This window comes from Furipterus horrens, unplaced genomic scaffold (assembly GCF_987537825.1).
Source record: "Furipterus horrens unplaced genomic scaffold, mFurHor1.1.pri manual_scaffold_8, whole genome shotgun sequence".
NCBI lineage: Eukaryota > Metazoa > Chordata > Mammalia > Chiroptera > Furipteridae > Furipterus > Furipterus horrens.
This window is the reverse complement of record NW_028327178.1, coordinates 4,860,259-5,004,437: the sequence shown is the minus strand read 5'-3', so window position 1 is coordinate 5,004,437 and position 144,179 is coordinate 4,860,259. Positions and strand designations below refer to the sequence as shown.

At 39.8% G+C, this 144,179-nt stretch overlaps 1 protein-coding gene across 1 annotated transcript; it reads left to right on the top strand.

Annotated features, from left to right (window-relative positions):
• The first annotated feature begins 29,013 nt into the window (after positions 1-29,013).
• Positions 29,014-130,149, top strand: CCDC102B (coiled-coil domain containing 102B). The gene is made up of 10 exons (XM_090286081.1): positions 29,014-29,638; positions 32,592-32,812; positions 36,371-36,460; positions 39,031-39,034; positions 46,649-46,663; positions 48,394-48,510; positions 64,943-65,147; positions 92,699-92,874; positions 108,610-108,760; positions 130,070-130,149. The coding sequence occupies exons 1-10, from the start codon at positions 29,030-29,032 to the stop codon at positions 130,147-130,149; spliced, it is 1,668 nt and encodes a 555-aa protein (XP_090142207.1). The 5' UTR covers positions 29,014-29,029.
• The last annotated feature ends 14,030 nt before the right edge of the window (positions 130,150-144,179 follow it).

The window sequence follows — 144,179 nt, the reverse complement described above, 5'->3', positions numbered from 1 at the left end:
TCAGCATCTGTGCATGGGTTCCTGCCTTCTCTTTGCTCCTCTTCTGGATGAGATAAAAATATAACTTATACGTGAAGAGTGCTTGGTGGGATAACTTAACACTTGATGGGAAAGGTGAAGAAAGGACAGAAATGTGGAAGTGACAGGCATTTCATGGAGTTTGATGTTATTCCAGAAGGTTCTATCTGTAAGCTGTTCCCGATTAGGAGTAGAGTAATGGAAGGCCTTTCCAAGGGTTCAGGCCTGCTTCTTTGCATGTTTAGTTCAGAACCTTTAATGGGCAGAGTCAATGACAAGACTGATTGGGTCAGAGACAGGCTCCGCAGGGGCTCCCTCATCACACTCTCTGATGCTGTACAAGCTTCTCTGTTATTTTGCTCATGACCAAGATTAACTTACAAAATGTATGATTGTGAGGATTGAAGACACGGGTCATGGCAATTACTGCATGTTATAGATTCTAAAGACGTTCATGCTATGTCAAGATATACGCTGTCTACTAACCTCTGATGTGTGGCTATTTGACCTAATAGTGCAGGTTGGCGGGAGCACGCTCAGCTTTTAGGGAGTTAAAGCAGGCATGCTATGCTAGAGACAGGCTCCTTCTCCCAGGGAGAGCTGGGGCCTACACCACGTGACAGCTCAGTTCTGTCTGCCTCTCACCCTCACGTGCCCACTCCCGGTGGGCGTGAGTGCCCACGCTGTGCCCTAAGTTGTATTATTTGGGAGCGTGTTCCTCTATATAAATCAACAAAAATGACACATTGCAGAGCCCTAGATGTTTATCAGAAATGGTATTAAAAGCGTGAAGACTGCAGAGGCCAACTCCCCCTGCTAAGTTCTCAGTCTCACGGAACTCCTGGTTTTCTTGGGGGAAAGGATATACATTTTCTTCTCCCTACTCCCCATCCATTTTTCAAAAACATCTGTGGCCAAGTAAGGGTAAATATTTGTCCTCTGTAGATAGGGATTCACTGTGTGTGTGTGTGTGTGCATGTGTGTGTAATACAGGTAGATGGAAGAATCAAGTTCCTCATCACAATTAAAATGGAAGTTAATCTCACTGAAAACTTTTTCTAGGGTAATTTTAAAAGTCTATCCCCACCCTCTTATTAAAAGTCACCTTCTTTAGAGGAGTCTGACTTCTTTAGCCGAACTTTTCCTACTTGCCCTTTTGGAGAAAAAGACTAGTGCTAAGTCACTGTTTTCTTGCAGGCGTCTTCACACAGCAGTGAACACCTGCTGTGTCTCAGACACTGTTCTAGCAATGGGAATAGAGATACAAACAACACCAAAAGGCCCTGCTTTCAGCAGGCAGAAATTCTAGCCAGTGAAGCAATAGAACCCACAAGTTCTACAATATTACACACCAAGTAATGGTAAGTGTTAAAAAAAGAAAAGGCAGGCTCAAGGGGACTGGAGAATGTGTGTCTTTTTGATATAATCAGAGAAGCCCCCTATCGGTTTGAAAGAAGTGAGAACTCTGCCACGAGGAGTGTCAGGGGAGAAAGTTGTAGGCAGAGGAATACATGCTAAGGTCCCCAGTGAGGACCGTGATGGCTCTCCAAGGCATGGCCAGAGGCTGGCAGCTGCCCTTGTAAGGCAGAGGCAGGTCTGCTCTGAAGTTAATCCAGCTTCTGTTTCAAGATAATATTCATTCTTAAAAGATTCCCCACACCCCAACTGTTTGAACCTCAGGTTCAGAAACCTTAGAACTTTATAGGACACAGTCACACCTTGTTCTTTCATTCTGAGTCTGATAGAAAGCGATGTGTTTTGATTCTAGAAGTGACACAGTAAGCTGAGTTTTAAAAGGATGACTCTGGCTATGTAATAAAGACTATGCTGAAGTAGAGAAAAGGCAGAAGCACAGAGACCACTTAAAGGATAATAGTCCAGGCAAAAGATAAGGAGGCTTTATAGCAGACATTGGAGATGAAGCTGGTGAGGCTCTGAGTATAGTTCACCTTTCCCTTCCAGAGCTGATGGAGTTTCCTAACAACCATGATATGCAGCATGAAAAAAGAGGACTCAAGAGTCATCTTCTGGCTTGATCTGAGCTACTGGAAAAATGAAATAGCCATTATCGACAGAGGGGAGACAGGGGAGGGCCGGTTTAGATGTGGGGGCAGTGCTCAAGAACGTGCTTTTGGACGTGTGAAATTTAAGGTGCCGATTAAGAACTGAAGCGGACACGTTAAATTGGCAGCTGGATACAAGCGTCCAGAGCTAGTGGAAGATCTCAGACTGGAGAACTCATCAGTAAACAGGTGGCTTTGAAGGCAAAGTACTGGGAGCGTTCAGAAGTGTTTCCACCAGGGAAGAGAGTGGGAGCTCATGGTCAGGGCTGGAGGCAGACCCATAGCATCAGAATGAGAAGTAGCAGTAAGGTAAGAGGAAGACCATGAGCGAGGGGTCTCTCAGAGGTCAAGCAAACCTTTTGTTCTAGGAAGGAGGAATAGCCAGTTACATAAAATGGTACTGATTGGTCCAGAAAGACATTAGCTTTGGCAAGGCAGAAGTCCTTGATTGTTTTTGTAGGCTTGCTGACTGGTAGATGGACTGAGGCCGAGACAGAATGGCATGAGTGAAAAAGACTCCTAAATATACCCTTATAAAAATTGTCAGAGAAATGGGATGGCCCAGATGGGGATCGAGAGGATTTTTGTAAGGTTGAAGGTGTTACATACAATGTGCCCACTTGCTGATGGAGCTCGTCTAGGAGGAGGTATGCAGTGGTTCCGGAGGCCAGAGGATGCTCACTTCCAGAGCTCTGACTGATGTCCGTTGTACGTCGGCGTGGCCACCACCGCGTCTCCTCTCCGCACCCTGTGGCCACATGGCGTCAAATGAACATGTCCCGCCCAGTTATATTTGAATGGCAGGCGTGACTACTTTGACGTGCATTTCCACTATCAATAGAATGCATTTTCGAGCATATACAGGTAACCCTCGTATGACATGGTTGTTAGGTTCCTAACAAATGCCGTGTTATGCAAGTCTGTGTTATATGAAACAAAGAACTAGTACAAAAAGGCGGGTTAGGATCCAAAAATTAAATAAACATACTCTTGTGTTTTTATAATTAAGAGAAACATCTTTATTAAAACAATTTTCATTGGAAGTATTACATATTAATATGAATTAAGTAATGTTTTCTTCATCATCACTTCTAAGCTCCATCAGCTGAATGCGTTTTCTTTTTGACAAGATAGCCTCATCCCCTGAACTTTCTTCAGCATTATCTTGATTTTTTGCTCTACTTTTTGCAAAAAATCTGTTATTTTAGATTGCTTGCTGTTAGCTGAGAGATCTTTATAAATTTCGTTATATGGTGCTAAGCACTTTTGAAGTTCTCCCTTAAACTTTGTGTTCCTTTCAGTGTAAGGATCTTCATTTAAGAAATACGACTCTAACTGTTTGGCTAAGTCTAGGCCTTCCTTTACACCTTTTAGAGTAAACTGTTTAAGTTCTTCATCTTCATCAGTGCTATCATCCCCTCAGTTATCCTGGCACATTGCAGATGTCATTTCCACCAAAACTGCTTCATCAGTTTCTTCTTCTACCAGCAATTCTTGGGTACCTTCTACAGTCATATCGTGTTAGAGCAAAACTGTGTTACAGACGCACTGTGTTATATGGGGATCTCCCCATTTCTCTAACCATGTTAGAGTGAAAGTGAGTGATAGTAATACAGTGTTATATGGGGGACGCCTGTACTTGTAAGTAATGTTTTTAGCAGTCATCTTAATCAGGATTATAGACTGAAAGCCTCTGTAGAGATGGAAATGTTGCCCAAGTACACTGAAGTGATATTTAAAAATCAAAACATAGTTGTATATTTCTGTGAAATATCTATGAAGAAAGAAACTAAAATTCTTTTGTGTATTCTAGAATAGAGCTGTTCAATAGAAATATTATTCAAGCAACATTTACAATCTAAGTTACATTAGAAAGTTTAAAATTAGATGTGAAATTAATCTTAATAATATATTGTACTTAACCCAATTTATTAAAAATGTTTTCATTCCAAAGTGTCATCAGTATGAAATTATTAATGAGCTGTTTACATTTTCTTTTCCTTACTGTGCCTCGTTTACACTTACAGTGCATCTCAGTTCACACTACTCTCATTTCAGGAGCTCAATACTTCCAGCTGGCTAGTGACTAGAATATTACAGCGATCCCTCACTTATCGCAGGTATTAAGTTCTAGACACACAGCCCCCAACATAGGTGAAAATCCGCGAAGTAGGAACCTTACATTTATTTTAGTATTTACTGTACAGTACCACAGAATCCCACAAGATAGCAAAAAATCCGCAATGAATAATTAAATACAATATTTTTTTAAATCCTGCGATACAGTGAGGCCGCGATAAGTGAGCCGCGATACAGAGAGGGACTGCCTTATACAGGACAGGGTATAACCCCAGAGAATAAAAAATCACCAAGTGCCCTCATAGCAACCACAGACTGCCACTAAGGTTTAGGTTTATCTCCTTGAGTACATGAAGACATCTGTCCGAGCGACTTCTCAGGTTTTCTGAAACTGACTCAGAGTTGTCTGAGAGCCACGCCATTCTGATGTTGTTCTAATGATGTATTTGTGTTCCATTGCCACGGAGAAGCGTGAAAATATGCGACGACCTATGGAAATGCTCTGTCCTGTATGTAATTTAAGAAAAACCTAATTGGTGTCCAGCTGGCAGTAACGAAACCCAATTCTAGGAATCCACACATTTCCTAGGATTTTTAAAAAGAATTTCAATGAAATGCACACAGCTGGAAGAGCATAGAGAAAGAAAAAATAAAAACAGAGTTTTGGAGGAAGATTTAAAATTGTGACATTGTAGGGATTACTTGTGAAAGCGTTGAAAATAAAATATGTACACAGCTGGGAGGGGAAGTAAAAACGAACCACGTTTCCAGAAACGTGTGCGTTTAAGCTGGTCTTCGGGGCTGCAGTTTTCCTTGCATGTGCCTCCACTTTCTATTCTTATGGACTGGGAAGCCAGATCTTTTGAGAAATATAAACACAAGCTATTCACTTCCTGTTATTTTGACATTTTTAATACAATTCCTTTACTTGTCTCTATGAAGGAAATACAGGACAATGCCTACAAGAAAAAGAAATAGATGAAAACTGATTCCAGATCAATTAGCAACTCTGTTAACATCTCTGCTTTTGGTTCAATTGCTTTTCTCTTTAGTGTTGTTTTCTCTTATATCAGAGGACAAAACCCTGATATATCAACACTTTAAAAGGTTATTGGAGAAGTTGGGAGACTCTTGAAACAGATCCCTAATATGTTTTGTCTAAAGTGGAGAAAATATGAAGAGGGAAGGAGTTTCACTAGCATGGGCAGTAACTGATCATCAGAGCAAAGTCTAACATTTACATTCTTAAGTATTTCATGTCTTTTATGCCTTCAGATTACAAAATCTTATAAATGAAATTTCCCTAGTGACATCGAGATTTGGATCGCCTTATTATATGAAGTAGCTGAAGTATTGCGCAAACACAGTATTTGTTTTGCTGGGGAACGTATTTTTCTCCAAATGACGTATCTGAAAATGGATTGCTTGCTTTACTTTGCATTAAGATTTTTAAAATTAGAAAGAAATATATGATCGATATTATTTTAATCTTAGAAGAATCCATAGAAATGTAACAAGCCTATACATCTAATGCCAGTGACTGAGATGAGAAGTCATCATCTTGTGTAAACATCAAAATGGCTGCTGTTCTGATCATTTGTGGGGACGCGTATTTTTATATTAATATTTCTCCTTACGTTACATAGTCTAAGAGTGTTCATTAATGAACAATTCCATTGTTCCTCTTCTGCTTTTTCTATGTTGTTTTATCTGTTCTCCTGAATACTAAAATGTTCCTTAGCAAGAGAAAACAATTGATTTAATACCCTCATTGTCTTTTAAATGAATATAGTACTATGAGTATACTTTTAATTACACACAAAATCAATTTCGCAGAATTCTTTTAGATTTTTCCATCAATGTCCTAATAGGTACAATATACTTTCCGAGAGCTATGCTGTTCCTATTCGGGTTGGTGGCCTTGTGATTTCAAAATAAATTAATCACACCTTTTAAGAAAAAAACATAATTATAAAACTTGGGTAGGCCCATATTCGCTAATAACTTTATTTTCTCGACCTTCTCTGCGATTACATTTTTAAAGGCATATGATTCAAGGACTCACTCTGACCTGCAGTCACTTGGAGCGCTCAGGGCCTTCCACAAACGCCTACAGGCTTGCGCTTTGAAGCCCTTCCATGGCTGGGTGGAGGCAGCTGGTTTCCTGTTTAAAATATTTTGGGGAACTTTTAGAAAGTTCAGTTCATGTTCAGCCCAGAGTTTTTCATAAAGGATGGAGAGTTGAACATGTGTACATATTTATATTTGGGTTCGTTTGTTTGTGTTGCCGGTTTGGCAGTTCTGTTATTTCCAGTTCTTTCTACATGTTCCAAATAACTTTTCATTCTTTTACAACAGACATTTTGCTCTATTTGACAATGTGAAGACGTCTAGATAATTTGCTACGAGTGAACTTTTGGAGAAAAATAATTTAGTATATGCTTGAGTTTCTCTGAGTCAGATTTCACGTGTAATCAGTACATAAGCTCCATGAGGACAGACATTGACATCTGCTTATTCACAAAGGCACCTTCCACCCCGCAACAGTGTTCCAAGAAATATAAATACGTATTCAAGGCTCAAAAGCTAAAGGATGTTTATCCTTATGGTACGTTAGCGACATGAAGGAAATAGCAGACCTTGTTTTATTTGCCTGTGCATGCTTCTAATAAAATGATCATCAAAATATATTGTTTTACATGCATTTGCTGGTTTGTATGTCTTTTATTTTGCCTTTGTTTTGCATGACTTGCTGCAATGATTTTAAAACTCTAAAATGAATGAAAATAGAAGACAAATGGAATTAAATATATATATACAGTATTCCCTCACTTATCGCGGGTATTACGTTCCAGACCTCCCCCCTCCCCCCGTGAAGTAGAAACCTTACATTTATTCTACACTCTTAAACCTACGTAACTTTAACAACATACACCTACAGTACCACAACATCCCACGAGATAGTGAAACATCCGCGTTAAATAATTAAATATAATATTTTTAAAATCCCGCGATCCAGTGAGGCCGCGATATAGCGAGGGACTCCTGCAGTACTTCACGTTTTTTTTACATTGCTACTGCTGATTAAACAGTGAGGCCATTAGACTGAGGTGGCTCTAATGCTGGCAGCTCATGTACCAACCCAAAATCTGAGCCTGTAAATGACCCAAGGTTATGGAATGGGAAACCTAGGCACAGCCAGTCATACACAACCAGCGAGGCTTTAAGCTACTGCCAGTCAATAATCCCAATGAGTTGCTTCTGCTTTTCCTCTAGGAAAGTCTTTCTTGAGTTCCCGTGGGTGGGGTACTCAACCACTTCGGGTTTGGCACCGCTGGATTGAAATCAATTTTTGCTCAAATAAACTCTTAAAACATTTAACATGCCTCGGTCGATCTTTTAACACTACATGTTTATGTCTGCTTGCTTTTGATTATGTGTACTTCAGTTTGTATAATAATTCTTTAGCCAGTTTTAGAGCTACAGGAGACGTGCGGAAGAGCGTTCATCTTTGAATTGTATGCGTTGTGTACAGGGGATACTAATTCAAGAAATGCAAAAAATAAACAGACAGAAACCTAACAGGATCCAAATTTTGGGAAGAGCGAGCGAGCAGTGTTTTTCAGAAGGAGTTGGTGCTTCTCTTTATCTCTGTTTCAAAAGCTGAGGCCATTGTCTGTTAACCTCACACGTTAACATTCATGAGTGGACAGTCATCAGCCCACACATACTCAGCAGGCGGTAAAGCCCGGCTCATACATAGCTATGCATCCCACAGATGACTTCCTCTGATTCAGAGAAAACGCAACAACCCAACACAGAGGAATTTGTTCTGCAGTTGGACAGTGTCGTTAAAAAAAGATTCCCCCATCGGCTTTAATCCACACAACAAAACCTCTATTGATAGTATGTCTTAGTTTATATTACTTTTTTAATTGAATTGATTGGGGTAACATTGGTTCACGAAACCATACATGTTTTAAGTGTACAAGTCAGCAAAGCGTCATGGGCACACGGCACCGGGCGCCCATCCCCCTGAGCAAAGTTTCCTTCTGTTGCCATTCCCCTCCCTTTGCCAACCTCCACCTACAGCCCTCTTCCGCTCCAGCTAATGCCACACTGTTGTCTGTGACTATGTGCTGTGTATATATAAATATATATATTTTTTGCTGAATCCCTTCACCTTCTTTCATTCAGGCCCCCTCACCCCCTGCCCTCTGCCGTCACTCTGTTCTTTATGAGTCTGTTTCTACTTCGTTCATCAGTTTACTTTGTTCATTAGATTCCACATATAACTGATATCATATTGGTACTTGCCTTTCTCTGACTGGCTTATTTCACTGAGCATAAGACTCTCCAGGTCTATCCACGCTGTCTCAAAAGGTAACATTTCTATCTTTCTTACAGCCAAGCAGTATGCCATTGTGTACATACATGTACCTCCGCTGTTTAATCCACTCATCTACTGATGGGCATTTGGGCTATTTCCAGATATTGGCTGTTGTAAATAATGCTGCAATGAACATGGGGTGCCTGTGTTCTTTTGAACTAGTGTTTCAGGTTTCTTCAGATGTATCCCCAGAAGTGGGATCACTGGATCAAAAGGCAGTTTCATATTAAAAATTGAACTGTATTACTTTTGAATGTTTCTTGAATGAAGGATATTCTCTGGGTATTTGTAAATTTAGTGATTATTATTTTTTTTTTAGAGAAACTCTATTTTGAAGACTTTTCTTAATCAGGAAGACTCAATATAAAGCCATGTAGAGTTTCCTGGAAACTTTCGGGGAAGCCTTGTTCTGTAGATGAAAAACCAATTTTAAGAAAGGGAACGATTTAGGCAGGCTGGAGGTTTTAAGAGACAGGGCATTTTGAGAGGGGTATCCAAGATGATTACGTGATTGAAAGCAAGGCTGAAGCATGCTGAGATCACAGGGATGACAGGTGAGGATGACCTTGGGGTCTCACAAGCATAAAGGACAGCAAGGTGACTGTCACAGGTCGGGAGAGAAGCTGAGTTAAGAAGTGAATGGCTGAAGCTGGAGGTGATGAGTGTTAGAGTGAGACTGGATCGAATGCACTGAGCGTGTTCACCTACATGGGAAAGTGATTCAGTCACCAAATGCATGCACTGTTAAGGCATCCATATTGAAGATAAATGTGAGATTCTCCTACTGACACTGATGAGGTAAAACTTTCCTGTGGTATTAGTACAGCGTGAAAGGGGGTTCTTTCACGTGGCGTGTTGGTGTAAAACCCAACAGCTAGTGTTGAGGAAAACCGGTCTTTATTTACAATATTCCAACCTTGGGGGAGGACAGTGAGCACTTCAGCTCAGAGCCCTGTTCTCCCACGGGACCCAGCACTTCCCTTGCTCCCCAAAAGGCTAGAAGCCAAAGACATGCCCAGAAGTTCCCCACCCCTTATCTGTCAGCTGTCTCCTTCAGGATCTGGGGGTACGATGCCATCAGCCTCCGTATAACAGTCCAGGAAAGCATGTGCCCTGTCGCACTGGATCACGCATGGTTCTGCCTTTGCCCTTTCAAAGCCTCAAGGAGTTCCTTCCCTTTCAAAGCAGCATGGAGTTCTTCAGCCAAAATGCCTGCCACCTGTTTTTAAATCCCTGACTGAGTCCCGTGACGCAGTGGGCGTGGTACCCAGTTCTGACCATTCACAGAACCTTGCGCAGGCTCTGTGTGCTCTTTCTGCACCATTCCCTGGTCCAAGCCCCTCCCATCTCTTTGGGGCCATTTGTATAATAAGACACTAGCTACCAGCCATAGTCATGCAAAGACGTCTTGAAAGCTGTTCCCTTCTCCCCATTTCCCCAACCTGCAGACTCTGGGGATTTGGGGGGACCCCCACTCTGTAACAGTATAAGCATATATATACTTACAGGATAGGTTTTCATCATTACATGATCAGTGCTTAATCTTTTGTTGTTAAACATTCTACTCTTGAAAATAAGGAGCTCGTAAGAGCTGTAGTTCATGGTTGGGTTTACAGAAAGGGAAATCAGCTTCTCTTATTTTCAATAGAAAATGTCTGTATTTTAATTGAAAAGATATTATAATATTTTTATTTTAAAATATATTACAAATCCACATGACATTAGTGTGTCAAATGGTCTTTCTTCTATTTTAGGAACAGTGTTAAATTTAAACAATGTATTTCATGACAAAAATTTAAATGTTAACCAAAGCATTTATTTTGAAAGAAATAGTCTTTAGGTCCTTTGAGGTTTGTAATCATTTAGAAACCATGGTTCTTTGTGGTCACTGGATTATGGAAGTTATAAAGCAATAGAAAACAGCTTTCATGCGGTTTCAGTTTAAATACTAGAAAAGTATTTTAAAGAACATAATGAATTTGAGTAGTGTCTCTATATGTTAGCATTAAACATGTTTAGAACATAAGTTATGTCTTTCAGATGTTCAGTATTGAGTAAGTTGATGTTTTGACTAAATTAAGAGAAAATAAACTGGGTTTAATGAATATTTAAGAATTTTCTATTTTTAAAATATGAAACATGCACATGTTAGTTCAAGCTGATACTTCTATGTTTTGTTTTGTTTTTTGTGGAAGAAGTATTCCTTCTGAAGAATTAACACAAAAGAATAGAGTGTTATCACCGGAAGGAAGTGAATTATTTGGGTATGCTTGACTAAAATCTCAGCTACAATGAGAAGTGAGACATTCAGGTGTCCAAGCAGAAGAAGCTTGGAGATGCTAAAAACTAAAGGGAAGGGAAGGACAGGAGGCTAGTGGGCAAGGCCAGGGAGATGTAATAGGGACTTTGAACTTAATCCTAGGAATAATAGCAAAGCAGTTGAAAGGGTTTTAGCAAAGACAAAATAAGCAAATTAAAAACATAAAAATCTCTCTCTCCAGTTGGTGAGAGGTGAACAGTACCGGGAGGGAGAACAGCTGGAAATCTATTGCAGTAATCCAAGAGTGAGCTGACCTTGCTTGGACAAAGGGGGCTGAGCTGGAGAAAAGGGAGCGTAGATAAAAACTCAGAGAGTAAGGCAAGCAGGACCTGGTAGCTGATTGATGTAGAGGCTGATGGAGGATGACTAGGACCGGAAGTCTAAATTACTGCTTACACAGCTGAAGGGATGGTGTAGACTTTTATTTTTGATGGTGTTGACTTTCAGTAATAGGAAAAAATGCAGGAAAGCCAGAGTCAATCTCCTATAAGATGAGAAATGTGAAGAGTTCTCCCAAAACTCCCTGCAGCAGCAAAATTCATGCCTTCCATTAGCACATAAATGCACACACATACACAAATATAGTTTTCATTTCCAACAAGCCTGAGGAGTTCAAATTAACGAAATTAGATTAATTTGTTATGGCCCCATGGACACACATAAACATTATTGCATGCATATGCGTTTGGGCAATTGCCAACTCTATTTTAATTGAATGGCAACTTTAGTTCCCTCTAGATTCATTAATTGAGTGTCTTTCGTATTCTAGTCACTGTGAGGACAAAGAAAAATAAGATGCAAGTTCTATCCCCAAGAAGCTCACAGACCAGTGATAGAAACAAATATGTCAAGACTACGATGTGTCATAAACCCAGAACGATGTCATTAACCAGGGCATGGGGCCACAGGTGAAGGAGAACAAACTGATCGGGAAGCGTAGCGGAGACCCATCCTATGTCATGATTATCCACCCTGCACTCCCATCACCCCTGCGTAGACACACAGGTGTGTTCAGGCACAGACACGCATCGGCAAATTGAACTCCACTTTGGTTTAAAATAGCTTCTGCACCCAAAACAAAATCCGTTGCTCTCGGAAGAATAAGTTAGGATTCCAGAAAGGTGTAAAAAGTAGTTTCTGCACCGACACCTTTTTACAGGTACAAGACCTCTCTCTGTCTTTTGGTCTAGACCACGTGCCTCACATACTCTAAGTGTCAGCTGAGAGCCGTTGACATGACTGGAGCGTCTCACACCGTGACTTGCCTCAGTTTACGTGGCCTCTGCAGTCTGTATCCGCTTTGGACAGAGACCAAGGGAAAATCAGTTTAACTTGTTTACTTCAATTGATCCTTTCATTTCCCTATAGCTTCAGACAATTAGGACCTTGGATTGTTTATATTCCTATCTTGTTCTTTGTTTTATCTTTAAGTGCTTTGCTTTCTAAATTTTATTAGTCTCATTTTCTCTTGATTTCATTTGAGCAGATATTTCATTGCCCGATGGAGGAATAGAAAATAGAATACATTGTCCCAAGAGCTGATTATCAGAGTAACATTTTCTACCTTCCCTGAAGATTTGGCACTAGTAATTAGAAATGTGTGAGCATGAATTTTAAAATGGGTATTAATGTCAGCCAAGAGTTCACAATGTACAGAAAGGAAATTTTATGTAGTGGAAAGAAATAACAGCTACCACTTATTGAATGTCTACGGTATGCCTGGATTTTTACGTACATAATAGCATTGCATTCTTAAAGCAAGCTCACGAGGTAGGTATTATCACTCCAGGTGTATTGTTAAAACTGAGTCTGGGAAAAGTTAACTTCTCCAAGGTCCCAGAAGGTAAATTGCTCCCTTGCACCACACCCTCTTCCGATTTTCTTCTTGCTTTTCGGAGTCACAAAAGGAATTGCAGAAATTTTCTTGGAAGAGCTATGAGCGATTTTAAGATCAGTAATAATGGCTAAAAGCAGCAGTGAAGAGAGAAAAATCTGTTTGTCTGATACTAATGTATAACAAAATGGGAAAGAAAATGTTTCTGTTTTTAAGGTAACTTCTGGTCTGATTAACAAGACGTGCGTGCCTGCCCTGTGGCTTTAGATCGTGAGAGGGAAAAAGCTGTGCATTGTATTCCAGCCAGAACGGTCCCAAGGTAATCAGAACACGTACTCCTCTGCTGCTTAGGAAAAATAATCTGTTACTTTCAATTTCCTTTTCTGGTAAATTCAATCTGCTGTTATAAAACATTACATGTGATCCTTTTATTTTTATTTCCGTTTCCTGTTACTTTTATGAAATGCTTAATTGACATGATATATTTGTCTGAGAATTTTTCGACTTGTAATGGTATAAATAATCTTGAAGCATAAAAGAAATTTGAATATGGGTTTGTTTTCTGGATTTTATGCATCAGAACTCAGTGGGAGACGTGGGACTCTGAGGTCAGATTTTTAATACTGCCAAATATTGCTTGAAATTTATAAGTAGATCTGGCTTTCATAAACATAATGAACAAGCAGAACTAAAATTTGAATTTAGCCTTCTTCCAAAATATTAGTTACTTTCTTTTTCACATGTTATGTTTTAATTTTAGCATTTAAATAGCAAAGTAATTATCCTGATTTTGTTTTCATGTGTCCCAGTTTTTTGAAAATGGAAAAATGTTGAAAGAAGGTGGAGGAAATAGTTGGATTTGGTGTTTTCTCCCCAAGTCCAACTACCTTTGTGTTGCTAATGTTCATTAATTGGAAGCATGCTCAGAGAATTTTGTTACTTATCTATTAAAATTAAACATACTATAAATGCAAGAAAGATAACTTTTTTCAAGAAAGTGGTTGTGTGTGTGTGTATGTGTGTGCGTGCGTGTGTGTGTGTGTGTGTGTGTGTGTGTGTGTAGGGACAAACAGGACAATTGACTACTTTTCATGAGACTTGCAAGGGCTTTATATACCATTTGTTTGCTGAGACTCATGACTTCATTTCCATTAAGAGACGTAGAGTCGAAAATGGAAATCGGATAATAACTAATAGTTTTCATGAGCGTTGATTTTATACGCTGAGGAAAGATCTGAAGAATTGAGTCGGAGTGGTCCGATAACTCAAGTAGGAATAAGCCACAGTGCACCACGGTACATGCCCGTGTATTAAAGAGGTATGATGAGCGGGGAAAAAGGAAACTAAATTTTAAATTATGTATTATATGCATGAATTTCATCAGAACTGTTACTGGAACTAAACGCAGCGCATTTACTGGACAGGTTTGATTTGACGCCCATTTGAATTCTCCATAGCAGACCACGTGTTTCACTGAGCGAAATGGAAAACACTGATACTGCCTTTCCAAGGAACACGCCTGCTTTCAAGCAGAGCTGATGGATCTACCGCTGGCTGAGAACCACGCACTGGGGAGACTCTGTTGTATGACCACAGTCCACGCTATCACGTTCTTCTCCCCCGTCCGTGGCTGAGAAGTGCTTATGCACATAGGAACACTTCGTCCTCATCCCCCAAGCACAGGGGCATCTCCCGTCTCTTCTGCTTCCCTTGTGCTATGTAGCACATGTTAGAGCACACGTTACTGTAGTGTGATAACATTCTCATGTCTGCTCTGCGGCCGGATCGGGAAGCCTCTTGGCGGCCAGATGTGGTGTTTGTGAAGACTGCAGCTGGCACTGGGCGCCGACCGCGGCGGTTTTCTGTAAAGGGAACAGGTCGTGGCTAGTTACGGTGACTGCTAGCTATTCTGGTCGGGAAGTTTTCTAACTGCAAGGTGATGAGAGGCTTTTCTTAGTGAATGTCTGGGAGCTCTATCGTTTTGTCTTCCACTTTTAGGTTGGTGCCCTCTTTAGAGCGACTTTTTAGGTGGTCTGGTGTGGCACTTAGTTCCACGTGGATATATGGCTGTTGAAAGAAGGAAAATAATTTCCCGTACTGACCTGTCATAACGCAGGTAGCACAGAGGTAGAGGTCGGTGTCTGGCCTCCAGCCTCGTCCGTTAGTCTGTCGTCTCTTCTTACAACAATACTTCATTGTCTTCATTCCTGTAGCTTTTGTGTTTTTTAGCCAGTTGTATAATTCCTCTAACGTTGTTCTTATTGAACATTTTGTTGTCTATTTTTGAATCTTGACATTTCTTAATGAAGGCTAAATTCAACCTGTCAATTTCCACAAAATAAACCTTCTGCGGTGTTGACTGGAATTACATTGCATCTACAGGTGGAGTTGGGGAAATGTGTCATCTTTACCATTTTGAGGTTTCCAATATATTAACATGGTGTAGCCTGACATTTAGTTAGTTGTTCTTTGTTTCTGGCAGTAACATAGTTTATGCAACGTAAGTTTACCCATCTTCTGTGATATCCCTAATTATTTGATATATTTAATGCTCTTATAAAATGACATTGGCTTTTAACATTTGGTGTTTGTTAAGTATTTGTTTCTAGATTACAGAAATATACCTGAATGTGTGTATTGATTTTATAGCAAATAAACTTACTAACTTCACTGTTAATTCTAATGGTTTGTGGAATGGTTTGAATTTTTTACTTACAAATCACATTGTAAGGAAATGAGTGTTTTACTTCTTCCTTTCTATTTCTATTTAATTTAAATTTCTTTCCACTGGCTAAGACCCCTGCTCTTTAATAATACTGAGCACTTAAATGTATTAGCAGGTATCTATTCTCATTTCTGATTTTGGAGGGAAATCATTCAATAATTTACCATCAAGGATTATTGCTTTAGGCTTTCTTGATGATAATTGTAATCATATCACACATTCCTACTATTTTTGGTTTTATAAGTTTTTTAAAATAATAAACTGGTGTTGAATTTTACCAATGTATTTTAGTTATCTATTGAGATTTTTCTTCATTTTCTTAATAGGTTTATTAAGTGAATTATGATGACTGGCAATCAAATGCTAAATCAGTTTTATATATTTAGAATATATTCAACTTTTCTGTGATATATAAATCTTCTTAATCACTAGATTTGTCTTGCTGTTGTTTCTTGTCTAGTTTTTATATCCTGGTTAGTTAAAGATATTTGTCATAAAGTTCTTGTGACATCTTGGTATCAAGATTGTTTAGACCTTGTGAAGCGAATTGGGAGTACATGTGCTCATGTTCTTTTATCTGGAAAAGTTTGTGAAAAATTGGTATCATTTCTTGGTGTGAAACTATTTCTTTATATATCCTTTTTAAATTAACTTCACTGGGTTTTAATGACTCTTGTCTTAAATATCTCTCACTCATTCATTTATTCATTCATTCAACAACAGATATTTACTTAACATTTATTACCTGACTGATGAAACTGAAGAAATTAAAGATTTTAATGCTCTTTTATCTGTTAAAAATAAGCACTACTGAACTTAAATAAGGTGATGTTTGAACAGGAAGTTTTACTCATGCTTCTGTATATGCATTCAAAAATGGGAAACAAAAATCTAAATAATTAGGCAGTTTTCGTTTTTCCAAAGGCAAAACACAATCTCGCGCTTTAATTGTAAAAACTAGTTTTCAATAAATTAATTATGATATCAAAAGGTAAAAATGAACATGATCATTTGTACTTTGTACTTATCACTAGAGAGGAAAATCACATGCACTGACTGATACGTGCAAAAGAGTACAGCGACTTCAGATCTTCTCTGTTTATCGGCAGACATGTACTCTCGACATGCAATTTAGGAAAGTGGATGTGTACCCTGTTCTCGTTTTCCTGTTTTAAGTTGTTAAAGGCATTGTTGGCATGCCGTTTTGTATTTCCTATTACTGCTAGTTTTCAAAGGGCCAAAGTGTACTCACAGAAACCCAGGATATTTCTCCCTTGTTGGCTTTTGAATTCACATATATCATCAGAGACTAAAAAAAAGGTTTTTTTAACAATTCACATTTTTGTGGACACTGCAGTCCTTTAGCTATTGAAAAGCAGTCTATAAAGAAATGTTTCTCTGTTGTCAGACTAATAGCAAGTATTTGAGGAATGATCAATAAACTGAAGCTGTCAGTCTATAGGTGCTAAAGTTGTATGTGGATTTCAATTAGTTTAAGTGCAATGGGTAGCAACCTGGTAATTTTGTTCTTTTGTGGCTGTCACCCTGATTACACTTCCCATTTGCCTGGTGTGTGGTGGCTTTCTTCCCTTTTCAGCTGGTTACATAACGTTCTTCCAGCAAACCGAGGTCATGGGTAGCTATTATTTACTGGGTAACGCTCCGAAAGACCAGTCCATTTTGGCTATGTCAATATATCTAATTTAAACAAGAAGTATGATATTTCTTATACTTATTCGCTTGAACACAACATATTTTTAGTACCATGGACCCTTTAAATCTTAACCCTATCTGAAGAAACACCCTAAACTTTATTGATTTAGTCTTATGATTGGATTTGGATTGAGATCTACTGTTTCTTATCACCTCATTTCCTATCACTTCACTTTCCCATTGATCCTGACTTCAATTGGTAAACTGTAACATTTTTGTTTCTGAAATACTTCACACTAAATTGTGATGGATGCTGATGATAACTGATACCTTGAGAAAGTGACTGTGTTAGACTTTGTCTTTCTGTTCTGCTGCAGAGCAAATGACACCGCAGTGTGGTGGCTTAAAGTGGCATTTCTTGTCTCCCCGTTTCTGTAGGTTAGGGATCAGCTGCGGCTCAGGGGCTCCCCTGGCTCCGGGTCTCTCAAAGAGCTGCAACTGAAGTGCCATCCAGGCCTGCCCCGGCCTTTAGGATCCATTGCAGGTGCATCCACTTCCAAGTTCACCCAAACACCTGTGGGCGGATGGGCGGGACCTAACTCCTCCTGAGCTGGTTGGGGGTGCAGGGGAAGCTGGAGGCTCCTTCAGCTCCTGGCCCCCTGAGCCTCTGCATGGGGAGCTTATGTCCCTGGTTCCCGGTTTCATCCGTGACCAAGTGCAGGGACAACAGGGGGTGCTAGCAAGATGAGAGTCTCTGTCTTTATTCACCTAATTTTAGTCACTTTTGCAATGTGATAGCTTTGAAGATGATACCAAAAAAATTATCATTGAGAAGGTAACAGATTTGAGCATAAAAATGGCTGAATTTGATGCATAATATTTCAATTTCGCCTACTTCTAGGTACCCATATGGTATGAAGTACTTTCTAGTCAAAAGCTTCATCATTTGAACAAGACTGCAATGATTTAGGTGAGAAAGGACAGGCCAGAGTGAGGGAGAATTACTGTTTTTAAATATATACCTTATTTTGCATTTTGTCTTGATTTCTCAGGTGTTTTTAGCTTCAGATGTTTTTTAAAAGCCTCTTACTATCTGATACATAGATTCACTATTATTTATTACAAAGTTACATTGCAAAGATTGACATTTTAATTGTAGAGTACAGATATTTCAAAACAGCAGGGAGGAAGGTTCAGTTCACTCAATATTAAAGTGAAAATCTCATTTGTCTTTGGGGGAGTTGAATTTCCCATCAAATGTTTTGTGTTATGGAAACTGCAAATGTGTTTTGTTAAATTCTTTACCCTTAAGGTTTAGACTCAAGAGTAATTTAAAGGAAATTCTATCCATATGTTTATAATTCAATATGTTAGGCTGGTTTTTCCTTTTATTTTTACATTTGATATCTAAGAGCTCCCTTGAGCTGCTTCTTCCAGGGGTCTATTGGTAAGATTAAACTAAGTTGCAAACCCAAAATTTCAGTTAGAATTCAACATACATCAGTGATTTATATAGTATGAACAATACCAGTAAGTTTTCTTATTTTTGAATCTAAATGCCATAAATACAGAGCTGGAGATTACTCAGTGGCATTGAAAGACATTAAAAATAATTCTGGTTAGTGTTAACTCAGAGTCAATAAATTTCCTTATTCTTAAATTGCAATTTATTTTGGAAAATTGTTAGTGTTCTTAGTAATTCTATAATATTTCTCTATTTTACTATTTCCTATTTCAAGTCAGTCACTGTTGGATGAACTAAGTCAGCCACGCGTCTTCATTTACTCCCTGTGATCTTTCAATTTCTAAACATTGAAGTCTTTTATTTTACAGGTCCTCCTCTTTTCTTTCCTGGTATAAACCATGCTTAGAAAACATGTACAGCTTGGATGGAAAAATATAATCTTCATGTTAGTGATTATTACTTTGTAGTCTGTAATGACACCAATGTTTATTGAGAACTTGATAATCTATGCAGACACCTATTTTTTGAATCTGAAATGGGCTTTGTAAGCGTGTGACCTGAACCTTGGAAACAATAATGACACATAGAAATTCACATCCAAGATACATGGGAAGTAACTTTTATCTTCCCTTAAGCCTCTGTTTGCTTCTGTATAATTGTAATGAAAATGGATCAAACAGCACAGTGATTTGATGTGGAGAAATTATTTTCTCCAAGTACTGCTGGCAGTCCTATGTATACATGAACATTTCGCTAGTTCTGCCTGCTAAATAATAATATTAAAATCATATACAACCAGGCTAAAAACCATGTATACTGTGTGTGAGCATGTGTACATCTATATTATGTGCATACACACATATGCGTGTGGTATACATATTTTGGGGTGGCTTGTAAGAGCACCCCTTGATTTCCTCCTTTGGAACAAGCAACTTAATGCTCTGTTGGAGGAGAGCTGGGATCCAAAAGAGGAGCTTGTCTTGAGAGCAAGAAGACAGGGCGTGGTGCGTTGGTGCCACTACCACGTTCTTCGTCCAGTCCTCCTGGCCTTTAGATTTTTCTTTTACAAGAAACACAAGAAGGTAGGATCAGCTGTTAAGTTCTGCAGGCTTCCAGATGGTTTTATGGGAGCCCCCGCTCTCCCTAAGTTAACACTTTTTTGTGGTGTGTGGGAAAGGATGCTGGCATTTCTCCCAAACATTTGGGAAGGAAACAGTTTGGTAGAGTGGCAATAGCTCTGAACGTCAAGATGAAAGGTCTGCACTCAGCCCTGTTTCTGCCACTTTATGGGTTTTCTGACATACATCCGGGCACCCATACTTATGCAAAATGTGCATTGAAAGTATCTTCAAACTAGATATATGATGCAAGTGTTCAGAGTTATTACATCTGGAGGTTGATGCGTCACGTTCTACGGTTAGCCTTTTATCTTAGTTTAAGCCTTCACTGCCTCTTAAAAAGCTAAAACTCAGAGCAGGGGACACGTGGCCATCCAGGGATATGAGAGAAATGCATTTCACCCACAAGGGCCCGAGGCAGGAATGAACATGACCTCTTCTGGGATCAGGAAGGAGGTGGGCATGCCTCCAGCAAGAAGGAAAGAAAGGGAAAGAAGAGAAGGGCTGGCAGGGGCCCAGGTGAGGGAGGGAGGGAGTCTGGTACCTCCTCACCTGACACGGAGCCTTTTTATTCTAAATGCAATAGGGAAGCATCGATACACTTTAACTAGAGACTGAAGTAATCGGATTTAAAGAGATCTATGGCTTGCCTCCCAAGGACAGAGAGAAGAGTTAGTAGCTATTTCAATAGCAGCCGTGTTGAGAGCTGTGGTAGTTGTGATGGTGGAGGGAAAGGGCAAGAATCCCCATAGATCTAAGAGGTACCGTATTTTTCGCACTATAAGACGCACCTGACCATAAGACGCACCCAGGTTTAGAGGAGGAAAACAAGAAAAAAGAAATTCTGAACCCAATGGTGTACTAAAATATTTAAGAAAATATAACAGAATACTATTTCAGCCATGTAAAGCAAACAGCAGTCAACAGCGGTATTAAGAACCATCATCACTGTCATTAACAAATGAGGAGAGACTTTAAGGTTCAAGGACTTTTCTAGTTTTCTGGGAACCCCGAGAACTCATCATCGCTAGTGTCAGAATTTACGGGGGCCTTTAATAACAGGCATTGAGGGAGTTAAGAGGTATCACTAGTTATAACAGTCACTGAGGGTGTCACTATCCTAGTTACAGGTTCTGGCGGATGACCCCCAGTGCCTGTTAGGGCTAGTGATACCCCTTAACCCCCTCAGTGTCTGTGTTACTGCTAGAATAGTGACCCCACCATGACTCCCTTATACACTACAAACTTCAGCATTCATGGCTGCTCACCCAGTTACCGACGGCCTCCTCACACAGAAGTCTGGGGTGCACTGGGAACAGTATGGAGGTAGGCGAGACAGCTGTAGCATCTAACGGAGCCAGGAGCCAGCCGAGAACATTACTTTAGCTCCACCCATCTGCCTCTCATGATTGGCAGGGCTTAAGTCACAGTGATTGGTGATTGGAGGCGGTTCTACTGACACAGGTCCCACCCAGTGTCAAAGGCAATGGGCAATTGGCACTGAGCCTCATGCCCGTTATTAGCCTCAGCTGGTTGAACAGGTCAGCGGTTGTAGCTGGGAGTGTCAGGTGACTCTCTGCACTCTCCCAGGTCCTCAGTGATGGGCAGAGGCAGACGGCAACTGACCAGATGCCCTGAGATTCAGCAGGAAAGTGGGACATTTAAGCATCCCCAGGAGTTTTGTGTGGGCCTACTGCTTCCTCTTCTAACAGCTGTCGTCACTGCTGATGGGTCAGGTAATACACATCACGGTCTGTGACACAATATTTGCTCCATAAGATGCACAGACATTTTCCCTGACTTTTAAGGGAAAACAAGTGTGTCTTGTAGAGCAAAAAATATGATAATTGGAAGGCAACATGCCCCATCATTTCTAGGTGTGCTCGATAGAATTTGCTTAACCAGTAATCTTGTGATTTGTTAATATCTGCCATCAATATGGTCGTAGCTCTCTACACTGGTAATTAAATTCCAAGTCATACATGAGAGATAAAGCTTAACAAACACCATTATACATGTCTTATATGAATATCGCTTTCCTTTAGTAAGAAGTAGAGTGCATAAAGCAAAGTCTTTGGAAATAGTATGCACAGGTACAGCTCACAAAAGTCTGAATACACCGTGACGTTGCTGCTCTTAGCTGTGCGATGTGGGATACATCTTAACCACCTAGGGCTATTCATGTAAAGAACATACTATTGGTGAAGGTAACAGACTTTAAGAATAAGTTTTTTCACTGAGAAGTTTTATAACTCCTTATCACAAGTAAATATGACCATCATTTGGGCTGCATTCTGCAAGCTTCATTATTAAGCCTGTGAAAACCTTCCCATCAGCTAACCTAGAACTGTCTCATGGATTCCATCAGATGGGTGTGAGAAAATGTCCCTCAGTCATTCTGACCCCAACGGACTGTGTCTTGCTCAATCCCAAGTGCAACCAGGCCTGTGCAGAATGTCTGCCTGAGCCTCGTGCATTCTCCCAGGGCAAGTGTGTCCGTGGCTCGGGCGTTTGGCAGAGGAAGGGCACCGGAAGGCTGGGATAGTGTGCGGTTTTGTTCACTTCAAACGAAATGAAAGTGAATATTGGAAAACGCTCATGAATATGATGTGAAGGAACATCTGTAATTCCAACAAACAAATAGCTTTTAAATTTAAAAACAAATGAAAAGTAGAACCCTCTTTTTCAGCAGCACCTGGTTTGTAGTGGAGCTGAGGAAGGGATTATATCACAAGGTAATTTGCTCTCACTAATAACCATAATTTCGAGTTGTTGGCTCTGTGCTCTTCTGGATTTTATTTTAATTTCTTTTCAGCTGTTATCTATGGGCAAATTTATATTATCCTCTCCATTATGCAATCTGTATGAAATGATACAAAATGATATTTATGTAACCATGTAAATTCAAAATGCATGGCCACCTGTCCCACTTTGGAGAGTGGTGGGGTCTTTGATGGGATCAGCTTTTTGTGGTGTTCTTTCCAAAAAGTTGTCCACTTTCAACTGTTAGTCACCTGAAAATAGTAGCAAGATCATTTTTTTTAAAGTATATTTTATTGATTATGTTGTTACAGTAGTTCCTGCAAGATCATTTTATACGAAATGAAGATTTGACTGGACTCCATACTTCCACCACAGCTAATACTAATTTCATTTTTGGCGTAAGGTCTCAATGAATGTTTTGGCTTATTTATTTGACATTATTAAGATGCATTAGATTGCATAAGAAAATTGGGATAGTTTGTGGTTTTATGCACTGAAACCTTGAAATAAACATACATATTAAGAAATCCTGAGGAATTCAACATGTATCAGGATTACAGATATTGACAGGTAATAAGTAGCATAGATTATATATATTTATATATACATTTACAAGAAATACACTTATGCTGTGAACTCAGACCTTAGATAAAATATCCTTATTCCTTAATATTTGTTCACTGGTGAGACATTTGAGGAATATTTTTACAGAATTTTCTCAAACCTGATTGGCATCTCCAAGAACTACATGCGAGTTATTAAACTATGTTATATCCTTCAAGAAATTCTAGATCATCTGAACCAAAATTTGTACTTGGCAGGTAAAGCACTACAAAAGCTTCAGAATGATTAGCCAGCCAGAAAAGAGAAAATTTATTTTTCCAGGTCTCATTACAAATTATACATTGGCACTTCATAAAATGGATTGTGGAATGTGGATTTTGGATCTTTATTCTTTTATTCATATTCCAAAGAAGTACAACTGATCACTTTCTACCTCTGAATTGTAAAATAGTTTTTTTTTTTTTTCCTTCATAAAAGCACAGAAAACATTGCTATTGTCTGAAAATGGTATCAATAACACCAAGATATGATTTGGAGATACTATTCTGAAATAGTTTACTTTAAAAGCAATAGAGTTAAATATTATCAGTGAGCATTATCTAAGACAACTATGGTTTTTCTCAAATAATGTTTCCCTGAAAACCTAGACTAAAGAAAATACATCTCGTAGATTTGAAACAGGGACACATGGTATCACCAATGTCAGGTGACGGCAAGAGGTTGAAGGGACAGGAAGCAATGAAGCGTCAGCTTAGAAAAGGCAGTGGGGCTTGTCGTCTGAATGCCATGCCAGTTCTTTAAAATAAAGATAATTTCTATCTCTTCAGATAATGCAATTTATCATTTAGTGATGACTCTTGGCAAATGCAGATAGACTTGTTTCTAAATGTTTGTAATTATGCTTGTCTTATACTACAGTGCTCTGGGGAGGTGAAAGCTCTGAGCCTTAAGTAATTGGCAGCATGTACCAACTTATTTTGTATTATTTGGTGGCCCCGTTTGTGCAAGCGTTTCCTGCCTCTGTAGGATTCTAAAACCTCACATTCTCGAGGCACGTAGACTATACCTGCGTATAACCCACCGTAGTGGGTGGCTTTGTAAAGGTAACACGTAAGCATGGGCAGAACCGGAGCTGCACCCAGGGGTGTCAGGTGGCCACTTTGTTTCCTGTAATCGCTGTCATTGCTCCACCTGTCATTGCCACAACTGCATTTTTCACATTTACTATTGAGTATTTCCTTGCAAAGCAGTCTTAAAAATACGTCATCATCATCATCATCATTATTGCTTTCAACCCATACAAAATGCATGTTTTTAAACCAATTCTTTGTGCATGCTTGACAAGCCACATTTTAAAATATAACACATTTAATTTTCCAAATATTAAAAACTGATCCCTCTTTTCTCTTTTTAACAGAGTATGTGGGATCATATCTATAGTACCAATTTTTCATTAGCATCGTGATCTGAATCAGTATTAATCTATTTTCTTCTTGCTTATGGCTTTTATTAACATCATTGAGTCCACATTAGAGGACCTATGCTTCTTTGGAAAACAATCTGAAAAGAGCTTCACTTAGAATTCATTTCCTATAGGTTAATGGAAAGCAATAAGTATAAACAATAAAACAAAAATCCCTCTGGATCCTATTTTATTCTTCCCCGATAGTATAACTTTTGCCAAATATGCTTTTATTTCTGGTCCACTTCACCCTTCAGATCGTACCTAAGACATCGCCTCCGAGAGACTTCTCTAAATCTGTAGTTACACAATACACTATTTCTTTCAGAGACACGGGAAATGCCTGATTGTTAGTTTGATTTATTGCTTTTGGTTATTAGTGAGGTCCCGGGGTGGCAGAAGCCATGGGTGTTTTCTTCACCATCACAGCGGGTGCCAAAGTTGGACTTTCTGCTGAGACGTAGGCCCTGAAGAGATGGAGGAGAGCCAAGCCTCGGTCCCACTAGCTGCTGTCTGAAGGATGAGGAGACAGGGTGAAGTGGGTGTGTGCAGAGAAGGGACCTTGTTCCTCTAAGGCCATCAGGGCTCACAGAGCGTCGTAGAGGCGTGGTTTGTACCATCAACAGACACAACACGGGACGTGGAAGCAGAACGACAGAGGAGGCTGGAGCGCTGGACGAGCCTCAGCCCCTGCAGTTCCTTTGAGCTGTGATGAGGAAGGAGGCTGGGTCCACTCAAAACACTGTGTCAGCTCCGCCATAGAAAAGAAGGGAATCTTAGCTATTGCGGCAGCAAGGAAGGACCGAGACAGTATTACGCTAAGTGAAATAAGCCAGTCAGAGAAAGATAAGTACCGTATGATTTCACTCCTATGTGGGATCTAAAGAATAAAATAAACAAATAAACTACATAGAAACAGACTCATCGATACAGAGAACAGACTGAAGGCTGACAGAGGAGGGCCGTTGAAGCAGAATGAAAAGCTGAAGGAGTTAAGATGTACAGATGGCTAGTTACCGAAGAGTCACAGAGATATAAATTACATATAGAACTATAGTCAGTAATAGTCTAATAACTATATTTGGGGCCGGGTGGGTACTTGAGATATTGTGGGGACCACTGTGCAAAGTACGTGATTGTCTAACCACTGTGCTGTGCATCTGAAATTAATACAGAATAACATCGAATGTAAACTGTAATTGGAGAAAGCACAATGTCAGGACAGGTTGACTAGTTGTAGTGTAATTTACTGGGAGACACTTAAGCATAGAAATATCCAGAATGGAAGTCTGCCAAAAATAATTCTGAAATAATCTAAAAGATGATCTTGATAGAGTGAAAATATTTTGAAGCTGTAGGCTTTCTGATATGGTGAGGCAGTGGCTCTGGATTCAGACTCCCTTAGTTCCCAGACTTATAACTGTATGACTTGGGCTGGTTCCATTGGGACCCTAAGCCTACTTCCTCATTTCATAGACAGCACCGAATATTCACTGAATACTCTCAATATGATATAAAATTAAGATTGTACCTTTATAAATGAAATTCAGAACGTTTTGCAAATTTTATATACTGCTGTCATTTTATAAACATACTGTTTCTCTTTCAAAAGAGGGAACGAAATGGAAAAATTAATACAATATTCCAAGGCGATATATCTGTGATTTACATAGATAGCACTGGGGAAAACTGTCACTTTGCCGAAGAGACAGGCTGGGCCAGCCAATCTACAGGCATTTTCCCCATTTAATGGTCACAGGAACCGAGTAAGATATATGATATACCTGTCTCCTCTTACAAATGAGGGTATGAGTCCAAGGCAAGTTATGAAATTTGTCCAAGATCATCTGTTTAGAAAGTGACAGAATCAGAACTTAAAGTGGTACAGCCTGGAGCCAAATCTCTTCATTAAGCTCGTCTTTAGTGAGAAATAATGTGTTTAGTGATGTTATCTATGTATTGTACGCTCATCAAATTTTATTTATTTGTTAATGTATCGCATTCAAATATCCTTGGCAGCAATCATGGTAGCCTGCTGGCATGAACATTTTTAATAGCTCTGTTGAGGAGTAACTGATTAAAAATACTGCACGTATTTAATGTATACAATTGGATGAGTCTGGACATATGCATGCACCCATGAAACCAGCCCCATAATCTTGGTAATAAACATATCTGTCACCTTCTAGAGTGTCCCTGTGTCCCGGTCCCACTTCTTGTAGTGAGAACAGTCTGAGACCAAAAAGTCAACAGTATTAAAATGTTTTTTCAGCCATCACAGGCTTTGTCTAAACCACTCATAAATACTCTTCCAATCATATTAAATAAGACATAAAGCATACACACAGATGTATAGAGAAAACAAATGATGTAATAAATACATGAAGATTAAATATCCCCATTTGTGCTTGATAAAGAAACACTTTAGAACAGGAAATACTGTTCAAGTTCAGGCACTGAATGATTCAACTCAACTGTTTTGTTTACTCTGCTGTGAAAAATACATAGTTAATGAGTAGGCAAGCTCGCAATGTACCAGAATCTAATTATAGAGTCTTCAAAATACTAGTGACATAAAAGGTAAGGAGAGATTTTTAAAGACATTACAATTTTAAGGTACTGATTTATTTATAAAAATGGCAAGGATAAATTTAATTTTAATATGCTGAAATAAGTTTTCTGTCTTAATTTTGGAATCGCAACTAAAAAGAATAATTCATTACATTGTGAACGATGAATACATATGAATGTATTATACATGATATTTGGTGTGCTTTTAATTAAAAGTTCCTTTTGTTCTCTTCTATTTTAATATTGGTCTTGCTTTACTAACTGTCAAAGAAATTTGTTCAATCATATGCTCATTGCCCTCTGAATTATAGAAAATGAAGGGAACAATTGCTCCACATCAGCATTCATTAAAATATGCTTGGGCATATACCAATTCCAACAAAATAATTGCAACCTTGAGTCCGTACTATTGTAATAAGTATTGTAGTAAAGAGTGAATTGGTTTGGTACCTCTGTGGAACACTTGTTAAAATGTGTTTAATTTTTCTACAACTGAAAGTGATACACATTTAATATTACATCATCATTTTTTAGTGAATAGACACTTTTGTGTAAGTTGTTGATAAAGTAAAATTCATTAAGTTGATTAAATGGATGGTTCATAAAGAGACAGTTTATAATCTAAACTATATAAAAGCAAACAAAAAATTAGAGGAATTAATTTTATGTATATGAATTGTTATTTACACCAGAAATTCTGATTTGATAATAAAAGTGGGTAAGCTTATACAAACCCAGAGCTTTATTAATTTGTAAATTAACCTTCATATTTTAAGCATTTAAAAACTCCAGTTGCTAGATCCTTGACATAGGGATCGATGTGCATATTGATAAGAAGCATTTGCATTTACACATGAATTTGTCTTTTGCTACTTCACATGGAAGGCTACTTTTAGCTTCTCACTAAGGCTCTGAAGGTGCTAAGACTCTGTGTAGTGTTATCTCTGCCATGAAGACTCCTCAGTTCTGGAAGGTCAGCTGTGTGCTGGGATCACCTGCCTGTACCCAAGGACGCGAACACTGGCCTGGCACGCCATCCAGGCACTAAAAAGATATACTGAATAAATAAATCTATGCCTTTTTTATTATATGTGCTTATCTCATTCTCTGGACACGAAAGCCTTTGAGGACAAAGACAGTGTATTATTTTAGAACTTAACATTCTATGTTAACAATCGTCGGAATTAATTCATGTATAAAATAACCTTCCGACTGCCAGGAGCAGAAATCTCAGTGATCAGAGCTGAAGTAAATATAGGTCATCTTACTCACTGGGCAAACTACCCCGAGGGGCGCATTCCAGGTTTCCCACAGAGCTCAGTCAACAAGCTTCATCTTTCTGTTCCACCGATTTAGATGTCAGGGGGCAGCTTCTCTGCTCGCCCTTGTCCAGAGTCACGCCTTTGTACAGGCAAGAGGAAAGCAGAGGAAGATGTTTCTTATTCTTCTGTTTGCAAATTTTTGTAGATGGGAAATTTCCGCAGGAGACCCCCCCTCACATCTGAACATCTGATCAGTAGACCGGGTCTTGTGCTTCCCTGAGATCAGTGAATGGGCAGTGAAATGAGGTCATCACAGGACGTTTAGACCGGGACAGGGGCTTATCCTCCCAGAGATCAATAGATTGTGCATCTCACCTGAACACATTGTGCTTCAGTTATTAGCAGGGCACAAGGGGTCCACCATTGAGTAGTAACTGGACGCTACAATAAATGTTACAGGAATAGAATTGGATTTAAAATGAATTATTCATGCCATACGCTGCATGCTCATATTTTTATTTGTATTTGTTTGGCAAGATTCAGGAAGAGCAATTTCTGTTTCTTTGGGGATAATTACCAACGCATAAATTCCTCTATATTTTAGTTACGCTGGAAAATAAAATAGTCAATATTGAAAAGATGCATTTTCTTCCAATTTTTTAAATGTAAGTCTTGCTTTTGTAACCACAAAGGAAATTCATTTTTTTTTTTTTTGCCTTTTCTTAGGCCTGAGAAGATAAATATGAATTTAGATTCCATTTATCGGTTAATCGAGGAAACACAAATCTTCCGGATGCAGCCGACACCGGTTACACCAGCTCGGGACTCGGTGGCAGCACCTGCCTCGGCCCCCCGGGACCCCTGCGACCCCTGTTTGCCACCTGCCAGGCTCCAGCCGCCTGCGGCCCCCCGCTTCGGGCCCCGCTCACGCGGCGCGGACGACTGGGACGTCTGCGAGGAGCTGCGGCTGCGGGAGCTGGAAGAGGCCAGGGCCAGGGCCGCGCAGATGGAGAAGACCATGCGCTGGTGGTCGGACTGCACCGCCAACTGGAGGGAGAAGTGGAGCAAAGTCCGCGCCGAGAGGAACAGCGCCCGGGAGGAGGGCCGCCAGCTCCGGATCAAGCTAGAGCTGGCGGTGAAGGAGCTGAGCGCCCTGAAAAAGAGCCAGGGCTCGCCCCCTCCAAAGCAGGCGTCGGGGGCTCTCGTCACCCGGGACCAGAGGCACCCTAGCTCCACGGAAGTGTCCTGGGCGCACAGGGGCCAACTTCAAGGGGGCTCGCAGCCGTGCGCGTCTACCCGGGAGGGCTTGGGAGAAGGAGAATGTCCTGCCAAGGAGGTCACCAGCAGGATGGTAAGGGGACAGTCACAGAGGCACCAGTCTCGTGGGCCTGTTAGGGCGCCTCGTGGAGTGATGGCCGGAAGGGAAAGGCGCTGTCCAGGTGCGCACTGCACTTGTTGGCCATAACCAAGTGCCACAGACGGGGTGGCGACAGCGACAGAAAGTTCTAGAGACCAGAAGTCTGAGATCACGATGTCAGTGGGGTTGGTCTCTTGGGAGGCCTCTGTCTTTGGCTTAAGGACGCCTGTCTCCTCCTTGTGTCTTTACAGTCTTTGCTCTGCGTGGCTCTCTGTCCAAGATCCCTCTCCCTAGAAGGGCCCCACCATTAGGCCTACCCCGCTCACCTCCCTTTAATGTAATCACCGTGCAGAAGACCCTGTTCCCAAATACAGTCCCATTTTGAGGGACCAGGGGTTAGGACTTCAGCTTATGAATTTGGAGGTTGACACAATTCAGACCATATTAGTGATCTTACACATTTTCTCATGGCAACAATGTATCCAGCATTTTTTGTTTTATGTGAAAAAGAATATTTGGAGAGATTTCTCTCTCCATGTATCCTTGCTACGTCAATAATACTATAGATTATCTGTGCACTCGTTTGGACTTTTCCCAAGGTCTGGAACTCTGGCCCCACAATTAATTCCCATAAAATCAGTCACACAGGCAAATACCTGCAGGGGATTCTTCGCACTATTCACTCTTGGAATTTCTTGATATACTTATACCCTTGAAGTCCCTAAAAATTCTGTGTGAAGTAAACATTTTTAAAATGTTTATTTAATCTAACAGTTCATATACTTATTTATTCACACACACACACACAAAAAAAACCCATGGCACATACTTTATGAATCTGTGTTATTTCTTTTCATAGTATCTAGTTTATTTTATTATCCCGTTCTATGTAATTCCATTTCTAAAAACATAAAACTGCTCCTCTGTAATTCCATCTAAAATTTTGAGCCTTTCCATAATGTATGTACATTATGAAAGGTAGAACATAAATATCATTGTAAATAAAAATAATTTTAAAAGATGGCAACATTCTAATTGCTTAAGCTTATTCATTCCTCTAGGTTTGTTTAAATATATATGTGTATATATATATATATATATATATATATATATATATATATATATATTTTAATTTGACAAGCTAAGTTGTTAGTCTTGTTGTGTACATGTTTGGGAAAATGTTATGTATTTTCAAAATTCGTGTTAAGGCAGGTATTTGAATGTAGTGATGGAGATGAGGACATATAGCTCATGTAAGTTGCTCCGAATGTATGAATTATTTATTACTACAAGTACTAGATACCACATTTGAGAATGTGAAAGATTCCCTTCACACATATTTTGCTGAGAAATTCTCAATATGTTGGGACTTTATCTGGAATATCTTTGTATCATCAGTGTCAAGAACATCGCACATAGTAGGCACGTATTAAAAGTTTGTTCATTTAGGAAAAAGATAGTTAAAATTCCTTGTTATGGTAGTGAAATAGGTATTGGCTGAACAAAGTTTCAATTAGCTGTTTTTATTTTGATCAGTTCTTCTGCCAACTCTAAAGATACTCATGTATGAATGGATTGTCTTACCATGGTATGTTCCCAAGGGGAACAGCACATGTCTTATTTTATTGTTTTTCAAAACAATATGCATAATAACCATTACTTTTTGAGAGAAAGTAGAGATGAACCATGCTAGAAACCTTACATTCATGTACTATTTTAAAAATAAATACTAAAAATGAAGTATCATTAAGATTTTATTTGAAGCAAGATAAGCTAGTAACTAGAGGGAGAACCTTATAAGGAGAACCTATTTTTTAAAGAGGCAGGACAGTTGCAGATATTTAAATATATGTATGTAACAGCAGAAACAAAATATAGAGGTCAAGAATTTTAGACTGTTAGTAATTGTAAGTATGAGATTTACATTAGATAAGGAGAAATTATATAAAAAGAATATATAATAATATGTTTAACATAAAATATATACATATATTTAACATAACATATTTAACATAATATATATGAAAATTTATATTATATTAACAATACTTGTTTTTACTGACATTTCCAAATTTTCTACTATGTGCATTTCTGCTTTTATAATTTCAAAATGTATAATATATTTTATGTCTTTGTATGTGTGTATGTGTGTGTATATATATATATATATATTCACACTGTATAAAAATTTTATAAATAAAACCATTTAAAAGAAAACAAGATTTTTCTTTAAACTTGGATATTAATTGAGATTTTATTTAAACTTGGCTTCATCTCATTTTAAGCCCACAAATCAGGGAAAATTTAAATCCACAGCATGAGTTTGGCTCAGTTTGGGGATTATGATGTAACTTTGAGGCAATGTGCTGCTCTGATCAATGATGTTCATGTATATTAAAATGTCCCATTAAACTCTATTTGAGCTTTAACTAGTGATCTAAAAAATAGTTTAATAAACAAGCCTATTAAAACATTCAGAGTTCCTTGAAAATTCTTTCTACTCTGTTCTGCAAAGATGTTTAAAAATAATCAGCTGGCTTCACTTTGAAACTCTCGACTGCTTCATGACAAAATAAACTTTAAAGAGAAATTCATAAACTCATTAAATAACTCTTTACAGCTGTTTAAGTTTATGCAGGGCTATTTTTAGTTGTGATTAGAAAAAGAAAACCTAAACTAAAAGTTAAAGCAGACGTTCTGAGAAATGTATTTGATTATAATAAGGTAGAGCATGGAAAAAAACCCTTGAAGAATACAAGTTACAGCTTGGCTGTATAACACTATTAGAGAATGAGAGAAAAAAAAAAGGAAAATATGAATTTGATCCTGAATCATATCATTTGCTTCCTTCCAAAAATACAGACATATTCTTCATGATTTTCTACTGAGAAATTAAAAAACTCAACAGTAATAATTGTTCTATGTTTTGTTTTCTTTTTCCTTTCAGGAAGAAAGTTCGGTTCTCAACCCATTAAGATCAACTGAGATGAAGCTCGATCTGGACTGTCCTGCCACATTTAAGAATGGTGGCTCCGAAAACGGGGTGACGGAGCCGAGACGAAGACAGCCCGCAGTAAACCTGCCTTTGGAGGAGAACCAAGTGTCTGAAATGTCAGCTTTGCAGGTGCATTTGGATGAGTTCCAAAAAATCTTAAGCAAAGAAAGAGAGTAAGTAGACAGTTAGTACAATCACCGTCTCCCCGAACCTAGTCTGATTTTAACTTTTCAGTGGCTCTGGGCGTCTCTCACACCCACACATGTTGCTTCACAGCTGTAATGAAATCAGAGCCACACGAAACTGTTTCCTGGACACAAGCTCCTTAGGGTGCCGCTTTAACGATACGCATGTGCATCTCCACTCTCTCTCTCCTGCACATGTACACGCACGTGTGTATCTGACTTCCTCGGAATAAGTGGACAACCTCCGCAGACGTAAATTCTCCAGTTCTCCCTGACTCCAATATACGAACCTCGGCAGACAAAGAGGAAGGGGCAAGGGGGCCTTCCATCCCCCTCTGTCTTCTCACCCTCCTCCTCGTGGGGCCGTCCCAAGGGTGCTGGGGTCTGTGAGGCGTCCCGAGCCTGTAATCCACAGGAGGCGACTGCCAAGCCTGTTTTTTTTTTCCATCACGAGAATGTTTCCCAAGGATATAGCATATCCTGTTGCTATAAATCTGCCTAAACTTTTAAATTCCTCCTCCTGGAATCTCAGCAAGTGGGAGGCTGGAGTCGAGAAGATGTGAACACGGTTTTTTCTGTGCTCCCAGCTGGTGGGAAAATTCTCCAGATGGAAGCACAAGAATCAGCCGAGAGGACGGGGAATCATTCCTATCGTTGTCACTGAGGAGGAACTCCTCGTCGAACCAGCTGAACTTTATCACGTTATTTATTCTTGCAGCACTGTTCAGTTTTCTGTGTCCTTATCCAGTATCTGAGCATTTGCCAGGGCCTGTGTTGTTCGTGTGGAATTAGGAAAATCATTGCCGAGACCCATTCCAGGAGCTTTTCCTCTTATGGTTTTTACCAGGACTTTCATGGCTTCAGGTCTTTTGTTTATGTCTTTAATTCAGTTGAGTTCATTTTTGTGTGCTTTTGCCATTTTTTACCCTCCAGTTTCTATGTCGTGTTTAGGCAGTTGTCCACCTAATGAGAAAGAGTCCATTTTTCTGCATAGACTACAAAAATGCTATTATGTTTCTACCTCTCTACCTTGGTCCCCCTTCCTATCAGGGTGCAGGTATTTGATCTGGGAGCAGGTATTCAGAGTTAGTCACCTGGCCTTAGAAGTAAAAGATAATGCTCCAAGGCAGTGAGCACCCAGAGTCCATCCTGGTGAGGATCTTATTTCGAGAGGAACTAGTTAGTAGCCTCTGGTCTGCATTGGCACTTTCTTGTGTCTCCAGTTGTTGGGACTGAGGTCATGCTGAGCTCTCTGTGCCTTCATGGCGCCCTCTGTGGGTGCCCATGGGAACATCTCAGGGGCTGAGGTTTGTGGTTTCTGGCTTCCTGGGTCCTCATTTCCTTCTCTGACTCTCCCAGAGATTCTTTGAACTATTAATATCCTTTTTTCTGCTTAAATTAGCGAATATGAATATATTTGCATATCAGCCACTTAATGGCTGCCAGGACAGTGTACCTGCAGCAGGCAGGGAAGGCAACAGGCAGGGGGACCTCACAGGACCAGCCCGCGGCACGACAGTAGGCCGTGTTCCTGAATGTGTCACCTCCAAGCCGTGGTCTCCAGTCCTCCCGGATGCCTCCGAGTGTGACAATATTCTTTAATTACCTCTTTTCTAACTAAATGAACTGGAGTGGCTTTTGGCTATTTGCTGAAAATGAAGGAAGGCAAAAGATGTAACTAAAATAGTTGGAAATGCAATCGGAAACTGGCAAGTAGGTTGATCCTTAAAAGTACAAGTATATTTACACACATTGTTACCCTCATTGTTTAATAGTTAGTTTAAGTTTTGGGCTAATAGAAAAATGGATATCTAAATGTCAGTACAAGTTAGTTATTTTTGCCTGGTAAAAACATGTACCAGGCATTTAGGAAAATACTGATCAGATACTTTACAATGAATTTTCATTGTAAAATAAGTGATTAATATTTATTTCTGGGAATTTTCAGAAATTTTCATTCTTGAGAAATTTTATTTAAGCTTCCCATCTTGATGTCTGCATTTAATACTCAATTATTTTGGGATCATGATAGCTTACAAAGTATCAAAAAATTGAATAGGTTATAATCATGCTTTCCATCAAAAATTTCAGAATATACTTTATGTTCTGAAAATATTATATACTTTAACCATCTTATTTTTAAAGAATTTATATCATTATATTAAAATACTGTATTTTTGCTAAGCTTTATGTTAAGTTAGTGTTTCAAAGGAATTTGTGCATAAAATATGCAATATTTTAGTGTAAAATTATGTTTTATTCTTTGCCTTCTTGTAGTTCAAACATTATGATGACAGTTTAAATTTGACTCAATTAAGAAAATCCTTCCAAAATCTAGAATAAATTGCTTAGGCCGGAAAATACAGGATTTCAAGAGTGCCCTCTGCTGTATGAATTTGTGTGCAATGTCGCTCATGCTTGCTTGAATAAATAGAGTCACAAAAGTTTTTGATGAGGCCATATTAAAAATATCCAGGTACCACATTCCCATTAGTTTTTATGAATTACCCATCCTCTTGCTTCTGTCTAAATTCTACCTTTTTACATAATAAAACTACAAAATTTTCTTTCAGTAACCTAACAATTAGTTATTTTATCCAAGAATAAATGTTATATTTAAGTATTACTAATTTGCCTTAAATAAGGAATAAGAATATTCATTTTATATACTTTGTCAAAATTAAATTACTTTCATTTGATGAACTAATAATATGTATGCTAAGTCTAGGTACAATCTAAAGTTATATCTTTAGATTGTATCTATACTTATCTGTAACTAAGAGTAAAAGTTTAATAAATATGTAGTTTGAAATGTATTTTTTGAACTTATAACTTTCTAGAAAAAAAAAAGATACCCCAGTAATGTTGATGCCCTTTTCGAGGCTTGGCATTTACTCTTCAGTAATAATATATCATTTTGATGCTATGTGTGCTCTTGGTTAACACTATAATTTGATTTGTTAAAGTGTAATGTTAAAATCTGGCATTGATCTTAAATATGCATGATTTTGAACTTGTAAATGTAAAAATCTAGACTTTTCTCCAATTTTCAAGTCCAAGTTTTTACTATTCTATTTATGAATAAAAGTTCTCAAAATTATTTTTAATAAGAACATTTATTAATGTAGACTTCAGTAGAGAAGTGTAATTAATATCCTTTAATTAAAATTGTTAATATGTTTTCTAGATACATTTTCCTTTAAAAATTATTTTTTAATTTCTGAGAAAAAAATGTTCCATGTTCTACTCCTGTAACTCCAATAAATTAAAATACAGGGGAAAGCAGGCAAACAGTCAATTATTTTGATACTGGCAAAGATAAATGATATATGTTTAACTGACTATAAAGGTAATTGACAGAATAACAAATCAAACCAAGTTTAATTCCATATTTATAATTTTTAATAAACTATAAAAGGTTTTCTGTCGTTACGATGATCATACATAAACACAAAAAAAATAGTACAAGAGCCCATCGAACTCGGAATGCACTCCTAAAATTATTTTAAAATTGTAAACCTGTCTTGCTTTTAACTCTTCGTTCAGACTTCGCTCATCTCTGGAAAAAGAAGTCGAACGCCTGGCGTCAGCGGCGGCTCTATGGAGACGGAGGTACGAAGAGCTGAAGGAATCGATGTTCAGAAATGGGGACAGAGGTACGAGGCCGAAGACCCACAGGAGGCAGTGAGGCTCAGGGGTCCCTCCGGTCCGCGTGCAGCCCGGGCAGCGGGGGGCCCCACAGCCGCGAGGGAAGGACGTGAAGGTGGCGTTTCCTCTGCAGGAGCAATACTGGGACTCCCGCGCCCCAGGGCCCCATCCGACTCAGGCTGGGAGAAGCCTGCTTCTAAACAACACATCCTTTTAGTGGTCGGCCCACGACACGGTCAGCTAGTCATCGCAGGGACACGCGCGGGGGCCGCTGCAGGTGTCGCTGCCTCCCAGCGTCTATATTAAGTAGTGTTATCTTCGTCTTTCATAAAGCGGTCTGAAAACATCGATGGATCTCAGGAGCACTGAGAGGTTCTTTTCACATGGGCACGATCGCTATTCAAGAGCAGCCACCTGCCTCTACATTTTTCCTTTGCGTGTTCAGCAATGAGGTTCGGGCACGAATCCTTGGCATTTCAATGATTTTTAGTATTCATTATCTAAACAATACGAGTAGTACATATTCTGTGCACTAAAGCGTTGTAGGGTAGAATAATGAGCAAAGATACCGAGCAAAAGTCACGAGATGCTCAATGCTCTTGAATGACTCAATATTTAGTGGGTGCACGTTCATGTATATGTTTGTGTAGACACACACACACACACACACACACACACACACACACACACACCACAAGAAAGCTGACAGCTGTCTAAAGAAGCTGAGTAGCTAAATCAATTACGTCATTGCGCCTTCATCTAAAGCACTCACCGTCAGTTGTTGAAAAAGCAATATTCCTCTTTGTTTCTGAAACCCCATGTGAATATTGCTACAGGTTTGTTTCCGGCAAGTGATAAAGTTTAGAGTCGTTAACGTAAGTTTGCTGAATTCCCACGATGGAACGTTCGGGAACCTTAGTTGCCTGACTTCCAGACCGGACGCAGGCACCCATGCGGCCACGATGCACAGTAATTACGGTAACGATCAGGCTCTGCGAGACCAGGGGACCACAGAGATTCGAAGGGAGAGCGTGTCCTAATCCTCTTAACAAATGCTCCTGCGTGAAAACAGTTTGTAACGGAATCACCTCAGTGAGAACCACGGAAAGTTAGTTTGAGAACATTTCTCCACGACGAGTAAATTAAACAATTAAAACTAACAAGCTAGATTCGGTTTATTCCCCTTTAATGGATTTATGTTAGATTGTCAGAGTGGCTTTGTTTCTAGCTGAAACTTCGGCTGTACACACACATGCATTGACATGTGGACTCAGTATTTATAGTCACATGTGGATAACTGAACATGGGATCTCTGGGTGTGAACATAGACACATAAAAATAATGTTATTCTTAGAGTGTACTCATATGTGTATTTGCCTTGTACTATAAAGGGCTCTAACTTTCATTGAGAAAGCTAGTATTTAAGAAATTTAATAAAAAAAATTGGCCTTTAATTGTAAAAGAAACATGCATTTACTGTGTATTGCCACTAGTGGGTAGTGCAGACTCGATAATATTAGTTTCCTAATAGCTTTTTTATACAAGTAATTTAACATCTATGTAGCAACTGTTTTTGAAAAAAGTCATGTTTTTGAGTTGGCTCACAAAGTGATATGTATATTGTAAAATGTTTAATTTTTCTTCTATTCAAGGATGCTGTTTCGGATATCAAGTGGGAAAAATGTATATTTTGAATTGCATCACCAAGCTTTATAGATGAGAAAAAAATAAAACCAATGTTTTTGCAGGATAAATTGGGTTTATATTTTGATGCCCAGACAGAAATACTTATTAATACATAAGCTTCAAAATTTCTGTGTTTTTGTGGAAATTTTGTTCAACTGTTTAAAGCTTTGAGTGCATGTTTTAGTTAGATGAACTATGAATTTGAGCAGCAAAGAATGAAAAAAGTTTTTATTATAGGTGATGAAAAGTTAATTTAAACTAAGATAAAGAAAAAACATTTTGAATCATTTATATAGGTATTATTTTAAAGTACCCCTTTTCACTTCCTAAAAAGGAATTCATGATAGTCTTAGGACCTTTATTAAAAAGGTGTGGTATGCACATATATTTAAATTTTTATAAAATATTATAAAATTTAAAAAACTATTTTAAAATGGAATAAATAAAAATATTTAGTCAAATGTAATTATTTATATATTCTTTGTTTAATTATTTTATAATGGATGATAACAGAACAAGACTTTTATGGTACACTTAGAAATGCCATTATAGAGTAATTAAAAGTGTAAAATGTTCAAAGTTCCCGTGTAGTTGACTTACAATAAATAAAAAATTGTGTCAACATCCTATCAGACGTCATATGAATTCCTTTTACTTCATTTCTCAGAAATTCTGAAAATGGTTCGCTTTCACTGTAGTTCTTCAAGTTCTATACAAACATTTTTGAATACAGTTTGATTCTGTTTTAGATGCTGAAACTGTTATAAGCAAAACAGGGCTGGCTAGAACCTGCTGCTGGAAAGATTAGTAAATTTTAGAGTTGGAAACAGATGTACTGAATAGACCACGATTTTTAAAAATGTATTTGAAAGTCCGGTGTGTTTTAGAGGGGAATAATTCTTAAATCACTGATATTTAGAGAAGAGTAAATGTAAGCATTTAATTTAAAAATCTAATAATTATTTGAAATACAACCCAGACAATGAGTAGTAGAGGTGATTACATTCAAGATGATATTCCCCTGCTGAATTGAATACTTATGTTATTTTTCCTTTGCGAGTCTATAAATATTGATTGGGGATTAGATTATGAGTTCCAGTGTGCTGAAATTATCATTTTTATGAAATCTCATGATCTAGAAAATCATGTGTTCATGTAAGTGATAATGATTACAAGTAATTTTTGTGCCTTGCTTTAACAATAAATGACTCTGATTCTTTCCATGAGAGTCATATCCTTTTCCAACGGTGGAGAATAACGCTAACATTTAAAAATTGATGTCGAGCTGAAAATGAAATGTAACTTTTTAATCTTTGCAATTTTTGTGCTTTGACCTGGTATCCTAATAGGGATTTTATGAAGAAATCTTATTTTTGTGATAATAACAATGTTTCCAGTCATTTACAATTTACAGTGCTCTGTTATAAAATGTTATAGTAAATACTCGGAACAGCGGCTTTGTGGGACCTCATCATGTGCTCGTAGCCGACCCTGAACCCTCATCTCAAACACGGGAATGCACCTTTCTGATTGGGGGGAAATAAGGAGGTCAGACCTCTCCGTGACATGGAGCTGAGAGTCTACACAAATCCCTTTGAACAGGATTATGTCCTATGGAGCTGTTCTGCGTACGGCACCGTCATAGAGGGCCCTGGAAGACGTGCGGTGTCTCTCTTCCTCCTCCCCCTCATCCTCTCCCCCCCTCCTTTTCACTGGCGGTGGGCGGGGGCCGGGAAACCTCTCAGCGCCCCCTTCCCCAGACGCCCTCCCCGCCACCAGCAAACCCTCCGGCGCACCAGCGCGCAGGCCCCGGGGAGGAGCTCGCGCTCTCAGCCTGCGGGTGCGGCTCCGCCTCCCAGGCCTCCCCCGCCCCGCGCGCCTCCTCCCCACGCGCGCGAACCCCGGCAGCAGCAGCTCCGGCTCCCTCTCGTTTCATCAGGCCCCCCGCCCTTCCCTGCTCAGCCCCCCCGCTGCCCGCAGCAGAAGCGAGCACCGGCCCGGGAGGACCCCGCTCCCGCAGGTGACCCGCCAGCCGCCTGGTGGCAGGTGGATGACACTGACCGCTTGCGTCATGCGGGGGGCGGGGTGCCGGGCAGGGCGCCTGCTCTGAATCCGTCCGCCCTCCCTCCCACGGCGGACGGGCCGGGCGCTCCTCCCACCCCCACGCGTCCCCCGAGCACCGCTCCGTCCGCGCTCTTTCCTCGCAGGAATGCACTTGACCATGAACCCACCTTTTAAATAAAACCACGGGAAAGGTCATTTTTTTTAGAAAATCTGTATTTGTGGGTTACAAACGTCAAACAGTGACTATTCCAAATAAGAGATGAGCCAGTGTGTTACGCTGTGGGCTTATTTATTGCAATTTTATTTAAAAAATAAACTATTGTGGAAGAAAGACTAAGCCCTTTCTATAAAAATACTCTTACAACATCTCTGTCATACTAAACCCTGATATACAGTCAAAAATCGGGGGGGGGATCTAGCTTTTTAATTATTTAGTAGTGTTATAATCTGTATTTTAGGATTTTGTGACATTTTATATTTGAAAGCTTTCCCAGATTTGTGGATTGCTGCTGCCTCGTTTTAAGTAAATATTTACTTCCGTGGTTAGTTTGCTTTCGCATCCGATTGTAGGATGTTCAGGCTCCAGAAAGCTGAATTCACACCGGCCCTCCGCGGTCCCTTCGCCCGACGCCCGACGCCCGAAGGCCGCCAGGCGGCGCTGGGCCGCGGGGCGCTGCCTCGTCTGCACCCACCTCGGGGTGCGCTGCGCACTTACTTCAAGACGTCGTTTGCTTTTTATCTCCTCCCCGGGAAGCACTCCTCTCGCGGGCGGAGACCCCTGGGGGGCACCCCAGGGTCTGCCTTAGCGAGGAGGGGTCGTAGCCCGTGGGCATGCACTTAACGAAGGCGCGTGATGGATGTCTTAGGACGAGGGAAGGAAAGTTGCTGGAAGAAGAGACGCTACTTTGGCCTCTTTTGCAATGTCTGTCCCCCACCCTGCCCACCCCCAGAGAGATGGCTTTTGCTGATTCTAAGAGATTGCATTATTTACACAAACAGGCACAAAGTCCCAAAGAAGAAAAGAGGTTCTGTCAGCTGTTTGGCTGCGGAAAAGGTTTTGCACAGTTTGGTTGCCGATCTCCGAAGATTGCAAGAGCGCCATATGTTCCCCGAGAGCCAGGTTGCAGCCACAGATCCCAAGTCACCACGTCAGTGAAAATGTCTGTACGAGGGGGTGTTTCCAAGAATAACTTGTTTACATGAGAAGGGAATAGCATCATCAGCGTTTAATTAAACTTAAATCTTAACTTTAACTACCGTTACGATCTTAACATAGAAAGAGAGAGTTTGGGAACTGGGAAATTCTCAAATTCATTTCGAATCCCAATCTCAGTGTTGTTAAATTACAAAATGCGAAGAGAAGTGACTGAGTGAGCTTTTGGGTTTTCCCTAAAATGGAGGAGATACCAATGAGACAAATTAAAAGCGGAAAAAGAGCAGAAAAAGAAAAAGCTCATTCGTGCTTCAGCAGGTTTAAGAACGCTCCTCACAGAAGCTCTTTGAGATTTAAAATTAAATTAGAAGGCATAATTGCTGTAATGCTTCTGATTGGAATGATCTTTGCTCTTCACATGTATTTAACATCAACTAAAATGTATTCCACATACTGTACGATGAACCTATTTAAAGAGTACAATTCAGCGGTTTTTAATGAACTCGGTGGTGAAATCATCACCACAGTCAGCGTTAGAACATTTCATCCATCCAGAAAGAAACCCTGCGTCTCCTGGCAGACACTTCTAATGCCCCCCGGCCCCAGCTTTAGGTAATCACTCATCTAACTCAGTGCGATAGATTTGCCCATTCTGGATTGTCTAACAATGGAATTTTATGAGTGACTTCTTTTAACTTATGCAGGTTTTTGAATAGGGTTTGCATGATCTGCTATCCTACCAGCTATTCCTGTCCCTGCTCAATAAAGAACATAAAATCACGCTGATTTTTTATGAAAATCTCATTTAGAAAAAAAATAATAACTGCAATTTTCTCTTTGTCATAAGAAAAATATTAACATTTAGCTATTTTATGCATGTCTGAAGCAAGAAATCAACATTTTCAAATATTATTTTCCTTAAATGACTACTTTGGTTTTTTTGATAGAAGCACAGGACACTATCCCATGTTATAGAGAGAAGGACCAAGTCAAGTAACAAAGGAAAACATTGCAATCTTCGAGTATTTGCAGACATGTAAGATCTTCTCATTACCAATGTGGGCACTAATTTTTAACTTGGTGAAGTTAAATAACAAGCTTTAGCTCTAATCAAATATATTCCAATGTGATTTTTCCTGGTTTTATACTAAAGCAATGATGTGCAGCTTCAGGCAATATTTAATTAAAGATCAAACTGTGCTAATCTTTTAAAAACTCTGTTTATCTAAAAGTAAAAAATCTAAAACACATTCTTCCCTCAAGAACTTTGATGTTCTATAATTTCATTGTTTTTGTGAGCTAAAGGACTTCAGGCTGTGTGTGTGTGTGTGTGTGTGTGTGAACTTGGAGAATAATATTCTGTGAAGTTTAAAGGGCTTCGAAGTAATTAAAATAGTAACATATTCAAAAAATATCTTGAAGATACTTCTATTCATGGATAGGAAGACTCAATATTCTTAAGACATCAATTCTTCCCAACCCAATCTTTAGATTCATGTTATGATTTGATGAACTACCATTCACTTTTACTCACACTCCCACAGGCCTATGGAAGAAAAAATCAGCCTTCCATTACTGTATGTTGCATCCTTTCTTTATTGATTTAAAAAGAATCAGATCACTAGCACCCCTAGTGTTAAGCCAAGTAGTGACTTTGAGTATCATTATGACTTCATGAATTAAAACTTATTGGATGTGATTTAATTTACTACAGTTATTAATCTAACTGATACTCCAAAGATACCATAGTAGAGAAGACTCTTCTCTACATTAGCTCCTCTGAATGTTGGACACATTCCTAGAGATCTTTTATAGTTTCTGTATTCTGTGCTATGACCTGATATATCAGTATTGTCCTCTTTTTGGCCTGAAATCAGCCACTTCTTTGGGGTCCTGGGTTCCCACGATGGAAAACACCTCATTACCAGAGGGACAATCATTATTTCTAGGCTGTTTTCATGGCAAGAACTAAAAACCTGACATATATGTTGAGTTTTCTTTGGTACTCCCCTCTGTTACAGTTTCTGATATCATTTTAATCTTTTATCTTCATTACTTTTGGATTTCTAGCATCTTCTTCTCTTTTGCCTCATTTCTTAAGGTAATTTCTTTATCTTTGCTTTTATATATTTTGTGTTCTTTCTAGTTTACCTTGAAATTGGTTTCCTTCTATGTCCAATTCTTTCCCAAGTTCTGTAACTCTTCTAGGTTTTTCTAATTCTTGGTTGCATTGCCCTTTCACGTGATTTATAATTTTATCATTTTTGTTTAGGTCCTGTTGGAAAACGTGATCTCTTTCTCTAGCGTCTTTGCAATGTTCTCATCTGCAGCATACTGTCATCGTTGGCGATAACTTTCTCTGCTCTTCAGCCTTATAATAACATCATGTGTGATTCTTTCATTGTTTTCTGCTGCTCATTCTTACACAGACTTCCGTTTTCTGTGCTTAAAATACAAAGCGGGTGGATCAAGAAATATTTTCTATCCTCACGGCTGTAGAGCTCCCTGCTCTTAATATTTGTGTAAAGTGTCCTGAATTGTGGGCCTTATCCATTCCCTAAACTCCTGGCTCTGCTCCCTAAGCGACCCTCTCCTGCTTTTGTCGCCCCTGTTACTCCCACTATGGAGCCTGGTCTCAGCACTCCCCTCTCAGCGTAGGGCGTGTTTCTGAAGGAAGTTTTGTCTGATTTTTTAAAGAGTGTGTAGGATGCGGATTAGTCCAGTTTCTCAGACTTTGCTATGGGCCTCTTGCGTTCGCTCACCCATCAGAATGTGTAAACACCCTGGTTTCACACGGACCCGACACGCTCGGCTTTCGGGGAGTGTCTGTTGTCCACTTCGGGGTTCTGTCCTCAGGCGCTGTTGCTGCCCTTTCGCTTTTGCCTCAGTTCTTGGAGCTGGGCGTGGACTGCCTTTAACCCCCCTGGGTCTTAGTTTTACAGGGAAAAGCGGTCACCTAATTTTGCCCCAGACATCCAGAGGTGGGTTTGTTTTTTTAAACATTCAATATAATTTTGTGTTAGTTTTGGGTGTACACCACAGTGCTCAGACAATCACATACTTTACATAGCATCCCCCCCAGACATTTCCAGCACCCGCCTGGCCCCACGACATCGTTGACTCTGTCCCCTGCCCTGGGCTTTACGTCCCCCTGACTGTTCTGTCACCACCAACCTGCGCTTCTCCATCCCCCACCCCCCACCCCCGCCGCCTTCGTCACCAGCCCCTCTACCCTCTGCTGTCTATATCTACGGGTCTCTTTCTGTGTTTGCATCCAGGAGTTTTTGATTCTGTTATTCTCTTGCCCTCCCTGTTTCCATGGAGAGACCTGCAGATGTTGGAGCACTACCACCACCCCCACCCCCGCTGTGCCACGTCCCCATGATCTCCAGAGGTAACAGCCATGGTTGTCTGGTTTCAGCCCCAGAGTCCCAGCTTCCATGCATGGTCTTCAGAGGTTGATCTGCCTAAGCAAGAGTTTTGCAAGCAAGTTCTCTCTTCCCACATCTCAAATGAAAGGCACGCTTATCTCCCACTCCCAGTGTTATTTTAGAACAGTGGCTACACCGGGGGAAACTTAGGTGTGCCACACCGAGAGATATTTTGAAATATTGGTGTTGAGAAACCAACTAATCAATGGGTCAGAAACTCTTTGGCATTTCAGGTGGTTTCTACATTTTTCCATAAATATACTGGATTAAGAGCTAATAGATTCATCAGTTTATAGATAATAAAAATTAATTTTGATATAAGATCAAAATTTAGCTTTGCCATATGTTTAGAAACATATTTAAAACCCACACAGATGATGACTCTACTATAACGCATTTTCCGTTTTTGTCAACATGTGATCAACTTTTCCAGTGCCTACATTTGACAAAGAATAAATAAAACTAAAGATAGTTATGATATCATTCTATCAATAAGTAATTTTACCCATGGATATACAAACTAGTTGAAAAAATGTATTTATCTACCTCATTAAGTCATGCATTTCCAGCAAATGATTAGTTTGTATTTAGTAATTATTTATCACAATGTGTGCTGTGCTGTATCATTTTTTTACATATATTTTATTGATTATGCTATTACTGTTGTCCCAATTTTTCCCTCTTTGCTCCCCTCTGCCCAGTACTCCCCTTCCCTCCACCAGTTCCCTCCCCCCTTAGTTCATGTCCATGGGTTGTGCATATAAATTGTTTGGCTTCTCCATTTTCTATACTGTCCTTAACATTCCCCTGTCTATTCTGTACCCATCAATTGTGCTTCTCAATCCCTGCTCCTTTTCCCCCATTCTCCTCATCCCACTTCCAGCTGATAACCCTCCAAATTATCTCCGAATCTAAGATTCTGTTCCTGTATTGGTGGCTTGCTTAGTTTGTTTTTAGATTCAGTTGTTGATAGTTGTGAATTTGTTCATCTTTTAATGTTCATAGTTTTGATCTTTAAAAAAAATATATGTCCCTTTAACATTTCATGTAATAATGGCTTGGTGATGATGAACTCCTTTAGCTTTACCTTGTCTGGGAAGCACCTTATCTACCCTTCCATTTTAAATGATAGCTTTGCTGGATAGAGGAATCTTGGTTGTAGGTCCTCACTTTTCATCACTTTGAATACTGCTTGCCAGTCCCTTCTTGCCTGCAAAGTTTCTTTTGAGAAATCAGCTGATAGTCGTATGGGAACTCCTTTGTACATAATTCTCTGCTTCTCTCTTGCTTTTATTTATCTTGAACCTTTGGCATTTTAATTATGATGTGTCTTGGTGTGGTCCTCTTTGGGTCCACCTTGTTTGGGACCCTCTGTGCTTCCTGAACTTGTACATCTATTTCCTTTGCCAAATTAAGGAAGTTTTCCTTCATTATTTTTTAAAATAAGTTTTCTACTTCTTGCTCTTTCTCTTCTCCTTCTGGGACCTTTATGATTTGGATGTTGGTACATTTAAAGTTGTCCTAGTGCTTCTTGAGCCCCTCCTAGTTTTTTTTTTAATTCTTTTTTCTTCCTGCTATTCTGATTGAATGATTTTTCCTTCTTTATGTTCCAAATCATTGGTTTGATTCTTAGCTTTCTCCCCTCCACTGTTGGTTCCCTGTAGATTTTTCTTTATATCACTTAGCATAATCTTCATTTCATCCCCTATGTTATTTTTTAAAGGCTACCACAGAATTTGCATTAATTTCAATTAAACATTCTTTAGTGTCTACTACCATTCTTTAAGGTTGAGAGAAGGAATTAGGTAAAGTTTACTTTAAGAATTTTGGCTAAAATTTCAGAGGCATGTAAATGAAGCGTGTCAGAGAAAGAACAGACTAAGAAGAAATCCAATATTTTTGGGCTGATAAGATGTAAGGATGGAGTTTGTATTTACTTGATGGCCAAGACTGGCAGAGAAGTTCTTATTTGCCTTTCCAATGTGTTAACATTTGGTTGCCTATAGAGGTGCTAAGTGGGGAGTTGGAACATGGTCCAAAGTTCAGGGGAGACCTGCAGGATGGAACTAGACATCTGTAGAGTGTCGGCATTTTGATTAATATGCAAAACCACATGTACACGTGAGCTGTTCAAAGAAGAATGCACGGAGAGTATTTATTAATTAAGTATGTGCTTAATATTTCTACTAACAATCACATTCTGAGTAATATGATTTTAAAATTCTAAATAGATGGTATAATGTTAGCTATTCTAATCTCATGCATTGTATGATTATGATTACATACAAATTACATAATATAAATTCTGAAAGTATTCACCCACATATTTTAGGGGCAAATGTAAGATTAAACAAAATAGCGTATGTCCATATACCCACTTACTTATATATTTATCAGATCTCATGGTTCTGCAGGAAACTTCTGACTGTGACAGCTAGGGGTGAAAATGATTATTTGTATTTATAGGATTTTTCTCGCTTTTCTGTTTATCTCTGTAGATGTTGTGTTTTAGAGCAGTTTTGCATTCACATAACATTGAATGGAAGGTGCTGCCCTCCCTCATGTACCCAATGACCCAGGTCCTCCCCTACAGGGGCACGTTTGTCACAATTGTCAAACTACACTGACATCATTATCACCCAAAGTCTTTCGTTTACCTTAAGGTTCACTCTTGTGCATTCTGTGGGTTTGGACAAATGTAGAAGGACGTGGCTCCACGTTTATAGTACCCTACAGGCTAGTTTCACTGCCCTAGGAATCCTCTGTGCTCCTCCTGTTTGCCTCTTCTTCCCCCCAGTCCCTGAAAACCACTGGTCTCCTTATTGTCTCCACAGCTTTGCCTACTCCAGACCTTCATATTGTTAGAACCTTCCAGTGTGGAGCCTTTTCGCTTCTTTCACTTAGTGATATGCATTGAAATTTCCTCTATGTTTATTTTTTTTTCATGGCTTTATAGCACATTTCTTTTTTGTGCTGAATAATATTCCACTGTGGGATGGACCACAATTTGTTTATCCTGTTTTTCTGCCATAGTTTCCTATGGGAACATATTAGCATCTTTTATAGATGTTCTTGCATATATCTGACCAGCTCCCGCATTATACAGAGGCATTTCTTCATTGCCCACATCGGTCCCTGTTACAATCTACATAGTCTCTATATTTCATAGAAAACAGACATAGGCAGGATTACAAAGAGTAGTGTGGTCCTAATATTCAAGACCCAATGGTCAGGATTAATTGCATTAAGTAAGAATTTAATGGGTCAATATCAAGAGTTTGAGGAGGTCACTGAACTTTGTCTGATTTTCACTGGGTGAATTTGGATTTATGGGGACTTGCTGATTTGTTTTCTAACAACTTAGGAGTTTTCAACTACAAGGATAAAAATAAACAGTTCAGGCACAATAATTACACGAGCAACCACAAAACCTGCCAGAATCCTCCTTTAAAAAAAAAAAAAAGAAAGAAAGAAAGAAAAGGCTAAAACTAGAACTAAAAGCAAAATGAAAGACTAACATGGATTATCCTGAAGGCAGTCTTTGTAGCCCCATGTGATTATAATTTTAATTTTTTTTTTTTTTTTAGTTTAGTGCTCTTCATGGTCAACATAAATATGAGGTGGAAGAACTCTCAGGAGATATGAAGGAAAGATCAACATCTCGAGAGAGCCGGGACAGAGGGATCTGTGAGTTACGAGCCCAGGTAAGAACTGGGTAAAGGAGAGCACAGTAACACATTTGAACGTTATTAAATGATACGCTGTTCTGAGGAGTATAACTGAGGCACTTTTCATTATGAGCAACAACGCTGTTGAGAATCAAAGAAAATAATGACCAGTTTACATGTGATTTAAAATGTTATGGAAGGATGTTGGCTCCTCCCTAGATCTCGATGTTCTGAATATTGCAAAGACAAACTAGTTGACTAAAAAACCACCCAGTCGCCAACAAGTCTTACTGTGAGTTAACGCTGTCGGGTCCAGTGACATAACGATGCCTTGCGTGTAGTTTCTGGTGAAACCAACGCTGTTGGCAGCCAGTAGCAGGCGGGGGGTGGGGGGTGGAGGGGGCTGCTCCTCGCATTTATCATGGTTAATTCACGTCTTAGGTATAACCAGTGAAATAGTAGGAACACCTACTTTCCATTCCTACCACCGCCAAATTAATTTTCACAGACCGTAAGCTCTGATTTCTCTGCCGTGTTGATAACGAAGTACTCATCATCCTCACAGTTAGGAGGGGAGATGGGATTATTCGCACCTTTTAGAAAATTGTGTTCGTTTGCTAAAAGTGGGACGTCATAAATAATTTATTTCGTAACTGGCAATTCTGGAAGACGTCATGGTTACAAATGTGTAGGAACATTGCACGAAATGGAATTAATTTCGCGGATCTATGGGCTGGCAGGAAATTGATAGGTAATAGATGGTCTCTTCGTCCTTCAAGCCTGTGAAGACTGGACTCGATCCACCGTGCGTTTTCTGTCAGGTGAGCACAGCAGTGCACGATGCCTGGACGGTGGAGCCAGATCAGTGCCGTGGCTGCTCATGCCTTTATGCAGCTCCACTCCCGCAGCCTCTCCGAGTCCCCGTTTACAGACTGAATATTCGTAGTCATCGCCCAGGACTTCTGGGAAACATTTCATACTGCGAGGAACAGCTGTCTGAGGCAGAATGCTTTCCTGTTGGGAGTTAGCACGGCTGGTCCTGAGAATGGGCTCTCCCCGCCCCACAGCGTGGCCCCGCAGCGCACCGCCGCCTGTCCTGACCACCTCTTCTAGGGTCCTATAAGGGCCCCGGGGGGAGGGTGGGCCCAGGGAGAGATCCAGGGTGAGGAAGGAGGGAGGTGCAACTACTGCTGCAGACAGCATCTCCCGGGAGCTAAGTCACAGGGAACACAAGGATGGCTTCTGTTCTCTTCTGCTGTCTAAGCAGAATCCAGCCATCTCGACAGGGACCTCTTTTCCTGGCCCTGGGATCTGGGCGGCATCTTTGGTTAAGCGCTGCCCAAGGAGGGCATGCAAACCTACTGAGCGGCTGGAGACAGAAACAGAGGAGGGTGCTGATGTCTGTTTACGGTAACTCTCCTTGAAAGACAAGGGCCCCGCCTTCTGCCATCACCTTCAGGCTGCACTGGGAACCACAGCAATATAGGACCCGTGATGTGCAGCGTGTTCAGTTTGATTTCATGCAAGGTTCTGAGGCTCGTGAATTAGTTGTACGGCCTTGAGTTAGCTACTTCATATCTAGAGAGCTCAGGTGTGTTCCTGAAATTAGGACCCTGGCATCTTACCCACCTAAAGGCGGTCTCCCGTAAGATATTTAAGTGCTATGACTTAGAGTTTTCTGTTCTACAATTCCTAATGAAGCACTGGGAATTGAAAGCAAAGGGAGACATGAATTGGTTATGTCTTTACTAGGTGCACTTAAAGGGTGTACTCGATGGAATGAAATGGCAGTTTATTTTCGGTGTACAGAAACAAAACAGAGTTTTCTGTATCGATTTTGTATCCTGCAACATCACTTGATTCATTTACTTCTCTCAGTTTTGGGTGGAGTCTTAAAGATATTCTATATATCACATATGTACCACAGTTTAATTAAAAGTATAACCTATTTCTAAAAATCTTCTAATATTCATTTTCAGATATGTAATCAACATTGCATTTAGTATGCATATGAACATAAATCTTGGGACATTTAAAAATGGGTTAGAGTAAATTCCTAGATGTGGTATGGCTTGGTCAAGTAAATTTTCAATTTTAAAATATTTTATAAACATTGCCAAATGGTCCATTAGAAAAATTGGATCAATTTACAGTTTTACTTGCCGGAGGTGTATAAGCATACTCATTTCATTATTCAATGGGCAACAGAAGATATTATTTTTAATATTTGCCCATCTGATAGGTAAAATATGCCATTTTTATTTAGATTTTCTTGATCTAACTTATAAATTTTCTAGTTGTTTGTCCATTTTTCTTGATATCATATTTATTATATTAGCTACCATTCACTGAAAACTTGTATATATAGTACCAGGCCATTGAAATATTCGATCTCATTTAGTATTTTGACACTCCTATTATCTATGTATCGTATCCACATTTAAAGGAAACTTAGACAAAAGAACTTACCTTGCTCAAGGTTACAATACAACCTCAAACATTATTGAAATAAATTTTTACCTGTGCTCCTACTTAGTTTCAATTTCTCAGAGAGGCTCACTCAGGCTCAGAGTGTTGAGAAGGCTGGGCACTTTACCAAAGGCCCTTCCACTAATGAGCTTTAAATCCAGAAACCAGACGCTGCCCCAGCCAGTGTCTGACATTGCTAACCTGCTCTAGCATCGCGCCATGGGTCTACTGAAGCAAAGACTCTGGAAATGTAAATTTTCAAAGAATATTGCCTGAGTTGAAAAAAAAGGAAGTATCTGAACATCAAACATCACGGTTCTTTAGCCACTGATGATCCCCTTGTGTGGTGGACGACTTTTTAAAACCATTACTAACACCCACCAGTTTGATAATAGTATCATTTTCCTTTGATCAGTGGGTTGTACTTATTTATCAGTCTGAGCTCTTCCAGAAGTAGTCTGATGATGATTTTTCCATTTTGGAAATCAGATTGGCCAAAGAAACGTAAAGTTCAGCTCTGACTAAAAGGCCCCAGAGTGTTTAAATAATTGACTCTTCTGGTTAATGTGTAATGAGGTGAATTCTCTGAGCACAAAGTCACTTTTTGCTAAATGAATATGTCTCAATATATGCACATATGCATATGCATAATGGAGACATTTGATCTTTCTCCATAGTTAAGATTCAGGTCCCTTGAACTGGAAATGAGAAGTTTATTTAGAAAGGAAATCATGCTAAAACTGGCATTATTTCTTTTGACAGTCTGGGTGCTGGTTGAAAGCAAACTCATAATCAGGAAACACCCCTTTGACATTTTTTAGGTCAAAATTTTGGGAATAAAAATTTTCCAATGGAAATTGTTTTCTCTTGCATTATTCAAAAAATATATATCATGAACATTTTAGTCTCAAATTTTTGAAATTTTGATTTCTATTTTATTATTTCTTATGTGTGGTTTGTTCTTTTCTCTGGAAACCCATCCACACATTGATTTCCCCTTCCTGCTATACTTTGACAAGGTGGATCAGACATACTTTTCCCAATTTAACCCAATAAATATGGCTTGAAACTCTGAACAGTACATGTAAAATAAACATGACAAGACTCTCAAAGTTGAAGAGAAGAGGTGCGCTCCCTAGGTAACTGGGGACCTTGAAAGGGACATGGTGATGAGCTCCCCAGGTTCCCTTTTTGCTACATATATCCCAGAGTTGGAGCTGAAGAAACCAGCGACCCGTGAACTCGGAGAAGCACTGAGTAAATCAAAAACAAAACAACCCAACCCAAGTCTTGGCTCTACTGAAGGATCAGGGAATGGTCAGCAACCCAGACAAGCATGGCTCTGAGTCAGCCTAATAGCACAGAAAAAGATGTTGCCACCCCCCAAACCCTCGCTGGCTAAGTTGGGTGGAGAGACTAGACTTCCTTCCTTGCTAGATGCCCCATCTCATCGCTGAAGTGGTGGCTGAGAAGGTGGAGTAGGAGCCAGGACTTTGTCCTTGCTGGGAGCACTGACCTCTGATCCTGGTGGAGTCCATAGAGATAAATCACTAGGGAGCCAGCCTTTCCTGCAGCTTCCACGTTCTCCTTGCAAGGGGGGTCTAGCATGTGGTAGGAACGCCCATCCTTCCCCAACAACAACAAGAAGCACCACAATTGGGCATCCATGGGAGTCTACAGCGGAAGCTGGGCTCCTTCATGCCCAGGTGTGTGACCCCACCTCCACCATCCAGAGCATGCTCAGAGGGTACAGCACCAAGCAGGACGTCATAAGATCCAGAGTCTCATATAACACAATACCCACAACATCTGGGATACAACTATTACTCACCACGCCAAGAACCAAAGTAGCTGAAAAGTGAATGAAAGTGGACAGTCTGTAGATGCCAACAGCCGAAATGAGAGTGATGTTTTAAAAATTGGCCATCATAAAGATGCTTTCATGAGCAATCATGAGTATGCTTGGGAGGAATTTTAAAAAGTAGAAATTCTTGGTGGAGAAATACAAAATGCAAGGAAGAAGTGAGTGAAAAAGTTATAACTGAAAAAACACAAAAATTCAATTAAAAAAAATGGAAGGTCAGAGGAAAGAATCAGTGACCGTGAAGACAGAAGGATAGAAATTATGCCATCTGATTGACAGACAGAAAAATATAGCCCCTTTGCTAACAGGGGTTGAGTTAGGGGCAGTGGTATGATAACCAAAGATCGAACACGCATGCTATTGGAGCCCAGCCAGCACGGGTGAAATTGCATAGAGAGAACAGTACTCAAAGAAAAAAATGGGGGAGCATTTTGAAAGTTTAGGAATGGGGTTAAATCTACAGTCAGGACGCTTAGTAAACCCCAACAATGTAAAGTCAGCATATTTCCATTGAGACCCATCCGTCAAACGTATGGAAAATTAAGAAAATAATCTTGACAGCACCAAGGAAGAATTTATGGCCAACATACAGGGGAAAAGTCAACAATCCAAATGACAGCATCTCATCAGAAACCAGGGAGGCCAGAAAGGAGAGGCACTCCAGTGTCTGAATCATAAAAGAACTAACTGTCAGCCCAAACCTCTCTATCCAGCAGGGCATCTCAGAGGAAGGAAAGCTAAGGTGATTTGTCTCCAACAAATAAGCACATGAAAAGGTGTTCAACCTGTGAGCCATCAGGGAAATGCAAATACTGCCACAGTGAGGCAGAGCCACAAACTGAAAGGAACAGCTAAATAAGCGACAGTGACCACGGCAGCGCTGGTGACGAGGACACAGAACTACTGGATCAATCACTTGTTACAAGGGGGGAGTGGAAGTCATCGAATCCCTTTGGAAACACTTTGGCAGCTTTCCAAATAGCAGCCATCCTGTGACCAAGAAATCACCCTCCTGGGCACTTCTCTCAGAGCGATGAAACTCTACATGCACACAAAACCAATCCCTGCATCTCTAAAGACGTGTCACTTGTCAGTGCCGACACTGGAAAACAACACTGATGACCTACAGGTACATCACTAAACAAGCCATCAAACTCGTCCTTCTCAGCAACAGCCAGAATGAAATCTTGATCCGCGCAACAATCTGAATGAATCTCTAGAGAACGGTGTTGAGTGAAAAATGCCAGTCCTAAAAGACCACGTAATCCATGATTCTATTTCTATAACGCTATCGAAATGACAAAATTTTAGGAGTGGAGAACAGATTCGTGGTTGCCAGGGATTCAGGAGTGGCAGGAGGGATGTGGCTGGGTGTGGCCGTGGCTATAAAATGGTCATGTGATGGTCCCTTGTCACAATAGGCACAGCCTGTGTTGTGACTATAACACTGTTGATATCTGGTTATGATATTGCATACGATATCATAATGCATACAATATCCTAACCATTGGGGAAAACCGAGTAGAGGGCCCATGGGATTTACTTTCAGTATTTCTTATAACTGCCTAAGAATTGACAATTATATCAAAATAAAAATTCAATATCTGTGATAATTTCCGCCTTTCCCACATACTCCTCCGAAAATACGCATCCCTCATTTTATTTCTGTTTTTGGATCCAAGAGACCTGGGTCCACATTCTTATCCTACACTATCTTGCTTTCTGACCCGCAAGGAATTGCATAGGCTTTCTGAATCTGTTTGATTATCTGCAAAATGGTGTTTCAGTAACAGCTTATCTAAATGATTAATTCACTTGTGTCTTTGCAGTTCTAAAAATTGTACGTTACCTTCAGTGGGCGCTCAATAAATACATGTTTCTTCTTCACCATTCAAATTTCATTAACAAGCCCTATATCAGACTGACCAGCAAGAGTTTTAGAGGTCAGGAACACTGCGTGCAATTCTGTTGTACCCCATAATGACTTCAGAATACTTCTCTATGCACATGTTTGCCTCTCCTTGGCTGTGAAGTCTTCTGAGTTTGAAGATGGTCTTATAGCAAGAGCACCCACTGCAGACACTGGCACCAAGTAGGTTTCTAATAAGTGTTTGATGGGGGAATGCATCTTTTCAAGGTGAATGACTGGACTCCAAAATTAGACCAGAGGGTCTTCCAAAGGAAGTGGGTTTTCCTTTCCCATTCCAGACTCACCTAGAACCTTGCATACATCCCTACAGGCATTGACGCTGAGGCAAAACTCCTCCCACTATATACACAAAGGCCAGGGAAATCTTGAGCTGGGAAGATCGTGAAGGTATATTCTTGTCCTTCCTTTCATCAGCTGCCTTTCTAATGTCAGTGAACAACCCACCATGGGGTCTCTGGCTCTAGCTCAGTATTCCCTCTCTGACATTCATCACCTCCGACACTCCATTAGGGTTACAATTCTCTACATAATACAGCGAAATGCTCCTAGCAATTTATTTTTCTTTGTAGTCCTAACTGAATGCAACGTGATATAAATTGAAATGATTCGATATGTTTATTTGTGTTTTTCTCCCTTTTAGACTGTCTACATTTATTCAGTGTTGAGGTGCTGTTTCATAATTAAGAAAAAAAGGTCTAGATGGGTAAAATGTTGAATTTAACTAGTGGTTATATACGCTGTCCTCTTTATTTGACTTGTGCAAGATAAAACATAAACGTTTTTACATATGTTTCCACACCCCAAAATTGTATTATCAATGGGGTTTAAACAGAGAACGTCTCTTCACGTGTACCCCAACTGGATTCTCTCTGCAAAGCAAGACGACAAAATTAAATGTCCACGTGCTCATTAATTCATGATCTTAGTCAATCACTCGTTCAGCAAATGTTTATCAATCCTCCCGTGTGTTTGCTGCCGGGAGTAAGCAGTGAGAATTCAGTAGGGGGATACACAGGGATGGCCGTGGCCAGAAACACGCAAACCCAGACAGTTAGATACAGGGTTTTAGGAGCTTTGATAGGTGAAGTTGGGAGCCACGCAAGTGCCTAGAACAGACGGGACAGCGGCTGGGCAGGCGAACAGCAAAGGTAAGTGAGAACCGAGCGTGCAGGGGAGGCGCCGGGAGACAGTGAGAGCCTGCAGCATTAGCAGGAGCAAAGGCAATGAAAGGGTGGTCTGGTTTGTACAAAACTTAGAGAATTTCTGTTGAGTAGGAGAATATATGTAAAAAGTTGTTTTAAAATATTGGAATATTGACTGTGCAGCAACAGAAAAAAAAAATTCCCCTTTCCCTCCTATCCACCTGCAGATACCAGAAATGACGATTTGCTGGGATGCTGTGATCACTAGAAGAGAAATTAGACTAAAAGGGAGCCCTTCATTTTCAGATTTTTTCAGGTCAGATGGGGGAAAATACAGAGGGCAGAAAAATGTCTTGTTCTGTGTTAAAAAGAAAATATTTTCAAGGTATTTTCTTAAATTATACATTCAATCTTTAATTCTGCAAATATTTGTATGGTACTTTCTGCGTTAGGATCTAGTAATTCAATGTGTACCGTGTAATGATAGAAATGGACCTGCCCCCAAAGAACGGCCTTTAGTGAGGGATGTAGGACTCATTCAGAACCATGCGTTGAAGTGCATGTTCATGGATGTATGGGAGCTGCCTAGCACATGTGCATAGGCTGGGGGAGTTATCCGAGTTGGAAATCTCAGATGAAGAGATACCTCGGATTTTATTTGCTGACGTAGTTAAATGGTATCATCTTTTACGGGAAGGGTATTGTGTCATCAGAAACCCAGTGTCATCATAATCTGCTGTTCTGAGGTGGACACAGTAGTTGTCGCTCTGAGGTGATTAAAATTTCTTGTAACTCATACCTTTTATTGACTTCACATGTGCTAGCAAGGAGAGTTAGATAGCTGAGAATCCTATGAATGTATCAGAAAGGTTATATAATTTTAAATATTGGTGGTTGCAAGCAGGTTAATTTAGAATTATGTTAGTGATATGGATGTAAGCATTCTGGAACTTTCTGAGACCACATGGACAAAACTCAGGAAACAGAATCTATTAAAAGATATTTGAGATGACTAAACCACTAGAGAAAAATAATATTCTGAGGAAAGCGAAAATCGAACTGTCATACAGGGATAAGTATTCTGGTCACTCAGGCAAATATGAGTCAAGACAGCCCAATTATCCAAGACTAAAATTGTCACTTGTCCTGCATGTGCAGAAAACAGATCAGTGTAAAGTTGAGTAATGAATGAAAGCCTGTGGTTTATTGAGGATACAGCCAGTGCCTTCAGTAACGGATTTTTTTTTCCAAAATAGTTTTTAATTACTAGGGTGCAATAAAATATTTAAAACGCCTTTGCTGGGCTATCCCATCAGCAGCAGCTTTCCCTGGTGGCCAGGTCTTCAAAAAAGCTGACAAGTTAATTACAATCTGAGGTCTCTTCCTTTAACCACAGCTTTCTTACTGTCTTCTGTCAGAGAGAAGAGAGTCTACTGAGGATTGTGTTAGGAGCGGGAATAGAAGAGATGGCATTAATTAAAATGGTTAAATGGTAGTTTGTCTTAGCATCGGCCACCTCTCTTCTTTAGAAATCCCCAATCGTTTTGGGGGTGACTACAAGGTACCTAGTGTTTTCCTTGAAGTCCTCAGGATACCTGAGACCCCCACTGTGGTCTGCCCTCCAGATCTTGTCCTCTACACGGCACACAAGGACACCTGGAACTTCTCTTGGCCTTTGGCCCATAAGTTCTGACCAGTTCCTTCAAGATCCTGTGTCCTGCTTTCCATGGCGCAGGAAGGGAACTTAGCAAATTCATATTAATGTGCTATTTATATGTTTACACCATCATATCAACTACTACTCTCAATGTTGCAAATTCAAAACTGCTTTACAAAAACTGTTGGAGTAGAGTAGCATTTAACGAGGATTAAAATTTCTAATAAAGAGAAATGTTTTGTTTTACATTAGTGGCATTTGATTTAGACCTTTTCTTTCATCAGCCTCAAAATAGCTCCCTTAGAAAACATGCTTTCATATGAGCAGAGACCCGGGACTGGGAGCAACCACTCTATCCTTATGCTGAAATCCCAGTTCACATGAACATGACAGAAAAGGTACGGAAGGAACTTGGACGTTTAGATGGTAGAGCGACCCCAGCCTCGGTCTGCAGCAGTACTGGGCTCATAGTACACATCCCATAAGTGCCAGCTGATTGAATGGAAGAGGGGAAGATAAAGTACATATCAAATAGGAAAGGGCCGCCTTCTATTTCAGCCTCCTATGAGGTTGAAAATAAAACAAACTCAAAATGGGAAGAAGGAATAACTGTCTATATATTCATTTGTAATATGATTTGTGTGTTCTATATTTGACCATATTTGATAATTTCCAAACATAATAGTTTCATATGTGCCTCCTAATACAGATGGTGAGTACAGCGTTTTAAGAAACTACAGTGTCAAGAAACTAGTGCTGGTCATTTAAGTTATAAGATAAGATAACTTTCCACATAACACTTTCAGGAGCTGTTAATTAAATAAATTTAGTGTCCTCTGAGCGTCACATTGAATTCAGTTATTTCTTTAAGAGAATACAGTATTCCTCTTGAATATTATTAGAAACTCTTCTGTATTTTAAATACTTAATCAGTGGAAATGCCATTAATTAGATAATTTCTATAAATCTATTAATTCAACCTTCTTATATCTGTGCTTAATTTTACTATTTACAGGTGGCTATGGGAACAATTTAGCAATGATGGACCATATTCATTTTTAGTCTCAGTATTGATCTATCTGTTCAAGTTCAACACAGTTGTTCCGAAGTTGAGCCTTACAGCCTGAGGTTATTTTTCTGCGTATTTAGCAAGGATCCAAGTGCCTTAGACTAGAGAAAGCTCTTCTGTAGCTCACACTTGAGTCTCTGACTTTGGGGTTTCTCTCACCACAACAGTGGTTGCTTTCTTAAGGAAAGAAATAAGACAGGTGATAAGTGAAGACAGCTATTCTTCCAAATTATTGTGTCAACCAACAAGAGGGTGTCTTACAAGAAGCAGAGGATGTCATTTGGAGGGAAGCAAGGATAGAAGGGGAAAAACAGGCCAAAAGAGAAACAAGAAAGAGAAGTTGCTTAATGTGTACGTTCTTGCCTTAACTACTAGCAGGTAAATGACACGTCTCGGTTTCCTTTCAGATTGTGTGTCCCTAGGTACTGACAGCTAATGGTTATGAATGCTTCTGGCAACTTTGTAGGTTCCACGGGCCTTATGAGCCCCTAATATACTTGATTTCATTTAATCAGCACATGAACCCCAAAAGGGAAACATTGTTTTTTCTTAAAATTTCCAGATCAGTAAGCAGCGTTAGAAATAAAACTCACACCCCGACCACTATGTGATGTGGTCTTACACCACCAAAAGTCAACTATTTCAAATATTTGTTTGTTCATTCTTTTGAACTTAATTTTTCCATACTATTGGGGACATAACTCTCTGTGCTAGGATACTAAGCAAAAATATAAAAATCAAGCAAAACTAGCTACATGGTGTAGCTGAATAATGACAGGATAAGTGATTGGAGGAGCATTTCATTGTTTCAATATATTAACCATGAATATTTTAACCATGACTGTCATTCCAACAATTTAAAAGTCATCAAACTTCCTCAAAAAGCCGATGATGATGTGCATTATAGGAGCCAGCTTTACATTGCTGCACTTGAGGAAATTGAACACTGAGCCTCCTGGGGAAGGATGTAAACAAACAAGGCAGTGACTATCGCTCAGACACTGTCAGTCCATGCCCCGAGGCCGAGACATAAACGGGAAGCCACAGGCTTCAGAGCGTCCAATGTCTTTTTCTGCCATAACTTAGTGACGTGTTTCTAGCAAGTCTCTGAACTGGTTCTGTCCTCCTTAATAATGGCCTCGCAGAAGAGAGTCATTTTCCTGAAGCTAGCCATTAACCTTTTATAAGGTTATTCTACCACCCAGAGCACTGTTTGGTATTTTTCTTTATGCCTCTGGGTCTTCAGAATCTCCATACCTGTTCTGCTTTCCCTCCTCTTCTGACTCAAACCCTGGACTCCACTAAGGTTTGTCTTCATCTCCTTCCTATACATTAGTCTAAGTTTAATAGAAACAACGCTCATTCTAAATGCCTTCTTAGTTTTGAGCACCTTAAAGAGAGAGGGAGGGAGGTCCTTCCTTCTCCCTTCCGTTTGATTTTTGGGAGCTGGGGGGCTGTGAAGTGGAGAACAGAGGTCAACATGAGTATATTAAGAAATTCCAAGGAAATTTGCCTGGTTTTGGATGACAGCCACTTAAAATTTTCATTGTTAGTGACCTTGAAGTCTGGTCATAAATAATTATTGGAAACTAAATTTCAAATAATACTCCAGTCTGTACTTTGACCTTTATCGAATCTTTTGGGAAATTCTTTTCTCTATCATAAATGTCTAAGAATTTTTCAGTAAAAAGGTCAGGTGAATTGAAAATTCTCACGTAATCGATTTGTAGGCATTGACATTTGTTTTTGAATTTGGACAAATGTTCACACTGGACTTTGACTCATGGAGATATTTGAGTAATCGATCTTCCCACTGCCCCGCACTGGAGAGAAGCCTTCTTCTTCTTGAAGGGAAAACTCACGCCTCCTAACACACCGCTCATGTTGCCGTCAAAACTCAAAACAACACATCTGTCAGGTATCTCAAAACTTTAACCTTGCCAGCTGACTAAAAACATCGAACCATCTCAGACTCGTAATGTATTTATAGTACACTGTGGGAAAGCATGTGGTACCTAGATGTTTCGCCTCTCTCTGCCAGAGTAGAGATAAAATTCTGCAAGCTTTGGGAGTCTTGGTGAGCCACCGGCCAGAATGATGAGAAGAACCGATCTGGCTTTCACCCAGTGGTTCCTGGGCATGCTGGGACACATGCCCATACCTTGGCCATCTGTCTAGTGTATGTGCCACAAATTGGGGACAGTGTGTCATCAAGTTGGGGAACACAGATGTGCTTAAGAAGCCTCTCTCACTATATCAGGCCAGCTCTTGACTTGTCATCAGCGTTTGGGGGACTGGTACCTCCCTTGATAATGCACCCATTGCATCGTATTCTTGCTGTTCAATACACCTGAGCTTGTAGGTGATGTTTTGTAGGAATCCGTGCTGGTAAACCACCTTCTCTGTTGGCTTTTAGATCATGGTGCTGGCAGGGACAAGAAAAGAGGGGACAAACGTAGAGACCTTTTTAATTCTAGTGAAAACTCACATGTCTTCATCAGAAGGGCCTGGTCTATTGTTGCCAAGTATCTGTTCTCAGAGGCTCACAGATTGGGCATTCATTCAGCTTGGGAACACCATACCTAACCTCCAGCCTGGTACTGTGACAACTGCACTTATCACCCATTATTCAAGCCCTGAACTACTGTTGGAGGATGGCAAATAACTGATGTCGACTGGATGCCTCAGTCTGCCCACCCTGTTGCTCAGTGCCTCTTCTCTGGTGGAAGCTGACAGATATAACAGATACTCTGCTATGCCCGCATCCATTGGTCCTTCCCTTTGCCTCTGCTACAGACCTCTTTGTATCTACTTAGTAGTTTCTTCGGTTGAGACTCCTGGCCAAGAAGCCAAGTGATTCCCCACTTTCCAGTCATGTGTGTGCATCCATTCAATGTTGCTGACCATTGTGTCTTCTCCAAGTACTGGGTGAATCTTTTTCTCACCACCTTCATCCAGGGCCATCACTGAGTAGGTATGTAGTAAGGTAGTTTCCATTTTCATCTCATGAATCATACCTGAGTTCCTGTCCATCTGCATGAGCTCATTGAAAGATACTGCCCCTGGCGTCATGGGTGTCAGCGAAGAGATCGGTAACTTGGGGATTTGGTCAACGCACCTGTGTGATTTACTATTGTCTTCTAAACCTGGAGGGCCTGATCCTGGCTATATCATTTCCATTATATGAAGAATCGCTATTAAGGTTGTCCGATATTGTAGCTTGATGGGTATAATTCACCCAGACCATGATAGGCAGCTCCTGACACACAGTCACTTAATGCATACGAGCTCCTTTTTGGCTGGGGACTGACTTCAGCCTGTGAGGAGCTGGTTTTCAAATGAAACATAGCTCACTTCTGCAGATGGCATTGACTTATTCATGAATCCTAGGGATCTATTCTGCGGCTCCTCTACGGGGACTTGCCAAACCTCCACAGTGCATGCCTATGTATGACATGTTCTACAATAGTTATATTGGATTTTCTGGGTCAAGTGCACTGGGTCAAGCTCACTGGAGACCGGTATAGCTGCTCCCTTTGGCTCCAGGCCTCACTCAAAGATGCCCCGCTTTCAACTCACCCTGCGAATGGATCAGAACTTTTTTTCCCAGTGTAGTACATCTCATCTCCAAAACAAAGAGGCTGGCCAAGCACTCGGCCTCTTCCTTAGTGCCACAAATTGTCTCTTACATTAACGGGGACGCTCTCGTACGCTCCAGAAAACTGGCCCCTACACCTTCCATTGGAGTGCCAGTGCCCTTACTCTGCGTGGGATGGATTTGCCACTCTGTGCCACACTCATGACTTACTAGGGCATTCAGAGGACTTGCCACTTCTCGTTCATCAGGTCTAGTTAGCATGATGTCTTCAAGACAGCGAGCCCAGGAGATGTTTTGAGGAACCTCCAAATCACTTGAGGTCCAGTAAAAATATCACCTCTGGACTAAGAAGGTGGAGATGGGGTTATCACTTGGTTGTTTTTCCAATTGTCCATCATCATCCACCATTTGTCTGATGTTTGTGGGGGCCGTGCAGGTTGATCATATTTGTATGGTCTTTGAGGTGTTCATTTCCACAGCCCCATTGGGTTGGGATATTTCTTCAGGGTGGGCAATTCCATCCACTCAAATAAGCTCTTACCAGTTTCCCGGGCCCCACTCTTTCCGTCTCGTGGCCCTGACTGAGCACAGGAGACATGTCAAGACTGAGAATTCTGTCTCCTTTAAGGCTCTCCCACATAGGTCAGTTCTGGGGCCTCGGCCCACTTGGTCTGCCCTCTGGATTCAGGACACAGGAGCTTTTTTAAACCCTGACAGGGACAGCTGCCAGCCTTAACAGCATCCCTTGATTTGAAAGTTGGCTGACCTGAGCCTGTCAGTCATTTTCTTTACGGCTTCCAAGTCATGTACCAATATCCAGCCAAGTTCAACATCCATATAATTACCATTACCTCTCTATTACTTAAGTGCTAGGTTACTGCATAAAACATTCCCTCTCCGACTCCCTGCTGCCCCTCCCCTGTATGCCACCCCACCACAAGTGACGTTCGCAGATCCTGTCCTGCTACCACCGGGGCCACCTGCCAGGAACTGTGCAGCTACCAGAATCACACGCAGAAGGTCTGCTTTTTTAGGGACGCAGCTCACTCAATGTGAGCATTTCAAAAACACACGTATCTTTTCATGCTCTCTCCCTTTCAATGTCTTTGCTGGAGTTAATTATATGTATCACTTTCTCTTAAAAAAATACAATTATCTTTTTAAATTATGTCTTGGCACCCATGCCTAAGCTAAGATTTATATTTGGATATATGGATTTATTTATTTAATTTTGTATTCAGATGCAGAGAATTTTCTTATGCAATATGCCTTAGTTCATGGTGTATTGTCTCTATGGGTCTCTGCAAAGACCCTCTCTTCTTTGTATTCATTTGTAAAAAATACCTGATAATGTATAATACACTCTGATACTTTGCAACTAAGCTACTTAAAGGTAACAACGTGACAATAAGTAATATCCAATTGTATCCTGAACAAATAGTTTTCAAATGCTTCATAGTTTAATCTTGTTATGTAGTTCACAAAGCAGTTTGAATAATGGACCTCAATCACTTCTTACAAGGCCACAGATGGGGCAAGTCTGGTGTTTTCACCCTAATTTTGTTAAGAAAACTGAGCCACAGATGAGTGTCTTGCCAAGAATCAACCAATGAGTGAGGGACTGAGCCAGGGCTGGATTCTGCTCCTTCTTATTCTAAGAGCGGCTCCGCTGTGCAGATTATTGCCATAAATGACTCTCCTGGTCACGCAGGCATCTGCCCAAACACAGGGGGTCGATACAGACTTCCCAATATGAGGCTGTATCACCACAACGTTCCCAATCGAAGCGCTGCCTGGCTGTGCAAAGCGCTTTCCCACCAATCAATTAACGTTACTTCTCACACACCGGGTCAGATTAGGTAATGAATCACCCACATGGGAGAGATGATGTTACCTGCCTGAGCTTATTCCAAGAACAAACGGTGCAGTCGGAATTAGAATTCAGGGCTTGGGATTGGAGTGTAGGGCGAAAAGGCGCGGGTGAGCAAACTTCTTCTGCGAAGGGCCCGATAGTGAGTATTTTTCTGCATTTGCTGGCGGTGTGTCCGTCCCCACAGCCCCACTCTCCCTAACAGCCATAGCTGACAGGTTAACACGTGAGCTCAGCTGTGTTCCAATATGACTTTATTTGTGGCACCGACATTTGAGTTCTATCCAATGCTAACATGCCCCAAATAGTATTCTTCTTTTGATTATTCGTTAGTTATTAAAATAAAAGGTCACCATGGATCAGATTTGGTGCTCTGGCCATGGTTTGCCAACCTCTAGGCCCTGAAAAACAAATTGGCCACTTGTTCATGTGAGTTTGACTGTATTTTATAGTACTCCAATCACAGAATTTATAATATCGTCTTGTATTTGTTTGTCTTTAATTGCAGTGATGAGCACACTGCCTGGAAATGGAAAGGTATAGTAAATAAATGAATGAGTGAATATATCCATGAACTATATCCATCCAGACAGAATGGCCCAAGAAATGATTCTCTGCCTTCCCAACTGATACATGCCTATCAGTTGAGTGGAGATCGTTGGCAAAATATCTTCAGCTTTTCACTTAACATGTTTCTTTGACAAATATGGTGCATAAGAAAGATACACTTGTCTAGGACACGGCTGCTTTTATGACATTTGTGTTCTCAGCTTTTCAGACAAATACCGTTTTCCTTTGAAAAATTGTGGAAATGGACATATCCACGAACTGAACGCCACACGCCCCTTCTTTACGTGTTCTGTGTTTAGCTAGCGAGATTGCAGGCAGAAAATACATCAGAATGGGACCAGAGGGAAATACTTGAAACAGGAAAACAAGGGTTGGAGAGAGAAAACAGGAGGCTAAAGGTGCAGGGGAGAGAAATGGAAGCGCTCCCCAAGAGGGAAGATAGAGTAAGGGCAAACTCTCAAAATCCTCGTTTCAAGACATCACGAGGGGAACTGCAGGAGGAAGGCTAGGAGGCAGGCACTCTCACTGTGGCTCCCTCCCCGACGTGTAGGTGGAGGCTGCCCTCATTTCCCACGCCTCCAATCTGGATATTTGCTCTTGTGCCATCCCATGACTTGCTCTTTTTCTTATTGCGATATGAAGTAATGTTGTCCATACATGTCGAAAGTGTGACAAATTTCTTATGACAAGGCCAGAATATGACCAATCTGATCGTTTCAAGCTTTTCCATAAGAAACAAAAACGGGAAACAGGGCTGGACCTTTGAGAATTTGATTTCCTCTTATAGTTTTGCCTCAGTGTTTTCAGAAAAGTTGATCTTATTTTCCATAAGTATATTTCTTCATCAGTTTGAGTAACTATACAATAAGCTTTTCTTAGTAGGCATGGTTAAGGACTGTATCTGAGTAAACATTTAAATGTAGCTGAAATTCACTCTTCTCTGCTTCCTCTTTACTTAGCCTCAGAAATACTGTATTTGAGTCAATTAAATGTGTCATGGTGCAAATAGCCTTTACAAGTTATAACATCGATGTTCAAACTAGAATTAAATCCGAAAATTGACTTCAGGAAATTTAGGTTGTTGTTGAATTGTTTTATCCTAAAGCCAATAGACACAGTTGCTGTGGTAGAGGGGAATTTTTTTGATAAGTAGTTTTTGGATTTTTAATATAGTCTTTTAGCAGCAATTGTGATTTATGTGTTTTTGTGTTAATATGCTGCAAAACACATGCATCCTGTTTCCTTTTCTTCCCTTTAAGTGTCTATAGCATCTTCATGTACAATTATAATTTTTTTCACTCGGTGTCTTTAACAGTGAGTTAAAAGTGAGTAAGATAAGTTCATTTCTTTTTTAAAAAAATTATTTATTTTTAGAGAAAGGGGAAGGGATCAAGAGAGGGAGAGAAGCATCCATGCATGGTTGCCCCTTGCGTGCCCCCAACTAGGGACCCTTTGGTTCACAGGCCAGTGCTCCATGCATTGAGCTATACCAGCCAGGGCTAAATTCATATTTTTGAGGTATATAAGTAGTTCATACTCATATGCACTCTAAAAGCTAAATGGCCAGACAAAAATAAATTCCATATCACTCTTCCTTATTCTTTGTGACTCCAGGGATTTCTTACAAATGCAAGATTAAGATGCATCGGTGTCCTGACTTGGCAATGGAAACATCTAAAGTTAAATGTTATTGTGAGTGATCATAATTTTCTATTATGCAAATTATTAAACCCCCCCATTGTATTTGGTTTAGTTACAGAACACAGTTTTGATCACCAAATCACCTGTCTCTCTTTGAGTCATTGGAACAGACAAGCACTTATTTACATTATACTCTGCCAGTCACTTCTAAATGCTGGTGGTGTGCAGGTCAGTGAATGACCATCCCCGCCTAGCACTTGGTACGGGAAGATATGCCTGTAAATTAGTATCAGTAGTGCATTGTGATGACTGCTAAGAATAAGGTGGAATGGGAACACAGATGAAATAATTGACTCTATTTCATTTTGATGCCTCTCTAGTTATAGTGAAATGTTAGTCATCAGGCATGCCCGTTAGGAACTGTGAGGGCTTGGGGCCTGCATGGAGGTGGCACACAGCTGACTGGCCTGGTCTGTCCCAGTCCATCAACAGGGCACACTGCATTCAGACCACAGTTCTGTGGGGCCCATGTCATTCTTCAGCCTAGAACCAGACAGAACTTGGGAACTGGAAGATTCTGGAAGGCCTAACAAAAAACAGCAGTTATATATGCCCATCAAATAGAGGACTATTCCTTAAGTGCATATCTTTCTGATGGCAGAGAGATGGTATTGGTGATTTTTACCCTCTTCATTAAGAATTCAGTCCCACTCCTTGAACTAAAACAATTACTTGTCATGCAGAAGCTGCAGGTCAAAATCCTCATGCCACAGAGATCCCTACAGAAGATCCAGATATTAAGATTCAGATGTGCCTGGTCACCAAACGAATCAAAGCAACATAAAGAACATGCCAAAGTTCAGTGGAACATGCCAGAGAACAGGGGAGATGTTAGGACACAGAGCTGAACTTTAGCTTTAATATTACTTCAACATGAACTCATCTATGTGTACATAAGTTACATGTACAAGAAGTGTATAGGAGAAACATGTATACATAGAGGTACCAGATCTCTATATGCATATAAGTGCTCTTATGAGGAAAACAGTAAAAGTAGGTGCTGGCATATATGAAACACTACTAAGACATGTAAGATATCTCACTTAATATTTACATCTAATCACATTTAACACGTTTGTGGCAGACGCAAATCCATGTAGAAATCTCCAAATCATAGAAATCTCCACATCGATACACTGTTAATTTCTTGAAATCTGAGAATCTCATTGTTCCATAGAATTTGTATAAATCTTACTTACAAAAGAGAGGAGGATTTTCACATATTGTTGCATATTTTTTGGCTTTAGTGTTATGGGAATACATTTCTAAAAAAAATGTTTTCCAATGTTAACTAACACCATGAATTGAAAGGCAAAGGTTTACGTTTCCAAGTGAAAAGTTATTGGAAAATGTGGCCAGTCAGTGTTCTATTGGGTAAAGCCCTGTGAAGCAGCCAACATGTCTCTCATGAAATGCTCCGGAAGCTTGTTTGTTTAATCATTCTGGCAACTGAGTCCCTGCATTCAGGTCACGTAATGAGTCATTTTCAGAAAGTTATTGTAGCAGAACGGTAACTGATGTGTCTCAGGAAGACAACGCATGAATCCGAACGCGGAAAGGCCATCCAGTCAAGTCCTAATGAATTCGCTTTCCTGTCAGCAAATGCCATTTTATTTAATTCTTAACTTGTACTGTATAAGGAGAGCCTCTTTCACGCTTCTTATTAAATTAGTCTTATTCAATTTTTGTTTGGTAACATGTAATTCACTTAATGAAAACCCAATTTAGGTTTGTTTTTAGTTTCAATAGTTGTAAAGGAAGTATAAATGAAGAATTATTTTCAAAATGAGGTAAAAGGATTTTCGGTTTCTCTTTGATGTAGGCAGTATGAGTCTTCCAACGGGGCAATCCATCTCATTACTGATTTCACATGTGCTTGGAACATGTGATTTACAAAGAACTGAAGAAAAATATTGACATAATTTTATAAGAGGTGCAAGTAATTGCATATATTGTAGGCAGAGGAAAACTTATTTAAAGTCAAGTAGCATCTACTCTTTCATTTGTCTATTGATGTATTTAACAAATATTTACTGACTACTCAGACAGTTGAAGTTTGGTTGTAGGTATCAGAAAATAGATAAATGACAGAAAGGTATGTAACAGAAAAAATCTTGATTTGAAAGGATCGGGAGAGCAGACTGAGTACAGGCTGTATGAGAAGTACTCCTGGTAATTATTACCATGGAACAAGCAGGTGTCTGGGAGGTAAGGGCTTCATAAGTCCCTGTTCCACCCTCTGCCTCCGTGACCTTAGCTGGGGACAAGGAAGTCACCCACAAGACAGGGCCTGCTTTCTCTATAGCTCCTTGTTGCCTCTCTTCCCACCAAAATCAACTCCAAGTCCAGGCCGTCCTTGAGTGCATCTCCTTTCCAGCATCTAAACCTTATCTGGAGCTTTAGAGATGAAGGAAAATGAAGATGCGTTTCCTTCCGAGAGGGAGGACTAGAAGGATAATTCGATGTTGATGGCCAATCTTCTGCAGGTTCAGACATACACACAGTAGATGGGGGTTATCGGAGTGACAAGACTCACAGTGGAACAGCGGTCCTCACTGTCCTCAGGGAGCCTGCAGTCCAATCAAATCATCGGCAAAGAGTCTATGAAGGCAACTCGGTTCAATGCTTTAAATTAGCGGACTCATGTCAATCAATGCCTTCTCCAGGGGAATGAAAATTCGGATTGAGATCGGAAAGATGAAATAGTTCCTTGGAAACCAGTGATCCAAGAGTGTTCCTTGCCAGGACAAGGGCTCGTTGGCTTCTCGTGAAGTTTGTATCTCTTCAGGACAGTGCGTTTCTTAAAAGTCACAACTTTTCTTTGAGGTCATTTTAAGTGTCTCAGGGGTTGGGGAAAGAGCAGTGGCTTTGGGGTACAGATACTTGGAAGAAAGCTGTGGTTCTGAGACTACAATCTGTATCTACCACTCCACAATTTCCAGGAAGGATTTGATGACAGCCGGTGAGGCCAGGGAATGGGTGTGCTCAGCAAAAGTTCGTGTGTCTTGGAACTGTGGGAAGCATGGAAAGAAGTCATGGGATCTCTTGAGTTAACCTGCTAACTGTTTCCCTTGAAGGAGCTGGCATCTGCGACTCGTTGGTGTAGCTGAAGGAATTGTCATTTTATAACCTTTGCCAGCTGCTGTCACCTTAGACCTTGTTCCTCTCTGTTCAAATGCATTTGCACTGAAATTAGAGTTCCGCTCTATGTTGTTTTAGAGACTTTATCCATCAATTTAGATTATTTTTGGTATGTGCTAATTATATGGCTTAGACTCTAATTATCAAGGCTGGGCAATCATTATTTTGAAAGTTTTCTGTTAGCATCCTCTGTGATACACTTGTTATTTACTGATTTAACTAAGAGGGGCTACGTTTTCTCTGCATCTTTATCTCTTCTCATTCCCAACATTTGGCACTGTAATCAGTGCTTGCTTCACCATAGAAACACAGTTATTTTTATTGGGATTCAACCTTAAAGTAAATCTCGCCCTCAGGTAGAACATGGCTAGGGTGGATGGCACTATTTCTGTAAGAATATGTCCAATACTTTTATTTGCCATGTGCACACTATGGAAATAGATAAATATACACATATGTTACATTTTCCCTCTTTTACACACACAGCCACATAGAGCTATATATGTATAAGATATCTATAACAATGTGGTAGGCCAAATCTTGATGAATCCAGGATGATAAAGACAATTAGGAAGTTCCTGGTTTTTTTTTTTTTATTAGAGTAATGATCTGGTCATCTGAGATCAGAAGCCATAAAATTTATAAATGGTGGCAAAACTCATAAAATTAGATACTCTTGGTGATTCAACATACATCGTGGCTTATTAAACCTCTCGGGTGGTTGTCAACTGTGGGACCCTAACACTGATTCACCTGGCTTCTCCATAACATGCATTGGTTTGTCTCTAGGGTCAGCTGCACCCCAAATTTCAGGCCACATCCTATGGTTAGGGTTGATACCACCTCTCCATCCAGGTTGGTTAAGTGATCCATGTTTAGTCAAGGAAAACATTTAAGTTTTCCAGAAACACATACTAGGAAGAATAAGTAACCACATTATAGATGATCAAGTACAATGATGCTTAGGCTCTTCAGAGAGACATTTTCTTGTCTGTTAAAATTAAACTTGAGAAAACACAGATTCAGAGCCATCAAAGGCATCTTACCACCACATGGGAAGATGAGAGAGAGCTGAAGCCTGGAGAGAGGCCAGACCAGGAGAAACCCCGAGGCTCCAGGCTGAGCACGGCCTGGAGAGGACCCCCTGGGAGTTCCACTTATTTGTGGCTAGGACTTTCCTTATTCATTTAAGAAAGTCTGAGTAGAGTTTCCAACAAATTCCAATTAATCAACATTTATTTTTTAATAAATTAAGACAGTTGTGATATTCACAGCAAATGTATTCTCTACAAAAAACAGTTTTTAAAAGAAAATATAGTGTAAGTAAATGAAAACAATAAGCTTCCTTTCAAGAAAAAATGTGATCGATCTCTCAGTCTGTTAAGCATCATTAGGATGAGCAGGTGGCCTCTGGCTTTCGCCCATCCAATGTGTGTTGTTCATAAAGTAGGAAAGGGAGAGGCATGACCTACACACACAGGTGTGATGGGCGGTGCATGTGGATTAGGGGTGGACTTTTTTTTTCAAATCTGAATTGGAGAAAAGTATTCCCTGATGTATTTTATAGCTTTGTCACTATTTGTAGAGATGCATTTCATGATATGTATTACTCATAAATATCATAATATGAAATCATTTCTTCAATGATTAGTTCCCAACACTTAATATATTTAAAATGGTAATACAATGAGTGCATTCAGCACATATATAAATATTTGGAAGGAATGCCTACAAGAGAAGAGGGGTTGCAAGTTTTCTTATATTAACCACATTTTTATGAACGGAAATCCAGGCTTCTCTAGGGCACAACCTGAGAGAGAGAAATGTGACTTTCTTACCTGTTGGCTTCCTCATAAACTCTATCAGGTATATTTCAGTGATTAATTAGAAAGAAACTGGAAACCCGGAAGTGGCTTTTCAGCATCTAGGAAAAGTATTCATTCTGTTCTAGTATTGATTACACGGGCATTTATGGGGAATCACTACGCAAGTCCCACTCCTAAGCCAACTGCCTTCTGATCCAACCCTAGCTTCAGATTAAAGTCACTTGGAGAGATTATTAAGAAACACTCATACCACTGCCCAGACAGTCTGATGAAATCAATCAGGCCTGCAGTTTTAATGCCGCCCCTCCCCCACCCTGTGCCCAGGGTTGGTGACCACCGCAAGCCCAGAAGGGGTGGCCCCACTTTGCAGGCACCCAGCAACCACCCTCTCGGCCCTAAAACCTGGGTGCCCTCTCACGGTCTTCTCTCACGAAGTTCTACGTTTCTCTAAGCTCAGGTGCATGTCACCTTCCTTCTCTGCCTAGAAAGTGACTTCCAAATGAGACCTTGCTCCTTTGCTCAGTGCTGGGCTAACCTGAGAACATGTCACCCTGCATTATGTCAAAAGTTCAACCCTCGAATCCCCAAAGTAGAACGTAGGGAAAGGGCACGATGCCCACACCAGGAAGACAGTTCACGGACCAGCAGCCCTCAGCCCAGGGGAGTGAGGCACAGGCTTGTATTGTCATCAAGCAGCTTATAGAGTGAGGGGCAGTGACTGTTCATCATTCACACTGTTCCTATCGGAAGGTTCTTAAAGGATAGGGAGTTGGTTAGTGGTTCCCGCATATCATTTTGGGGGAACAGTGCAAGGCCTGCGTTTGACAGCCAGAGGCATGAGCAAGAAATGAGCCAGGTCAAATTAGTCTTGCCGCATAAGCTAAAGCCAGCTTTGTTTGCATGACTAAATTGGTTTTGTCTGCTCAGGGAATTCTCGAGGCTGGTGTGCATTTGTTTTTGGTGTTAACAATTATGATGCCACGCCCGTCAGAATACCCACAAGTAGGAACACTGGGAAGGGACTTGCAGACGGGCGTTGAAGGGCATTGACGAAGCACGTCTCCCCTCTCCTCCTCTCTCAGGACCTGTCCTAAGGTAAGTAAGTTTCCTCCAGGTGCTCTTCCCTCATTCGGGTTCCTTTTCTGTCCTTGTCACATCCTCCAGGTCAGCCATTTTCTCATCTCATGACGTTCCTGACCCCAGAGCGCCCTCCCTTTTGTCACATTAATGACGTGTCTCTGTTCTTGCTTTACGTGTGCCTGCTCCATGTCCGTGCGTTGCCAGGGATAGCTCAATTATTTCATCTTAAATTTATAGTCTTTGTATTGGTTGCTAAACCAGATAAGCAGCATTGATTTTTTTCCCTCATGATCACTTTTTTATTTTTTTCGATGATAGAGCTGACATTCAGTATTATTTTGCATTAGTGCCAGGCACACAGCATTGTGGTCAGACAATCACACACTTTGCAAAGTGCTCCCCCTGGTATTGCCAGGGTCCCCCTGGCCCCAGGCATAGTGGGTACAGTGTTACTGACTGTATCGTCTCTGCCGTGCCTCACACCCCATGACCCTTCTCTCACTACAGACGTGTACGTCTAGCTCCCCTTCATCTCTTTCTCCCAGAGCCCCAGCCCCCCTCCACTCTGGCAGCCGGCAGTCCGTGCTCTGCATCTGCAAGTCTGTTTCTGTTTTGCTGATTTTTAAAAAGTGGGAGGAAGACGTCACTCTGAGCCAGATACGTCTGCAAGATATCACCCTGGACCATAAGCAGACCTACTGATTTGAAGTCCCTAGCGCGAAGCCCACTGGTGAATGATTGAATCGGGGAGCCCAAACCAGGGGACAGGCATCAGCCCTACTAGTTCACTTCTTTGGGGTACAGTAGCACCTATACAAAAACTATGGAGCATTATTTTAAAAGACAAGATTAATAAAACACCAACCTCTTATTAACACTTTGCTTTTAGTAAACAAATCCTTTAAGATAGAGATATTCTGGTTGATATTACTTTGATGGGAATAATATATTTCCAATATATTGTTAAAATTAGATGAACATCAGGATGAAAAGAAAAAAAGCCAAGGTGGATATATTATATTTTTTGCTAACATTTGTTGAGAAAGGCAGTTCAGGAATATTTCATGATCTTTAAATATTTTGTATTGTAACAATAGTTGTATAACAATATAGATTATTTTTAAACATATAAGAGCTGGAAAAGTTTTAAACTCTAACCTGGAAAGGTAACTAAGAGAAATATAAATATAGTTTTAAAATTTTAAACTGTTTAAACAAATATGGTTCCATATATAAATTGTTTGTGCTTCTGATTTTTTAAACTGTTTTTAATTTCTGTAGATTAGCCATGCTGAATGAGATTTATTTATTTCTAAAACATGCATTGAGGCAAAATAGAGTTTAAAGTTCCTATTCTTTCTTTGACTTGCTCTTGGTACCCAATAACGTCAATTAGAAAAGAACCAGTATAGTTTTAAAGGCGACAGGAGCTCAACCGAATATAATTCTTTATTTAGAAAGAGGACAACAGACATCACTGTTCAACGGAGCTGAAGGTAGAAAATGCCTGAGTGTTGTTTCATGAACGACACAAGGCATGGATCCAGAGGCAGGATGAGAATATTTCCATAATGACTTAACGGCTGACAACGTGGTGTTGATGGTGGTCTTTGGTGAGAGCTTTCCAAGTGGCAACAGGGGCAGCAGCCAGATCGCGGTGAAGCAGGAGCAGATTGAAGCGGAAGGGGAGGCAGTGGGGGAGACCAGGATAGGTCACTTTAAAACGCTAAGATATTTGATTGTGAAAGCTAAAAAAAGAGAAATGGCATAAAAGCTATACTGGAGAGTGGAGTGACTTTATTATTAGGGACATGAACTTTTTTCATCATTTTTTTTCAGGGAGCCCTTCTGTCATTGCCTTTATTATTTTTTGCATTTTATTTGTTTTTTAATTGTATGTTTCCATTCCCACTTAGCCCCCCTATACCCTCTCCCACCTCCACGCGCCCCCTCTCTCAGCCACCATGCCCGAGATGGCAGCCTTTTTAACGCTGGTAAATACAAGGGTGGAGGTTGAAGGTGGGGGGCAGGAAAGAGACAGTCACCCCGTGTTCTGAGCACGGGTGGATGTATTGGGACCTGTCCTCTCGCACCAAGGCGGGCAGGAGACCACACACGTGAGGATGCAGGAATCGTTGTCTGCCAAGAGTAAGACTCACACTTTCCTGGGCACGTGGATTTTGGACAGAGGGCAGTCGTGGATTATGGGAGGGCAAGGAAGTAGTTGAAGCAATGAATCTTGGTATCTAAGCAGGTCAGCTCGATGAGTTGGTTAGGATTTGAACCAGATTTTAAATCATCACAACCAAAGATTGGTAGTTACAAAGTTACATATCATTTTTCACACATAAATAACGTGAAAGGACATTAAAAACTCAATGTCAATTGTTTCGGATTGGAGTGATTCTATAAATTTGAGCAGAAAGCGGGGCCTAACAGGCCTTTTCTCCCTGAAATGCTGCATTGCTGGTGTCACGGCCAGGCAAGCCTTAATTCTGCCCTTCAGGGTCTCATAAAACTGAAACTGCAGTTTTGACCAAACGGCTGGAAAGGCTGGGGAAAGAGTTTTCTACCAGCAAAGGAACAATTCTCTCTCCTGCTGACTTTTCCAGCAGGCTGCCCTTGCCTTGGTTGTACTGAGGAGAGAGCAGCTTTCATGGGAGACCCCACTGGTGGCCTCCCGAAGCTTCTGTTGGCCCTCTGCCAGGCGGGACCCCAGGACATGTGAGCCTGCTGAGCATCAAAAACAGAGCAACATTTAAGTCAGTACGGCCACGGACAGTCTGCCTTCCATCTTGCTTAGAAATTTCTGGAAGTTAACGGGTCCATTTCATAAGCTTAATTTGATTTTAAATTGTCAAACATCAACCATCTCCAGAGTCTTTTAGTATTTGGGAGAATGGAGTGTCTGATGATTCATAATATTTTCCTGGGTTCTATCTTTTTGAGACCAAGTAGAGGCGGGTATGTGGAACACAATTTGGCTACTAAAAATGAGCAAATTGTGTGCGTTTGTGTGTGTGTAATATATCTAGAATCAATAAATCTATCTTATCTCCACTATTTTATGGTAAAATGTATTACTACAATTACCACGACCCTGCAAATCTAACGAGTAATTGTTGCCTTCTACACCAACATTACATTTCTGTGTGCGTGTTTTTCACTTTGTTTTTCTTTCATTTTTCTAACATTGGAAATTTCATAGGAATTTCCTTGCTGGAAAGGTCTATAAGTAAACATAGGGCAAAACAACCTCTAAGGGACTCAGACATTTTGATGAACAATTCTATGATCTTTAAGAATGCAGGATGGATACGTGTATTTTTATAGGCTATTCTTTATTATAGGTGTTCTCAGGACACTAGTTAAGGCAAATCTCTGTAACTCACTCCCCTACTAGTAAATATATGATAAGTCATTAATAGCAAGTATCGCAAGGAAAAGAATCAATGAATGGCAGTGTTGGAGGACAGTGACGCAGGGTGACAAGCAGTCATGGCTGTTGCGTGAGGTCGTGCAGGTGGATTCTGCAAAGGCCACCTGAGCCAGGGCTGAACTAAGGATGCTCTGTATTCCTGGTGTGATGGGCTCTGGTCTTCTGCTCCGTGCCTACTGAGGAGCAACTGTTTAAATCTCTGTGAAGGCATCACGTGAGCCTCCTGCTGTTACTGGCAAATTGTATAAACAGAAGCGTCCAAAATCTTAGCACCGACAGAGGGATTTCCTTTGAAAACCACCAGGAATCAGCATTTCGGGTGGTTGCCGTAATTTTCTATATCCCACAAATGGCTTTTTGGTTAAATTTAGGCATACTGAAATTATTAGAGCTTAGTTAATGTGCAATGTCAAGAGATCTATAAAAAACCCAAGATCATTGTACAATTTTATACACATAGACACACACTGACATTTATTTCAAATGAACAAGTAATTTATTTGAAAGGTTAATTTAATTTCAACTGCTAAGGAGTCCTTCAATTATTCTGATTTTACTTTACACATCAATATTTAGTTATCTGCACTTCAATAGCTCAGACACCTTAATATTTAAAGTAGGATTTAAATTTGGTGTTGAGAGTATCCGTTTTCTTAGTCATAATGTATGTGCTTGGTTAGAGATTTGTCCTAACGCTTTTTAAAGTCTGACACCATTTTTGTAAGTTTGGACAATCAAAGAACTGTTTTTATTCAAATTCGTTTCCTTACGTGACACACATATTAAGATTAATTTTTTTCACACTCATGGAGCCATAATCGATGAATTGGGAAATCTGCCTCCCCTCTCTTCCAATTAAAAAGAAACATAAATCATCAATATTGACAGAAATTCGATGTAACTTTCAGTTGCCTATATATGTGAAAAATTAGAACAATTGGAGGAAGACAACAGAGAAATTTAATTTTGCAAGTGATAAGAATTTATATTACCTAATTAAATATATCAGAGGGTAATTTGTATTCAGACAGTATTCTTTGTGTTTAAAATTTTAAAATAATTATGTTATTTTGCATTGTATAATTACATAAAATGTTACATTTATTTTACACTTCAAAACTAATTAATGCAAATGGGGACCTGGAGGAGTTTGAGTTTTACATTTTAATAAGCTTCTGTATTTTTGTGGAAACACGAAGTGGAATATTTGGACTACAGAATGTTTTTACTGCTATGCTTTGTACTATTTGTATAAAGTAAGAAATATCTGGCCATTGATAGCCTATGAAGTGATGACTAGTTTGCTAGAGAGGAGCTCAGAGGACAGTGGGGTTAATGAGGTTAATGGTTAGTAATTAAACCCCTCATTACCCCACTTCTATGTTTGTTCTGGAGCGAGTTCTGTGACTGAACGGACAAACTAAGCGCCTGAGGACACTGTGGTCAGACTTTATCTTTCCCAGGGAACTATTATCTGTGGGTCACGTCTGTATTATCTAGAGACGTTGGTTTTGTTCTGTGCAGTAGGAACTTTACAGTGTGCTCTTGACTTCGCCAGCTATTAACTTCTTTAGCGAAGCAGGCAAAACCTGTCACTAAGTTTTATATAAACACATTTTAAGGCATTTCCATCAGTTAGGACAGGCTACACTGTGGTAACAATCGGACCCAAACGTCTAGTGGCTCCCCGTCTCGGAATTTATGTCGAGCTCATACAAACATCTAACCTGGCCCCTGAGACCCTCCCTCCTATCGTTTCAGGATTCCTGGGACATACATTTTCAACACAGGCCATGCCATCCAAGGAGGTAAAATACTTTCTGTAGGGTGTGCGGGTGAAAACGAGTTTAGATATTACAACACCTGGTGGTCCGAAGAAGGGCCACAGTGTGACAATGGATACATGAAAATTTCATGGGGAGGGAGGATTGGGAAAAAAAAAATCTAAGAAGGTTCCTGAAGGAAGGTATTAACAGGGAAGATGGTTTGATAAACACTATCCTAGGTCCTTGCTCTTGTTTTTTTGCTTCTGACAGAAAGTGTTTTTTTTTTTTTTTTATAGAATGGCTTTAGGATGGAGCAGGGAAGTGCCCTGAAATGTTCCCATCCATAGCCATTTACCTAAACGGAGTCACGTGATTGCCACTGACTACAAGGGAAGTTGGGAGATGTAGCCTAGCAAGGCCTCCGGGAACAAGACAAAGGCATTCTGGTGAATAGTTAGAGAGCCTTCAATTCTGACGTCTGCGTGCGTACCTATCAGAGAGCGCATGTTCGGGGGACCTTCCCTGACCTGTGTGCTGAGCTGATGTACGGATCGCCTTCTGAGACAGCTCAGATCCCAGCTCTGGAGATCTGGTCAGTGAATTTTTGGCCAGTTTTGGAGAACTGAGTCCATCTGACTTTCATGGGCTTCTTTCTTAGCGTTGGCACTGCATAAACTACCAGTGTTTCTGTGAGTCTAGTCTAGGCTTTTGCTGTATCTCTGCTTTCTATATGATGTTTTGACATTTAAATATGAACTTATATAAAAAGGCTTTCTTACTAATTTAGAAACATCTCAAATTTTTTAAAATTGCTCTGTGAACAATTTTTGGTGTAGATGTATAATTTATTTTAAATGGAGAAAATATACTTTACAATGCTCAAATAACAAAAATGTTTATACCCAGTGTAGTACTGGGTTGCTCATTTAGAGAAGATTATAGATAAAGATACCTGGAGTATCGTAAAATGCAATCCATACATGTAATTAATTTTAGTGTATTTGTTGGATTACTATTTTTTATTGAATTTATTGGGGTGACATAAGTTTGCAAAACCAGGCCGGTTTGAAGTGCACAGCTCAATAAAACATCACGTGCACACTGCATCGGTCACCCATTGCCCCCAGCAAAGTCTCTTTCCATCTCCATTCCCCCCCTTTGCCCACCTCCACCTCCCCTGACCCCTCTTTCCCTCTGGCTGTCACCACATGGCTGTCTCTGTGTCATACATACATATTTTTTTTCTTAATCCCTTCACCTTCATAACACAATCTTCTGAAAGGACTTCTAGAGACTGATGCTATTCCTTAAAAAAACGCTTAGTTCAGTATTAGATTTGGTGTAGTAGGGCTTGGAGAGGAAAACGTAGCTCTATTATAAGAAGCAAAAAAGCCTGGTTGTAGCCCTGCTCTCACCATGAATCATACGAATCATTAAACCTCTGTCCCCTCCCCTCCCCTGTGGATGGAGGGCCTTCCTGGGGTGAACCTTTATAATCCCTCCCACGTTAGTGACGCATGCTACAGAAAGCTTCCTCTCTTTCTGAATCTCCTTTATGCTCTTGGAGAACAACACAATAAGTTTCCTGTCCACCAGGCATCTTGAGGAGAGACACCGAGTCTTATGTGTGGAACTGGGTATTCATGTTCAATGTTTTCAGTTGACAACATAGTGAAATTAACCCAATGCACTCAACAGGAAGATTCATGGAAGGAAAAATATTGTATCTCCTTTGGGTAATGTGTCTTGATTTTAACTATATTGGACATTAAGCATTTGCATTTTTCTTCTTTCCCAGTGGTGTGTGGACTACTTAAGGCAAGAATAAAGCCATTAATCATGCCTCTTATCATAAAACAGACCCCTAAACTTGCTCATTCTGAAAAAGGTTACTATTTGTTCAAATAACTAGACAGTCATAGCAGAGTGAACTATATAGGCATGAAATGATTCTGTAGACATAAAATTTTAAAGCCAGAAAGCAATTTCAACTTCCACTGGAGATCTCTTGATTTTCTAGGAACAATTATTTTTTGGTTCCAAATAATATGAAAGTCACTAGTATTTCAATATTAAGGGTTGTTCTTCTTACTGACTTACAAAGTTTCTGATAGAATCAAAATGCATATTATGTATTGTATTATACATAGAATTTTGTTGTCACATCTGAAACTTTTATTGGATGTTTAATTTGGCACTTTTTCCGGCTCTACGTTATTTCTACACTGTCAAGAGCACATTCTCCTGTTTACTTATAGCTGTTATAAATTATAATTTGGGGAGGAAGTTTTTTGTAATTTAATCATATAGATTCATTTAAAACTTTGAACACGGCAGATAGATGCTTTGGATTACACACAATAATGAAAGGTACCGTTCATTCAACGGTGACTAAGCACCTGTCATTGAATTCATGTATTACAGATATCCAGTCATCGGATATTAATCATATTAATAACACCCGTAAGATCGGTATTGGTATCACATCTCATGGATGTAAAATGTGAGTATTAGCAAGGTTAGAAAAATTGTCCAGAGTCACAAAGCTTATCATGAACCAAGCATAATTTTAAAGGTAATCTGCATTTATCTACCCACACCTGTGCTATAGAACCACTCACTTCTTTTCTTCTTGTGGTGATGGCGGGGGGTGGGGGGGTGGTAAATGCTGGATCAATGGTCATGGAAAAAATACAATAAAACAAACAAACAAACAAACAGGAGAACCAATAACTTCTTACTGGCAATGCAATCCCCCCATTTACGAATGCGCGTAGAAAAGTCAACCATGTTGTGTATTTGACCTGACTTTGTTTTGCTGGTTGACAGAGCACTTCATAGCTTGTTGATTTCCTGTAGATCACGGATTGAAACTGTTTTTAATCGTGCGGGTCACGGAAGCCTGCTGTGACGATGGAACCCGAGGAATCCCTCGTAAATGGCAGGGAGAGGCCCTGTGGAACACCCGCAGAGAAGTTGTCCTTGTCTATTCACAGGGGAGCAAAGCCACACACTTTGTACCCATGATGGGGTCCTTTAAGGAGCGGGCTCTTAAATGATATCATAGCTCTGCCTTATTTCCCGCTGATCCCCCTGCAGGTGGTGATCTGGTAAACGCTGACCATTGACCTTGCATGCCATTGGCTGGGGGGAGAAGTGCTTTGAAAAACAGGCTTCTCTAAAGTACTCACTTTCACTCAGCTTCTCTCGTGTACATTGTATGCATCTGTTTTCCTATTCTGTTCTTTTCTTTGAATGTTTGGTTTAGTGGCTCGGTTGTGTTTAAACACCTGATGCTAAACTCTTTGCAGCTTTTCTATAGCTTCATTATTTTTCATATTCCAAGATCAGAGCAAAAGAAAAATCAGAATATATTGAAGTGGAACAGAAGCTCACCCTCAGTTCTACCATCTAGAGAAAACCACTGTTAATCTTGCTCTAGATGCTGTGAGGCCTTTTTCTGTGCCTCTCCATATAAATGATCTCTCACACATATCTGCACATTCTCAGAGACTCATAGAGTAGAGCCTCTGTTTTCTGCTTAGTAACACATACCTGTGTTCAGGTGTGTGCATCCACATCATTATACTTGATTTAGCCACAGACACATATATACTGGCTTGGCAACAAAGTTGATTTAGTTTGTTCTATACGATGGCTCTAGGAGTGCTTAGCTCTCTTTAACTTCATCTGAAACAATATTGTTAGATTGCATTGTGACAGCTGTCACATGCATTAAAAAACTTACCAAAATTGGTGAATTTTTGTGCAGCCATTTTAATATCGAAAATGGAAGAAAATACACATTTTTGGTGTATTATGCTTTATCACCTCAAGAAATGTAAAAACACCACTGAAACAAACAAGAAAAAAGAGGGTGTCGTGTATGGAGAAGGGGCTGTGACTGATTGAATGTGCCTAAAGTGCTTTGCAAAGTTCCTTGGTGCTATTGACATTGTGACCAAATCACTCTCTGCTGTGGGGCTGTCTCAGGCATTGGAAGGTGTTTAGCAGCCCCCTGGCCTCTGCCCACGAGAAGCCAGTAGTGGGAGACGGCCGACATACTCACAATACTCAAATCAATGAAGCTGTTGGTTAAAATGAAAATGTGACTTTTATTTTATGGAAAAAAAAAAAAACTTGTTGGCCAACCCAATATATGAACATAAATTTGTCTTGTCTTTATTTTTAATATCATCTAAAATAGCTTTTTGTCATCCCAATCTATACATTACAGAACATGTATAGCCGAGTATGTTAGGAGAATTTCTCATTTGTTCATGCAATTGATCAAAAGCAGACATTTCTGATGACATGAAGCACGGCAAAATTACATTCTGGGGTGCTGGTTCCCACCTGACGAACTGCTGTTTAGCAGAAATTAGGAGCGCTGAGGATAAAACAGTTGTCTAACTACGGGAAAACGGAGATTTCCGTTTCACGTTGGACTGCCTGGTCACACACCATTTCCACGAACACTGTGATGTTCTGGGACTAGAACCACGCTTCAGTGTTGGGTTTCTGTATATTATTACAATAATAATTCCCTATGGATTCATCACGGACCAACAAAGGTCCTCCAAGGTACAAGATGCAGTATTGTTATGAGAATGGAGAATTGGCTTTTTGTCTACATGTCAGGACAAAAATCACAGTATTACGTAACCACAGTATGAAAACGCCCCAACATTAATGTCCAGATCAATTGGAGAGAAGCGGGGAGTATGGCTGTGACATTTTTATGTGGAGTTAGCATTGACTTCTCCATGAAATTGGGCAATCTGCTTCCGCCTCGCTGTAGAGAAAGAGTGTGAGTGGCCTCGAGTTTCTAGAACAGCTGCCTCATCTAGTTAGTTCCTGACCAAATCAGAGAGAGAATAACCAAAGTGAAAAAAGGTTTAACGTCACAGCCTTTGACTAGAATTTGAAGTGCTCCCAGTAACTTCCTTGTAGGGACCAAAATATCACGGCGGTGCCCGCATGGTAACCATCTTAGGGAGCTTCCGTTAACCTTTCACCTTAGACATCAGGAAATGGGGGGAAGGGGATGGGCATGGGTTTTCTGTTTGTTTTAGGGTGAAGGGAGCCTAAAAATCTTTTGTTCCCAGTGGTGGTGTCTTAGGTAAAACTGGACGAAAAGAAAACCCTCTTTCCTGTGTGTCTTCTTACCGTGCGTCTGTGCGTCTGGGTGATATACATGTATGTAATTGGAATCGTTCTGTACCCCGAATTGTGCGGGGTGCTTTTTTACTGCATGCTGTGTTATCCTCCTTATTTTTGATCATACAATTCTTCCCATGTGATTTTAAGACTTACAGTGTTACACTGTAAGGACTAACTATAATTTTTTCAATAAGGGCCACTTTATATAGGTTATTTTTGATATTTATTATTATTAGTAGTAATGCAGAATGAATATTTTTGAACATAAATGTATTTTCATATATAGCCTGGTAATTTCCTTGTTATGAAATACAGGATAGACTTTAAGAACTGTTGAGGCATTTTGGTAAATGATCCCCTCTCTCAAAATGTCATGAACATTTATTTACCTTTTCCCTCAGCAATGTATGCTACTGTCGTTTTTTATCATTTCTTTACCAATATTGTTATTATTTTTAATTTTGTGGATTGTCATATTCCCCCTTCTATGAGTTTGTTTTCTTTGTATATCTTTATCTTAACCTGTGGATTATTTCCTGTTATCTTTTTGTGAACTCTTGCTACATTTTTCTCTTTGCCTTTCTGATCACTTCCATAGTCTCTCCTTTATTAGACCTTCTGCTCTTTCTCTTCCACATGTGAAAATAGGAATTGTTAGGACATTGGGTCTGTAAACTCAATACACAATTCTATTCATTTCATTTCAATTATTGATGTGTTTGAAATATGAGCAAAAGCAACAGCCTTATCTATCAGGAGGGTCTGCTCGGGGCAGAACGGCTTTCACATATGACGCAGCACAGAGGACTTGTTGAAGCCTGATTTATCCCATGAAAGTAAGCAATTCCAGCAGGAAAGCATTTGGTCTGACCCTGTGCAGCTCCGTGCAGTTACCGGGCCCTGAGTGCGGATAGGAGGCAGGCGGAAAGCTTCCGTTACAAAGCATCACTTAGCTACGTGGGCACAGCTTCCAGGGAAATTGTGCAGGAGCAATGCATTCCCCACTGAGAGTGAGTCAGCGACCGCCCTCTGTTCCCCGCGGGGGCCCGTGAAATAGAAAAGACTTGCGATTCCATCTATAACCATTAAGGGTTTAACTTAATATTTGTGTGTTCTCTGGAGACGCAGAATGCCGTATAAATACTAAATTATACTTGTAACTTATACTTATCATTTAGCTGTAGGGTTAATAGCTGCATTTGCAATTCTTCAGAAATCTTTAAATGTCACACGGAGTCGGGATATGTGGTGTCACAGAGGAAGAGTATCACCTACTGCTGTGGCACTTTATTGTTTGCGGGTTTAATTGGTGGGTTAGGCCTGCTATGAAGTGAGACTGAAGAAAAATTATTTTTTCTTAGCTTATGCCGTAAGGGTCCATTTATATCTGTGCCTGAGATACGTATGAGATACACTCAGTGTGTACATCTATGAACACATGTACGAATAGAATGGGAAAATAAATATAATCTTGCTGATTGGTACCTGTAATTTTTCCCCTGCGATGTTTCTAGGAACATTTGAACATTGATCTAGAGGCCTTATCTTTGCCAGTTAGGATATCTTGATGGTTTTTGTTTGTTTGTTCTTTTAACTTTCCCCTTGATTTGGTTTTCTGACTAAATGCAAATAACCAGCATCTAAATGATCCATACGATTCTGAAATACTTTTCTATAGGAGCAAGACTATCTATTCATCTAAGTTTTAGTAAAACATACCTCAAATGTTTTCTGAGACTTGTTTGCTCAACTTTTTAGTATTCATTCATTCACTCATTCTAATTTTCTAATTTTTCTCAGTTTTTAAAATTATTTATTTGTTTGTCTGTTTATTTATTTATTTTTAGAGAGAAGGGGAGAGAAACATCACTGTGTGGTTGCCTCTCACTCGCGCCCCCAACTGGGGACCTGACGTGCAATCTAGTCATGTGTCCTGACTGGGACTTGAACCTGCGACACTTGGCTTGCAGGCTGACGCTCAGTCCACTGAGCCACAGCATCAGTTTAGTTTTTGATAAAGTATATTTTTATAAAAAATTCTCTATTTCTTTTATCTCTTAGTATATGTTGGCATACCGTACTTCATAATGTTCTCAAGTCATTTACAAGTATCTGTTTATCCACTCTTGATAGTATTTTATTGTTTCTCTTGTCATTTTTCAAATCAGTCTTGTTAGTGTTTTATCCTCTTTCATATGCAATGTGTAAATGATTTTTTAAAATCTTCATTCCCTTTATTTTTATTTGTTTTTATTTTTGTGCTTCCAGTCTTTTAAAACCCACTTTACCATCTACATTTCACGATCTGTAATTTACCTCACTTAGTTTAAATCTTCATTTTATTTTCTAAATATATCTAATACTCTAAATTAGCCTCTAAGCAGTGGTCTAGTTGAATCTTGCATAGCACATACATGGCGCTTCTATTTGTAATTTTCATTGTGATTCTCTAACTTACATTAATTTCCACAAATTTTTTAACTTTTCCAAGATTGATTTCTACTTTAATTGCTCTGTGATTGCAAAATGTCATCTATAACTCACTGAAATCAGTTGAGGTAAAAGTTTGTTGGAATTTGAGACTTCCTTTGTGAGCAAGTGTAACAACAATCTCATAAATATTCAATTACCTGTAATATATTGAATATTTAAAATGAATGTGTACTTTTTTATTGGTTCTTTTTTAGGGGTTCTATGGCTACACCCCTACATGTCTATTTTCTAGTAGATCAAACTAAACATTTTTCCATTCAAATCTTGCGTAAATATATGTGTGCACATGAGTGTGTGCATATGTGTGCATGTGTGTGTGGTATACATATACACCCATATGTGTTATCTTTATTTTGTTGTTTGTTTGGCAGAGATTGGCGTGTGCACCCATAACCATTTCTTCTTCTTCCTGGCCACGTAGTAGAATGAAGTCCCAATTACTTGTCACTTATAGGTGACCATATTCCTAAATTGTGGCCAAAGAAATGTGGGCAAAAGTGGCAACTGCACTTTAGGGCTGATCATTGCGGGCTTTTAAAGTGTTATTTTAGTGTCTGCATCAAGGAGGCAGTTGGATATGCAATTATGGACCTCGGTGCCTGTCTTTTCACCCTTTACAATAGTTTTTTTTCACGATTTTTTGTTGTATTCTGTCTAATCGAATTCTGATCTGTCGGTCAGGTAATCAGTCTCCTCCTCTATAGTGTCTGAACTTCTACTTAATTCATCCATTGACTTTTTAATTTCTAAAAATTTATTTGGCTCTTCAAGGAGTTCTACATGGTTCTTCAAACCTGTTCTTTCTATTCTCAGTTTATTTTATAATAGTTGATATTCCTTTAATCTTTTAATGATATCATTTCCTTTCATCTCTCAATGATATCAGGATTGTTTTCTAGCATTTTCCAACAGCTGGAGCTCAAATTCTCCCTGTCGGGTTAGTTTTCTCCTCTTCTCATCGAGTCTTATGTCTTGTGGTTCGAAGCTTTGTTCTGAACTCCTTTTTTCCTCGTATTGATTTTTCTGTGGGCCCGCGCACCCAGCCTCTTGAGTCATTTCAAGTTTGTTTGTTCTACGCATTTCAAAGGTTTTGCTTGGTGATTACTCTAGTGCCTCTATATCAGTTCTTGCCCAATTCTTTGTGTTCTTATTTTATTTATGAGAGTGATTTGTTTGTGCTCTGTCCTTGGCAGAAGTAAGATTGCTTTTTCGCTTGGACTTAATACCAAATTTCCTGAACTCACATAAACATTAAGATATAACCCCTAATTGTTAGGACTTATTTCTTTGCTTTAGTCCTTACCCTCTTAGGTTGTAATAATATTTCTGTGTGCTTGTAGCAAAAAAAAAAAAAAAAAAAAAAGTTCATTAAGTTGCCTATACACAGTAAATGGAATTATTAGTACAATAAATTTTGCTACAATTAAAAGTCTCTTAGGCATCAAATGTAGATACCAAGTACGTAGTTGGATATACAAGTCTAGACCTCAGTTGAACTCTGTATAATCCTCACTAAATGGAGAACATTGCTGAGAGTTCAAGCTAAAGAAAGGGCAGGTGAGCAATATGTTCAGTTGCCCAAAAGCCATTAACAACCGGACAAGAACAGTTTTTCTGGACTCACTTGAATAAGCAGTAAAGAGAATGAAAAGGTAATTGCTCATGAAGTGGGTAAAACAACTACAGAAAAGCCTTTTAGAAAGTTTTGCTGGGAAGGGGAATAGAGGTATGGGCTATATCTTGAATTGGGCATAGAATCAAAAAGAGATTTCTGTTTGAGGGTTTTTTCCGATGCAAAGTTCTTGGGTAAGTTTCACGATTAGTGACATCCTAAGTCTTCTCAAAGCTGTCATGCTCGTCTTATGCTACTTTCAGGTGTGTGCCGTCACATGTCTGCTTGTGCTCACTGACCTCAGCTTCTGTCACTTGTTCAGTCACCTGCATCTAAAACCTCACCTCTGAGGACAGAGGCTGTGACTGTTTGCTTCACACTTCCCATCAGCATGCTGCAGTGTTATCAGAATGTGTTTTATAAAATCCCTTTAGCAGGTAGGCTTGTTTAAGAGCGGGGACAAAGAGTATGTACTGTTCCCCTATTGATATGGTACAAGCCCTCTGGAAATTGTAAGTAAGTAGTATGTAGAATAAAGTGTTATTTATTCAATACAGAACTTAAACATACATATTGGCTATTTACTATATATGTTCCTTTTGGAGTTCTTCCAGCCATTGGGTGTGTGCAGGGATTAGTTAGACTATAGTGAGGATAGTTTATTCTTGTGGTAATAACAATAATAATTATGTATAAAACAAATATACATTATCTGTTGTATGCATGTATATTAATATGTACAGATGTTCACATGTATATAGTTTACTATGCAGCAGAGCCCTTTGAGACAGGTTCTATTACTTATTACATTTAATAGAGTAGAACAATTTTTTACTGCCATGGATGTCAAGATTTCTCCTGGGGTGAAGTGAGGAAATGGGTATTGTGAGGTTGGAGCCGCATTTATTGTAATCTAGCATAGCCTATCCAGGGAATCTTAAGAAGGATTCAATTGGTCCCCTAGCATTATTAATATATATATAAGTCATCACTTAGTCCCAGAGAGCGGCATTAAACACACGTATGCGCATGCACACAATGACTCGCTGCCCTTGAGCAAGCTAGTCACTGGCATTATTATTGTGCATGTGCGGGCGCACACACACACACACACACACACAGACACTCACTCACTGTAGTCATCTCCACGGTATTCCTGGCTCATCCTCACTTCCGGTCTTGGCATGTGCTTGTACTTTTTCCTGGAGAGACTCTCTTTCAACCTTTCTGCCCTATACAGTAATTTCTACTAAACTCTCAAATTTCCGATTTGGCGTTCCTTTCTCTGGGAAATAGTGCCATGCTTTTAGCTGCCTTGTATAGCTCTTCTTCAGCACACACACAACATACTCCTTCCAAGATGAGTGCCTAATTTTTCTGGTTTCATTTTTCTCTGCAAACACGCCTATGGGTTGATTTTTATATCTGTATCTTTGATACTTATAACAGCATCAAGTACACAGTTGGCTGTCTACAAATATGTATTGAATTGAAGGAAGGAAGGGAGAGAGGGAGGGGGTGTAGGTAAGGGGGAAAGGACGGAAATGGGGAAGGAAGGAAGGAAGGAAGGAAGGAAGGAAGGAAGGAAGGAGGGAGGGAGGGGGATGTGGGTAAGAGGGGATGGAGGGAAAGGGGGGAGAGGGAAGGGAAGGAAGGGAAGAAGAAAGGAAATGGGAAATGATACAGTGAAATGGCTGCATAAACAGGTAGAAATAAACAGATCATACGAAAGATAATTTTAAAATAATACTATGAATCCTTGGTTACATCTCGGTAAGCAAGAGAGCATCTCAAAAGAAATCATATTTAAACTCATTCTTGGATAATAATTAGAAAAAATTGAACTTGTAGAAATAGCACAGAATTGTTTCTAAAATGCCCTGCATGCCATTTGGTTTTCCTTCAAATAGATGCATTTAAACCTCCTTGGTTCCTTTTTACCAGCCTTTCATTATGTCACTCTCTGTTATAAGAAAATGTGTCTGGTTCTGTCAGCTTGCCAGCATGGAACCCATTTAAGCCTCAGCACTTGGCGGATCAGCTATAAAATTAATTCTCGGTGGAAAGCAATAGCCTTCCTTATACGAGCACCAACTAACGTTGGAGTTCATAAGCCATGCACAGAATGTAAAGCCTGCCTCCAGCCCTTAACGGAACTAGAGAGTCAATCTCTTTGAGGAACTAATGTTAGCCCATCAAAAATATCTACACACACATAGTATATGATTGTTTTGTATCAAGATACACTGTTAATATTTAGGCTTGTGGATTATAGTCACTGTCCAGCTGTATCACTTTAGATCTTTAGGTTTACAGAGGATTACACACCGACAAAGAATCAGAAGTACTGCATGTTTTCACGTGTTTAATTTTCATTGAGATTTTTCTCTGCTAAAATACAACACAAATATTCAATGTCACTGTTGTTTCTCTACCATTAAAATGTACTAACATAAACTTGATCGCAAGGTCCCTGTGGACTATTCCCCTAATTCCCTTTTCTAAGGCAGATTATTAACTCTTCAAATGAACATCCGTTTGGATGTCTTCTGAGAGGGCATCTATAAGCAAGATCCAGGGGAACTGGGGTTTCCGATGAGAGCATCATGGGTCTGCACAGGGTGATGATCAGCCAGCGACCCTACTGCCCCCCACCTTCACTGCGGCAGGCGTGCCAAGAGGCAGCTGAAGGAGGGCGTCACCCAGAAAGAGCAAAATCGAGTGAGCAGCAGCAGAGGCCGTGGCCTTGAAGATCAGGGAGGATGTCTAACTCTCTCCAGAGAATAAAAAGGGGGTGCTGGTGAATGAATAAATTGTTTCTATTTTATTTTTTAATTCTTAAGTTTTTTAATTACAGTTTCCATGCAGTATGATTTTTCATTACTTTCAGGGGTACACCATAGTGGTTAGACTGTCATATCCTTCACAGATTGTTCCCCTCTGATACCTCCGGTACCCACCTGGCATCAGACACACAGAGTTATTACAATATCATTGACATTCCCTAGGCTGGACTTTATGTCCTCGCAACTGTTCTGTAACTGCCAACCTGCACTTCTCTGTCCCTCGACCTTTGTCACCCAGTCCCCTGACGCCCCTCCCCTCTGGCAACCAGCAGTCTGTTCTCTGTATCTATGAGTCTGCTTTGGTTTTGTTTGTTTGTTTATATTGTTCTTAATGAATCAAAGTATCGAAGAGCTTGTGAGGTCTTGGATGCTAATGCGTGAAAATCAGATGAGAGCCTGCCATGCCGTATTGTTTTGATGAAATGAAAAGCGCAGGAATAATTTAGGTTGGCCATGGTCTCTCTGAGATAGAAGAGGGAAAGTAGAGAGAAAAGGCAATGTAGAGAAGGTATATGAAGAATTTAATGTATAGCAGATACTTAGCTAATATCAATCCCTTTCACTCTAAACCAATTTTAAAAATCTTTGAATTAATGAAAAATTTTTTTCTCCTAAAGGGAAATTCAGTTTTCATCTGTATTACAATAGAATATAAAGATGTCCTATGAACGTAATTAAAATGTTAGGCTATAGAAAAAATATGATAAATATTTTCTCTCTAAGAAAATGTGGCCAGCTGGGAACCCGGCCTTCTGTGAAGGTGGGCACTCACTGCTCACCTGGATTTCAGCTACCTTCGTAAGCTACTGGAAAGGGGAAAGATTACTACAGGTGGCAAATTTTATGCTGAGACAGAAACATCTGGAGGGCTGGTCAACCCCAAAGATGCTGGGCCTCACCCCCAGCGATTCTGATTCCAGTAGGTCTTGGATGGAGTTCCAAGGTGATGCTGATGCTGCCGGCCTGGGGACCAGTCACTGAGAACAGGCCTTCGGCAAGGCCCACCCCTCTCCTGGGACTGAGCACAAGGTGACCTTCCCTGAGCGGAGAGCCAACAGTAGAGTATGAGGGTCTGCACTCAGGGATGACCCCTGGTTTTCTTCCTCCCTTCTTTCCTCCTTCCTTCCTTCACATACATCTTAAAGGTGGTTTTTGTGTACTTAACTCCATTTAAGCCCATCGGAGAGGATTGTATAAGCCGAATGACAAAGCACTGACTGTCTGAGAAATAATGTTGCTAAATAGCGGAGTGTTTAAGGAGTCGTAACGAGGCGCGCACTTCCTGAGAGACGGCCCTTACTCTGCACGTTTGTTATGACTCGGATCCAGCTCTGCATTATGTTGGTGGCAAATCCTTTCACAGATCAAGGAAATCCTTCATTATATGCTCCGTTGCCGTCCCAAATAATAAAACTCTATTCCCTATTAACGTCTCTCTATAAAAGAATAAGGCTTATCATCTGGCCTTTGAAAATGATATTTGGAGCGAAGACATGAAACGTGTTTGTATTTGTAAGTGGGAGTTGGGGTGAAATTTCGTAAGACCCCACACGGGGGGTCTGTACCGCAGTGTTACAGGCTGCCCACCCTGGTCTGTCACCCCAGCTTCCTGTTGGCATTCCCAGGTTCAGTTTCACGGCTGTGATTGTGACCCCGATGGGGGCAGGGGTTTGCAGGACAGCTGCAAGATTCCCGGAGCTCCCAGTTATCTGACACTCACATCGTCAGAGGGACCGGGAGACGCATCCTTTGGAGGTTGGGAGGTGCGTGGTTGGCAGGGGAGCCCTCCTCTGCCTTAGACAGGCGGCCAGAGGTGCTGCGCCCCCAAGTCCTGCCCTCCAGGCCACGCCTGTCCCCACCCTGCCGGATTGTTTCCTGGTCGGGTGGGAGTTCTGAGTTTTACAGTGGCCAGGAGCCCCTTACATTAGTGTGTCCCCTGAGATAACATGTACTTCATACTGGTTTGTATTTTGCTACACTTAATAGACTATTCTGGAAAACAGTGTGGATGTTTCATTTTTTTGAGGAACGCCCACAGAGTTTTCCACAGTGGCTGCATCAATTCACACGGCCCCCCAGCAGACCACAGGGTTCCCCTTTCTCCACTCCCTTGCCAAAGCTTGCTGTTTCTGGTCTTTTTGAAAACTCCTCCTGGCAGGTGTGAGGCGGTATCTCATTGTGGTTCTGATTTGAATTTTTCAGGAAGGTAAAGAAATATCCTTGGAGTTTCTTAAAGTATTATATATTGTTACAAGGATGTAGAGGTTATTTTCTCAAAGTTTTAATAAAGATGTTTCCTACAATGACTGTAAATTTGCACAGAAAATATTAACTACAAATGAGAGGCAACATTAATAACCTGAAGCCAAGTAATGCCACCTGTTAATTCATATCTTGCGTGGTGTTAATTATAACAAGATGGATTGGAGAGGCAGTCACTGCATGATAAATTCACTGTTTCTTCACAGGACGGGGCTCCGGCTCCATATGGCTCCGAGCCACGTGACCGTGGTTTTAGGAGGGGACCCAGATCAGTGTGACTGCGGTAGCAGAAGACCCCCTTTTTTTAGAAAAATTATTAAAAGCAAATGGTCTGTTAATGTTCAACACTTTTGCTGATTTAATAAATAAACGTATCTTGCGTTTAGTTTTATCTTATTTTACTCTGTATTTACAGATATGTGATTTCATCGTTTGGAAAGCATACATAAAATCTAAATCTGCATCATAACATGGGAAATGGATCATTCCCTCAAGGACATGAAGAGCTAGTTGCGTTGTCTTAGCCATTTCAGCCAGCCGCAAATACACCTTCCGTTTGTGGTTATCTGTCTATCATGACGTCCAATGGCAGAAATGCAGAGTTCCGGGGGAGAAGGCGCACCATCGGAATCCATCCTCAAAATCTTCTCTCCTTTGTTAGAGAAGGTGCTGTTCCTCCGACTTTATTGAAGTGAATTACAGACAACGGAATTCCTATTTTCTTTTGAAAGGAACTCTTGAACCTTCAGCGTGCCTACTGCAAGCTCAGCAGGCAATACCAGGCTGAAATAGCAGAGCTGACTCGTGTGAACCACCATGCCGATCGGAATGCAGCCGAAGGGAAGAAACTGAAATTTCAAGTGGAAGAACTAAAAGAGACACTCAACCAAAAGGAAGATAAGGTACCTTCTAAGTCAACATACACGAGGTAGCATCGAACTAGCTTGTTATCGCATATATAAAGCATTTCCTTCTTTCTTCACATAGGGCTTTAATTGGGATGCACATCTTTATATTTTAAACGCCAAAATCAATTAAAATGTAACGTAAGGAAAGAAGATAATAGCTAGACAACGTGCTCATCTTTGTGTTGCTAATTGAGTGTTTTTTATGCCTCTCTAAAGGGTTAGAGCTAGGGAAACAAATGCACCACGGAGGTGGGGATGAGTCCGAGTTCGCTGCACACACACAAGGACAGTGGGCACCCTGGAAGCACGTGATCCAGAGCCCGGATGCGGTCCAGGAGAATCTTGTTCTCGGGCAGCTCATAGAGTGGAGAGGCAGTGACTCTTTGCTCTTCACAGTGATTGGTTACAATGTGGTACTTTCTACGGGCCGCCTCCTGTTGGCCTTGGGAAACAGTTCAAGTGCTGCCTATGATTTCCAGAAGCATAAGCAAGAAATGACCAAGGTTAAGCTGGTCTTGCAAAATAAGCTAAATTCGGCTGCTTCTGTGTGAGTACACCAGGTCTGTCTGCTCAGGGAAACTTTAAGGCTGATCTTCTTTAGTTTGGATTTTAACAATCCAAATATGTTTCCACATGGGGTGTCTGTGTGTGCACGTGTATGCGTGTTTCTATATGGCACAGTATCACTGAAGCTTGGGGTTTTAAGCTTTTGATCTATATATCAGAGAAATATTGCATTTCTCATGATTGAATCGTACAATATGTATGACAGTATATATTTTTTGCAGTGTTCTCCGGTGTCTAAGAGAGCATAGCCATCTTGTGTCGCTGTGTAAGGCCAACTCGCCAATGGTTTGCGGGGTATTAAGGGGCCTCAGTGTGATGTCCTCCAAGCGCATGAACATCAGACAGATGATTTCAGCTGCAATTACAAACAGGAAAGAAAGACTGTTGTGAACACAACATGGTTCCGACTGCCAATGTGATGGTGAGCCCCACACGTTAGCAGTTATTGCAGGTGGTGTTCTAGTCCCTGCCCTGCTCCTGGGGCAAGACAAAGAAACAAACCATCAAAGAACTCCATTAGCTCCCTGCTTAGAAAGACTGTTTCAGGATAATGCCAAACAGTTAGAAATTTTAAAAATTAAAAAAAAAAAAAAACTGAATTACTTTTCCAAGTGCCAATTAAATAACAGAACACAGTCCACATTTGCAGGGTTGATTTTTAATCAAAAGTATGGCAGTCAAACCAACTATATTTTCTTCCCTAATAACATTATAAGAAAACATAATTATTTTCCCAGTGAGGCTCATACATTGTTCTCTGCTCCTATTAGCACTGACTTTGGGTGGGCATTTCATCCTTGATGTAGTTCCTTTTATGAAGATATATATGTATTTCTTAAAATTTTTTTTTACTTTTATTTATTTTTTGAGAGAGGGGAAGGTAAGCAGAAAGAGAGGGAGAGAAATATCACTGTGTGGTCGCCTCTCACATGCCCCCGACTGGGGACCTGGCCTGCAACCTAGTCATGTGCCCTGACCGGGAATTGAACCAGCAACTCTTTGGTTCGCAGGCCAGTGATCAATCCACTGAGCCACACCAGCCAGGGCTATATGAACTTTTTAATTGCGTGCATGTATAGTGGGCTGGACTGTAGACTAATAAGCCAGAAGAGAAGTTTGGTAGGAAGGACCAGGAGAATAGTTCTAGGTTTTCTATATTATCATGGCCATTGTTCCTGTGAATGGTTTTAATACGCAAGTATTTGTTGGACATGGTGATAAACAAACATCTGTGTTTGTCAATATAAGCTTTAAAAATTTCTTGGAATTAAACTATTGGCAAGAAAAGGATAAAATTATGTAGGGTTCAAGGGTTAATGAAGCATTGGCTTCCAAACAGCTGAGTCAGCAGTCTGATCATGTCATTTTTAAAAAATGGCTGTGGTCTTTAAGACATTCGTACTATTTGCTCCTCTCTCCAGCCAACCACTCTTCCCAACTCATCCCGCCAGGCTTGGCCATGTGGCCAATGCCTTATGAGCAGAAGCTATGCATGCCACTTGCCATCAGGAGCTTTGAGAGCCAGTACGGGGCTCTGCTGTAACTCTTTTCCAAAGGCTGACTGGTGTGGTGCTTAAAACAACAAAAAGATTTTAACTTATATGGAGCTGGCCCCAGTGCCAGGAGAATAGGTTGAGAAATTTACTGGAGGCTAGAATGATGGCCACGCATTTTATGGTCTTGAGGTGTTTGGTATATTATCTTCAATAGTTTCCTGTAACACCTTGGAAGACAGAGAGCACACAGAATGAGCATGTGATTTTTAGGTGAATAAGTACGCATCTGGCATTTGTTGTTTGCTATCGGTGCGTTTGACCAGCACCTAAAAAAGAGATGAACTCAGACAAATATTGCTGAGTTTTCAAAGAGATATGTAAGATGATACAGACATTTTAGTTATGTGACTTCCAGGGTCTGATTTTCACTTTCAAATGGTAAAATATAAAACTGAGAATGCCTTTGAACACAACGATCAATTAAGGTTGAGTTTCCTAGCAAAGACCTAGTCAACGGTGTGGCCATCAAGCCTGTTATTAAAACTCCGTATCTGTCAAGGGCTTTCCCTGGAAATGACTTCAGAAGAGCAAACTGGCGCCAGCGGTAAGAAAATGAAATCATGCCTTTACCAGAACGTCCCCTGAATCCCAGGGAACTGCAGTAGCTCAGCCACAGAGCAATGTCCCCCAAAGAATTGCAGGTATGACCGTTGGCCTATGGAATTTACTGGCATCGAATGGAAAACTTGTGAAAGAGATACTGGCCGTTTTTTGTGAAAGATACTCTGGCAAGTTTTTGTGCGAGTTATGCTGGGATAAAAAAAAAGACCAATGTCTCAAGATCTGAAAGAATCTTCCATTCCTCCAAATGTCCCCGGGCAGGTTTTTGTGATGAAGAGGGTGTGCTGATAATATAGTATGTGAATGAGTGTGTGTACACGTGTGTGTTTAAATATTTGCAGGCCTTTTCTGTGGGAGGAATACAGTCCCAAGCATGAACAGGGGGCATGGACCTGTGACTTATTTGGCAAATGATATGTGTACAGCAGTCCCTCTCTGCATCGCAGTTCACTTATCGCAGCCTCACTGTATCGCGGGAGTTTTAAAAATATTATACTTAATTATTTATCGCAGATTTTTCGCTATATTGCAGGATTTTGTGGTACTGTACAATAACTACTAAAACAAATGTAACGCTCCTACTTCATGGATTTTCACCTGTCGCGGGGGGTCTAGAACGTAATACCTGCAAGAATGAGGGATCAATGTACTGCCTTCCAATAGAATCTTTTAGAACATAGTTTCATATGGAAAAGTGTTTGCATGGATTTCATGTTTGAAGCCTAGAGATAGATGCATAGAAATATACCTTCAACACAGAGAATGTTTTTATGTTCTTCACCTTTATATTCAATGGGTTCATCAGCCGAGAAGACTGACCCAAAGCACCGCTAATTCGTGTGGGTTTTGTAATCCAGACTATCCGATGGTAGCTGTCAGATCTGCAGTTCTGCTCTGATAAAGGTTGTCACTGTTTTGGGTGGCTGGGAATGAAATACTCTTCATGGAAATAAGGTTTTGCATTAGATAATGTCAGTGTTTCCACAATTGAACATATCATCGAGAAGCAAAGAAAGTTCTGCTGAGCTTTTTAAGTTCATGGTAGAAATTCTTCAAATTGCTATTAAAATTGCTATTAAAAAACCTCCGCTGCCTTGCGGCATACCTCTTCAGGGGAAAGGCTAAGGGAGTAAACCCCGACAGAAAATTCGGAGCCGGAGTCCCTAAGGCGGTTTGACGTTGTAGTCAACACCGGCAACTCCTGCGGCGCACCTGAAGCCAAGCTGTATTGACTCCGTCTTTCCCTTGGACCCTTCAGCTGCGAAGAGAGGGGGGGTCTGCTGCATGGGCAACAGCAGACCCTCCATATCACCCTGCCCAGGCTCTGTAGCTTCAGCTTCACTGGAGAGGACACTCCAGCGTCATCGCAAGATGTCGATTCAACACGGGAGGAGACAGATACCGTGTCACTCCCGAGTCGGACTGCACAGCCATTCTCGGCGGTGCAGATAGACTCTTAAGAAGCTACACCATCGTCTTTCGAGACGGATGGCTGCCGACCAAATTACAACTTGCAAATACAAGGTTTGTAACTCCCTCAAGTCAACAGATTTTAAACAAATGAAAATGAGATATTAATCCTCCATACGGTAGAAAGAATAAATATTTGGGGTCCATAATAAAACCCAAGATCTGATTAAAGAAGCAAATTAAAAATTTTATTTTTTAGAGGAGTTGATTTTCTTTCAGTTGATGTATATTTGTTAGTAGTTAAACATTCTTTTCTCCTCACTTCATTGAAGTCTTTCTGGGAATGTATATTATGTACTGTAATTTAATTGCAACTGAATTACCATAACACAGGACCCATTACATAAATATTCACAGAAAATACTGAAATAACTGACCACTTCACTAACTATGGTGAACAAAACAGTCTAATGAATACTACGGTAATGCAATACACAAACTTGTTAGAGGCAGGACAGATGCAAACTGAACTCGTAAGTTCGCCTCTAGTGTATAAGAAACAAGGGTTACACTATAAACAAACTAACCACAAAGATACGTGGGTGCCCTGCACCCTGGAATGAGTCTCGGGAAGGCTACAGGACAGAATGAGATAAGATTTGCTAAAGAACCTTTTAAGTTCTGTAAAGCAATATTCCATCACATAAGAAAGAAACATAAAGGGAAAAATTAAACATCGCCCTACCACAGCACAGCATCCTATGACTTCAGTACACCGACTTCAGACACCTAGGCAATTTTATGCATAATGGCAGTCACTGTCCACAAATTATATACTTTACTTTGTCAATTACCATAACCAGTTCTCGTGTTTCTCTGTAGTTTCATAGTTGGTATCTCAAGGGTTGGTATAATATTTGTTTCCTTGGATATATGTTTATTTAATTGACTAATCTTCCCTTATTGAAAGTCATTTGGATTTTCTTTTCCCCACATAACTCCACTATGACCACTTTTACGTATAGACCATTTTTTCCCATTGGCAAAAAAAAAAAGTTTTCTAAATGGAACTCTTTGGTTAAAAGATATGAATATAATACAGATCTTCATATATACAGTATTACTACTTGTCCACGCTTCTCAATGATGGATCAGATTGTGGAAAATGTTGATCCCATCAAATACAAAATCTAACTGCATCTTAACTGATGCAAAAGGATGTTAAACACCAAATTCTTTATTAATAAAATCACAATTTGCTGAGTTGCTCATTGGATTTACTTTTAAGTTCAAATCAAATCATTCTTTTTGTTGAATTACTTCCCCTTAGTGTAATTCAATACTTACTCTTTACTTCTCTCTATTATTTAGACCACAGAACCGGGGCCTGAGTTGAACTGTACACACCAGGCCAGTTCATTTACTATTTACTACTTCGGAAGCTCTATGTTAGAGGTAAAATATACTTGGGTTTTTTTCCAAGAAGAGGTGTTTGGTGTAGCAGGGATATTCAAACATCAACAGATGTAAACTAAATGTAACTAAATGTCAAGATGGTGGTATTCACAGAGTTCCCAGGCAAAACAGGCCATGTTGTTTTTTCCCTTCCAGTGCGAAAGCGTGTTTATAGTCATGTGTCCGTTTTAGCTATTTGTTGTCTGGCACCCAGTGGCTGGAGCGGATGGGCAGGGACCGGCTCAAACAGTGACAGCTGTCAGTGGAGCGGTTACTGATGTCTCTCAAATGGAGACACAGTAGGGTCCAGCCACCCAGCTTTTACCTATTTCTCATCTAAACCATCCTGATAATTTCGCCCCGCCTGCCATGGCTGGCTCAAAGGTTACCCTTTCCTGCTGTCCTTCGACACGATCTTGCTCTTCACTTTACCGACCGCCTGTCCAGCTCATGTGCTCGCTCGGGCTGTGGCATGTGGGATGGGTTTGGTTTGTTACCATCTCCTCAGCCGAGACTTGTATGAGTTGTGCGTGTAGAAAACATGGCCTCGGACAGGAGCTGAGGGAAACCAAGAAGGGTTAGACCACAGTCCTGCTAACATTTGCTCTCCTCCCTTTCAGCTTTGCTTACTTTGTAAAAGCGAACATCCTCTTTTGTTTGCTCTCGGTGAGTGAAACAGGTGCAAATGGAGGTCTTCTGCTTAAGAATTGCCCCAGGAAAGCAAAGCTGTTACAGTCCTCATGTAGACCCTTCCTAAAAATGTGGCCAAGAGCCGTCTTCTAGGTTATGGAGGCAAAAGGTCATACATAGTAGTGTGTATCTTCTCTTTAAATGGAAAGGTATATATGTTATTATAAGGTTTTCTATTTGAACCTTATTCAGTAAAAGGATTATTTAATTTGTTTTGTCTTACATCCTGTCTGAGGAAATACATCCATAGAAACGTTTTTAGGTGCCTATGAACCAAAGATCTTCATTCATGAAGGAGAAGACGAAAGATAAGTTATGTCCCTGCATATGTTTTTGTCATTATGGGAAATTGTAACCCAGAAAGATACTTGTATTGCAGAGGAAAACATTTCTTCTTGTTATCATATATTATCCCTCTTAGCATTCTAGTGTATTTTAGAGAGTTCAGGTTCTCTTCTAAATTAAAACAAAAGCATATTGGATTATAATGTCCTGTCTTTCCTCTTTGGGAAACTAAGCATAGTTTTTCAATTTATAAGTCAGTAAAAACTATCACTATTTTCTCTTCACATAATTTGGATTTCTTACTGTATACTTCTTATATTCTGCTTATTTATAAAATACCCTTTTCTGTTTCTTTTATACTTATTATTCACATAAATTTTATTTTGAAAGAAAGTTATTTATTTAAAAAATTCCTCTTTCTAGCCGTGGCTGCTGTGGCTCAGTGGATTGAGCGTCGGCCTACGAGCCAAGTGTCGCTGGTTCGATTCCCAGTCAGGGCACATGACTAGGTTGCACATCAGGTCCCCAGTTGGGGGCGCGAGTGAGAGGCAACCACACAGTGATGTTTCGCTCCCTCTCGTTCTCCTTTCCTCTCTCTCTAAAAATAAAAATAAATAAATAAACAAATAAATAAATAATTTATTTTTTAAAAATTCCTCTTTCTAATTTGGAATATCTAAATGTTATTTTAATAACAGTTTGAGCCTTTGTTGTAATCAATTAACCAAGAGCATTTATTGGTTTTTAAGTATTCCATTCTTTCTCATTTGTTTCTACATTTTTTTTTTTGGAGGCCAGTCATGTGGCTCTTAATAAAATGGCTATTTCCCATGTTTTATGGAGGCAGTTTTCTCTGACTCACTGGACTGTCACTTCTGTAGATGACTGTCAGTGTGACGGCCACTATCTCGATAACTGGCTGGACCTGCTTGAGTACAGAGCCCTGCGGAAAAGTCTCCAAACCATCACAGAGTCTGTATTGCATTCTCTTGTTCCTAATGTTCAAATTCCTTTAAGAGAATTTTATATTTTTAATCTCGTTTCAATTTGCTGGGTTTTCCCTGCAATTTCTTTCCTTTTTATTTGGTTAAAATGATGAAAAGTAATTGAATTTTTAAAGCTCTTCAAGAGTAGTTGGAGATTCCGCCTGGTGGTTCATGAAATGTGATAACAGATTGAAATCTGGGCCACAAATGGGAAGTGCATTTCTTTCGCTGAGTTCCGTGATGCTGGAATTCACTCCGGTATCCAAAGGCACGAGGCACGTGGCCCAGCGCTCCCCCAAGGCTTCCTTCTGAAAGCAGACATCTGCTGTATGCTAATTGAGTCAAGAAAAACAGAGAAGACAGGATTGTTCGTTCCCTAGGCGCCTGATTGTTCCTCTAGTTTTCCAGAGAGGAGAGTGGGAAACATGTATATCATATGATGATCCAATGCAGGTGCTGCTGTTGTCATGGAAATTCATATGATCTGGCCACCTTTTGTCTTCCTTTGATGTCAGACAGCAATTGTTATTCGCTGTACAAACCCTTTAGCATATCACTCAGGGTAATGCCACTGGAAGTCAGTCTTAAGGTCCACATCAAAACCCTCACTAGACACTGGTTACAAATTAAATACCCTAAACTTTTCGTCACACCTTGATGAGAATGGTCTGCTCTATGGAAAGAGATGCTCTCCAGTTGTCTTTACTTTGGATGAAATTAACACTAGTGAAGTGTTCCTTATCAAGATGCCACCCCATGCGATCCCATGGAATCTGAGTATTCTCTCTGCTACAAATTTGCCACATCATATCCATGATGTCATGGCTTTGATTCTGCAGTTGCTATGGCACCCAGAACAAATTATCATCATCAGTCCCTCAGAGCACAAATTAAGAGTCACCAGCACTGTAGGGTGTCAAGTGTTTTGCTGCCACTGGTCATGATGCTGGTTTGTTATTGAAATGTAAAACAGCTCTCGAGCTGGAAAAAACTGTTTAATAGGATGCTTTGTATATAAATATCAACCATTTAAGATTTTCCAGGTTGATATATTTTAAAGTAATTCCAATACTTTCTAGATTTATTAAGGCATTGCTTTCCACTTATCCATCTCATTTTTAAAAATAGTTCACCATAGAGATAAAGCAATGAAATATTCTAGGTTCAAGTGATGCAATTATTTACAACATTCTTAAGAACTTTGGAATCACTAGATATATTCACTTAACTTAATTCCAAGGTATCTATAAAAGAATAAAATTTTATTTGGAGATATATATATTTAACATATACATATATAAAATATATTATATATATATATGTATAAGCAACTGCAATGCCTGCCACATTTACTTTTATTATTTTAACATCTTTATTGAGATGTAATTCACCCATTTAAAGTGTTCAATTTAATTCTGTGGTTTTTACTAAAATAATAGATGAGCGCAATAATTACTAAAATCTAACCTTGAAACATTTTCACAATCCGCAGAAGAAACTACATACCTACTAGCAGACGTTTCCCTTTTCCCCTTCACCCTCCGCAGCTGACAGGCGCTAACCTAGCCCCTGTCTCTATGGAGCTGCCTGTTCTGGACATTACAGAGAAACAGAATCCATATATAATATACAGCCTTCTGCTCCCGACTTCTTTCACTTAGTATTTGGTTTTCAAGGGTCCTCCATGTTGCAGCAAGGAACACTTCATTCTCTTTGCAGCCAAATAATATACCATTGAATGGATATACCGCCATTTTCCTTCATTCCTCAGCTTGTTGGTATTGGGGTTGCTTTCCCTTTCTGACTGTTATGAATAATGCTGAATAAAATTTTGTATAGATGTATGTTTTTAAGGGTCACTCTACTATTTTCTAAAGTCGCTGCAACATTTTACAGTCTCGCAAGTGATGTTGGAAAGGTCTCAAGTTCTCCACAGTCTCACCAAGACTTGGGGGAGCCCGTGTTGTCATTGTGTCGTCATTGTGGAGGCGAAGCGGGATCTCATTGTGGTTTTCACCTGAATTTCCCTAACGACTTATGGCATTGATCACGTTTTCATGTCCTCATGGGCCATTTCTATATTTTCTTGGTAAAATATTTATTCAGATCTTTTGCCCATTTTTAAGTGGGATGTTTTATTATTTTTTTCAATTTTGAGTTATCTTTTGTGTATTCTGCATAGAGATCCCTCTTCAGATACATGATTTGCAATTTTTTTTATTATATAGATTATCTTTTCAGCTTTTTGAAAATTGTATTTGGAGCATAAACAAACTAGACTTCATCAAAATTACTTTTAGTTTTTCTCATTGTTTGTGGTTTCGGTATTGTATATAAAAACCATTGCCTAATTCAATGCCGTGAGGATTTACTCCTGCGCTTTCCTCTAAGTTTTATTGCTTTAGCTCTGATATTTAGACCTGCGATCCATTTTGAATTGACTTTTATAAATGAAGTGTGAGGTAGGCATTTGATCTCAATCTTTTGCTTTTGGATATCTAATTGTTCAAGATTATTTGTCCAAAAGGCTAGCCTTTTCTTGTTAGCACTTCATTCAAAATCTTGTTGACCATAAATGTAATAGTTTTTTTTCTGGATTCTGGACACAGTTTTATTCCATTGACCTAAATATTTATTCTTCTGCCAGTAAAACATTTTCTTGATTAGCATAGCTTTTAAGTATGCATTAAAATTAGGTCATGTCAGGTCCCCTAATGTATTTTTCTAATTCTTTTATTATTGTTTTCATACTTTGAGGGGGGTGGTAAGAATGCTGAGCTCTACCACAGATTCACCCACATGATTTCCCAAAGAGAAAGCAAAAACAGCAATACCAAAGCACAGCCCTGGGAAAGTCATCCTGGTTTTAGGTTACAAGTGACAGTAAAAACTTTGGGAAGATAATTGGTTCCCATTGTTGGGAATATAATTTTCATCATTCCATTCGCTGTAAGAAGTAGAACCTAAAGCAAACTGTCTTCCAGCTTCCAAAAATAGAGTTTCCTCAGAATGGGAATCTCTCAAACCTGAACCTGTGTCATTCTATAAAGAATTATCCACTTTAACCAACTCCTGTATAAGCAAACGTTTTGCCTTTTGGACTAAAGAATTCAATGCGCAGGTTGAGTTATTCAGATGAGATATATTCATACTATTTTCATTAACCCTATGTCTACAGCAATTGCATTGCTGCCTGAGCTCCTAGAAAAGTCATGGTTTGTAGACCTGAAAGGTCAATGAATTATCAGCAATACATGTATCTAGTGCCAGCTTCTTTAAGCTTTCTTAAACATGTTAACAACTGTCCAGCTTCTTTAAGCTTTCTTAAACATGTTAACAACTGTCCAGTAGGCAATTAAGCTACTCACTTTATTTTTATTTTTTAAAGATTGTGTTTGTTTATTTTCAGAAAGAGGAGAAGGGAGGGAAATAGAGAGGGAGAGAGACATCAATGTGTGGTTGCCTCTTGCATGCCCACAACTGGAGACCTGGTCTGCAACCCAGGCCTGTGTCCTGACTGGGAATCAAACCAGTGACCCTTTGGATTGCAGGCTGGTGCTCAATCCACTGATCCACACCAGCCAGGGCTAAGCTGCTTAGTTTAAATGGAAAATACTCAATAGTCGTGTAACAGCCAGTTTCACAAAAGCTTGGAAGTCCTGGGACATTCAATGACATATGTATAATAAAGGCCAGTATGGAAACTAAGAAATAAGCTTAGTAAATCACATTTATCATCACAGGTTACAAGACCACAGAACATTTTATGTTCTGTTAAAATAAGATCACATTTTAATTTTTAATACCTTAGTAATAATTACTTGGAATCACTGAGTTGAAATCATCCAATAATTTCTATGTAGGTAATAAATAAGATATTATAATTAAAGCCTTACAATTATTAATTGAAAATAAGTATAATTCTATAACACAAACTATGTACTTAGCAAATTTCTCAAAAAGCTACGGCTTTCCATCACCAAGAAGTGGAAATAGAATGCTCCTGTTGACTTGGCTGATTTTTTTCAGGTGAAGAGCACATTGTGGTGTAATCCTTAATAAAATTACTGGGACTATTTCCATTCCAGTTATAAATATCTGTACAAAAGTTAATTATTTGACGTTGGCCCGTTGTCATGCCCACTCATTTCTTACAAAGGCTCTGGATCACATGAGTTGGGTTTGAGGAATTTGTGAACAGGAAATTTACCTGAATGTGTGCCATCATTTTTCATTAGCTTAATTACATTGCAAGCTGGACAGATTATAAAGACACCCAACTGTGGACGCCCTGAAGCGGAATTGGAACAGATTGGCCAGAGGACTTGCCAGGACACCCGGTGCCCAACATGTCACCCCAGTTTCGGTGACAGAAATCGGTCTTGGTCAATTGTTAATGGAAAGATGTATCAAAACCAGTTATCAACGGTTTCCAGTTCGATTTAGGATACAAATCCTGTGCTGTTTTTTTGCAATAAGTAACAGGCTTTTCTAGTCTTTTCTTTGTTTCATTTTGTTTTCCTTATATTTTTTTGATAGAAATTAAGACTTTTCAGGAATTGCAGCTCCTTTTTGGCTGAAGTCATTGCCTCCGTACCACCAAGTCCTAAGGCTATAGCTGGAACCTTGTTATATTGCCAGGTTCATCAGCTTATAAGACGTGGCTTCAATATATTTTTCTCGAATCCTAAGTTTTTGGAAACCTGAGACTCTAGCCAGACTATGTGGGGCCTTACCAGACTAGCAACAGGAACAGAGCGATTATTCTGTACTCACAGCAAATATTGAATTGGATTTGTCTGGCATGTAAATGCTGCAGGCTACTGATACAGAGCTTTAAAAATTATGCCCTACTTTCTTGGCAAAAATGTTAACACAGTGGAAGGACATCTGTTGCTTTAGCCTATCCAGCATCCATTTAATCTTTAAAACAAAAAACACAAAACAGGAAAATACTATTCCAAGCCCATGAAATCCATAGGTGAATAAAATGTTTGTCCCTGAAGCACGGAACTTGCATGCTGGTGAAGAAAGACCAGGGCGGTTCATATATAAGTCACGCAACTGTTAGAAAGAAAACACGTCGGTGCTCTTGTTTTGGGTGCAGATTACAGTATGAAATATGGTGTTTGGCCTCAGAGGTGAGTAAGTACATAAAAGTTGTGAAAGAAAATGAATCACTTAGATAGCCTGTGAGAGCTACAGCCAGCACATGGCTACCATAATGTAGCTGGCCCAGCTGATAAAGGTAAGCAGCAGGTGTGCTGGGACATCTAAGGAAAACGCCATCTTCAGGGCCAGGGTAGCTGGACTACCTTCTGCTCAGAACATGTTTCAAGGGCCAGCAGCATCGGCACCACCCAGGAACCTGGCGACATGGAAAGGGCCTGAGCCTCACCTGAGGCCGACTGAATCATTAGCTGCACCGTAGGCAGTTTTTATGGCACTTAAACTATGCTTAAAATTAGTTTAAAAGCACATGTATCTTTTATTGTAAATCTTATGAGATCTTGGCACAGATTTAGAAAACATCAATGTCTAAAAGACTCCACCAATATTTTGGTATTATTTTTTTTTTTATTTTACATAAGAAGGGTTATGCACTCCTCACAATGCTGTAAGGAATTTTTTCTTCTTAAGTGACATGAAGTAGCATTATGAAATAAACATGTCAATGTCTGCAGAATATTCTATCAGAGTGATGCACTGTAATTAAACATAATACTTTTAGTAACCATTAAGGTCAATTTGACATTTTCATGGTCATACTAAAAAAATTTATGCAAGAGCTTGTATGTGTTCCTGGTATTATGTTTTCAGACATTTCAATACATGAAGAATAAAAAAACATGAATGTTAAGACTTTTGCTATACATCTCCAAGATGCATTGCCAATTTTATATTGTGATTACTCCACTTTGGAGTATAATATAAAATAACTTTTACTTATTTACGTATCATATTCTATTCAAACTCTGTTTTTCATATAGTTAGAGCAATGTATTCCTTAAACGTGGACCAGGACATATCTGAGTTAGTTTTCCAAGGAGTTACCACACACCCCATATTTGTGTTCATATATTAAAATCTAAAAGGAGAGCAAAGAAGCTAACATTTATAAATTGAAGAAAAATGTTAAAAATGCCTTTATTCATTATTAAATCGTTTAGGAACTGTCCTTGGAGCTGACATTGTAATGCCAAATAAGGGCGTGTTTTTTTCAGCTAGATATTTAGGGAAGAAGATGCAAATGCGAAATAGGAGTTTCCAGAATAATTAGTCAGACATTATTATTAGCCTTTTACTTTATTGTTCTAATTTTTATCTTGATCATATATAATAGAATTAAAGTACTTCTTAAAATTTATCTTTAATGAGACATAAATGTTGCATATTCTGACTCTTCCCCAAATTAAAAAAAAATGTAAGACTACATTCAAATAGCAAAAATTAGTCTATATACTGAGCATACTGAAATTTTATAAGAACTTTTTTGTAATGTACAGGATACGATTGTACTCTAATAAATACTTCTGTAACATTTACCTAATAAAATAGCACTGTTGATTTGAATAATTTCAGGTAATATAATGATTAAAATAAAACATAAGCCTAATTAACAAATATATGTTATATGAACTAACACACAAAAATAGAACTAAAAAAATGCATAAGTTCTGTAAAACCTTTCCAATTTAACACTTAATAATATAAAGTGGAAACTAGGAGGAGTGGGGTCTACAAAGACCTGTTCAGGTTTGATAAGGGTGAACATTTAAGGTAAGAAAGTAAACTTGGACTCTGTATATAAAAGTAATCTAGTAGGGCCCTGGCTGCTGTGGCTCGGTGGATAGAGTGTCAGCCTGTGAGCCAAGTGTCGCTGGTTCGATTCCCAGTCAGGGCACATGACTAGGTTGCACATCAGGTCCCCAAATGGGGGCGTGAATGAGAGGCAACCACACAGTGATGTTTCTCTCCCTCTCTTTCTCCTTTCCCCTCTCTCTAAAAATAAAATAAATAAACAAACAAATAAATAATTTAAAAAAAAAGTAATCTAGTAGGTATATATGAACTTAGGAATTGTGGCTGTCAACAAAATGTGGGTATTACTACAGTATCTATATATTTGAAATTCAGAAATAAATTAATATTTGGGTGTTAATATTGACATACTTTAACAAAGTGTTTATTCCATGCTACAAATAATTGATAAAAGGGTTTATATACAAAAGGTATTATTTCATGTGTATATGAAAAAAAAGCATTTTTTTCTCCCTGAAAAGTAACAGCACCAATTTAACATTTTTTTACAGTCTTTCTAATGATTACAGTGATGTAAACTGGATCACACTGGCCTAGAGATCAGGGGATTGAAATTAGGTTTCATCTTCAGCAAGTGTTTGACTTTTTGCATAATAAGGAAGATTTTATTAGATACAATTTTGTTAGATACTAAAAGTAATTTTATTTTACTGTAAGGCCATAGGGAGAGGCAAGATTTTTGTCTTGAGGCTTGAAATTTACACATTTATGTAAATTTCCAGAAGATTTTGAAATATTTGATTGGATGAATCTAGTTACTAGAAATATTATGAGGAAGAGGACAGTAAGACCCTGTTATCCTAACCCATAAAACCTCCACACTGGCTAAGAAGAAAATACTTTGACAACTGAATTAAAACACTTTAAAAATATTTCATGGTTAAATTGGAGGAACACAATGCTTGAGAAAATCTATTTTTTTCCTGAGAAGGGAAGTTCAAAGCCAAGGCCTCAACTTATTCAGAGGGTGCCAGGGTCCATCACTTAAACTTGCATTTCGGGGAATGTGATTGTGTATGAACCAAGAGTGGAAGGAGCACCTTGCAGACAGGCACACCCTCTTCCAGATCGCAAGTCTGGCAACATTCTCAAAATCCTGGGACTAATGAGCACACGTTCCAGACTGGGACTCAGGCAGCAGAGCAGGGTTGAAATGCGGGAAGAGTACCTCAATACAGAAAATGTGAAATATTCTAGAGTCCATGTGGATGTTCATTTTATTATTGAATATATGCGGTAATTCTATTATAGAAAAATAAATGAGTATTCCCATATATTCCTGCACATATGCAGAAGAACCTTCGCATGACGAGAATGTGCCATGCAAGAAATAAAGCTTCTTTGTAAAAGGGTGTTCTCAATCATTTTGAGTCAAGCATTCTTTCCTTTGTTTTCAGCTCGACGGTGCCTTAAATCAGATCCATAAGCTCCAGCGATCTCCGGGTGACCAGAAAGAAGCAAACGAGAACTCGGAGACTGAACTCAGGCACTTACAAAACCGGGACTTATTTCACACACACACTCAATTGTTCAGTTCAGGATCGGGATGTTAGACATATTCTTCTTAAATATCAGTAACGTTATTTTCCTTCACTAGACATATTAGTGAAAGAAGCTTCTAACTCTATTTTTTGCCTAGTAGATGTCATATGTTATGGTGAAGACAATTTAAATACTTTAAAACAACTTTGGTTCTAAAAGGTGTAGATTTTCTTTAAAAAAGAATACTTTACTGTTTATGCTATTATGGTCACCCTGGGTTTGCCCCCTTTGCTCCCCTCTACCCCTCAGCACCCCTCCTTCCACAGTCAATCACCACACCTTGTCCTTGACCACGGGCCCCTCATACATGTTCTTTGACTAGTCCCTTCACTGTCTCTCAATGAGTCTCCACCTTCCCCACCCCTCTTACAGAGGTGAGTCTGTTCTGTGATTCTATGCCTCTGCTTCTCTTGTGCACATTAGTTTACCCTTATAAGTCAGATCATATGGTATATACCTGAAAAATCCCCAAACAGCAATCAACACAATTTAGGCACACCATGCTCATAGCAGCGCTGTTTACAATAGCCAGGTGCCGGAAACAGCCTAAGTGCCCATCAGTAGATGAATGAAAAAAAAACTGTGGTACATTTACACAATGGAGTTCTATGTGGCAGAGAGAAAGAAGGAACTCCCACCTCGTGCAGCAACATGGCTGGAACTGGACACTGTTATGCTAAGTGAAATAATAAAAAATATAGAATTTTTGAAAGGCAGAAGGAGCTTCCAATATACATCTCACATAAAGCAGAAAGAACTATAACATCTGCAAGAAAAAATAGGTTGTAAACCTTACAATTTGCTTGGTCATTGATAAAAGAAGCCATGTATTAAGTAAAAGTAATGGTTTATTAATTGATAGACTTGGGCATGTGTGTTTTTTATGACATGTTGTGTGAAAAATGTTTCCACCCTAGAGAGGTGACAATAAGTGAGGTATAATTCTCAACACAAAGCAAAAGTGGGCAGAGGTGTCAAACAATGTGATTTGTGCTATAAGGACAAGGTGACATTTGTCCTCTAATTTATACGCTATTCTCAGAAAAGTAACTGGTTGCCTGTGATGGAAGCTAAGAGAAAGCACCGGCCGCCTCTAGGAAACTGAAAGGGCTTTTGCTTTTATCTGGGCAGACATGTGGCAGTAAAACCATGGAAGAGCCCACAGCAGTGGGAAGTATTATCTCTAAATCAGGCTGAAATAAAGCTGTGATTTCCTTCTGAGTCGAATGAGCAAAGCCAAGTATAAAATTGTACTTAGAGGAACATTTCCTTAAGACCTTCTGACATAGTATAGAATACTGCTTCATATTGAAGTTTAGTTTTCAAAAGAAAGAAATTAATGTTAACAAGATGCAACATAAATGTACATAACTATTTGAAAATGAAGCCAACTTGTAAAATTTAATTAAGTTAAAATATGTCTGGTCTTCCTGCCCCCCCCTCCACATTAATTAGTGAGAAAATGAAAACTTACTAGTTGATTGGTGAATGAAGCTTACTTTTATACAATAAATTAGCTTGTCTCTGTGTAAAAGGCTTCATCATTCACGGAGCCTTTCTGACTGCCCCTGTTTCCGTCTCTCACTTGGAAGAAGGCCTGACTAATAGAATCAGGACGAGGGGGCGGGGGGACAGAGGCCAGCCGCTGGCCTTACCCTGGCGCAAGGGCACACTGCCGAGAGTGTTTGCTAGTCTGAATGGTGATGTGTAGCCTACATGCTGATGGTGAAATACGAACTCGCTTTTCACTGGCCGTCCCCCTTGCTGAACCGGTTCCATCTTGATTGTTTCTGATGTCGCCTCTGTGGCCTCCCATCCCATCCCCTACATGCCACCTCACTGAGGGGTCCACCATCTGGAACCCTCAACGCGGACTGTGCATCCCAGCCACGCGTGAGGACTGTGTGCAGCTTTGAGAAGCTACATGCACCTCCCTCCACCGGACCGCGATTCTCGGATTTCCTGTGTCGATGGCGCCCATTGGTGTGGGGCCATGAAAGGCATCTTCTTCCCAAGGTCCCAAATACAGGTGGGAAACAAGAGTCTCCCTGCACCCAGCTCTCAATGCCTGACTTACCTTCTGTAGGAATTCCTTCCACATAACCCGTTTCCAGACCAAAGCCCACAAAGGGGAAATTAAAGTCTGCAGAAAGTTGGCTCTTCCCACAATCCCATGTTCTCATTGCCATGTCCTAGCAGGCCACGTCTACTCTGGAGCTGGACTGTTGTGATAAGCAGATCCGGCGGTTCTCTCTGTTATCTCGATACAGACTCACATGGAAGGCTACTATTTATTCTTGGTGCTTCCACATCTTATTTATTTAATCCTCATGGGACTCACGTGCTGGGACCTATTGGTTTCGTAACCCAGTGAGGAAATTGAGGCACAGAAGGTGACATGGACAGACTTGTAGAAGGAAGTGCCAGAAGAGGGCTAAGCTTCACTCAGAAATGGAATTTGCTTTGTGGACATTTGGTTTGTACAGATAATGGTTTAAGACTGTTCTTTGCTTCAATGATTTCTCTGCTAAATACTGGAAACAAGAATCATGTTTTGGTTGTATCTTGCTTTGTTGTAAATTAGGCCAAATATTTGTGGCTGAAAGACCAATGATTCTTACTATTCCAGGTTGTGCGGGTTGACTGTAACTGAGAAGTTGGTTGTTCTGCTGTGCATTTCATTGGCACTGGCTTGGTTGCTCTTGAGCTTACAGTCAACTCCGAGTTTGGTGTTGGATGTCGAAGACGGTCTTACTCAGATGTCCGTGTCCATGAGGTCGGTTCCTGACCACTGAGTAGCGCACCCTGTGCTTCCAAAAGGGGGTAGCATGGACTTCGGCTTTAGCCTCCGGATCCCGGCTTGCCCTCTCTGCCCCTCTTCCTTCAAAATAAGTGGTCACACACCGAAGCCAGACAAGAACACTACTAAAAAGAGAAGTATAGGCCAACCCGACACCCCCGATGGACGTAGACATAGAAGTCCTCAACAGAATATCAGCAAAGCGAATCCAGCAACGCCTGAGGAGGACCAGGCACCATGACCAAGTGTGCTTTATTCCTGGGATGCAAGGGCAGTTCAGTATCTGCAAGTCAATTAATGTGACATGCCACATAAGCAAAATGTAGGGCAAAAATCATATGATTGTATCAACAGATGCAGAAAAAGTGTTGGACAAAGTCCAACATCTATTATGAGCAACTCCCGAGAAAACGTGAGAGAGGGTAAACACCTCAACACAGCAAAGACTATGTATGATAAGTCCACAGCTAACATACGCAGTGGTGAAAAGCTGAAAACTTTTTTAAGGTCAGGATTAAGACAAGGATATCCACATTTACCATAATTAATTAACATAGTATTGCAAGTCCTAGCCAAAGAAGTCAGTTAAGACAAAGAAATGAAAGGCATCCAAATGGGAAAGGAATAAGTAAAAACTAGCATTACTTGCAGATGACAAAGAACTATAGGGAATCTTAAAGATTCCACCAAAAAACTATTAGAATTGATCAATGAATTTGGGAAAGTACTGGCATACAAAGTTAATATTGAGATATCAGTTGCATTTTATACAACAATTACAAACTATCAGAGATATTAAGGAAACAATTCAATTTAAAGTTACATGCAAAAGAATAAAGTATCTAGGAATCAATTTAACCAAGGAGGCTAAAGACCTGTGCTCTGAAAACTGTAAGACCTTGAAGAAAGAAATCGAAGAACATTCAAATATATGAACGGACATACGGTGCTCATGGACAGGAAGATTAACATCATTACAGTGTCCTAACCACAAAAAACAATCTACAGACTCAGTGCAGTCCCTATCAAAATACCACTAGCATTTTTCACAGAAATAGAATAAATAATCCTAAAATTTATATGGAATCACAGAAGATCCTGAATAGTCAAGCAATTGAGAAAAACAAAAAAAATAGTTAGAAGTATCACACTACCTGATACTGACCTATACTATTGATACAAGGCCATAGTAATCAAAACGGCATGGTACTGGCCTAAAAACAGACCCATAAATCAATGGAATAGGACAGAGCCCACAACTAAACCCACCTCTCTATGGTCAATTAACCTACGGCCAAGGAATCGAGAGCATACAATGGGGTAAAGACATTCTATTCAATAAATAGCATTGGGATAACTGGACAGATACGTGGCACAAAAACGAAATGACCACTTTGTTACACTATATACAGGAATAAAGTCAAACGGATTAAAATCTAAAATGTAAAACTAGAAACTATAAAATTCCTAGAAGGAAACATGGGCAGTAAACTCTCTGAGATCACTCTTAGCAGTATTTCTGGCTATGTCCCCACAGGCAAGGAAAACAAAAGGAAAAAATTAACGGGACCGCATCAAACTAAAGTTTTTGCACAGTGAAGGAAACCAACAAAACAAAAAGACAACCTACTGAATGGCAAAAAGATATTTGCCAGTGATACATCTGATAATAAGTTAATATTCAAAATATATCAGGAGATTATCAACTTAACACCCAAAAACAAACAACAGGGTTAAGAAAATGGACAGCGGACCCGAACAAACGTTTCTCCAAAGAGGCCCCACGCATGGCCAACAGACATGAAAAGATGCTCAGCGTCACTAATTATCAGGCACTTAAGCGTAGTTTATAATGAACAAACTAAAAAAAGATCTGCAGTAGAGAAATTTAATGTTTTATTGCAGTGCCACAGGTTTATGTAAAATGGGAAGCAGTATAGACAGAAAGGAGTTTGCCATTGGTTATTCTCAGGTTTTTAATAATGCCTGTCCTACGGCTTGACTCTTATAGAGATTAATAAAAATGTATGGCAGAACGGAGCTGTTAGACAGTTGATTTTAAATCAGGCTGTGGAGCATATGGTCTTGTCTCTGCATCCCAAGAGGAGCCGTTACACAGATTTAAAGATGAGTATAGAGCTCATAAATACGTGCACATTTCACTCCGAAATGCAAAGGTCTTCGGGGCCGTGCCTGGGTCCTAGTTTATTTCTAGCACAAAAATGAGACCGGCATGGGAAGCACAGTAATCCCCGAAGCATTCTTGGTGTGGGTGGTGTGCAGCTCTCCCCACTGTGTATGAACTTGGGGTACAGCACACCAGAGGGAGTGGAAAGCTTGAGAAGGATTATTTTTGATTCCATACATTTTTATCTGTTAATGTGATCCATTTCTAAATCATTGCCTGTTTTATTTACATCTATAATTTTCTATGCACCTATTTTTCCCTTTGTACTACTTTTAATACCGAGTAAATTAATTCCAAATGAACAATATTATGTGATAAACTAATTGGGGCTGAATCCTTATTTTGATACAGCTCTGTCATCTTGGAATTTCCATTTTCCAACACACCTAAATTCCTTGTTTTTATCTTTTGTGCTTAATTACCTAGTATATCACTCATAATTTAATAAAATTACATTATTCACAGTAAAAATTTTTGTCCTTCCATTTTAATTCAAGCTTTTTCTTTTTGGGCTTAAAAGAAATCACCTTGCTCTGGATGGTCTGGCTCAGTGGATTGAGTGCCAGCCTGTGAACCAAAGGGTCGCCGGTTCGATTCCCAGTCAGGGCACAGGCCTGGGTTGCGGGCCAGGTCCCCAGCTGGGGATGTGCAAGGGGCAACCACACGTGGATGTCTCTCTCCCTCTATTTCCCCCTCCCTTCCCCTTTTTGAAAAATAAATAAATAAAAATGTTTGAAATGAAATTAAATTAAAATTTAAAAATTAATCTTTATGTTCCATGGATACAGTATTTTTTAACCTCTTTGAAACTAGTAGGTAACTATTTACTTTTATTCTGTTTTTTTTCCTCCTGGTTTCTTCCCAAGTATAATATTCTTCTTTGTCGGTTCCAGCCTTCACTATTCTTATTCTTCTAGCTTCACCCAGGATCGGTAGGTGTCATTGGGTGACTCTGCTTTCTCTGAGGCTGCCATCTTTTGCTTTATTGCTCGGCCATGTTTTCTAGTGGGATGGTGGGGGACTCTTTCCTTCTTTTCAGAAGCATTGGCTCCCAACCAGCCTCATAATTCGCCAGTGTTTTGTGAAAGCGGGCCTTCAAGTCCTGAATTTCTCATTCCAGTTCCTTGTGGTCCATGATGCCCAACTCATTTCCTCCCAGCCCCGCCCAGCAGCGGGTTCGTGCCGGTCCCGAGCCATCATAGAACCGCTATTTTCTCCAGGAAAACTGAGAAATGGCTGGTGGTCATCAGCTCACAACTACCTGGTTCTCTCATCTCTGCAGTTCTAGCCCAGCTAGGTCTGTGGTACCTGCACATTTCAGATGCCTCCAAAAGGATGACGTTACAATTTGGTCATTTATTTTCCAGCTGTTGTTGACAGTAGCCTTGGTCTGGGGTGATCTGTTTTCTCTCACATTGAAGCAGAGTTCCCGTCCATTAAACTTATATGATGGCACCTCTTTTTTTTTTAGTTCCAAAATGTAGTGTTCATATTCTGATTTCATGCTCCTAGGATTAGTCTGTCTACTGATCTGAGCGGTATCATGGAACATCATTTTGCATATGATTTCTTGGTCCCCTCAGTAGCTATTCATTTGAAGATATTAGATTCCGTTGGTTGTAGAAAACCAGGGGTCTGTGCAATACGCCATAGTTTCTGCCTTAATGGTACGTTATGTTGGAGACACTAGAAAATTCTCCTCTTGGTGGGGTTGCTGGGAGATGGCTCTCTGCCTTTAGTCTCAGTCTGCACACATTCTCTGTTTCTACCATGGAGACCTCAAGAAAGGCAGATGACCAACGCCTTTAAATTCCCCAGGTCCTCTGGATTAGAAGGACATTTTTGGACTAAAAGCCATAGGGAGGCACGTGTGTTTCCATGAAGGCCTTCATAGGTGGCTGAGCGAGGACCTGCCACCGGGAACCAAAGTCCCCCAGGAGGCAGGTGTGCATCTTTGTCCACAGCATCTGCCCTGTCCTTCGACATGTGCTCACACGCTGGTTTGCAATCCCAGGGTTCGGTAGACACCAGACCATGAGAAGCACCCTCTGGGACCTGCCCATGGCTGCCCACAAAGCCGCAGGAGTGATCACACAGGCAGGGGACCCAAGGAGGAGCAGGGCAGATGCAGGGCACGGCGAGGGGCAGGCGGCGGGGGGGTGCTCTTACGTTGTCCCCTTCTGTCCTTCCAGCTTCACGCCGGGGCCTCTCTCACACGGAATATAAGTGGGTGTTACTTTGAGTCAACCTGAGAGTTTTGTCTCTTCGAAAAGAGTGTAAAATATTAACAAACAATGTCATAAATAAATGAGTGAGCTCTCTTATCTTTGCTTGTACATGTTGGCTGCTGTCTGCTCTCTGCGCTGCCCCAGGCTCCGCTGTGTGGGGCTTCCTGCTCTCACAGTTCCTCCTCGGCCCGGGGTTTGGGAGCTCCGTACTGACTTTGCTTCCACTAAAGAGCCGCTGCAGTTAGTGAAATCTTGGAATACAATTACCTTTTAACTATCCCCTAGATGATTTTTGTTCATTTTTATATTTGCCTCTTTTCTTGCTGCCCTTCTTGAAAAACACACAAGTGAAAATACTGAAGCTGGAGATTAGAATGCATAGTTTTATTAAGTAACTTTTATTTTACCCTGACCTTGTTGATAACAAAGCTTTAGACTGAAATCAATGATTAACATTATGATGTTCGTAAGTGGTCAACCCGTACCACAATTTCCGTATTCTTGAATTCCTGAATTTATGTCACTGTTCAGGTGATGGGAGTCTATTCGTGTGTCTGTGTGTCTTGGGGACAGTTCTTTGAGTACTTTATCTGTTCCCTCCAGCTAACAGTCATAATATCATATACACTCACACTTCTAATAAGGGCCATAGTCAAATGCATTTTTATTAATTTATACAGTGGGGACTAGACCCAGATTAGTATTTTTTTAGACCATACATATTTTAAAGTTACTTTTGGTGAAAAGGGAACACCCTAATGTAAGTATGCAGTTAACTTTAATGTCATTGTAAATAGTACAGTCAGTCTGCATATTTCAGTGTTTAAATTCCAGCTGAGGGAAACTTTAGATGAAGTGTTATTTCTTATATGTTTTTACTGTTCTGTGTTCTCTCTCCACCTTGTGATCATGGATTATTCCGTCAGCAAGGCCAATACTTGCTGGCCCCACCTCTTTTTCTGCATTATGTTCTCTCCCTGCATTTTAAGCATTTAGGGTTTTTGCCCTCTGAGTTACGAGAGAGCTTTTCAAGTTTGCTAACTTTTGATGGCTGCCAGCACTCTTATTCAAGACGACTCTGAAATCTCTTCCAAAGGCTTTGGCTTATCTTTCTCTTCTGTCTAATATTAGTCATTATCCCATCACAGCCTCTCCTTGTCACGCCTCACACCCACTTCTTGAAGGCCGTGTCCCGTGGCATCTGTGGGGGGCGCCCGGCAGCGTCAAACGCCCATGCAATCGCGAGATCTAAGTTTTATTGGAGTGTTTACTCTATTCTTTGCCTTTCTCACATTTTCCTTCGATCAAATGTCCTTGCTGCTAATTTTCTTCTGTTAAGTGTTTTGTCAATTTAAATTTTCTTATATGAAGAGACATAGAGTCAGATCAAATTACCTACCTTTTTATAAGTTTATTTTCTGAAACTTTATGTAGAAGTCCTAACTTGTGGTCCCAATGGAATAGAGAAAACATGACAAGCTCAAAATTTTAACAGAAATGGCAGTTACCTTGACAATTTAGATGGTGAGTCATCGGGACTAGGGATAAGAATAAAATTTGTTCCAGCTGCTGACATTCCAGCAATGAGAACTGTAGCAATTTGGCAGTGAGTCATATTTGAAATGCTCTGACACCTTCCTATTAAGATACCTATCACACATCGAAAAAATCTTAAAATGTTTCCGCAGCACTGGGAAGGAGAGGGCTGGAGTTTTCTGGTGGAAAGGGAGCATAGTGTTTCTCTTGGGAAGCTGCAGGTATGACGGCCCATCTCACGCTTGGTCTGGGGCTTTGCTTTTCCTTCTCTCTAGGTCTGTCCCACCCCTGTCCTACCTGGACTGCTCTCTGTCCTACTTAGTTCCTCTCCACCCGTGATTTCCGAGGGGTGTGCATTTTGTAGGCAGCTCTTAAATAGCCAGATGAGTGGTTTCCACTCTCCCCCTTTGCTCTCTATCATTTTCCGCCAACTTCTCTCCTCTAGGTCCAACAGGAATTCTTGGCAAGGAAAAAAGAATATGAGCTACTTCAGGAGATATGGCATAACTAGTTGACTTCAGCCCATGTGTGTTAAAGGTTTCCTGCTTGGCCCTGAGTGTAGTACGCTTTATACCACAGTTTCTATACTATCTGTTATAACCAAAGTTCGGCACTTTGAGTCTTGTCTAGCCATGCATTCATAAAGTTATGCAAAGATGGTTAAGTGCTAACACATTTTGTCAATGGTTTATGGTCTAGAATTGTGCTGTGGAAGCTCTGGGTCCTTTAAAAGCTACTTGGGATTTAATATCGTAAATTGGCAGTACTGAATGATTGATAATAAAACAGTAAAACAAATTATCTTAAGAATAAGTACAGAAAATTTGTTTAGTATGCAGACTATATTCTCATTCCTAACTAAGAATTTCCTTGCAGCTTCTGTAGTGGGTTAGATCAGCAGACTTGCATTGCTAAAGAGTATTAAGTATTCTCTACAGAGGAGCTGACCCATTCTCCAGTCTACTCCGTTTCCGGCACTGAAAATTAAATTTTCAAACAGCACTGGGTAACAGAAATACAATGCGATCCAGCTATAAGCCATGGAAAAAAGAAAAAAGAAGTTGATAAAACTAATTGTAATAATATATTTAGCCCAACCTTTCCAACATATTACCATTATCTATATACAATAAATATAAAAAATGAGATACAAAAATAAAGGGAAAGGCATTCTATGCTTGTGAATTACAAGAAATAATATTGTTAAAATGTCCATATGACCCAGAGCAAGCTACAGATTCTGTGCAACTCCTGTCAAAATTCCAATGGCATTTTTTCACAGAAATAGAAGAAAAAACCCTAAAATCTTTATGGAATCACAAAAGGCTCTGTATAGCCAACAAATCCGGAGGCTATGCACTCCCTGATTTCACATCTATAGTAATCAAAACATTATGGTATTTGTATAAAAAGATATATAGAGTAATGGAACAGAATAGAAAAACCTAAAATAAGCCCCCAGGAGTATGGTCAATTAATTTACTACACATGAGCCAAGAATATGTGATAAGGAAAAGACAGTCTCTTCAATAAAGAGTGTTGGGAAAACTGGACGTGAAAAAGAATGAAGAGGGACCACTAAAATGAGCTCAAATGGCTGAAAGATTTGGGTGTAGCTCCTAAAATCATAAATCTTCTAGATGAGAACACAGGTGGTCAGCTTCTAGACACTGGTCTTGATGCTGATATTTTGAATCTGACTTCTAAAGTAAAGGCAACAATGGGAAAAATAAACAAAGTTGGACTACATCAAACTGGAAAGTTTCTGCACAGCAAAGAATACCATCAACAGCCTTGGCTGGTGTGGCTCAGTGGATTGGGTGCCGGCCTAGGAACCTAAAGGTCGCTGGTTTGATTCCTGGGTTCGGACCAGGACCCCGGGGGGTGGGGCAGGTGAGAGGCATCTGATTGTTTCTTTCTCACATTGCTGTTTCTCTCCCTTTCTCCCCCTCTTCTGCTGTTTCTAAAAAATAAATAAATAAATATTTTTCAAAAACAGTTCCTTCATAAAAATAAAAATAGTAATACCATCAACAAAAGAAAGACTAAGCTACCGAATGGGAGAAAATACTTGCAAATCACATATGTGATAAGGGGTTCATATAGAAGATATATAAAATAAACTCAATAGCCAAAAAAAAAAAAATCCAATTTAAAAATGGGCAGAAGATCAAAGCAGACAATTTTCCGAGAAGACATACCAACCACAGACATGAAAAGATGCTGAACAGCACTAATCATCAGGGAACTGCAAATCCAACCCACGGTGAGCTGTCACCTCACACAAGTTAGAATGCTTGTTATCAAGGGGACGAGATATAACCAGTGCCGGGAAGGACGTGGAGAGAAGGGAACCCTGACACACTGGCGATGAGAACGTGAACTGGTGCAGCCACCGCGGAAAACAGTACGGAGAAGCCTCCAAACTTTCATGGAGAACTACCTGATGATCCCGCAACTGCACTTCTGCGTGTTTCTCCAAAGGAAACAAAAACGCTAATCTGAAAGGATATCTGTCACCCCAAGTTCACTGCACAGTGTTGACAATAGGTAAGACACAGAAACCCTAAATGTCTATTGATGGAATGGACAAAGAAGATGTGATGTGATGTCACACACACACACACAGACACACCCGTATATCCACAGGAAATAAAATCTTGCTATTTGTAATGATATAGATGAACGTTAAGAACACTTTGCTTGGTGAACTAAGCCATAGAAAACGTTTACCACGTAATCTCACATGTAGAATCTAAAAGAAAAAAGAACAAAAGGCAAACACAAGCTCATGGATTTAGAGACCAGATTTCTGGGTGCCAGAGAAGGGGGTGCATGGTGAAGGGTGGGCAGAATGCGTGAAGGGCATGAAAAGGCACCAGCTCCTGATTATAAAGTGAATAAGACCTGGGAGTGTAATGTACAGCAGGGTGACTTGTTAATAATACTGCACTGCATACTGGAAAGCTGCTCAGAGAAAACCTTACAAGTTCTCATCGCGAGAGAAATAATTTTTTGTAACCATTTATGGTGACAAATGTTAATAAGCTTTACTGTGGTGACCACTTGCAATATATACAGATATTGAATCATTATGCTGCACACCCAAAACGAATATAATGTTATGTGTCAATTATACCTGAGTAGAAAAAAATATTCTTGTAGAGTTTATATTTATTTTACACTTGAGGCGGCACGGTCCTGTCGGGAGCAGACACGTCACTTGCTCAGCAGCCATCAGTGGCTAATGGCGGCCATACTGGCAAGTGTAGAAGTAAACTTCCCTTCTGCAAATAGTAACAAACATTGGAGGAAAAGCAAGATTTCTTTTAATACTAACTCTATTTTCCATATACACTTATATTTAAATATATTATAATCTTTTTCAAAAACAGAAAAGCAAAATTTAAAGCCAATGTCTATTCTAGATCAACTCAATTTAAGTGGTGTTCTATCATATGATATTACTTCTAGGCATTTATAATAGAAAAAGCACACATTTTAAAATCATATATATGATTTTGGTCTGTCCAGAACGTATCCAGCCATGCAATATGGAAGAGAGACATTTATTGAAGAAGATACAAGATACATTGTACACAGGACAAGGACTCCTCAGTCCCCTTCAAAGGAGGCACCTTGGGACCTCACACAGTTTTCCCAATCTCCACCAGCTGCCCCATTGTATTTTCCTGAATCTCATCGACAATCTGAAATCTCTTCCCTTTCAAAGGTCATTTTAGTTTTGGGAAAAGCTAGAAGTTGCAGGGTGCCAAATTTGCCTATAGCAGGGCTGAGTCACTTGGGTGATTTGATGTTTCGCCAAAAACACTCTGTTGTCAACCACCAGCTGCCCACAGCTGCAGCCTTCTGAGTCACTGGAATAGCTTCTGCAGAGGGATGTTCAAGCTTAATGCAAAATCTGAGGCAGATTTGTTGCTCTGCTCCCTCGGGCATTTGGAGTGTGACAGCCACACAGACACGTGCTCACTCAATGGTGTCTACCTACCCCACTGGCTTTCACAGTGAAGGCACCAGTGTTCACTCATATGCATTTCAGTCCCCTCTCCTTGGCCGCAAGGTTGCATTGATGTCACACAAACCTATTAACAATGGCTGGACGTTTTCCAGACAGACCTGGTGTGTATATGTGTACGTGCATGGATATGTATATAAATTGTGACCCTTTGAAGTGGTTTTGTTTTATCTTCCTTTATGTATTGCAGGCTCTATGGAAGGGATCTCAGTTTAATTTCAATTTCATTTCCAGCAGTTACCACATCATTTGATCTTAGATAAATTACTTCAATTCTTTAAAAAACATAATACTACTGATCGTATGGGTGTTATGGAGATTGGAATAATATATCTGTAAAATCTGGCATCATCCCTGCCATTTACTTTATAATTAACATAATAAAAAGTTCCTCTTACATTGCAAAACCTTTAACAAATTAAGAATAGACGATATCGGGATGAAACTTGACAAATGACTTAGTGACATGAAAGAGTCTTTGAGAAAATATAGCAAAGGAAGTAATAGAAATTACTTATCATCGACTAAGTATTGGGCCAGTGAAGTAATGTCTTCACTCATATTAACTTTTATTATCTTCATGACAAATCTTGAAAAATTTATTTCTGCTTAGAAATAATTTTATCAAAGGCATTATTTGTACTTCTTTCTTATGTTTTATTTATGTGGAATGGAAGTCCCTGGGCCAATAATTACTGGACATACCAAGATATATCCTCGAATATCATGTTATAGGTTTTTCCCTTTTCCCGTTGACAGTGCATTTCACCAATACTAAATGGATATTGCTAAGATATAAAGTGAAAACCTATTTTCCCTCTGGAACTCTTCTACAATTCAACTGATGTTGTCTTACTTAAGAACTAGGGAAGAGAGAGAGACAGAGGTCCACAATCTGACAATCTGATCGTTCGTATTTAGGGCGACATTGGTTGGTGAGATTATGCACCTTTCAGGTGTATAGGTCTATGATACATCACCTGCATACTGCACTGTATGCTCACGGCTCAACGTCTAGTCTCCTTCCATCAGTATGTATGTCTCTTTATTGTTATTATTTTGGCTTTGTTTGGACCACTGCCAATGATCATTTTTTACCTCAAGCTACAAATTTAAAATGTCCACCACTGTTTCCCTGCACTTTGTCTTCGGTACTCTCTCTCTAAAATTTTAACATGTAAATTAATTATCTGATTACTTATATTTATATTGAAAAATATCAGTCATAACAGTATTCTGTTACCAGTGATTTTCTGAAATGTCTGTTTTCTGAATAAAAGAAGTACATTGTGTGGAACACGAAGTTATGCATGTCATTAGCATTTTACAGTGTACTGTTCACAAATCTTGAATGCAAAATTACTGTTCAAATTTTACTCAAACTTAATTGTATTTCCCTTTTTATAATTTTCTCATGCACCCCTCAAATTTTATAACATTCATACATTATAAGCCAATTTGGTAAGTTAAACTACATTATCAGTTTTAGAAACATCTAAAATTTTCTTATTTGCAAGAAAACATGCAATCTTGTGTGGATTAATATTATTGGTATAGATTTCTTAAAATCTGCATAACTTAGTGTAATTTCAGTTATTAGAGGCATTTGTGAAATAGTATATTTGGAAAACTCTTATTTACACAAAGCACATTACTATCAATCTTTATTTTCTAATTTTTAATCAAAGCTATACACGCACATGTCTCATAGAATCAACCGTTCCTAAAAGGCCTGTTGATATAACCAGAAGTTCCTATCACTGGCATATTATTTGCTTCTTTTCGTCTTTTCGGCCACGCTTTGACATGGTTTCCACCACCACCATTCACATTATCTGTTGATTCCCGTCTATAGCAGGTCATTGAATTCCCTCCTCCTTCACCAGACATACACAGGCATGTACTCTCCCCTGAACACCACACCCTCCTCTCAATACAGTTTCCCTGACAATTCGGTTATTTCAATACGCAGGTTATAGTAATATGACCATACATATAAGTCAGACTTGAGCCACGGACTCAGCTGTGGCAACGTCCCTTTCCTGTCCATCTACAATTTCTGACCTTGCTTTTTCATCGTCCCTATTTGCCACGCGGTGAGTGAGACCAGAGTCCTCTGTCTGACTCTACTCTGATTCTCTGCACCGCATTTTGAAAAATCCCTCCTGCGAGAACCCCAGCGTTAGTGTGGGTATCCGTCCATGTGCTCTTCTTCTCTAAAATTCACAGCCTAGTCCGATGCTTTCAAGTGTCTTCTTATACATTTTTATACATTTCCCCCCATTTTGAGAATCGTTTACAGTGGCTGGGTAAGTCCTATACCAAGCTATCTTGTCTTGTCGAGAAACTGAAGTTTTTGACATTCTATTTCAGCCACTCCCTAACGAGTCAGCAAATTCAATTAAATCTCCTTTTAACTTGACGCCCTCTCTCCCGCCCCTACTCTGGTCTCCGTGACCATTATTCCGCCTCTGGAGGCTCACTCCCCACTCCTATCGTGGGTGCCAGCACACAGTCTCCATTACAGAGGTGTTGCAGAAACACAATTTATATTATGTCATGCTCCACATGAAAACGTCTCAACAGCTTCTTATTAAACGCAGGATAAATATTTGAACTGTTCCCATGCCCTGTGAAACTTGCAGTGATGTAAGCTCACTAATGGGTTTTCTGTGCTCTTCTCCGGTCCTTCTTCACGCTTCGGCAGCACTCATTTTTTTTAAGCTCCCTGAAAGCACAGTGTTCTCCCCCACCCCCGGCTCTGCTTCAGCACCAGCTGTCTTGTGTGGCCACAGCACTACGCTCATTGTTCTCCCCTGGCTGCTTTCTCCTGTGTGAGGTGAGAGCTTAAATGGTATGTCCTTGATGCGCATTCCCTGACTGCATAGAACCGGAGCCTAAATCTCACGGTGCTGACCCTTTCGTTCAGGACACATACCAAACTACAGGTACACGCTCTGTGTATACAGGCACATGCTTTTGTCTAGCATCCGTGTTTTCTACCACGTGTAGACATCATGAGGACATGCATCGTGTCTTTGTTTTATTGTACCATTTTATGCCCGGCACTTCTACAGAGTATATGGTAAGGCAGTAGGTGCTGAACAGATAGTCACTGAATTTATGAAGAAATAAAAGAGTTTTAAAAATCAACATTTGGAGGCTCAAGAGAGGATCGAAATTTTCAAAGAATCTTAGAGAGCTTGAACTGGAATAAGCCATAAAGATTAACAATCTAATCATAAACCATTGTAATAATCCCTCTGATACCAATACCCACGCTTCAATCATTCCTGTGTTAGGAAATCTGCTATATCACAAAGCATTCTATTCTATTTCAGACACTTCCTTTTATGTACAAAAATATCTCTCTTACATTGGATTGTTTTCATGACTCTGGACTTAAATGTGGGCCATGGGGACTGGGAATGTGACTTCCAGGACAAATATCACCCTTCCTGAAGCAGAATGGAGGGAGGGAAAAAATACCTTCAAGACAACCACAGAATCTCCCAAATTTCTCATCAAACCTAATGCCTATTATCAAAGTTGGTCACGAAGAAAGAAGAAACACACCCAAGTAACTTCAAAAGAGTGAGTAACAGAATATAACTATAAAATGTAGTTCAAGATTATGGAAAACTTTAACCCATTAAAATTATACATTTGGACACCTGAAATTTTCTAGAAAATAATTTTCAGTACTCCATAAAGAATAAAACAGAAACCCAATAGAACAATTACTATTAAATACCTTAGTCATGCATCAAATTCCTTATTCCATCTTGAAACAGATAAGCCAAGGTTTATTGTGGAGCTTTACAGGAAAGTTTTATCAAGGCCGTAAGAAACAGATTTTTAAAACTGTTTTAAAGAAGTTCAGAAGAGCACATTTCCAAACGTGTTTTATGAGACAGTAAATTATTGAAATTTCACCTTGATGAAAATAGTATAAGAAATGAGAATCATGGGTTAATTTATGATTATAGGGGGAGAAATCCTAAGTGATAATCTCACAAATGGGATCCAGAAGTGCACATTCCTCTTGACCACATGGTGTGTATTCTCAGAAACAACAGAGGTTCTCTACCAGAAAAAATGTGCCAATGTATTTCAATACTACAATTGAGGAAAGGTGGTGGGCTTCTTATATTAAAATAATAAAAAAATTTAAAAAATTAATCCTCATTTATGATTCTAACTAGGAATATAGGACTTCATTTACCAATTTAGAATTTCTAATTGAAACGTATCAATACTCTGCTTCGCCTTGCTTGACTAGATGCATTCTTTGCTTTTTTAAATATAAACTTCCATACACTTATGTCCACTGCTGCCTTTCATGCTCCAGGGTCATATAGAAGATTTCCCCTTTAAAACAAAGTTATACTATTTTGCTTTCATATTATATTCCCCCTCATATCTAGAATCTGGACTTTGTCATCCAATTTATTTTATCTTTCCATGGATTTTCTACTTCCCCTTTTTACAAGAATTTTCAATGCTGTTTACCAAATATAGTTAAATCTTAGAATTATAAAATTCAAACTTTGCTAAACTGATATTGTCTTCTCTTAAAATCCTTTTTTTTTCTTTAACATCCCTTCTTACAAATATCTTGGGCTGAATACTCTTTAATTACTACTTACTATCCAATTCCTCAACTGCCACTTACATTAATTTAATAAACATTTATATAGAGCACAGGATGTCCAGAGCAGCATTTTAAGCAGTATTGCATTTTAATACAGTATTGTATGTAAAGCATATGTGTTATATGTATGTAACTCAATCCATCTGTTTACATACCATGCATAAAGTTGTTATTTCTCATTATAAAAACAATATTTGCTCATTCCAGGTAAAAAGTCAGAAAACAGGAAAACATGTAGAATAAACACAAATGTTATCTAAAAGTCAGAAATACTCATTGACAATGTTTTGCTCAGTTTTGCAGTTTTGTTAATATGTGTGTGTGTGTGTGTATGGGTCCATTTTATGTACATAGAAAGTATGTTTATATTTAGATCATCATAATAGCTAAGAAAGGAGTAATGTTTACTCTGCTATGCATTTTTCTAAGTAGATATTCACCCATCTAATCCTAAATCAACCCCATCTTTCTCTTCCCCATTGCACAAAGGGGGGAGGGGAAGTGGGGGAAAAGGAGGCTAAGTAAATTGTCTGTTATGTGGCACAACTCATCATGTGGGATCCACAGTCAGGCAGCCCGACTCCAGAGTCTACACTCATAACGTGTGTTCTGTCCAACATCTCCCTGGACACCCAGACGCACACACACACTCTCATGGTCCCATACATATGCAAAATATATACCTATATGCTAAATTCATGACTGTGTCTATATTTATAACCACAAATATGATGTCTAGGTAGATTTGAGTCTGTTTTTCCACCCAAATTATATATTGACTATTTTGCTATTTAAAAATATTTTTGAAACATCATTGTACTGGATTCATAATGTTATCAGGTGTGACTATACTACTATTTGAAGTTATTCCCCTTTGTTAACCATTTTTCTGCTTTGAAATGTTTAATTATTATAAATACTATTGCAATAAACATCTACACATACAAGTTTATCTTCTTATTTCTTATTGCTAACTTAAGAGACACTCCTAAAAAAATAGAAACTCTGAGTTGAAGAGTGAAGAAGCTAATAATTTGTGGCATGTGTTATCAATAGAGTCTCACAAATAGATACCTTAATTTCCACTGCTAATAGGACATTAATCATAGTGCTATCATATGGCATTCATTAAATAATCAACTTTGTAATTGGCACTGCCCTGCTGCAGCCCCTGGACTCTGCCTGGGGACAGATTAGACAGACGGATATGGTCACTGATGTTTGAATGTGACTGTGTGTGGGGGCTAGTGATGGGCAGAGCAGTAAATTAGATGAAAATATGATTTAAATTACATACTATTTTGAGTGTTCAACAGAAAAACAGGAAATGTCCTATACTGTATGAACAATAGTGGGATGTTTGGGGCTACTTGATGATTGATATTTTTTGCAATAGTGTATAGATTGTCATAGCTGAGAACTATAGTCTGACCTGGGCATCCAAAGAGCTCTTAAGTATCCCAAAGGGCTTCTAAAACTCCCAACCAGGGCTTTTCATCAGAAATGGTGACATTTCTATTCATACACATAATTTGGTAAATGCAGACTGCTCACTCAGACAACCCTAGTCTCACCACCAATTTTGTTCTGCTCTGTGAATCACTGAGCTTCACAGAAGGCCAAGCCTAAATTACAGGGGCTCTCCTACCTTTAATATAGTGTGTTTCTTCCCCTTCATCTTCTTTCTCTGTGCTTGGGTCCTTGCTAAAATATTCTACTGCTTTTCCAATCTTTTCAATGCCATGGGCCGTTTATATACTTGTGATCTATTCAAAATGATCACTGAAGGAAGATTGCCCGGGACAAGCAGAGCTGGAGGCTAACTTAATTTTTGTGGCTGATGACATTCTTATTTCTTTCAGTCACTATTTCTGAGCCAACTGGATATAGTAGTGATATACTTGTATAATCCTGATTTCATTTTTCTTATGGGAAATTAGGCAAGTTCAAGCCCTACACCCTTTTACTGAAATAATTATGCTCAAATCCCCTAAACATGGATATATAATTCAAGAGAAGCAAAACATTCATTGTAGGACTAGTAAAATGTTCACCACAAATTTTTTTGAGAAGCGTTTTTTTTTGTTTGTTTGTTTTGTTTTTTTACTTAATATGCTTCTTTTTCTGTAAAGTGAAACATGGCGTTTATGTTTAGAATTATGAAGTAAGAAAATATTCCCAATACTTACATTCTAAGCTGGAAAGGAGGAATATGTTTTATCTATTTCTTCAATCATATTATCACAGTTAGACATTCTGACAGCTTTTTTATTACAGGCTAGAATCTGCTCAATGCGCTTTAATTTCTTCAGAAGACAAGTACCCATCTTTAAGGAAATGAGTTTGTCTCATGAACGAAACTACAGAAACTGTTTTCAGGGAGGTAGAGCATGAGAGAAAGAGAGAGAGAGAGAGAGAGAGAGAGAGAGAGAGAGAGAGAGAGAACACACATTACAGGAGCCTCCTGGAGCTTCCTGCATCAGACCAGAGGAAGCAAGCCTGCGGATATCCCATTAGAACACAGGGTCTCAGGGCTCATCTTTATAAACTCCCTTCGAGAATCAGAATCAGTCGTGGTCCTGCTGAGCCCTTGTCCAGTTTGATTGTCTTTGCCTAAAATAGACAGCCTTAACATCAGAAATACTTAAACATTTTAACATTTCTCATATAAAAAGGTACTGTTTACTTCGAGTGCTAAAAAAATCTGGTGGCTTATGAATAGATTTTTCTTTAATGCAAAAAATTAGTAAAGAAGAAGGTGAAAATTGCTAAAGCATTAGTATCCTTTAAAATATATTATTTGTCCCTTTCCTTGGTTTTTGATTCTATCCTGGTGGGGGGGGGGGGGGATATCAGCTAGCAGGTAGTATATCCCATCTCATTTTCCCTCTGCTTTCATTCCTGAAAATATAGTCTGTCCCACTTCTGTTACCACCGACTGGGTGGCTTATAAACCATCACAACAAAAATATTTATTTGTCACAGTTCTGGAAGCTGGACATGTGAGATCAGGATGCCAGCATGCTCAGGTGAGGCTCTTTCCACGGCAGAGTTTTCTTTGTACCCTTTCACGGTGAAAGGGCCTGGGGAACTCTGTTGGGTCTCTTCTAAGGGCACTCATCCCGGACGTGGGGGTTCCACCCTGGGGACCCAGTCACCTGCCAAGGGCTCCACCTTCTAACACGATCATGTTGGGCACAGGATTCTCCTCTGAGTTTTTAGAGACACATGGGGACCTCAACCATGTCTTCCCTACATTTCTGCCTTCCTTGTGCTGCTAGAGCTGTCTCGGCTCTCAGCACCAGCGTGAAACCGAGAGACATCCAAACGTCAGCATAATGCCATTGAAGGTTTGAGTTTTAAGCATAACCATCTTTGCGGTTCAAAACAGAGATGCTCAGTTCGTGAGCGAAGCGCGGCCCTGCTCTGACACCGCTTCCCGCGCGTGTGCGTCCTGCCCGCCACGTGGCGGGGTCCACGCCCACGGCCTCATAGCTTCTCTCCTGGGTCTGTGATAGAAAAGAAAGTCCCACGGGTCTGTCTGTACATATCGACAAGAATCTATTTTGTCTTGATGCATGGTTTTAGAGCTAAAGTCCAAGGCTGGATTTGTCTACAAACCATATAATTATGAATTATTGTATTCAGCAGCGGCCCTTGGGTTATTTGTGTAAGATGACCCATCGGGAAATCCTGTCCAGATGAGGGCAGTAGCTGGGAGGGAGCAGAGACATGGGGGAGCTGCAGCCAAATCCCGTTTTCCTTTGACGCATGAAGACCAGGAAGGGAAGAACTGATATTTGCATCCATGTTAACACTGATATGCTGGCTACTCAAGTGCGTCCATGGTCATTTCCCTTTCTCTTATTTCAGATCGTGACGGTGGCTACGAGACTGCCATCCTGCGAAGTCTGAACACGGAAGAGGAAACTTCAGTGGTGCTCAGTCTGTGATTGTCACCCTGGCTGCTATCGTCTGCCCTACAGAATTGCCACCTGCCCAACCTCACTTTTGTACATCAGGAGTGTCAAATAATGTTATTTTTCTGTGCAAAGGTTCTCCTCTTTCCAGGTAACCTAAGCATTTATGTGACGTTCTGATTAATTACATACCGAGTATTTTTATGTCTGTGTTTAATGATTTATATTACTGTTCCAATAAGTAACTTTTTATTTTGCATCTCATTTTATCTCCTATTTCTATCTCAAATAATTATTTTAATTACCTATTCTCCTTGGGAAGACATATATTCTGTCCAATTCATGTGGCATGTCACATTTATGAACTAGTTACATGATTTTAAGCTGTCCTGATATTGTTTTCAGAGCAGAATATGGTTGACTCCGTGTTTGATTGTATGTGTGTGTACACATACAGTTATGTGATGGATAATCATGGTTTCTAATTCTCTGCATTTCCACTGGATCACACGAGGCTGAGCTAAATTGGGCCAGAGATGTTTCTGGAAGTTGTATCCACCTACACATGTCAAATATAAACATAAGGCTCACTGTATGCTTTTGATACTCTATTAGAAAGGCTCACAAAAATTTTATTTATGCAGCTGGGCTTAGGAACAGAGCTTCTTGCTAGGAAGTAGTATGGACACTGAGTCGGTCCTCTGTATAGTTTTCACCCCTGCCATAGGTAACCTGATCATGTAGAAATATGCTTTGCACTGAATTCTGTTTTTTATTAGCCCTTGTTATAATTCCTTTTCTGTGATGTCTATGATGCTCAGTGGGATTCATGGGATGAGGTTACCACTGATATTACGTAGACACACAGAGGTCCACACGTGTTCTGGAAGTGGTCCAGCTACAGATGGGTAGAACACTGGGGCCCAGCTTTCAGGCCCACATCTCCTAGACCCCATAGGCCACTTTCCATCCCTGCCATTACACCACAGCCCTTGGACTCCAGCACAAAGATGCTGCCTTATTTGAAGGAGAATAATGGGAAGTCTGAGGCTCAGTTTTATTTTCGTGAGAGGTGCCCCTGAGGTATTGTAACCGCTGAGTTAAGGAAAACTACTTTTGATTTCAAATGTTTTGAAATGATTTCAAACAACTTGTCATAGAACTTATCCTCAATTAGAAGCAGACTTGGGTTTTTACCTAGGATTTTGTTTTATGATTTGCTATTAAACCTAAAATATTTACAATTAATATTTAAATCTACAAAATTCAGGACAAACAACTATACGCCAGCCAGCACATTGGACAATCTAGAAAAATGGATGAATTCCTAGAAATAGACAATCTTCCAAAACTAAATCAGGAAGAATCAGAAACTGAATAGACAGGTTACACCTAGTGAAATTAAAACAGTAATAAAAATATTCCCAACAAATAAATGTACTGGACCAAATGGTTTAATGGATGAATTTGACCAAACATTCAAAGAAGAACTAACACCAGTCCTTCTAAACATATTCCAAAAAGTCAAGAGGAGGGAAAACTTAAATCTACAAAATTCATACAGTCTTTCAACACTGAAATTGCATAAATGATTTTCTGGCTTCAAAATGTAACTATTAAAACATAAACATCACAGACTTCATTTTTATGACTAGTAATTTTAACAAATGAAATTTTATCATCCAATACACTGTTAATCTTTGGTGTTTTGTATTAACATATCAAATTTAATTTAATTTTAAAAATTTCATATTCTTTATCATTTTATATATGATCTTCTTAATAGCATATGGTTTTAACAAAGATATAATAGCTACATCAAATAAACGGAGTATTTTTAAAAATAGAGCTTAGTAAAAATATGAAATTATATATTCAGTTTACATTTAGCTGATATAAATCCTTTCTTCCCCATGGCAAAGAGTGATCTGCTATTTTCAATACAATACTGACATGAAATTCCTGTTAATGTTATCAACACCTTCATACATATTTTTAAAAATACCCTGAGCTGTAAATAAATTAAAAATTAAAAAATAAATATTATTCTACTTGTCTCATAAGCACATCACATTTTGTTTACTAAACTGAGGACATGAAGTCAGTGTAGATTTGGAAGCCCAACATGCCTGGTTTACTTCTCATAAGATACACGGTTCTGACCAGTTCATCTTAACCTTCACTTCCCTGTCTATAACATGGATATCATATCCACTACATCAAATAACTTCCCGGTAAAATATTGTCTGAATATGCAAAATGCAACATAATTGCTAGGACACTGAAGGAGCCCAATAAAATTTACTTTACTGTTGATTAATTTGAGGGCAAATACCACTCATATCTCAGCCAAGAGCTGGTAGAAGTATTTGAAACATTTTATGGAGTTATGATAGATAGTGGGTTTTAAGGTTTCGACTTTTAGAATATGCCTATATAAATATATTTTAAAACATTCAGAATCTCTTACTGAACTTAACTCCATATTTAGAAAACAGTGTTTTCTATCTTTAAAACCGACCATCTAGAATGATCTGGCCAAATCATTGACTCATATGTGCAGGTCTGATTTTTAATTCTACAAACAGAGGAACTTATATGGAGGTAATTAAAATAAAATAGAAGTCTTGCATGACCTATGTGACCAAAATATATGTAAGGTTTCTAAATCTGCAAAAGAATCAATTTGGTGATATAAGACAGCAAGGAATTAAAATCTAATTTGCATGACATTCTGTCCCCAGCTACTATATAACCCATTATAGGTTCGCACTGCAGAAAACCTGAAAGTATGTACAAAACAAAATCATGTCACTTTGCCAGGCGCATTCTTGCTGAATCAGCCTTGGTATTATGCCAGTTTTTACTGTTGCTCACTAAGGGAATATATCCCTGAATAAAATGTTAGTTGTGTTTAAAGGGAAATAACAGCCTTGATCCAAATTTGAAAGCTGAACGATTTTGCCACAGAGAAATGTGAACTTTAAATAAACACACACCTTTGAAATGACAGGGTCATTTTTAACCCAAAGAGATTATTCTGGATTTGCTATATGCTGACAATACAAAAATAAATAAAACACATTTTTGCAGAGGAAGTATTTAGGGAAAACTACCAGCGAAGGTGATGTCTGGTTAGTTGTTCCGGCACGGGGCGACCATCTCTCGGTAAGCAAAGCGTTTAGGGGTGGGGGGGAAGCACGCCAGTCTGCTGGAAAGATTGCACAGGTTCATGCAAAGATCTCAGACTGAGAAGTCACAGTAGACACGTCCTTTGACCCTTTGACCAGTAAATTTCTTCATCTACAGGATTAAGTTAATCCATTTTTAATGTTACTACCAATTAAGTAAAAGCTGACTGTAAAAATTATCCTGAATTGTAGATACAATGTCTTTCATCTCATGCAATGTCATAATTTTGAGTAAACAGACTTAGTGGAATAAAGTATTTGTAGGAGACTTGGTTCTACCAGTGAACTATTTACTCCCTAGATAACTATTTTTAAGAGAAGCAAATATATTGGAGTAAGTCTGACTTGGGTTTGAGTCCTGATACTTCCTTTACTTTTCTGACTTAGGGACATAGCCTTCAACTTTATTAAGCTTCAGATTCTTCATCTTAAACATGGGGTAGAGTTTGGCCCATGGTCTCTTTTTAATAAATGTTAGCTCTTGTTGTTAATATTTAAGGGAGTGGATTATCTTAGTGTATAATTAACAGATGCGCATGGGTCCGGTCCCCCTGCCGACTGGGAGTGCTTGCACGTGACTCTCATGGGCATGACTTAAGTAAGGAAGTCAGCTTATGAGAAAGACTTGGAACTATGCTGACCGGGATCCCTGTACTCTAGACACTCATTCGAAGTCTTCTAGCAGTTTGGTTGATAATAGAGGAGATACACAGGTGTGTGGGTTTCGGTCCCAGAGCAGCATCTGTGCCATAAGATGGAAGGAGAAGAGGCACCACAGGGAGATAAATGATTGTGGTTCAAATATACGGAATGACTGTTACAGGAACTTCAGGACAGGATCATCTCTGCGGAATGACCAGTTTCAGAATGGAGAAACAGAGGAGGTAAGCTTGGGCTGTGGACTTCAGGGTCAAAAAGCTTTGGTTAAATAAAAGGATGGGACCATTGGCAAAGACACGGCTGTTCTGTTACCTCAAGCTTTTTGGCACCAGGGGACAAGAAAATGTATTAAGTTCTTTCATTTTTAAGCAGTGCTAAAGTAGGAGTTTGTTATTCTAAAATAATCGGTGCCATTTCATAGTAGCATCACCGTTTTGTTAACGATGTCCACGCATAATTTTCGCACATGCTTTAAAGAAGCTGTTCTAATGGATTGCCTTTTTTGAAGTTAAATACATGTCCAGTAGAGACCCAAAGAGTCTGTTATCAGCACACAATTACATTTGGTTAATAACCTGGCTGTATTTTCTGTTCACATAGGACAGCTCTGTAAAAGCCCTCCCGTTAATGCATTTTATTCAGGGTGACAAAGGAAACATCAAAATGGGAATACAATTTCCTTTATCTTCTCTTATCTAAATGGGGGAGGCATCTGCAACATGGCATGAACTCACCCGGCGAGAAGGGAGTTAAAACACTATTATTTCTATGGAATGACCTTTCTGCTGTAGTAGTTGCTTGGCTCAGAATCATAATTTGGCTGCAGACATGTTGTTTCAACTATGTGGAGCTGGAAGCAAATAGAAAATCCTAGTTTTGAACATACAGAATAAACTTGTACAATCTCCCTCTTTTCTTTATTTTATCACCTAATATTTGAACCAAAATGCTGCCATTTCTTTTTCTATACCCTTCCACAATGTCTGAAGTACATATTAGCTATTCTCCCAACTGAAGCAAATGATTTAAAAAAAGCAAGTGGATAAAGTCAAATTTATAATATTCTTCTTTAAAAAACACTTGTGAACTGTCAGATTTTATTAGAGTCAATAATTCATTCTAACCTAAAGATTAAAATAAATAAATTGATGGTACTAAGCTAATAAGTAATAGATATATCTCACTCAACACCATCTCACAATAATGTACATATATTAAAAAATACACATGATATGCAGCAAAATATTTCTAAGACATATAAATTAACTATTAACTCAATAAGTAAACAATTAAACTAAATTAAAGCTGTGCTTTGATGTCCTGCTCAATATTCTATAATCAACATGAGATTAAGCAGTCTTGGATACAAGTGCCAGTCAGTTCAAAACACATTTATTGGACATTTATTGGGAAGCATCTGGATTGTGAATAACTCATACTACAATTCATTCATTCTTCTATAGCTATTTATGCAGGGACTACAATAAGCCAAGTACTTTTCTAGATACAAGGGGACAAACAATAAACAAATAGGGATAATTTTAGAACTTATAGTCTAGTGGAAGAAGAATATTGTATATATAAGCTTAAACTGACAGTAAAATGTGATAGAAATCCACACAGAACATTGTGGCCTGGAACTGTGTGTTTTGGGGTACATGCAAACTGTTTGTATATACATCACACCTCTTCTGGTCCCAAGCTCTCTCTCCATGCACAAACTGACGTTTCTGGGGCTGTACAAACTGCTCGGTTACAGAGAATATTTCTTCTCAGAGATTTAATTAAAATCCTTATCGCGTTGTAAGAATCACCGTATATGTGGACATAAGTTGAATCAAAGGATGAAATACAATATTGAGAAATTTTATTTTACCTTTGTATGTAAATAACCTCTTTGTAAATATGGTTAAATAAATCAAAAGCAAGTAACAAGAGTTCATAAAATACTACACACAAGGGTACAACTTGGCAGAAGATATAATCAAAGATTTTCGGGTATTTCCCTCCCTCAGGTTTTATTTCCTTTGTTATAATATTAATGGTATCTCGAGGATGCTTTCTTATCATACATGCTTTATCCTTTAAAGTTCATTGCTGTGTCAGAACATGCTTGATGACATTCAAACTCACGTAAAATTAAATCACATTGCTCAAAGTTTAATTATGGTTTAAACAATACTATTATCACATTTAATATAACTCATGACTTCTGACAAACAAAACATGTTTAATGTCATGGGACCGTTTTTTATACCTGGAGATGAACTTTATAAGTTCACTTTATACTCCTTTGGAGGAATGGAAGAATACTATAAGCTTTTCAATGATTTGCACTCATTAATTACTGTGTCCCAGGAATCCCCCAGTAGGGCAGATTTGCCCCAGTTCTTCATAGCTTTCACATTATATATCTGACCAACCCCTAAATCCAACCTTAAATTGCAATGCCCATTAAACAAACTTATGTACTTCTGATTTTACATATGCATAATGCTCCTAAATCAACATCCTTTCATGTGCCTTTGTTATACCTTTAATAATGACAGCTTATCCTCACGTAAGTGATGTGATTTGGTTGCAAAAAGTTATTCATTCTCAAGATTGCGTCTGAGGAGTACAAGAGAAAGATTATGGAAGGAAAAACAGATGAGCATTCTTCTGCCTGGCGGTCTTCCCTGTTATAATTAATTTAGTTGGCTTAATTTAAAATATGTATGTATTTTTATATTTGCTACTTCCATCAATAAATTCTGACTCAAATAATTTCAACAAACTTTAGCATGACAAAACTGATCAATATACCAAATTTACCTTATTAACCTACATTTTAGTTCAGTTAAACACCTACGACACTGTTTTTTTCATTTTAGCTTTCTGTTGTGCCCTAGAATTCTAGGAAATATGCTATGTGGGCCCGGTGGTACCAGGTTTAAGATCGGAAAAGTTTGGCATTATAAAGGTTCAGTGTAGGGAGGGGACCTTAAAGCCAGGATGCCCTTACAAGACTATTGTTATAAGGCTCCAGGTGAAAGATGGTAATTTTTAGAAGTTGGATGCAGAACCTGTTTGTGTGTTAAATGCCTTGAACTCTATTACCATCAAACTTGGAGGGAATGGTAAGAACAAGGAGGGAGAAGTCCCATCAGGAATAATTCATTCATTTCACCTTTGCACTATGTGTATGTGTGTGTGTGTGTGTGTGTGTGTGTGTGTGAAGCAACTGAGGGTTGTCTCTGAGAACAGTCTGGGAATTGTCTAAATGCTCAGAATTCATTACTTAAGACAGAAGCTCTTTGCCTTGATTGCCCAGAGATAATTACCTCTATCAAATTCATGTAAGGCACTTGGCACTTGGGTCTGTGTCAATAGCTGCATATAGATCGCTGTTCAGAGGCACGAAACATCTGATTGGCTACGACAAGCATAGCATCTCCCGTCCACAGCATCTCTCAACGTCAGGCTCGGAGTCCAAGGGTCTGTGAGCCCCGGTTCTCAGCACAGCTGTGTGAACGCGGTCTGCTCCAGCCACGGCCCCACAGCTGTTACCATGAATAAGTTCCATAGGCCACGGTTCCTTGGGGACAATGTGATGTGCAACAGCAGCCGTAGTCTTCAAGAGCTTATGATCTAGTCGGATCAGTAAAATGTAGTCCTACCTAGAAAGTTTTCAAAACTGGTAAGAAGGGAGGGCAATGCTTAAGGACTGATGTACTCAGAAAAGGATCGATAAAGAAAGCATTATTTATCTGGAGCTTAAACAAAGACTGGGACTCGGGCAAGTGGATGGCAGCTAGGAAGCTATCACACGCATCCCTGTTTTTATCACGGAACTGCGGACACCGCTCCTGTGTGTGGTTTCCGTGATGCCTAGTGACCGATTTCAAAAGAAGGCCTAGTGACCTACACAAATCTTAGTTAAGGAGTAGCTGCTAGAGAGACATGGTGACAATTAAGGTGTATAATTAAAATAAAAACTTTCTCCTTCGTTTGATATGCGCAAGTTGTACTTGGTATTTTCTAATTTAAGAGGATCAATTAAACATAATGAATATTTCTGTCAAAAAAATCTTGTTATACAAGAATCACTGTGTATGGCTTGATGCTTGTATTACAATAAATATGTAGAAAGTTGTCTGTTTGTGAATAAATTATCTGTTAACAGCAGAAAACTGGGGTGACTGGAAAGTGTAAGGACTGAGCTGGCTTATTTCTGACTAGATGCGATATGACTTCACACATTAATGAGCTTGTTGGATCTAGGATGATCTGCTTGGTTTTCTCGGAATGATTGAATACTTACTTTACAATGATGCTTACCTTTGGAATTAAAATATTGGCAACAGGTATTCCTGAAACTTTAGGCTGAATTTTTTTCTTATAAAATTCAGTTCATTAGATATTATAATTTTTATTTAATTTTCTTTTTAACTGCCTGAAAAGCTGATATTTTTATTTCTATACTGCATAAAAATTTAGGATTTCTAAATTTGATACAGTGTGATTTTTGTCTCTTGACTGGACCCTAACTGATCTGTAGAGTCAATAATTAACTGCTGATCTTGACTGTCTGTTTACAACATAGAACAGGGCCCTTGAAATGAATCTCCATAGTGTCATTAGGATATCTAAATTATTTATGGGCCTATCTCAAAATAAGGACTACATTTTAGTGTGAGCATTCTGTTAGTTCTACCTACAACTGTCATCATTAAGCAAAATAAAGTCTTAGAGGTACCACTAAGGTACCTGCTTGAAATTTGCTTTCAGCAAAATATGGATCATCTGAAAGGTCTTGATACAGGTTACATGTGTGTAAGATATAGCACACACATAGTCATTTTAAAATGCTGAAATAAATGCGATACTTAGTTGCTTTATCTGCAGTTGCTTTATATTTCGGCACAAATTCCTTATCTTGAGGAAGGGCTAGACTCCATCTGGGGCCCCGGTGTGAACAGCACAGGGCACCCAGGATGAGATGCTCATCGAAGACTTCAGGCTGCCTTGTGTACTCTCTGGAAGGCTCGCTTTCCACAACTCTGGTGATGCCCTTGAGGACATCATTTCCTGCTTGTGGGATCCTGGCCTTAAACTTTTTAATTATTTTTTAATCGCCATAATATTTTCTGCAATGAGTATAATTTTCTTTCTCTAAAAGCATTTCCCACTTATGGACCGCTGCTTCCTCTCCTTCCCTGGTTGTCCTAAAGTGTGGCTTTACCTCCCCTCCTCCCATCGCACGGGGCACCTCTGGGCCCTCTCCGTCAGCGGCGCCCATGTGTCAGGGGTGGTCATCTGCAGAGCCCGTCGTTTTGCTACTGCTCTGTCCTCCCACTTTTTAAATAATTTATTTATTTGTTTGTTAGTTTTTATTTTTAGAGAGAGGAAAAAGGAGAAAGAGAGGGAGAGAAACATCACTGTGTGGTTGCCTCTCACTCGCGCCCCCAACTGGGGACCTGACGTGCAACCGAGTCATGTGCCCTGACTGGGAATCGAACCAGCGACACTTGGCTCACAGGCCGATGCTCAACCCACTGAGCCACAGCAGCCAGGGCTTTGTCCTCCCGCTTTTAATGAGCACTGCTGGGTTGGACGGAACATGCAGCCATCACTGTGAATGAAGGCCCCCTGTCCCCTCCCACTGTGTCTGAAACTGAGTCGTCCTTGTCAACCTTCGGGAGCATCAGGATGAGTCACACAGTACCTGCCATCTGTTCCTTTCATGGGGTCAGAAGAGACCATTTCTGAAATTTAACTGCTTTCTCTCATTTCACCAAATGGTATAGAGCATCTAATAATAGTCATCCAGCAATACAGTTGCATTGACTTGTCTGATAAATGCTAACATGCCAAAGGCCTGTAGAGAACACCAGTCTCATTAACAAACAGCGGACGCGGTTCCCTGTGTGAGGAGACATGAGGGCGCTCCCACACGGTCCTCCCTCTACACCCACCCGGGGACACTGAAGCCCGAAGAAGCCCAAGCTCTGCCTCAGCCCTCCTCATCCATTTCTTCAGCTCACGTTAGGCCGTGGGGTGTCTACATAATCCATGATGCACAGTGACGGAACATATCAGTTCCAGTTGAGAAGGTAGGCTATTTGTTTTTACCTTTCATATACTTATATTTTTAGTCTAAGAAACCATTTTCTTGGTGGACACACTGCACTCTGAACCCAAAAGTATGCATTTGAGTCAGAGAAACCTGCTCGCTTCAGTTCTGCAGGTAAAGATATTTCTTTGAAATTCCTTCTGTGCTTTGACTTCCAATCCAGTGATTCTGCCCTTCTGTTCTCGGGACTCTGCGGCTCTTTGTGGTTGCTGCCTGCCACGGCTTTGTGTGCAGAGACCTGTCCAACCCCACAGAGGCTTCCTTTGTCCACCCTGCCCTGCGGCCCTCACATGCTTGGTCCAGGCAGACAGCCCGGTCAATGGTCAGAAGTGGATCTTTCCTGTTACACCCAGGCTTGCTTTTCAGGATTTCCTCTGGGACTCAACCTATAGGAAAGTAGTTTATTTTGTTTTTTCTTAAATTACCAACTTCTAATTCTTTTTGAGATGGTCCTGTCCAAGGTAGCCATGATGGCCCATGAGTATCTTCTGATTTCATGTATGAAGCACATTTTACTACACACAGGGACATCCATAATGTTAGGAAATTAACATCTATGATGAAAATTGTTCATGTACGATGAAGGAAGGCTATTCCTAACATGCTGCTTAAATTCTCTACACGTCTACTGAGTGTCTGTTTTAGGCAAGATGTTAAAATAGAGGTAGCCTACACAGTATATGGCACACGTGGACAGGATCTGTACACTTGAATTTAGAAGCGAAGTGTTCATTTATTTTTATCTGTTTTATTATAGAGAAAATAAGGGGCGAGCAGAAAAGCTGGCAAGGGAGGAAGTGTTAGAATTCTACGAATCAGCCTTTTTAATAACCAGTATTTGGAGGCAGCTGCTTGTCAATTTATGTTCTTGAAGATTCACATCATTTAAAAACGGCTTCGAATTTCACCAGGTGCACAGAACCCCCTCAAGTATAATCAATTAAAAGTGCATGAATGCCATATAATTTTTTCCACATCCACGGAGTCTCTCTGGAAGAGGAAACCAGACAGAACCTGCTCAGTAAAGACATGTGTTCGATGTTTTAAAGGCTGGGGTTGAACTTTCGTATGCACTATGAAATTTACCTCTATGAAGTGGGAATATGATATTAAATAACAGAAAATGAGTATTTTTTTATTTGTTACCTAAGTCCATTATGCTTTATGAGCTGGGCGTAGTTTAGTTTGGTTTTCTATTTATCCTGCCTGGTGTTCTCTGAGCTGCCTGGATCTGTGTCTTGGTGTCCGACACTGATTTGAGGAAATCCTCAGTCATGATCATTTCATCTATTTCCTCCATTTCTCTCCTTTCGCTCTGGTATTCCCATTACCGGTAAATTACATGCTTTGTAGTTAGTCCTTAGTCCTTGGATATTCTGCTGTGTTTTCTCCTTAGTCTCTGTTCTCTTTGCGTTTTGGTTCTCAGGGATTCATTTGCTATCATCCGGCTGAGAGGTTCTTTCCTCAGCGGTGTGCAGGCTATGAATCAGCCCATCACTCTTCCTTTCCAGGACAGGTTTTTAAAAATCTCTAGCATCTCGGTTTCCCCTTCCCATTCTCATCTCTCTGTGCACATCACCCCCTGTTCTCACACACCGTTTACTTTGTCCATTAGAGCCCACACTACATTAACCACGGTTATTTTGAATTCCTGGTCTGATCATTCCAACGTCGCTGCCGACTCGGTTTCTGAGGCTCGTTTTGTTTTTTGCTATTGCTTGGTAGCCAGCTACGATGTATCGGGACAGTACTGGGAAAAGGGTCTGCTGTAACCAGGCCTTCAGATAAGGCCGTGAAGTCGGGGAGGCAGGTGTCCTGAGATTCGCTTTGATCTTGGGTGCCCTGCGTCTCTGCACTGTGAGCCTCGTAAGTGGTCTTCAGGGTGTTTTTTCTCCGCTGAGGTGGGAGACGGTGGCTGGAGCGGGCCGGATGGGACATAGACCTTCCCAGGGTCCCTTAGGCTCTGCCTGCTAGTTTCCACCGAGGCCAGAAGCAGTGATTCCTTGGTTCCTTACCCTGCTGAGAGTCCAGTGGGGTGTCCGCCCCGAGTACTTGCTGTGGGAATCTGACCAAACTCCTGGAGGAGACTCTCACAGTACTGTGGGGGCCCTGCTGTGCCCAGGATTTGCAGAAGTTTGTAACCCGCAGAGGTCTGTGCACGTAGCCCCCAGCAATGTGTGCACCAACTCCAGTTCGGGTTTGCCTGCCTGCACACAGTAGCCACGAAGTTCCCACACTGAGCCTTGGCTTTTTCTTCAGTCTTGGAGGCAACAGTTTGCCCTGTGGCCTCCTTTTCTCTTACAGATCCGAGGGGAGTTGTTGAATTTTTTGTCTGTGCAGCTTTTCACTGGTTAGAACACAGAGCTGGCTTTTGGCTCCTTCCTTGAGGAACTAGAACTCAAAGTCTACCATTTGATTTTTCATTTTTAATCTTTAATGACATTTATTGAATTTTTGATCACGAAGACTCTTCTAGTCTTCATTATGGGTGGCAAAGTACAGAAAGAAAAGCTTGGATCGTGCCCCTAAGAAGAAGGTGAAAACGGAAGGTGAGCAGCAGGAACAGGCTTTGAACAGCCCAGCCTGTGTCCCCTTTTATGGCAGAGTGTTAATCTTTACCAAGCCCCCACCCCCCAATTTTTTCCATTTTGGCATACTTGAAATTAAAATACAATAATCACAACTAACGTTGGATATTGTTCTAATTGTGCCAAATCGCATACAACGAACTCACATTTTTGTCATTACTGAAGCATTTCAGTCCCCCACTTGAATAATTAAGTCCCACCTTCCGACCGAGAGAGGGGTGCACTCCTCTTTCTCAGCAGCCACCGCTGAGACTCTCCCTTTCTCCGCCAGCCCGACTCGGCACGAGATGCTTCTCCCCGTCTCCTCTCTCTGACACTCTAACAGGAGAGTGTGGCCTCTTCAGGGGAATAGCAAGGCCTCCCTGTTCCAGTTCCCAAAGGCTGTGACTTTCTTCCCCTTTCGTCTGCATCCTGCAGAACCGTCTGTGCGGCAGGGAATGTGTCTCCGGACGCCCTGCTGGCTTCGCCTTCAGCACAGCCATGGAACGGAGAGCCTGTGGCATCGCTGCGCTCCGTTCCAACGGAGCAACACGGGGAAGGCGAGCAGGAGCTCAGGGTTTCATCCGCATTCTCAGCCCCGAAATCTAGGGGACACATCGCGTGTCCTTTCTTGTGTGGCTAACGCACACCTGGTTTTGTGCAGTGTCCAGTGGGCCGCGTGGACCTAAGTAAGCCAAGTAAAACCTGCGGGAATGCGGGAATTATATTAAAGCCACACGCTTCGGTGTAGAGAGTAGTCGGGCTTAGCCAAGTATATGTTATCGCTCTTCTCGATAGCTGATTCAAAATGGTAAATGCGTGCACATGGATGTGTGGATATACATAGGCATATACATTACATATAATGCATTTTAGTATGTAAAATATTTATCTTAAGGGTATATTATAATGATAGGTCAGCTTATATTTGCAGGTGGCTTAGTGTTTCTGTCAGGAAAACTCTTGTGGTAAAACTAGACATAAATAAACATGTTGTCTAGAAAACAGGTAAATGGTTGAATATGTAGATGTAGGTAAATATATAAGTAAGCATAATAAATGTATTTCATATATTCACATAAGAACATGAATATTGTACTAGATAGGTAACTGTTACTATAAATATAGATAAAATACACATACACTGATAAATGCATGGACATATACCCAAGGAGAATAGTTCAAGTTTATGAGTACGTGTGGGGATGGGTGGGGACGGGGGCTACTAGCAAGGTCCCTGGACAGAACCTGGGCTCTAACCCATGCTCCAGAAAAAAGCTGGTTACTAAGCATTAAGAGAGTGACTGAGTTATACCTTGGAACCTCTGTTTCCCAGTTTGCAAAGTGAGAGAGGCTGGCTTGCTCTGGATGACTTGTAGCTATGACTTCTTTTTGAGATACCCATGACCTTTAAGAATTAGCATATATACAAAAGCAGAAACAAGGACACGTGTGACTTCTTAATCACATTTGGGCCTAATGATGTCTTACTTGGGATAGTCAACTAAATAGATGATGAGAGTATAAACT

What these genes read in the sequence shown, in the direction of transcription:
- CCDC102B (XM_090286081.1), top strand. Translation starts at nt 29,030, where the DNA reads ATGAATTTAGATTCCATTTATCGGTTAATCGAGGAAACACAAATCTTC. An exon ending in ATCTTAAGCAAAGAAAGAGA is followed by an intron (nt 32,813 to 36,370) that starts GTAAGTAGACAG and finishes CTCTTCGTTCAG; the next exon opens with ACTTCGCTCATCTCTGGAAA. An exon ending in TCTGTGAGTTACGAGCCCAG is followed by an intron (nt 48,511 to 64,942) that starts GTAAGAACTGGG and finishes TTCTGTGTTTAG; the next exon opens with CTAGCGAGATTGCAGGCAGA.